Raw genomic sequence first — 144179 nt, forward strand, 5'->3', positions numbered from 1 at the left:
GCCTTGCTAGGCGTTATGTTACATTATGCTATGCCTCGTTGGGCTGTGTTGGGTTACGTTGTGCTATGCCTTGCTGGGCTATGTTGTGTTACGTTATGCTGTGCTGTGCCTTGCTGGGCTGTGTTGTGTTGTGTTGCGTTGCGCTGTGTTTATGCATCGTTGGCTGTTGTGATGCGTAGTGCTGTGCCTCGCTGGGCTGTAGTGATACGTTATGCGGTGCCTTGCTAGGCTGTTGTGATACGTTGGGCTGTGCCTTGCGGTGCGTTATGTTGCGTTGTTGGGTCTCTCTGGGCTGTTATGATGCGTTATGCCATGCCTTGCTAGGCGTTGTTACGTTATGCAATGCCTCGCTAGGCTATGTTATGCTTTGCCCTGCTAGGCGGTTATGTTATGCCATGCCTTGCTAGGTGTTATGATGTGTTATGTTAGGACTCGCTAGGCTGTTGTGATACATTATGCACTAAATGTTTACTGACAAATGGTCTAACTTCTTAACTTGACAATGGTTAAATGCTAGCCAGCAATGATATGAAAAGCTTGATTAAATTTCTCTCCTCCTTGTAGAAGCTCTGCAGCAGTGTCCAGCGAAAGATAGTGACCTGGTGGATTGATAATCGATGGCTACTGGCTCTGCTTGTATTGTTTAAAAAAAAAAAAAGTTCCAAAGCTGGGAAAGGCACTGTGAAGCATCCTAACCGCTGCTTCTTCAATTATTTAATAGCTGGACTTATCCAAGGTTTTTGCAGGAGTGTCTTGGTTGCCTACTCATTAGTTTGCCTATAATGATTTGCTTTCTGCTGTTAAAGAACCTGAAATTTGTCGATTCTTTTTGGGAAAGGAAGGTAAGATTGGATTTCTTGCTGGGCCTTTTGGAAGTCTCCTTTCTCGGGTTGTTGGATGGATCCTAGGGGGATGGCTACTCTGGGGATATTCAGGGAGGAGGCGCTTGGTTTCTCGTGTACTGTTTGTGATTGAGCTAGCTCTCCTCCTCCTCCTCCTCCTCTGCTGCTGCTAGCTCTCTTCTTCCTCTGCTGCTGCTAGCTCTCCTCCTCCTCTGCTGCTGTCCCTAAAGGTAGCTGAACCTGGAGTGGACCGTTAAAAAAGGTTCTGGTTGCTCCTTCAAAAATTGGGATGGCATGATCATGATGTTCTGGAGTCTTCTGCAGCTTGAATTGTATACAGACGCTGCGCCTTCCGTTTGTTTTGGGGGGGTTTTTAATGGTCAGTGGTTGTTAGTAATTGGCAAAGGAACTTCTTTCCGTGCCTGATAATAACATGTCCTCTGCTCTATTGGTGTTTTACTAATAAGTTTGGCTAGTGAAATGCTCGCTTTAATCCTCTGCTGGCTCTTCAGTTAGCAGGAAGAGCCAGGGAGGATTGCCTGGTATGGTCTGGGGGGGGTTGTCTTGCTGCTTTCCCAGTTAAATGGGAGATTGTCCCCCCACGAAGCTGCTGCTTCCCTGACTAGCTTTCATGGAGCTCATGAAAAGGATATGAAATTCAGAACAGAGCCATACCGCCAAATTTAAATTTTATAAGCTTGCAAATAAAAATTTAAATATGTCAAAGGATTGTCTTTATTTTGACTCAAGTGGTCCTGACAAATACTGTTAATGAACTACAGAATAACCAGCATCATTGCTTCTTATTCTAACAGAAACCAGATGCATATAAGTGTATCCTTATTTGTCCTTAAAACTGTCTAGTCAATATACTGTTATACTGACTGGAAAGACCTGAAACAAAAGCCCATGAAAGCATTAGAGATTGTGTAGGCATGCCATGTCTGACCTTACAACTTTCTATTCATTATACCTAATTGGCTAATCAAACTAAGAGAACATTTTCTCCTTTAATGGAAACTTAATGGCCTTTGCATAACTGTTTATGATTCCCCCATCTTTATGGGAAAAAGTAGTTCCTAGGCCTCCGCCTTGTATAAGTCCCAGCTTGAATAGTGGCAACTGCTCAAGACTATTACGTGATTACTTACCCTGTAATCAAACAAATTATTTCTCTACCATTTCCATCCATGAAATAAGTTTCAATAACAAACATTTGGAATAGCCTTCCGACTTGGGAAAATGCCCATGTGTTTGCTGGAGCAATAATAGATTGACATGTCAGTCAGTGAACCACTAGTATATTAATCTATGCCTGTTTTATTATAAATGGCTTAGGTATTTCTGGAAAAGTTGTGGATTTACCCGTTACACACACAAAAAGTATTAAAACGGTTTCACTTTTTAAGCATTTTCTCATGCTGTTCTGAAGAAAATCACTGCATGATTATCTAAAATGATTCATCCCAAGAGTATCATTTATCAAAAACCAAGGAAAGTATGAATGGTAATATTGTTTTATTTTTTTCAGTTCAGGACTAAGTACCACAGTGTTTGTTCATGGATGCTCTTGCCATGAGTCTGATCTACCATAACTGAGAATAAAATCATCAATGAGACATCATTATGTAATTACTGTGTGGTCAAATGTAGATCTGAATCAGAAGCTAGAAAAAAGATTATCAGTAAGACAATCTTGTCGACTTTGTCTAATGGATTCCCCAAATACATTACTAACATGTAGTGACTATGCACAATGTTGAGCGGTGACTCATTTCCAGAGAATATGCAAGTAAGGACAAATGAACATCCTCCAGGCCACATCTTACAAATCTACAGTACAATGCTTCTTACATGTTATTTCTCAAGGCAATCCCTGCGACAGTTCTTATCTGCCACTTTTCTCTGTTATTTGGAGGTGATGATTTAAAATCTTATGACTTGGGAGCTGCTCTTTACCAAATGGAAAAGAAAAGCTGAAATTCTATATTTGCAGTGATGGTTTGGAAAGTGTTTAAGAAGCCTAGAGACACATTGGAAAAGCTACTGTTTGTGGTCTGAAGGTACACAGACCTCAGGCTTTCACTCTTCAGCTCTTCCAGTGCTTGAGGGGTATTTTTACTTTGAGGCTCAGGTTTAATAGGATATAATGCACTCATCTGTAAAGCACACCTTTAAAAGCTAATATATAAACCATCAAAGAAATTTCTAGAGTGAAGTTGACTCTGTTGTGGTTAAACTGTAATTGCATGTACCATATAAGCATATATATTTACACTAGACCAGGTTGTAAAATGATGTATTTAGCTTTGTAAGTTTTACAGATTTGTTTCCTAAAACATTAATCAGATATACCCAGTCTCCTGAGGAATTTGTTTGAAAGAGTACTGATTGGATGGTATTAGATATCATAAAAATTAAGTTATATGAACAGTTGGGAAATGTCAACCCTTTCATAAATTTTCATGTGAAGTGAGATCCATTGTTCTTGGTTAGTTTTATTCACATGATTACAACTAATTGTCCAATTATGCAACAGGAAAAGTTTATGAAATTTAAAAACCACTATTTGTGCCAAATCCTCATTCCTGTATGGCATTTATCTCATGCATATTGAATTGCTGAGCAGATTATTGTAACTGCAGATGTGTCAAAGAGAATCTGGGAAACCAAAACATTTTGTAGTTATTCACACATTATTTATCAGTATTGTGTTGAATAGTGGTGACAATATTACTTTTATCAGTGCATTCTTTGGCTGCTCTGGTATGACTTTTACGTAATAAGCAGTATTATTCTTCTTTATATTTGTTGCAGAAAGCGTGATGTGCATTTCATTTCACCAGTTACTATTAGATGGCAACATTTCCATGACTTGGTTGTCATAATTTTTTCCTTGGCTCCAAAGCGTCTGCTGGAAAGAGCCCTAAGGAGGGAATACATGTCCTATGTGCTGACACCTCCTGAGCACTTTGTAGCCAGTGTGGTGGATCATGCATCAGAGGCTGTCTAGACAAGATAATAGCCTCCCTGTGCCTCAGATATGCAGGGACATGTTTTCAGGTTGATGTATCTTTCCAGTTTATCATGGTTTGCTGTATTACTAATCATTTATCAAAGTCCCAGCTAAGCTTTGGTATCAAAGCATGTTCCATTTATTTTCCCTGAGATGTACAGTTCAACAAGATGGCCAGGGGGTTTCACCTCTGCTTACAGTAGAGGAATAAGACAAAAAGGCTAACTCAATGTTATATCCAAGAAAACATTTTTATGTTATTCTACCTTAAGTGTTAACTGGAATTCGTGGATTAAAGGAATGTTTTGCTTTAATAATTCAAAAACACTGGAAACATTTCTTCGATTCAAGTATTTACCCATGGTTTTCTGTAAAAGGCTGCAGTTCATTTTTTTAAACTGTTGTTTATACATTTAATTATAGGTGACTTCTTTTTTTTTCCATTAGACTTAAAATGAACTCACTAGAGGAAAATGTGCATCAGAATCAACAAAAAATTAGCTAAAGTTGCTTAATACTGCAATTTCTTTGTGGAAGCATGAAAACTCAATAAGCCAGCAACATATTTAGGTATATAATATTCCTGGTATATTGTAATTCCTTAAAGTGGAGGTGATTTCATTTTTACTTATTGGAAAAAAGACGAAGATCACATTCAGAACAATATTAAGATGAATAGACTGGAAAGAAAACGGTGAAGTAACTGTGTTATAGAACAGCTTGGGTTTATATTACATATTAATGAATGTGTCCTTTGAAAGAGAACGTGGAGATGTTTCGTATGTTAACATGTGGTAAATTTTGGCCAAGAAGGGAAACACATGGTCAGCAACAATACTCAGACTGTGGCATTCAAGTAATGATTGAGACCCAAAGTGTGCCAAGAAAACGTGCTCACTGCAAGTTTTTCTTTATTCCATCATTCTAAATAAACTCTACAGACTAGGAAATACTAGGAGATCAGCACTTATAGAAATACTCAAACCAGCCTGTCTGGCACCAACAGAGATTACATTTTTTCTCCACTTGATGGTTGATGTGAACATTACCCAAAGCTGCTGGCCCATATCTCACATTGCACCGATGCCACCCTATTGGCTGATTAGATAGTTGAGGAAGTAAGTGTACAGGTGTTCCTAATAAAGTGTTCAGTGAATATAATTTGGTAAGCCATTATACTACCTCTGGAAATAATTCTTTGTAAACTTTGTATTAGTTTTCACTTCTATGATGATAACCAGTTTAACAAAGTTGCATGTGCTGAATGTGTAAAGGACAAAGACTCTGGATGCTGAAACATCAGAAAGTAACTTTCTAAATATGTCATGAAACACTTGATAGCATTTCACATGCGCAAGTAGTCAAAAAACCTGACAGTTCCTGTGGCTCCTATAGCCCTCTATATCTGCCTGATTCATCTTGAACATCTACTTCTGCTTGGAGCTTCTACATGTGTCACACAGATACTGCTGCTGCGGAAAATCACACATGGATATCCTAAAAATTGCACGAGCAAAAATATTGTATGCCCAATACTCTTTCTTCAGTGGATCTCACCAGGATACTGTAGATTTTGTGCTTTAAACTAACTGCTGTTATAGTCATAAAGACTTTCCTGTTTACCTTAAGTCTTCAGTATACTATAATGATTTATATTCAGGGTCATCCTAAGAGCATAGGTTCCTGTTTGATCTTTGTACCTCTCAAGGTTTATTATTTTTTTTTCGTTTTTCCATGCCTCTGGCTTGCTCATTAGTGATCTATTACATCCATATTTCTGTGAAGTGCTTTGTGACAATGTCTAAATACACTATAAAAATAAAATTTGCTTGTTTTAAGCATTAATGAGTGTTTTTGTGAAAGTCATTAGTGAAGTTAAGAAACTCAATTATTCTACAAATGAATTTTAATTTCAAATTATCATTTTAATCTGAGAGCTTTAACTATTTTTGTTATCACTGGCTAGGTGTAAGTATTTTAGTTGTAAATGTGTCACATTTATGAGCTTTACTCTCCTTTATTACTGGTTCAGCTGAAGAATTTTTATTTCTATTTTTTCAAATTAGGGCCCTGATACAAGAATACAAAAGACATAAAATTAAAGAAGCATAATAAATATAGTGCAGACAGACAAACATATTTTAGGGCAGTTTTATGTTATTAAATTTGTAAAAACTGTGGTGGGGAAAAAACACATCAAAAAGATTTATACTCACCACAAGTCCTGCAAAAGTCTTTACACTTAGAGACAATATTTAGATAAGGGCTTGGGCCTGTCATTTTAAGGGTGAGTCAGTGGTAAGAAGCTGGGTAGAGAGGAAGAAAAGAAGGTAAAAACGAATGTCTGTCATATTTCTAAGGGAAATTATTTTCACCCTGTATTTCCCTGCTTACAAGAACTGAGTGGATTTGGAAGCTCTTTATTCTCCTCCACTTCATTTGTTCTTTTAATAACAGTGAACATGGGTTTATTTTAATAGCCTAGCTGTTCATCAGTCCTCTGCACCCTGCTACTGCATTCATATTAAGTGACTTTCCTCAGCTTCTCTTGGCTAGATGTAAATGTTACTTGACATGTTTCATTGACTCAAAGCCATGAATAACTGTGTCTTTGCCCATACTCATTAAAAAGCAATAATTTGACAGTGCAAATCAAGCAACATGAAGGCAATGGCTCTCAAAAGCTTCCTTATTCCATTCTTAATGTCTCTGCTTTTTTTAATAACAGTCACAGCCTAAGAAAGTTGAAAGCTGTAGAAAAGGTTGACCTACCAAGACCCAAATGTTCCTGATTACACTGATTTGAGCAAAGAAAGGTTGTGACATATCTCTTGAGTTTGTTCTTTTGTATTATACTTAGGAAAAAACTTAATACTTAAAGAGAAAGGTAGTAGTATACTAAAAACTATATTACATAAGCATACACCAACAATGCTAAAACCTAATTCATTCAGTTTATCATTGAGATCAGATACTAATAATCCAAAAAATTTTTATATATTTTTTATATATAAACTCCCTGATATCCCTCAATGATTATCATGAAACCAGTCACATACTGTATATTTGATGGAAATCTGCATCTGCTACTGAATTATAGTACATGATTGAATAAAGCTCAGTGTTTTCACTCAGTGTTTGTTTTGAACCTGACTAGTGAAATTGTTTCACAGTTGTGGTTAATGACACAATACTAGTTTTCATTAAACCTACATTTATTAATCAGTATGCTAAATTTACACATACTGTTGTGGTAAATTTTTTGTAGAATATTATTTCAGACAAGAAATTCTGGTCACAGGATTCAAGCATTGCTTATCAGGTTGTACGATTCTATTACCACACAGGAGTTTACATAATTATGCTATTACACAACAGATATGTTGATCTGTTTGAACACATTTGTGTTTCATTACTCTCAGATTCACTGTTCACATTAATCAAAAACAGAACCTGAGATCAGAGGCTAGAGTCAGTGCTTCTGGCACGGTTCTCAATGATTAATTGAGCAAACTTTTGATTTGTATTGAATAATACAACAATAATATTTGTTAAATATGTATATTTGCAGGGCCATGTGTAGCTATAATCAAAATCAGAATCAGTTTATTGGTCACATATGTCTGAATATATACTGAATATGATTCCATGTCTCAGTAGCTTTCACAATCATACACACAGCACATAATTTAACTAATTTAATGTAAATTTAATAATTATAATAATAATAATAATAATAATAATAATAATAATAATAATAATAATTTAACTAACTTGATGTAAAACTAATTTAATGTAAATGTAACTAATTTAATTTAATACTTCTAACAATTAACATTACAGGAAGGTATTTGGTAGGGATGAGCGAGTACAGCATTATCTGTATCTGTATCCGTATCTGTTAACCATATGAATTATCTGTATCTGTACTCGGAGTGGGTGGGGCCTAACCCGGAAGTAGGCGGGGCTTGTATTGAAATGGGTGGGGATTTTACCGGTTATAATTAATTTGTAATATTTATAACAGTGGCTTACTACCTTTATGTTTTTATGAAATACAGCAAAAACGTGTCAGACACTCAGTGTCTGGTTACTGGTTAGAGACAGCTGAAGGTTTAAAAAAGAAAACAAATCTCCGACAGGCAGAGACGCAATGCGAGTCGCATTCTACCAAGCAAGCACCACGTCTGAACGAACCCACGTTCACCAGAACTCTACTGGTTAGTAAGTACGTATTATTAACGTTACAATCCGAACTAAAAAGCTGAAGAAACCCTAAACGTTAACGGAAAAGACCCGCGAACCCGAGTGACTGAGGGAGAGACAGAGAGCTGTTCTGTGTGTGACTGTGAGTGAGCAGAGCGAGACACAGCAACACAATACATCTGTATGTGTGTTGGGGAGGGGCGCTGTGACTAGCCTATCACAGAACGCTGACACAATCAGACACACAATGATGATTTTCATTCAATCCGAGCACAGATATTGACTCGTATTACTTGTATAGTACTCGTACTCGGCAGAAGTGCTTTATCCATACCAGATACTCGTTTCAGCTGAGTATCCGGCTCATCTCTAGTATTTGGTAATTTTTTATCAAACTTAATTCATTTTTATTTTTGCATCACTATATAATTCTGCTGTGCCAGGGGGTGGAGTACTGGTAGGATGGAATTCAGGTTCAAGACCTACAGTGTATACACAAAAATATTATAAGTATTTACTGATGATTTTAAATAATGATGATTTAAATAAAATAATTTTCCCTGATTCAGTCTGTTATTCTGTTACCGAAAACTAAAGATATTAAATTATATCTTTGATCAGTAAATGCTTCATTTAGCAAAAGTATGTATTAAATTCATAAAACTGTGTTCGACACTGAATGTGCTTTGCCTTTTTCTCATAAAGGTATAGTTGGTTTAAAAGCAAATAGAGCCTGAAAGAGGTCAAATTTCTCTAACTGTGTCTTTTGTACAACAACTGGTTAGCAAGTAAGAGACAATCTGCTGAGACAGACACGGGATCTTAATATATAAGAGCCGGTGCTGTCTAATCAGTAGAATGGTATTTGAAATAACAAGACCGTACACACCACATAAATCAACCTACCGGCACCCAGCCATACATATGTCATCAACTAAGCATACATTCACACTCACACTCCTTGTAGACAGGCGAGGATTATGATTACTCACACACCCCCGGCAAGAGAGGCGAAGCTAGTCCTCACTAATGTGGATAAAGTGTTTAGCCTTTGGGAGTGTAGGTGTCATTCCTGGTTTATTTCTGGTTTATACATGTATAATTATGTGTAACGTGCAATACTGAAACTGCTCCATTTACATGAACACATACAGTAGGATGTAGTACTGGATGCTGTACAATGATGAAGCTAAATAAACACGCAGGCTGGGTGGGATGAGAGCTCAAATTGATTTCCATTACATTTCAGCATGTTATGCCAAAAAGCACCTCAAACAGGAAGGCAGTGCTTTTCTAAGCCTGAGTTATTGTTTAGATTCAGTGAAGTCTATATGAGTGAGTGTGTTAATACTACAATACAGATTGTGTTTTAATGTGTGTTTTATATGACTGTACTAAGAAAAAGTAACATAAAACTGCAAGTTACTTAAAACTACTAAATATCAGCTCAGTGTGTGTTTCCATAAAGCCAGTGAGTAAATAATCTGTATGGTAGCAGTTCTTTTTTTTACATCAAATTATCGTTGCTGTTTTATTTTTATATGTTTAACTACATCAAAAGGGGGGCACGGTGGCTTAGTGGTTAGCACGTTCGCCTCACACCTCCAGGGTCGGGGTTCGATTCCCGCCTCCACCTTGTGTGTGTGGAGTTTGCATGTTCTCCCCGTGACTCGGGGGTTTCCTCCGGGTACTCCGGTTTCCTCCCCCGGTCCAAAGACATGCATGGTAGGTTGATTGGCATTGCCCTAGTGTGTGATTGCGTGAGTGAATGAGTGTGTGTGCCCTGCGATGGGTTGGCACTCCGTCCAGGGTGTATCCTGCCTTGATGCCCGATGACGCCTGAGATAGGCACAGGCTCCCCGTGACCCGAGGTAGTTCGGATAAGCGGTAGAAGATGTACGTATGTATGAACTACATCAAAGCCATTTTAAATGCTCAATGCTTGTCAGTTTAGACACATGATGGCAAATTTACTCCGTCTTCACAGATGTAAACAACCAGGGTTTCTGTGACAATGGTACAAACATCTCAGTGTAAGTATTGTACAAGAGTATGATTAGGACCTTTCAGCCTCAACGTTTAAAATAAAAAGTCATGTGTAAAGTGTGAGAAACTGAATAGAAAAACTTTAGGATAAAATTTGCATTAAAGTAAGATTTTCCCAGTTTGAATTTGGGTCAGTACTAACCCACACTCCATGATCATTTCATATCTTCTGTATCTGTCAGATTTCATAAATCTGCCTAATAGATTTGCCTAAAATCTACATGTCTAAAACTGAAATATCTGAAAATCTAAGTGATTATTATTTAAGCAATTAAATTCCTTATTATAATCTGTCAAGTGTAATCCTAATCTTAAATGTTCAGTAATAACTAAAGCATGTGTGTGATGACAGACTGATTGTTGTAATTACTCATGTGTATTCATCTGTTTCCTGTAAAGTCTGAATTTATCTCTGCCTTTCTCCTCGCCAGCCAGACAGCACGTCTACATCTGGTGAGAGGACATGCCACACTGCCACCTAGTGTTATTAAGAAAAACTATTCAATGCATTACAAATCAGACTATTTTCCCTGACATAGAACTTAATAATAATAATAATAATAATAATAATAATAATAATAATAACCTATTGGTACTTCTATCAGAGATGCATTAATGTGTATAAATGGTTTGCTGACTGTAGCCTTACAGAATCACAGAAAACACATTATCACCCATTAAGCATTTTCCCTGCTGACTGGGCCACTTCCCTCAGGATACTGTTTATGGCAACTGCCACTGAACAAAATATACCATAACAGTCATTTACTATGTTTATGCCTAATGTGGCCATGTGTTTAGTTTTCACTTTAAGTGGTTTTTCTGAGGAACACGCATTTCCCCTGCTTCTTCACATAGTTATGTTTCCATAAGAGCCCCATGCTAGGGAAGGATGAGAAAGTTGAAAGAGTAACATGTTTATAGAAGGTGGTATCCTTAATTACATCCAGAGCTTGGAGCGGTTTTTTGTGTATACTATACCATAAATGTACAGGATCAGTTTGCAATGGTAGGTTTACTGTATCAGCTGCATAAAAGCAGTCTTAGTGACAGTCACTGGGATTCATCTTTGGTCACATCGGAAGGTCATGAAACTGTCAGGAGTTAAGTGCTGAGTTAAAAAGAAATATTGTGTTTTATTTATAAGATATTTCACTGCATCCTAAAAAAGCATTTATCTTAAATTGTCTAAAATAGACTCAAATCGTCAAAGCAATTGATACATTCTACATCTGTGGTCTCAAAGTCTCAAAGGCTTTAAATAGTGCTGTGATTAGGTGTGTTTCCTATTCATTTAACTCAAATACTGTGTATGGTAAAGTTAGCAATGTATACAGTACACCACACATACATTGTACAGTATGTTCTTTTACAAGGTAGTCTGAAATGCTTTGAGAGAATCTTCCCATCTGTTTTGCAGAGCTGTTGTGTACTTATTGGATTTTATATTCTATCCCCTGTGGTTATCCAGCACGGGTGGAAATGGCTTCATTTCATGTGTTGTTTTCAAAAGTGCATCCATCCTGGGGCTAATTGAAAGCAGCCCAGTGCTGGAAGGTACAGTATGTAAGCTATCTATGTTTTCAGGCAAGCTGTATAGAGCACCTAGACACAGCTGAAGAAACAACACTCCAAAGCAACAACAAAGACAAGTAAGTGACCACACAGAGACAGAACTATTTATGCAAACAAGTCAAGTCAAGTCAAGAAGCTTTTATTGTCATTTCAACCATGTATAGCTGTTGTAGTACAGAGTGAAATGACACATTTCTCCAGGATCCTGGTGCTACATAAAACAAAGACCGAGCTAAGGACTTAGTAAGTAGTCCTAGATACATTACATGCTTCTGTGCAACCTGCTGTTATTTTCAAGAATTTGTATGAAGTCTATAGAATAGATATAATAAATAATTAATAAGAAAGAATGAATAGATCAGGTTTCATCTCACAAAATTGTAGAAGCTCAGATTTTTTTTTAAATGGCAAGAGATTGTGCTGTCAAAATATGATTGATAAACATCATTAAACTCACATAATCAACATCATTTTCAGTTCACATGACCTCAAGCAAAATGAGCACTGCATGACTATGTTTCTGCAATTGTGGCAGCACAGAGCTTAAAATGTTGGACTTGCATCAAGCTTTAAAAGAGCCAGTCTTGCAGTAAATAACAGATCATTTCCAGATGTGTCTAAGCAGGAACGTATATTATGCTGTATTATGCTGCATTAGGTTGGTTTGACATATGTGAGGCTGAACGTAGTTCATTTCCAGCATTTAATTACATATATAATTAAAACAAATCATATGTACCCTATATTCACCTGGGGCCAAAAAACAATTTCAATATGTAAAATCCAACTAGCTTGAGGTAGGACTTGGGAATAAATATTTAAAGAGCATTTACTGAAGAATTTTATTTTTGGTCAGGCAAATGAACCTAAGCTGACGGGAACCAACTGTAGTGCTGAGTGTACATACATATAATTTAAAAGACAGACATATTATCTAATAAACATGTAAACAGTTGAATGCTTATTGAGCATGATATAAAAGGCTTACATCAGCAATAGCTTACTGAATGTGGGCCATTTAGTTGTTGCATATTTTGTTTGTATATATTTATTTTTGTTACAAAAATAACCTTATGCTCTGTCACTGTATTTTGCAATCTATTTACTATTTACTTGACTAACATATTAAGATCAGCTTTCCTGATTGATACATTAAGAATAATTGATAAAATACCACAAGTAAAATATTCATAGGTTTTGGAAATTTTGTGTTTTCTTTCTATGTCTGTGTCCAGTGGACTTACAACACTAACCTGCCCCTACTGTACATGCGAATCCTGAGTGTAAAACAGCCTTGAACACAGTATTACTGGAATCGGCTCCAGACCTAATGTGACTTTGACATGGATACAAGTTATTAAAAATGAATGAATAAAGGAATCATTTAGAAAGAAAAGCAAAATTAACAAGTTACATAGGTTTATACGCAAGTACTAATCGGAAACATATGTAACATGAGGTGTAACATGAATGATAAAAAAATTATTAGAAATAGAAATAACCAATCTTAATCAAGGCCAAAAATAATGCAACAAGAGCATATATATGGGTGGGAATACCAGATTTACTCAAAGCACTGGAAAGATACGTGAGAAACAAGCTTGTAGAGCCATACAGAATTTACAGGAACCAAGTCCTGAGAAAGCAGCAGATGGTCATAAAATAACTTCAGAAGCTGTTACTGTGTCTACATGTACATTCCGGTGGTATATAGCACATTTACACAGTTTAGCATTCCAATTGGCTTTTGGCTTTACAGAGACCAAGGAATATGTTCACTGAATTTATCATTTGTGCTCAGTGCTTCACACTGTGTGAGCTGCAGACGTTGTTTTGTGTCAGTCTCCCAGGACAGATATGTTTGAATTTAAACCATTTACCTGACAGCACAGTGTGTACAAAACACCACACATACTCCCAAACAACCTCTATACAATTGCACAATCAGGATCATTACTAACCAGAACATTTCTACAAAGACTCATCATCCCAGATGTGCTTACAAATGGGTTACTGGCTCCAAAATTATTAAAGCCCCTTAAGAATGAGACAGGGTTGCTTAATATAAAGCAACAATGCATAAGTTATAATACATTTTCTTTCTGTTTAAAATGAATAATGAAGTATGTCGCTGTAATTTGTTTCTGGATATCACCAATAGTTTGCATGCATGTGCACTACTAATGTAAAACAAGTGTTTTACAATTGTGAATGACTTTCTGCAATCTCCAGTGCAGTCCTACATGATTCCTGATATCACACAACTCCAAGTAACAGAAAACAAATACACAAGCATTTCACTGGTAAATATTTATGACAATGTCCATTACATATGTTACTGATGATAAGAAGTTTAGGATGAAGAACAGCAGGTATACAGGTTACAGCCAGATACATTATTTAACACGCATGAATCTTAATATAGATCCACAAGCACAGTTTCTTGCAAAATCTCTGTAAAAGAGTTCAAAACAGGAACTGGTTTTATAATCCAAGTGGGAATCACATACAAGGCTTTTGGAATTTGGCAGTTGCTTATGTTAAAACAGACGTTGCGACTAGCAAAAGAAAATATAAGGAAGATAAATGAATAATCTTTGTATCCACAGTATCCACTTTTTTCTTTTATTTAAACCTATAAAAAGCAATGTGTAAAAAAAGAGTGATGTATATGCACACTCACACACACACACACACACACACACACACAAATATATATATATAGATAGATAGAGAGAGATAGATACAGAGAGAGAGAGAGAGAGAGAGAGATGCATGTGTATTATAACTGTCACTGTTGATGACCATGAAGGCAGCGTGAGAAGCTAAATCCACATGCTTGAGGCAACGGAAGAATGCCTGTACATACAAATCACACATATCACATAAATTAAATCAAGAACAGACTTGGAAATTTGCCTCTCAGTATCACCATAACCATTTTTCATTAAAGGAAAAATGTTCAAATAAGATGTTAAATGTAAAATGTTAGAGATCTGTGTAGGAAAGGATGATGCTACTATTCTGTGGGTTGACTGAAATAAACCAGACTGTTACTGAGAGTGTGAATGGAGACTCTATGGTGAAAGAGCAGAGCTTTCTGGAAAGCTGGACTTTTTCAGCTGCTGCAGGAACTTTATTTTCTGCAAGGCTTCATATTGATTAATATTGATTATCTCAATGATGGCCTCCTATTTGAAGGCCCAAAAAATGATATCAGCAATAAACGAAATTTTTTTGTACAATGTCTTGTCTGCACTGTACACATCCAACTAAATTATGGGATGCATGGTGTGACTCAGTGCAAACTGAGTTCAAAGCAAAAACAGTTCAAAGCAGTGATAAATACACTAGAAGTTGTAATGGTGAAGATGGTTAACAAATATGACTGTGCTCATGAAAATCTTAACAGTGTCTGGTGGTACCATGTTTAGAAACAGTCACTGTTATGAGACAGAGTATGCAGACTCATTTACTCTCTTAAGATAATAAAATATAAAATATGACAGACAGGCCTCAAGACACCTTTTAACTGAATGAAGCTGAATGATGAAAAGGTTGTTTGATGAAGTGTAAAAATCTATTATGAATTTTATATAATAAAAAAATATTTTTGCAATATTCATTGCACATTGCTTTAACTTTCAGCTACTGCAACTTCCAGTGATTTATTAGCTGCAGCTTGTCCACTGGTAAGACAAAAATCTACAACTAAAACTGCTCAAAATGGTACTTTGTGTACTAGATTGTAGCCTATAGCATAAAAAAGGAGTCCGGAAATAAAAAAGAAAGATTCATAGACACATGAAAATCTAATAACACACATGACCTTTGCTGCACATGATGACACTGACATCTGAAGTGGTAAAAATGTATTAGCATTCAGTGATTGTACTTGGCACAGAATCGATACTGTGCTCGACGTTGGCAAACTGCACGTCCCCAAGCTTAACAAAAATTAAACAAATGAACTTTTCACAGTATGTGCTCGCAGAAAAATACAACTGTCTTTTTGACTACTGACGAATTGTTATACCCCACTATGACCAGACGAGGGCAGTCTTCTTATGTGTTACCAACAGCGTACATTGCAAGCTTAATATTTTATCTGGCTTATTTTGTACTTTCTTATTATTACCACGCTTTTGATAAATGTGACAGATTTCAAAAGCAGAAAAAAACAGGTTCTCAGGTTCTTGTGATCAGAAGGGTGTGAGTTCAAATCCCAGGACTGCCACTGTTACTGCCACTTTGGATAAAAGCTTATGGAAAATATATAAATGTAATTTAGCATCACAGCCAGGCCTTCCACACAATATGCTTGAGTGAGTGAGTATGCTTGATTGCCTTGAAAGCTGTTGATTTAAACTGAATAAGGAGAAATAATAGTCTAAATTAAAATGAAATGGTGACTAAAATGAATATCACTGTGTGTAAAGCATTATTTTTCTTTTTTCCGTTCCAGGAAATGGTAGTGTGTGTGCTATGGATGAGTGAAGGCAGACAGAAAAGCTGGAGTGTGTCAGGAGATCTTCAGAGGGATGAAGGCTTCTCTGGGGAGGATGTGATTCTGCACTGAATCCTTTCAGAGTGTCTGTTAATCCTGCTCCACTCCTCAAGTAGAGCACCTCTCCTGAATACACTGCCACTATGACAAACCCCATTCACATTAGCTGTGTGAAACATCCCAGCTCTGTATGCACTACCCAATACTGATTAGAGATTAGTGTCACTCTCTCTCTAGCTTCTCAAATTTAATGCCTCTTCTTCTCCCAACAACACAATTAAGTATGGCGTAACCTCTCAGGAGTGTAGAGACTTCCTCATATTGTTAATTTTCCTGAACAAATTTGAATCAGATAATTTGATTAGAATGTTTGAAAAGAATTACAGTAAAGCAAAAAAAGTGAAAAGAAACAGAGAGGAGAAACAGAAAGTGTGAGCACAGCAGAGAAGTCAAAATGATGTGCTCTAATTAAATTAGGCCGTGGAATTCTAATGTGGATCAGTAAAACATGGCTGTGATTTATTCACAAAGAGAAAAGAAATCCTTCAATAAAAAAAAAAAAAGTAAAGAAAAGGCTCTCCATGTCAGAGCTCTTGTTTTTCTCTTTCCATTCCCATAGAGACAGTAACGTAATTACTCAGCTAATTAGCATCATTAGTACTGGCAGCTGTAGACGGTTCATAGCTAGACTCTTGAAAGCCTTGTTTTCAAACAACCAAAACAGGCCCATATACCGACTCGTCTTGCACATTTTTGCGCACTTTTTATTTTTTATTTTTGTTTTTGTTCTTGTTCATAAATGGAAGTTGGTAGGAGATGGTAGGAGAGCTACCTCCACCCATCCTACATCTCAAGAGTGAGGATCTAAGATTCCACCACATGAGGGCACCAAACAACAAACACAGCTGATGTACTAACAGCTCACCTGCTAAATGGACATGAACATGAGCATGCTGACAAAGCTGACAGCAAATCTAAGGAACTATAAGTAATCTTTTAAATTGAATGTGATGGAATACATTTTGGAAGATTCTAGACAAGTATGAATACACAATAATTACTGAGTAGATTTCAGATTTTATTACTTTTTTATTTCACTCTATTTCTATTAGCTCTATATTTTGTTATCTTTTGGGTGGACATTGGCAACATTCACAAAATCCATTGATTATATTAGTGATTCATTTTATATTTTTCAAATATATTTTAAAAACATTTTAAAAATCTTATCTCAAATAAAAAAAACCTGTATTTTAATACTCTAAAAAATACTCGTGAACAGACATTTCAAATGTAGATGCTTTAGACATTTTTATAAGTCAGCGATTTGGATTAATGACCTATGGATCAGGTATATATAAGGAAGCCCTGAAGTGTGACATAATTCACAATGCATCTATTTGTAGGATGGGATTTGTTATTTTGTTTCTGCAAAGTTTATGGTAAATTCATATTTAAATTCATTTATTATGTATACTCGCTGTCAGCCTGGACACTAATGTAATATTAATAGGCAACAAAAAGGACATTTTGATGATCTAAAAGGCATCTCCTGAAATTGTCTTTTTTATTGGTAACGTCTAGTGACAAGAGGAAACCTGTATAAGGATTGGGTCCTAGAGTGTATGGGGAGGTAAATGTCATGCTCTGCTTGTCTTTATTGGAGACTTCAGTGTGATCTGCCCTTTTCCGTTCTTGGGTGCTGTTGTTTAAATAGGCACTTTTAATACTAGGCACCAGCTGGGCTCTCAAACAAGTGTGGACTAAGGCATGTTTACCGCTTAGCAGTGTACGTGTGCAGAACAGGTGAAAATATCAAATCCTGTGCACCGATGGCTGAGCGGCAGATGCCAGGCCTGTAAAGCTTTATTGGGCATATGCAATTGTTTGGGCGATAATAACACAGAGGAGGTAGAACTGGATAAGATATGTGTAATGATCTGAATTACAGTCTGGTGGGGGGATGAAATGTGACTAAATGATAGGTTTTGTAAAAATATAAGAAGTGGAGATGAATACTATCAGACATTAACAGATAAATCAAATGTATTTGATAAAAACCAAACATTTCTCACACAAATCCTATGTATGTCTCAAACAGAATATTTATACATTTTGCTTCACATTTCCATTAAATGTCTTGTTATATATGAGCTCTATGTGCAAATATATGAGCACCTGGCTCTTTCTGTCAGCACAGGATCAGATTATTGTGTACATGGCAGATCACACATGCAGCCCTACAGAGTGACACAAAAAGGTTCACTATTTCCTGTAATTAAAACAAACAGCCAGTCCATAACACACATAACTTTGATTGACCTGCCTTACAGTCCTTTGATAACTGATTTGTGTGACTCAGTAATGCAGGATGCTGTGTTGACATGGTTCTTGAGTTGTTGAGCTTCATCCAGTACAATACAACTAGATATTACTGGAAGAATAGAGAAATAAATTTTTAGAAGACATTCAAAAAATTACAGAGCAGTATATTATAAGAATTTGCTATTCTACAGGAGGTGATTGCTCTGATGGAGACTTGTTTATATCTTGATAGCTGGAGATGCATTATGCCAGATAATTGATTTCTGCTTTAAAACAACCACCCAGACAGCAAACATGAATAAATCCTAGCTGGAGTGGAAGGCCACTGGGAAACTTGCAACAATACACTGTCTCCATCCCCAGTGTAACTGAAGAGGTATGAGATCAGGTGATCAAAATCATTTACAATAGCAAACTCAGGCCATATCTCATATGATTACCTGGAAATAATTCTTGTTAATAAATATAATAATGACATTAAGGCAACAGTATATTGTTGGCTCAGGTTTCTGTATGTATGGAGTTTCACATGTAAGAGTTTCTACAGGGTTCTCCAGTTCTACAGGGTTCTGTAAGCATGCAATAGGTAGATTTGAATTGTCCTAGATGTGACTGGGTATATTCTTGCCTGAGACGCAATGTTCCCAAAATACACCGTCCCTCTGACCTGCACTTACTAAAAATGAATGAATGAGTGAATGAATGAATGAATGAATGAATGAATGAATGAAAGTGTTGTTTCAGGTGAATATATATATTTTTTGTACCATTTCCTTTAGCTGGTTTACTACAGTTTAGATACATATTGTTATTCATGAATATTTCTTTCATATATTTACAACCTTAAAGCTTCTATGTGGCCTCCATTCCATAGATGAAGGAACATGTTCAATTGTTTGAAGTATTTTGTATTCATGGCTGAACAAATGATTGTTTTGTATTAAACATTTAATTATGGAGCCATAACACAATTGTGATGAACATATAAATGCATAAACATGCATACACAGCATGCCACTTCCTTTAATCTTACCAGCTGCTTCTGACCCTTGATCATGGCCTGTTCATTTGAGGCATGTGCTGAGATGTTGTGAGCTCCCCTGCCATCACTCACATAGACAGCTCCTCTTTCTAACAGAATCAGACACACGGCCCATCCTAATCCCCTCCGAGACAGAGACGGATGGGTTCCTGCTGACCTGCACCCTCTCTCTCTCTCTTTCTCTGCAGTTCAGTCACAATGGGCATCTGTCACAGAGCATAATGGCAACAGCCAATGGTGCAGAGATCAGGTCAAGTTTGGAAATTTCCACATGGGGCCACAGTCAAGCTCATCAAATCCATCATACTGCACACGCAGTCTGTCAGTGAACAGATTTTAGATAGACACCTTAATAGATTGGCATGGGTATGGAACAGCTTATCATCCAATGTACTGTACTGTATGTGGAGTATGATGGAAACCTTCTGTTCAGTATTTGGTGATGTTATTTAGAGTAAATTTCAAAATCCAAAATACCGATAAGCAGAGCCTAATAAAATGGCACCTCTATTGTTCTATTGTATCCAGATCATAATATCATTCTACACAACAGCAAAACAGCAACAGGAAGTTCCGACATGTATTTGATGGGATGTGCATATTTGATGGGATGTGCACAACACCTGTCTGCCCCTTACATCTTACAGAACATCTGTCAGCTCTGCTGGCCCACTGATGACTGTGCTGGAGGAATGCAGCTGTGGATTAGACCCTCCTGCCAAGCTGAGATACCAGAGCACTACACCACTGACATTTCCACATGACATTTGAGATCCCCTCTCACTTTCTCTCTCACTCTTACTGAGTGAACTGAAGGAGAACACTTCTCTTGTATGCAGTCATTTCATTTGAAGGATAGATCAAACCAGAAAATAATGAATACAATCGATTTGCACACCATAACTTGTTATGAGATACAAGGGAACCATGCTGGGATCAACAAATAGATTAGGGTGTACATTTTCATATTTTGTGAGTTAAATTTTAATTGAAATTTAGTATTGTTGGAGTTCAGTAGATCCTGAAGGGTTATTAACTGTTTACAACATTACTGTAGACTTTGCAACTTGCTTTGACACCATCCACAAAAGACTTTGCATATGCAGATGACCAGGTACAATTTGACACAATTTCAAAAATGAAAGAAAGACAAAAATGAAACAAGATAAGCCAAATGATTGAGAGACATGATTTGATTACCTAATCACATTCTTTGTTCATTGCATCTGCCTTTTGAAATGCTGTTGTTCTGCCTCATTATGGCTGATCATGTGAAGAGAGTTAGAAATCAACTCAGAGAATCTTAAGCATTAGAAAGAGAATGAGAGTGATTATTGTAACAACAATGAATATGAATTTATTTTAACACAACTAACTATGCCAGAGCTCATCAGCAAACCCTGATCATCAAGAATCAAGTCTGACTCTCAAGGGCTGGTATTAAAGATGGACACAATCACATGGAATGTGTATTTGAAATTGTCTAATTTATAAAAAGTTGAACTTAGCAATGTCATTGTTTATCATTGGTTTTAGATCATTAATACACATTCCCAATTATCTGAGTGGGGTCCACACACCACATACACTGAATCCACACACCACATACACTCAGGTACACAATCTTCCACTTTGTGATATGTCAGATGAATCCATGAGGGAGATGTAAAGGCATTGCCTGAAGCGCATGTTCTGATCTCATTTGCTGCCTCTTATTATGCAAACCACTCCCTGACGCCATCCTTCTAATTAGGCCTAAATTAATTTGAGTACAATCTTTCATGTCTCAGGCCTGGGCTGTGTCTCTTTCCTCCATTTACAGAATTATATTAATGTTTGTGTGGGAACACTACTCCTGCAGATGAAAAGACTGATACAATTAATTAAGTCCTGCCTCTGTTTTCCCCCTCCTCTCGTAGGAGAAATGATAAGTGTGATGAGCAGGCTCTGATTAACCCCATTATACTGGCTAATAAGGAAGATCATATAAAAATCAAGGAAGCTGCACAATTATAAGGGAATGCAAATTATGCAAGCTAACGAGCTACATGTCAATTTAGGAAATGCTTTGTTGGGAAAATGTGATGTTCAGCATTCTCAACACAGAGCCATTTATTCATTTGTATGTACATGTGTGTGCATGCGAGTTTGATATTGTCTTTGCATTTCTGTCATGCTGTGCGCTGCAATAGTCTGAGGCACGCTTCAGAACCATGGACAGCAGCTACAAACTCAGGATATAACGCCTGGCCATAAGAGAGGCGGAATAATTCAGATATTTTGATGCATGTATACATCCTTGCATTTAGTATTAATTAGTATTATTTAGAGTGGCAATAATTAAAAAAATAATAATTAATTTAAAATTTAATTTAATTAATTTAATTTTTTTAATTAAAAAAAATAAAACTTTTAATATCCCACTGAGAAAAGCTGAATTATCGTTAATGTTAACTTAAAGAATACTAGCTAAAACTTTAATTTATTATAATTCTATCTTTCATGAAACACACTAACCAACAGGCTGTTTATTGTTATAATATACGGACGCACATTTTACAAATAGTTATTCAGTGAACAAATAATTCCCAGCTCGTTTAGATGAGATGTTAGGACAGGAATGTCGAAACACATATCGAAATATCTAAAATTGTACCCTAATGCTAGCATTATGTTTAGCTATATTTTTTATTTTATATACTTTCCAAACTATAGTATAGTATAGTATAGTATAGTATAGTCTTTACATGACATGGTGATTGAGCTAAAAATAAAAAACTTGATAATGTACTTATGTCCCGGTTACAGTTTAGTTTAAAAAAAATTCAAATCACGGACTATACAACATTTGTCTGGTCTTGAACATCTCATTTCCAGAAACATGTTTTCAAACAAATATTTCATATTAGAAATGATGCTAGCGAATAAAGCTTTGTAAAACTCCGGGCGCAGAGTTTGTGTGCGCTGAGTCCCTGGGGGAAGCCTATGGCAGCTGTATGCAAATGAGAGGCCAGACAAGCATGCGCCACAGAGCACACACACACACACACACACACACACACACACACACAGGAGCCTATACAGTCTCTATATAAATGCCATCGAGGCAAAGAAGCTGCAGGACAAATTACGACTGAAACAATTGAAAGAATCACCATTAAAAGTTTTGACTCCGTATATACATTTGTTCTGGAATATAATGCTGTACAGTGTAGAAAAAATGAATAGTGCAAATGAACTGAACAGTTCCTAAATGGTTTGTCGTACATACGCAGTACGCTGCTTTTTAAATATTTGTAAGGCAGATGCTCTTGCGTTTACACAATTACATATCGGAGACCATCCTTCTATGCACACGATGTAAAATCATACACTTCTAATAAGTGATGAAAACAGAACAATGAGGCATTGCAGTGTTTCAGCCTGGGGCAGTAGGAGTGTGATGAAGGTGGAGGCCTGTAACTCAGAGATGATTACAGCACGCTCATGCAGCACAGCTTTATGCTAATAAGCCCAACAATACACCATGATGCCTGCACATTCACCCAGATCGGCTTTCCCCGACCACCCCGACCTGCACCACTACAATGCAATACAGTTTTACTAAACACACTAAACACGATCTTTATAACATGAGGTCAAGAAAGACCTAGGCTACTGCCTGACCAAAAGTAGACTGGGATAAATATTAATATCAACTGTCTTAATAAATCGGTTAAATAGTTTTGTTGCACTGGCATGGAACTTTTTAATAATATGACCCGTTTAAGAAAGTTAAAGCCCCGACTATAAGTTTCATTTCCCCCTAGTGATCAAATCCTACAATGTGATTTAAAGTTAATGCTCGTTCACTTTATGCGTTCACAGTTGAAATAAAAGTCGGGAACAAAACAAAACAAAATGTGAAAGGCACATAGTGCTAAATAGTGATCGTTGCAATCATTTCGAAACATACCAGATTAAAAATTCAAACTTTGTTTAAGAAAATAGTTGGAGATGTAGCTAATCCGGGAGGTTTCTGAGATTTAATGGTGTCTAACTAGTCGAGTGACCTTGAGGGCAGCACCCATCTCCCTGATTTCCCCCAGCACGCGTCTATATTTGGGCCAGATTGCTTGTGTGTTCTGTTTCACAGTGGAGAGGTCAATTTGCTTTTCAAACGCAAAAGGCTCTGACGGCTGGGCAGACGCGGCCATTGTGTTAAAAGATGAGAGCCCTTCTTATTACTTATGTATGCGCTAGCCGGCTGATTTATAAGTTCAGTTAAACTACCGAGAAAGACACGTGCCCTATTAAATATGTGTCTGCTTCAAACCTCTCGATTCAATTCTAAAGGCGGCGTTGCTTAAAGGCTGTAGTAATAAAGGGAAATGGGATTTACATTTAAAAAGTTGTTAATATAAACAAGGTAAACTACTGCAACTAATAACAATAATAGCCATTTCAAACACCGCACACTTCATACCGGTCCTAGTGTGAGAGCCAAAGGGAAAATAAGCTGAAATTAAACACAAATAAATAAATAAAAATAACAGAAATAAAAGAAATGGAAAAAACGTACAAAAAATGTATATTACAGCATTTGAATAAGAAAATAGTTCTTTACAATTTTTTTTACTTAAATTACGTCTCTTTTTATTAGCATAAAGTGTTCTATCTGAATTCCGTTTAAAATTGGGATTATTGTGGTGCTGATAAGCGTTTCCTTTCGGCAGATCGGCGGCCCCTGAAGACACGCACACAGCCACGGCACGTGTTCGTCTCTATAGAAAGCCATCAGACCGTAAACGGAGAAAAAGTCCCGGCGTGTGTTCTCTTAAGGGAGGGGCTTCGAGGGCAAATTAATATAATAAAGCGCAGGTACATCTGCTCAGCAAATCGGCAGCGTTTTTTCCTGTGCAGCCCCCAGCCCAAGTGCTTCATTCCCTCCCACAGGCAATTCCACAGAGATCCACCGGGCGACTGATTGGATGAGAAACGGACGATAAGGGGCGAGAACAATAGCATCATCCCTCCTTAAAAAGAGTGCAGCTATGTATTAAGAGGAAAGAAGAAAAAACGTTACGGGGACGGGAGGTAGGCACACCCTGTCCAAAAGGTACTGCACCCGGCGTGTCTGTAGCCAAGTGCACAGCCGTGGATCACATTCAACACACATCGCATCCTTTCCAAGTGCCTTTCTTCATCCTCCCGCCGACATGCCCAAAGGTTTCCTTGTGAAAAGAAACAAGAAAGCAGCGCACGTCTCTTACCGGATTCGATGCGATGATGATGATGGACAGGAAGCGGCTCTGGAATGTCAGATTCAACGCGATGCGTCCCCGCCTCTGTCCGGTACCTGCAGCCCGGAGATCGCATCAGCATCACCATCCGATGCAGCAGACACGCCGGTCCACAGCCATGGGGCCAAACCGGTGCAGTTTGGTAATCCGGAGGTGGTTTATCAAGCCCTCTACAGCCCCACCCGCCCCATCAGCAAGGACCACGAGAGGAAATATTTCGAGAGAAGTTTCAACCTGGGCTCACCCATCTCCGCCGAATCATTTCCGACTCCTACCTCTCTTACTAGTCTGGACCACCTCCTTTTTGCTCCGGTAGACTTGAAAATCGGCTCCAGCAACAGTACCGCGCTGACGTCGGCTGTAAGGAGCGCTGGGAAAAGGCCCTCCACCGACAACGAGCGCAAAAGTAAAAGCGGAGCCAAGAAACCCAAAGCCATACGGAAGCTGACTTTCGAGGACGAGGTGACCACTTCACCGGTACTCGGCCTTAAAATCAAAGAGGGCCCTGTCGACCTGAAACCGCGAGCTTTATCGACCGGTGGCAACAAACCCCTGGGAGAGTTCATCTGCCAGCTCTGCAAGGAAGAATACGCGGACCCGTTCTCTTTAGCACAGCACAAGTGCTCGCGGATAGTGAGGGTAGAGTACAGGTGTCCCGAATGCGACAAAGTGTTCAGCTGTCCTGCTAACTTGGCCTCACATCGCCGATGGCACAAACCTCGCGCTCAGCCTGCACCCGGTGTGCCAACATCACAAGCAGCCAAGAACGACACGTCCAAAATGCCCGCTGTCTCCAGAGGCTTCGGAGAGGAAATCAAAGACGGAAGAGGGTATTCTAGCGAGAGGGACTCTCCGAGCCCGGCTTTGTCCGAGTCCGGCTCAGAGGACGGCCTGTATGACTGCCAGCGATGCGGGAAAAGGTTTAAACGCCAAGCGTACCTCCGAAAGCACGTGCTGGCCCACCACACGCTGCAAAACCAAATGATGGGCGACACTTTTCAAAGCGCTGAGAGGGGAGAGAGCCCGGAGATAACGCAGCACAACGGAGAAGGCAGCCCGAGTCCGAATATGAGCCCGCTGAGTTTAAGTCCCGCTGACTGCCTGTCGTGTGCGGTTTGTGGTGAGATCGTGGCCGACAGGGCGAGCCTGGAGCGGCACGTGCGTGTTCTGCACGCTTCGCAGGTGTTTCCATGTAAGCACTGTCCGGCTACTTTCTACAGCTCCCCGGGTCTGACCAGGCATGTCAACAAGTGTCACCCCACAGAAAAGCGCCAAGTTATTCTGCTTCAGATGCCCGTGAGGCCCGCGTGCTGAAGTACAGTACAAACGTGAACTCGCACTCACGGGCTCCATCTCAAACTGTACATTTCTATAACCTAAAGTGCACCAAAACACGGAGGCGTATTATTTTACTTGCATTTTGCGTTCTTGCAGTTTTAGATGTTGTAAAGATTGGGAATATCTCCTAATCAGCTAACAAAATTGGCATCGACCTAAAGTTGAAATGACTATTTTGAGATTTCTCACGCCAAGTAGCCTAAAGAAGAGTATTAGTTTGGTTGTGAAATGGTATTTTTCTAGGGCCGATGCACACGTGGTAATGTAATAGCTTCTAGACCTAAGATAACGTTCAAACGTTGGTGTACCTCTGTGAAAGCCTCGAATTCACATACTGTGCATTTCTCTCGTCTGTAGCTTTAATCTAGTATGTGAATTGCAGGATGTGGGAATTTTTCTCTCCAAAAGATTCCCTTTAGAATAGCCAGAAATGCCTTTAGAGAAACACATCAAAACACTTGCTGTATAACTGCCTTAAGAACTCAGTGTACTGATTGTTTTCATTTTTTTTGATTGTCGGCACATATTTACAATTTAATGTCAATGTAAGACGATTGTGAAATGTTTAATTGTTATTATTTATTTATTTATTTATAACTGTTTCATGTAAGTTATTGTGTTCTTGACTGATTGAAGTTCTTTGTCTTATTTTATAGCCAAATTGTTTGGTCGGGTTTGAGTTGTGTAGGCCTGTGTCTTCAGTGCTCTTACAATCTGATCAGCTCTTGTAAACGTGAAGCTCTTAGAGATGCAATCCTTTTTCTATAAACAGCTTATTTTCGTAAATGTTTGCTACTAGCGCTGTCCATGTTGTGTTGTTACTAAAATAAAAAAAATATTTTTAAAAACGAATCTTTATTAATGAATGTTTCATTAAATATTGAATCTCTATGACTCACAAAAACAGTAGATGGATGTTGTATAAAACTGATTTTACATTTTTTATTACTACCCTTTCAGAAACTTCTCATTGTCATTTAAATCAGTTTCTCAAAAAACACCGATGTCCATCTATTCGTTCAGTTTCTATTATGTGTTCGTATCAACATGGAATCAACAAAACATAAGACTTCAAAATTGGCTATTTTTTTTGGCCATGATTTGGGAAAACATAGCTGACTTAGTTGGTTTTATCTAAATTTCTACTGATTATCTGTAAACATAAAATAATTAACAGGAATTAACGCTGGACTTCCAGTGGCTCTTTTGTAGTGTTAGTTGCTTTTCACTTATTTTTTTCAGCAGCCTTAGGAGTGTGTCCACCTGTAGTGTGTGTATGTGGTTGTATGCGTGTTGAAGTGAGGGTGGGGTGTGGGGGGTATCGCCTGCTGGAGAGTGGTGAGGAGACAGATGGAGGGGGGTCAGGTTACCCCCTGCTGTGCTCTGAGCTGCAGTTAAAGAACAGGACAACCTCTAACCCCCAAAACAACCCTCAGCCCCTCCTGCAGCAGGCCAACCAGCCAGCGCATCACACGCTGCTGAGGGCCTTTTCTCTCATACACCTTAAAGATACATGCAAAAATTACCCGGTCAGTCCTCTCAGATCAATAAATCAATAGTTGCTGATTAATTTTTTTTTTTTAATGGATTAAATGTGAAAAAGGCATGTTTTTCCTAGCCATTTCAACTCACAGGGTTTACTAAAAAAGTTTAATATATGGGGCCTAAACTAAAGCTCTGATTCCCATCTGCACATTAACATTCACAAACCAAAATAAAATAAGTTATGAAAGCAGCATAGCATCCATTATATAGCCAATAATAACGCATTAGACATTTTGATATTACTAATGTTTGATATTTAATTAAACAATGATTGAATTATATTAGTAGGGTAAGTACTTATTTATACAGAAAATGTAAAGTATAAGTTAATAAGCAAACATTAAGAAAAGGCATTGAATAAATACACTCATTTTTAAAACTCATTCTGATTTAATGAAATGTTCTGATTTCACTTTCCTCGTAAAGATAGAATGATTATTTTTCCATTAAAAACAGTCTGATATGTTACCAAGTCTTGATGAAATCTTCAAGATTTTTTTTTAATGTCTTTTACAAAGATTATATTACAGGCATTAATAAATTTCTATCCTTCAGGATTTGGAGCCCTCACAAAGGACACAATGTACAAGAACAACAACTAAATGTAGCATAAACACAGGTGACACTTCACTTAAATTAGGCCAGTTTTAGTAGGACAGATCCCTGGCACAAACCACATCAGCACCTTAAAACCAAACACCAGTGAAGCCTACACAGTAACCATACCAAACCTAGAGGAAAGAGGAGTGTGCGCGCTATAAAGCTCATCACACGATGCAGCGCTCATAGTTCAGAGAAGTTTTGAATGGCCAAGTGTGTGTGAGACTTGGAATAGGGTTGTGGTCTGTATACATTCCTCAGTTTTCTTCATCAAGATTAAAGATCTCCTATGTTCCTTATCAGTGCTTGTAGGAGGGAAAAAATCTCCGAACAACAGGGTAAAGCAAACAATAGAAAGGTGTATAGATAAGGCAAAATAGTGCAGCATGTGTCCTGCTGCAGCTTGGGCGGGGTTTACAGACTAACACCTGGCCTCCATGGCAACTTGGCTAGGACACTAGGGGGAACAGAGGGTAGGAGGATATTTGGTGGTGTGGAAATAAAGAAAGAAAAGTGTGTGTGTGTGAGAGTAAATGCTGCCATGTGTCCTATTTCCCCGCTGGTATGGTAAAGGGAACTCAGAGTGGCACAGGGGAATGAAGCAGAGCAGGTGGAGGAGGACTGCCATTCAGGATCCCATCAGAAGAAAGCAGCTCTTACAAAGCAGTGAAATGTATGGGATGAGCCCAGAAACCCCTTTGCTCTGCAGCTATAGAGAAGAGTCACGCTTAACAACCTCTCCCAGAACAGGAAAGACAAAAGGTTTCAGAACAGTGAGGTGAGAAAATGCGACTGACTGCAGCTTGTAGTGAGTGAATATATGAAAGAATTTACACAGGCACAGTGTTAGCTTGAAAAAGTCTCCAAACTCCCCACCTACACACACACAGACACACACACAAAGACACACACACAGACACACACACCAGTGCATGGAGTTAAGATTCACCTGAGGCTCCGGTGGCAATTTAGCATGCTGTCAGATATAGATCATAATTCTGATGGTGGAGATTATGCTGTATATACAATATGAACCAACCAACCAAAAAAAAAAAATAGCAAGTAAAAATTCTAAAAAATATGTAAGAGAAAGAAAGAAAGAAAGAAAGAATGAAAGAAAAGCAACAAACACCACCTGTGAAAAATGAACACCCCTGTATGAAATATTGGAATGTTAAAGTAGCATTACAGGACCAAACCAGGATTTAATTTATAAATCATGAACAGAGTCATTAGAACAAATACACATGTACAGACACAATAATAGTTGCAGATCACCATGATTACATAAATCAGACATAAAATTGTTATACCAATAATTTAAAAAGTACATGATAGCAAAAACAAGCAAACAAAAATAAAACAAGCAAACAAAAAAAAATAATTCCAAGTCATCCCATAATAAAAAGACCACACAAGCTGTCTGATCAGATAAAATAGGCCATTTTCACAAAAGTATAAAGAATTTTGTTGAGATATGAAAATTTGTTGAGATATGAAAATTTGATGTAGCTCATATCAAGGGTCTCTTTAGCATGACAGACTGCATTTAAACACCTATGACAATGTCCCTTTTTTCCTTCTAAAGAAAAGGAGCGAATGGTCAGTGAAGAACCAAAAAAGATAAAGTGCACTGCACACATTCACTATCCTCCTCTTAATGGCTTTATAATTTCTTAACTTTTCAGTGTTTAAGACAGGAACTGCAGGGGAAATAAGATTCACATACGGTATTGTCTATAATCATAACACAGAAGTTTCACGAAAATCAGTCTGAAGAACGACAATGTTACAAACTTTTGTTTGTAAGTTTATGTTATGTGCATTATGGTCAACATTCAATCAGTCTGTTTAACATTTACTCCAGCAAAAATGGGACCCCATACCCAGATGCCACTCTGTGGGAGAGCTCAAACATTGAGAAGCATTGCACTAATGTGACACTGTCGCATCTCACAGTGCTACCGAAACTAAACAAAAAAGAAATTTCCAGTTAAAAGTGACAATAACAACACTACCCACAGCCATACACATGCGCACACAAAGAGCACAGTTTTAAGTTCTCTGCAGTCTGAAGAGAGTTGACGAAGTGCTTATTTGTAAAAAGCAAAGCTCAGTTGGAGGACTTGCTGATGGCGCTGGCCGAGCGCCGGAGTTTTCCTGAAACCCGGCTCTTGGTGGCACGTGGCATTGTGGGTGAAGCTTGCTCAGTGGACTCGCTGGTTGTCACAGTAACGCTTAGCTCAGCGCTCGTGCTGCCAGTGAGGGAGCCTGAGGAAGTGACAAGACAAACATCAGCCAAGGCGTTGTGACTGAGAATAAGATGAACATGCTGCTCATGGAGTAAAGCCAAATTTATGTAAAAAAACAAACAAAACAAAAAAAACATGCGAATACAGCTCTGAAAATGTCTCTCAAGGTTGGAGTGAATTAAATTAATTAAATAGTTAATTAATCTCAATCATATAATTTGACCTTCATTGAGTTCTGATAAAAAAAATGTGTATGTTTAAAAAAAAAAAAAAAAAAAAAAAGCACAAATGTGTATGTTAATTACACTAAAGTTTTTAAATATTTTTAGTCAGTGAGAACAGAAGGAGCAGAGCCATGCTACAGGTTGATGTTCTAAGCCATTACAGATTTATTATCATACATAAAAAAATGTGAATTCCACTAAATTTAAATCTGAAGACACAATTATTCAAATTAAACATTATAATAGTATTTCTTTCAGCCTGTACTTCTAGAAATTGTGAAATTAAAATAAGCTTTCCACATTGTAAAGCTGGCATCTGCTCGGCTATTTTATTTCTGCCGTTCTTTTCTGCCATTTTCTTTCTTTTTTTTTCATGGGCATCTCAAATTACTGAGAGCAGATGGTGTAGGGAACATGTACTCAGTGGAGAGGGCCACAGCCTCTGCAGCCTCCCTGCCCTCCACTCCAGGGCTTCTCAGAGTGAGGGGGAGGAGAGTGCAAACAACGCTCCCATAGCGGCTCAAAGGATGATGAGAGGAGGGAACGAGGGTGGGGTGTCCCTTCTAGGCGTCATCCACACAGAGTGCTTTGTTAAGCTGCCCAGCTCACAGGATGCCAGCAGTGAGGATGTAGACTAATCCATGTGTCTCTCACATGGCATAATGCTTGCTTGCTAACTCAGCCTCTCTGAAAAGTTAGGCATTGTGCATGCGAGTCAGTGTATCCTTTATGATTATTTGTTTTTAAATGGTAGCTGAATTGTGCATGAACAAGAAGGAGTGAGAGAATTTTGCTTTTAAGAAAACAGGCAATGAATTCACTCATCACGTTTGCCTATTAAATATGGACTTTTCACATTACTAATCATTTGAGGTCAAAGAACCCAGAGGGAAAACAGATGTGAGAAATGTATTTAAATAAAACAATATGGTGGAAGAAGAAAGAGAGAGAGAGAGAGAGAGAGAGAGAGAGAGAGAGAGAGAGAGAGAGAGAGATAGGGAGGGAGGAAAAAGCTAGAGTAAAATAGGCTTCATCCCTATTGGCTCCCAGCAGCAATCCAAACAAAGCGTAAGTGGCAAAGACATTTTCCAGTAGGGCAGGTGTTAGTGTCAGATGTGGCCCCAGGCAAATAGGCACACGACAAAAAAACAGGGGGGAAGGATAAAGCAGGGACATGCCAAAGAGAATTAAAAAAACAAAACAAAACAAAAAAACGCACGCAATGAGCGCACCCATACCATACATGCGGCTACTGTGTTGCAACTGGTCCAGCTTTTCTCTCAGCAGTCTTACCAACCTGATAGCCATTCCCAAAACAATCGTCTCTTTGCATTCATTTCAAAGCTCTCCAATGCATTTCATTAGTGAAAAAAAGTAAGAAAGATAAGTAGACTAGCAAAAAAACAAAAACAAAAAAAAAAAAAACAAGGTGGGCTTTCTGCGATCAAGCTTCCGGACAAAGGAACTCTTACCTTCATTTACTGAACTGACACCTGTAACATTTCTAATCTATAAAAGGAGAGAAGACAATAAGCAACACGTGAGACGCACACAGTAACATGGAGGAGGGAGGTGTGTGCATGTGTGTATACGTTTGTGGAGGTCAGGGAAAGAAAAAAAAAAATCACAGGCAGGAAGGAGCAGAGGAAGATGATGATGAAAGGTGCTGAGGAAAAGTGTGGAGATGCTGCAAAAACTTGTGTCATTACAATGTGTTAGATGTTTCCTGTGAATAAAAGTAGGACATCATGGAAGAAACGCATATATAGAGAAAAGAGTTAAAACAGGGCACTGAACACTGAAGCTTGGATATCGAGAAGCACAAAAAGGAAAGGATCAGTCATCTGTTCAGTTTGTCCTACTTCAATCCTCACCATAGTTTTTTTTTCTAAAGACGTATTATTAAAAACACTTTGTCCAAAACCTGAACTGATTTTACAGAGAAAAAAATTCCATCAAACACACACACACACACATCTCTTTGAGTAACCCTGTTCCCTTATATGTATTAATTTACTAATGTACTTAAAGAAGCCATCTAGTTCGTTTTACACCGGAAATGTGGATACAGTGATTAAAAAGATTTAAGGAAGATAATAGTCTATTATTATCTATTACAGTTAGGCTTTATAAATACACTGCAAACAACTATAATGTGTATACACATTATACCATAGTACCATCAAAGCAACCACCCAAGGAAAGGCATGGATTAATATATTAATATATATATATACACATACAGTATAAGACCGTAACATGCTTTGAACACCATATCTGCTAACTTGCAAACTTTCATGCTAATCACTCATTGGCATCACGCTGAAACACACAATGTTATCTTAAATGAGCAAAACAGCATATATTTAAAATGACTGATGATGTTAAAACAAGTAAAATTCATTTCATTAATGTTCAGAGTTTAGATGAGCTCATTTTCCCTACACTTCCACAGTTCTCTGCTCCCGTAGCAACAACTAGTACATGTCATTAATTCCATCTCCTTTACTCCTGAAGTGTCTCAACACTTGAAAGGAGAAATGCTTCATTTTGATGGTGAAAAAGGTGCTCGACAAAATGAACAGCCAGTCTCCCATTGAGTTCTTCAAGGTACAGCTGATTACAGCTCTTACAGGAAAGACAATAAACGACTGCTTTGGTGATGCACACGGAGTAATGAGTGATGGATCGGATTCTTCGGGGCCTGTAAATTTATTGACTACTTTGATAAATTTACAAGTGGTACACCTTGAATGATTGCATGCAGACGCAGCACAAGTATTATTATGCTGATCGTGATATTAATCCTAATACAAAGATCTATGATGTTTTGTCCTGTCTTTATGAAATGAGTTCTTAAAAGGGAAGCAGTCCCACTATTCAGTATATCAGTAATCTTCCCAACCTGATAGAAAACAATAGTCTCTGCATTCATTTCAAAGCTCTGGGCAAACGCAGTTCATTAGTGAAAAAAAGGCTGATGAGTAGACCTGTCTGATATGCAAGTCAGAAAAGATGAGTAGACCTGTCTGATATGCAAGTCTCTGATGTTTTGTCCCATCTATTTGAAATGGATTCCAAAAAAGGGAAGCTGTGCTAGTATTCAGTATATCAGTCATCTCTCCAACCTAAATGAACTTGAAAAGGGAAGCTGTCCTGCTATAATACAAGTCAATATTTTAAGTGATAAGCACCAAAGGATTTCTAGAATCTTAGCTATGAGTTCTTCATAAGCCAGTACATCCATTCTCTCACCGAACACTAAACTTTAAAATAACCACTTTGCTTACATCGTTGAGTCATTCTGTGGAAAGCTTGTGTACTAACACAATGCTTATTATATCTTATATTATTTAAAATCATATGTGACACTGGGTTTTGTACCTTTCCACTCTAGTCCTTGACCTGCATTGACTGATGGTCAACATTTATGCAGATAGAATATACAATTAAAGAACAGGTTTGTGTATGAAAAGATTTATTATTCCGTAGCTTCAACAAAATCTGAAACAGCTGAGACAAACCTGGTATGTATTTCCTAATACTAATGCATACCAAAAATACGCCAGTCTCTATTAACTATCAAGCATGGTTTCAAACGTTCTTCAAACCTGATACTAAAGCTCTGTCACTAAATATCTGCTACCAGGGGTGGAAAAAAAAAACATAATTTGCTAAAATTTAAGTATTGTTATATTTAGTAACTATTATCTGCCAGATCTATGAGAGAATGTGGCTCCAATAATGATGTGGTGGTATTTTCTCATAATTGCAAAGGAAATCCTTTTGAAACAACCATTAAACCTTAAAAAAATGTTTATATTCTGTACACATATATTTGTGCTTCAGTTTTGTCCACTTTTCTTCATGAGGCTGGGAAATGAGGAGCGAGGCGTAACCTGAGAGGAAGATGTGTCATACATGCGTCACCCTGATCCACCACACCAGCTATACTAATGACTGACTCTGGCTCCAAACACTGGAACAGCAAGTGTTTAACACTGTTGGTGTTATGGTGTTATCAACCATCTAAACACACTGCGTATGTAAACGCATGGCATTATACTTATTTCCATTCACTTTACAGAATCACAGAATCCAGGAAATTTAAAACACCAGTCCAAATCTATTTTCAGATCAGTATGAGAAACGATTTGTGAGCAACCGGTAACTGTAAAATTCTATATAGTATATATATTTCTAACCACTTCTTCACTACCTGACATAAAAAACTTTTTTTTACAGTATTCTTAATTAAATATATAACTTCATTACATCTTTATGAATATTGATCTAATTCACTAAATAGGAATAAGAACATCATAGAATTATGGTTACTTAAAAAAAGTATTTTAGGATTGTTGACAGCACCAAACTCCATTTTAGGAGTTTCTAACATCAATCAAAATCAGTTACAGTTACTAATATTACTATGTAGTTCGACATCCCATTGTAAATTCAGTCCCCTGTTTACTGCTATAGCAGATTTTTGGGAAAAACTTTAACTAGAGTTTGGAATCTGTGCTGAGGAAATTTCCCATTCAGTATTAGAACATTTGGGGACTTATGTCAGGTGATTAGATCTGGTGAAATGTCAGCATCCTGTACATCCCAAAAGTGATCAATGCAAATGAAGTGAGCTACAGAAGACAAAGAAAATCTATATCAGTTTGGTAAAGGCCCACATACAGGTGTGATAGTCAGATGTCCACATATTTTCTGGCCTTACAGTGTCCCTGTTGTCACTGTTTAATGTGAGGTAACACTACTCTCCATGAAAACGACAACAACTATGCTAAAATGATAGTTTCATGTAGTTTCCATCACAGTGTCCGAGATGTAAAAATTCTAAAGAGGATGACTGTGCTTGAAAGAAGTCGTCACGTCACCTACTGCAAAACAGCATGGCCCATCTCAAAAAACTGACAGCAGGTTATCACTAATAGGCATTTTAGGGATAAAAAGATGCTCAAATTTATTTTAGAGATACTAAAGGATCAAAGAAAAAAAAAAAAACTTAACCAAAACATATAAAAATGTAATCACAGTAAATCAATAAATATGGAGAATGTATTTTGACTCTAAACTGATCCAACATCAAGCTACAGGTGGTACACAAACACTGGCTCGAGATGTATACAGAGTTTGCGGTGTTACTTTGCTATGGGCACATGCAGGGTCAACCAAACTGGAGAACACTTGAAGGAGAAAAAGGGTTTCTAGGTGATGAGGCATACAGGGGTGACATGCCTAAACAAGGAAATGGGGAAAAAGGCTTACACTCCAGTTTAGCCCAAGAGCACTCCATGTCCCAAACCATGCCTGGCCATCTCCTGCCCGCTGTCATGGATGAGATGTTAATGAGGAATGGAGCAGGTATACACAAAATACACACACTGCCACACACATACAAACACTGCTTGCATCCTGATAATGACACTTTTACAAGGCACAAGAAGAGATTCCTGCTGGGGAAGCAGTGAGGGTTTAATATCCAGCCCAGCCTTTAAAACTAAATGACTTTCAGAAACAATGAATTTTTTTATACATTTATAATCGTTAATAATAAATAACACTCAGTAGTAAAACAGTTACAAATTCAGAATGGAATACTTTGCATGATTCTTTGCTGTGTGTTGGTTCACCTCAGCTGTGTCTATATTTGTTCCAAATTGGGCAGGTCATGTTTTTAGATTCAAACCTTTTTTGAACAGAATAAAATCACATTTTCATAATTCTAATTGATAGAAGTTTTCTTCCAGAAAAAGCCAGTTCCATTAACCCTTGACTATGCTGCATAACATATTCATTTTAAATTCATATCAAACACACAAGGGTAAAAGTGTGCACATACGTAATATGTCTCTTAGTCATGGCCTACAATGGGACTCCACAGCACTTAGGCAAGGGTGGGAGTAGCAGGGGCAATTGTGTGGACTCTTTACTATTGAGCTTTCGATTAACAGAGGTCTCACTGGTGATTTTCACTGACTTTTTAGAAATTAAAGGGGTTGTTGCTATGGAAATACACCCTAGCCATGCCCACCTTCTTTGCTAGTTATCTTACTTCTAGTGCAATTACTATAGAAATATGGGGCAAATATTTGATCCAGACAAAGCTCTCTGCAGGTGAGTTGAAATGTGGCTTTGGCACAAAGCAGAGTTCACCCATTTTAACAGATTACAATGCATACCCTAGTCACAATGTGCTATTTCTATTAAAATCTTACAGCTATTACTTCTAATTATTATACCTGAACAACAGCATGAACCAAAAATGAATAATACTTAGAGAGAATATACTATGTAAAGTATAAATAATTTTGAAAAACATGCACCCAATGAGTGAAAAGCAGCTGTCATTTTGATTGTATGCTGTTGCCAACAGGCAGGCAATACAGCAGCAAATTCCCTTTCACCTCATCTAGTCTGCAGAATTAACCCAGGCCTGCTGTATAATCTATGAATTATCTTGCACTGCATCTTCTTGTACCTGCTGTACACACACTGATTTGTAAAAAACACCAAACAAACTTTAAAAACACTTCCATAGCTCCTGCTACTAGCTACTGCAGGCTGAATGATTATCATTCACATTATGTTTATATTACCAATGAAACCTTGATCTAATGCAAACTGACTTTTTCCAGGGCTGCATGATCAGATTCACATTGCTAGTTTTATAAAACAAACAAACAGTCTCAACATTATCCCACCTACCCTCATTACAGATGACAAGTATCTGGTAATACTAATTACAGATAGCTATCTTGATGGCATTTAGCTGTGTAGTTGAACTGATGTTAAAAAACTTAATATTGACCCAAGTCTTAATACCTACGCCTTCCTTTGTCTGTGCTGCGTTTTAATTTCACTATAAAGCCATGATCTAGAGACAGGGTTTTGAATTTAAAGAGACGGTTAAACAATATGCTTACATACAACTCAGTGAAGGGGATTCAGCCGTACTGATGCTATTTGCTAGGTTATTAATAACAGTTGTAGGTCCTGACATGCATTTGAAATTAATGTTCAGTTTCCTGTGCTAGCAGTTTTTTCCTTACACATTTTAATGGTTAACACAAACCCTGTTGAACATAAACACACCTGTTAGATTAAAACTGAGTGAATGCCTGTTCATTATTAGCATGAGCACTGTATGGGTGAACAATCCCTTTAAGATCTGGTGCTAATAGTGCCAGCTCAACTATGCACACACATATATACCCACACAAACATTCATACACACGTCTTGGTAAACAGTAGGATGGGAAAATAGCAGTGAAGAGACAGGTGCAGCAAGAACAGGGAAGGTGTCAGACCTTGATCTCAATTTGAGAAAGAGATAGATAGATAGACAGGCAGATAGATAGATAGACAGCGACAGAGAGAGGAAGACAGACAGACAGAGAGAGAGAGAGAGAGAGAGAGAGAGAGAGAGAGAGAGAGAGATAAAGAGGCTCTTACCTGTCCCACTTATTGGGTAGTAGGTAGGGGAGGGTGAGAAGACTTGGGCAGCAAAATCCTCAAATGTCAGACTTTCCTTGTGGTTCATAATGATGGCCTCCAGATAGAGAGCTCGCTCCTCATAGCTGAGAGTGTGTGTGTTAGGGAAAACAAGTCCAATGACAGAAAGAGCAAAATATGAGGACTAAAAATTCTTTATCAATGTAGTGTTATTTAGTAAAAACAATATAGCAATGGGATCTATATATGCATACCTGCTAAGACAAAATGTGTACCTACTAAATAAGGTTTCAAAGACCTAGTCATAGATATAAAGTGCAATTGCTGTGGCTTACAAACATTCTGCTGAACAAAAGAGAATAGTACAATATTCATTAAGGATAAGAAAAGTTTAGAATTTATTTGAATGAATCCATAAAAGAAATCTTCTTATAATCTCCTCATTATCTCAAAATAAAGAGCTCAAAATGTAAACTTAATCTGCTTGTTTAAACAATGAGCTTATTTGCAGCAGATTCTAACAAATTACTGATGCTGATACAGTAGATGTTTATTTAGTTACACTGTACTGGTCGCCTGTGCTTTAATTAATGAAGTTTTATCAGCTCATCAAAGGATATTTGTCATGAACACCCAGAAGGGGGATAAATCATAAACATGTACTTACAGCTTTCCTTTAAGCTGTTCCTCTCAAATCTTAGTAAACAACGCCTGGTCTAGACAGTGATCAGGCGCACTTCATTTTACTCCATTCGAATGTATAATTTTAACAATGCCAGCTAGTCCATCTGAGCACTATATGAATCTCACCTCAAATTAGAAGTTATTGTTGTAATCATATGATCTGCTTCATAGTTTCACAAGAGTCAACACTCCTTTACAGATATTTTTTTTTCTTGTGGAGTTCCCCTTTTTTTAATGTAACATACTACAGATGCTTTCACGTGAATTCATTTTGTCCCATGTTTTCAGGATGTAGCTGCAGTTGCTATAGTGAAATATTAACAACTTGAATGGCTTAAGGCATGCTAGTTTAGACCACACTGTCTTAGTATGAAAAAAGATTATGGAAATTAGAGGTTTATTAGTAAAAATCTAATATTTTAATTATTGCACAGTTTCTGAAATGATTTAATTATCAAATTTGTTGAAAAGTTGTTTAAGCTTCACCTGTGACAAAGTTGGATTTTTCTACCTTCTCTTCAACTTTCCTATTTTTATTTCAAAATCTTCAGATTTTAGAATCTCTAAGTGGCACATACAATGAAAATGGCAACAATCCAGTTGCGGCAGAAGAAAAAATTTGGGGAAAGTTGGGGGAAAATAATAGACATGCGAAAAAAAGAATTTCAATGTAGTCAACATGCACTGTGTATTTTGACTGTAGTCTGTCTGGGCATGTACATACAAGTTTCACAGCCATGATGTATCAGTCAATGGTTAAAACTATGGCACGAAAACTTGATGAGTAGGTTCTGAGAATGAAACAAGGAGATGCAATGATTTAAAAACAGCAAGAAAGATAAACATCATTCTACTGACAAAATTTAATTTTGCCATCAAAGCCACTGGCTTACGGGTCATTCTAAATATGAGGTGAGTGTCTACATTTGCAGTTAACAGTCCATATACACGAAGGAGCAGGTGTTTCTACAGGGCCTCGATGTGCGTTTTCCTCCAACATGCACTCAGCTTTTATACAAACAATTGTGTCAAGTAATGATTTATGCCACTGTGCACTACAAGAAGCTGTGCGTTTTATGTGTCATAACTGAAAGGTACGAATAAGTGTGAAAAAAGCAAGCACAAATAATGAATACCATGTGTGCTTGTTTGTGTGTGTCTGCAAGCAGAGATGCTGATGACTCTACTCTAATGACTGGGCTGGAGTGGAGGCCAGGCTGTCTACACGCCTGCCTGCTGAATTTGTGAAGGACCCCACTGATGCCATTCCCAACTCATTAGGGAGGCTGCTTATGCTGCCAGGAACTAGACTGTTGCCAAGCCCCTGCACTTCATCATGACCATGCTGCTTGTCACATACCCCTCCGAGTATGTGAGTGAGTGTGTGACTGTGTGTGTGCCACGTGCCGGCGCAGCAGGAGCTTAGGCAGCCATGACAAATTGTTGAAAAGGTCCCTCTGAACCCAGCACTGACAAGCACCTGAGCCTGAGGGCTGTATACAGGGAGAGAGCAGTCAGCTCTGGTCCTGCTCTCTTTCTCTCTTCATCCTTCCATCACACCAAAGTCAGAAAGAGGGCAGTTGCAATAAAAAAAAAAATAAAAAAAAAACACCAGCAGGCTTGTCAGACAATTCAGACAAGACCACATACAACATTAGCTTGGAACAATACAAAGCAGCATTATCATTACCTGCTGAGTCTTAGAAAGAAAACAGTTGTGTACTTGACTCTTGTCTGCAGACATACAATTTCTGACTTCGAAAACCTCATTCACTTAGCTGCTATGGCAACATGGGTCATAGTACAGTTACAGGTCAATTCATGGGATTTGGGGGGAAAAAAGAAGAAGACATTCTCCAAAATGGCGAGAATATTGGCCGAGCAAATTTTAGGCTCATGGTGGTATATCCGAGAATTAAGTAAAATGACAAAACAGCTGTGCATGCAAGAAACAAAACAGTGAAAGAAATACTAGGGGAAAAGAAAATGGATATGAGAACAGGAATAAGGGTGAGGGATAATAACCCTGATCTCACTAGGTCAACACAGCCATATGGCACTCCATTATGGGCTATGCAGATGACACAAGTGTGTCTCTGCTATTGAGATTCCTAAAACAAATATTGACTCGAGGCTGAACCACCACTGGCCACAGCCTCCAGCCTGCACTCTGCTTCCTGTGTACTCCCCCGCATTTCAGAGATGAAGAGACGCAAGAGGGTGTGAAAGAGACATAGAGGACGCAAAAAGGAGACGATCAATAACAAGCATGTACATCATAAAAACTCAAAAGCTGAACAGGTGAAAAGCTCAAAAACAGGTGAACAGGCAAGACTGGTTACTGATATTTCGTTAGGAACATATTTTTGGTGGTATGTTATCAAAACCATTCTATAACCGGTGGACATGGGGGTTGGAATTTTTGCGTCATTCTATCTCATCTTCCCTCACTCCCGCCTAGACACTCAATCACTCTAATTGTTGTGCACTGGGTACAGCCTGTTCTGTTGAATAGATGCGTTACGGAGAAGTGAATGTTGGCTATGTGCATTAATTCAATAAAGTGGATGTGGGCTAGAGAGCAACCATCAGTAAACCTGATCTGATGCTATCTGAGTGGGAGGCTACCTCAGAAACTAGCAGCAGCAGATGTCAGCATCCTACCCAAATAACACTATGAAGACCAGCACACTAAAATGAAAAAAAAAAATAAAAAAAAAATAAGCATGCAGGAAAATGTAACTTTTTTTTTTTTTGGCTTTACATAGCTGTTAATATATATTCAGCAGGACTTAACATCACAGAAGGTTTGGAATTTTCCAGTGAACTGTAATCCAAGTCATCCTTTAAACACCTGGGATGGAAAAACGCATTTAGGTGGTAACTAAGCAATGTGTGAGGAGGGAATTTCCAAAAGCATTCATTGCTCCAGTGTCTCTCTGTAGACTGTATAAAAAATGTTCTAAAGGCTGAAAATGAAAAACATTTGTAAGAAGCATAAAGCAGTGTGGCTACAGTGATAGAAGCACAGATTTAAAACCACCCTGCCATGTAAAATAATGTGATGACCTCACTGGCGCACAGGGTCAACCTGTGGGGAGATGGGAAATGAGGGGGAAGAAAGAAAGACAGAAAGGAAACACAATGGCACTGCCATAGTAGAGAAAGAGAAACAGACAGCTTAAATCCACTTAATGGAGAAAAACATCCTCTAAGCATTTTGCTGAAGGGCTTTAACAGATAATGCTCTTTTCCTACTCTTGGTGGCTGCTTTGCCACCCTATGGTGCACCAGGTGACAAAGCAGGGCATTAAGAGTTGGATAAAGCAGAAGTCTGGGGAACAACACTGACTCATCCAGCAATCAGAGAGGAGCATAAACAAGCTCAAATCTTCTGTTTAAATTAGTCAGCTAATGGCATGGAATCAGCTCACTACAGGCAACATAGTGAAAACCTGATGTTAAAAACATCTGAATAAATGTAATAAGAAAACAATAAGGATGATTTCTGACATGTAAAGCCATTTATCGATGTGTGTTTTGGTGTGCATGTGTGTGAGAAAGCATGACGAATACACAGGTCTGGGACTGCATAGTGTTGTCCAGATGGTCAGGGGTGGTCAGTGGGGAATTGAGAGGTCAATCAGTTTGGCGGATCAAAGCCAAGGTCAGGTGGCAGTGGTGGCCATGTTCAAGGTGCATGGGGACTCAGATGGCCTCTCATTAGCAGTCCACTCAGGCCCCAGCAACCCCTGGGACTTCAGAGGCCACCCCACCCTCATACTCCTCCCTTTTGGTCCACTGTCAGACTATTCAACAAAAGAACTCCCTAAACAGGAGTCCAGGGCCTGGGTACAACCTCATCGACACAAGGTCACAATGCCAGTTACACATTGCACATAAATCTGCCATTAAGACACATGCATAAAAAAAGGTTATGACCACAGATACAACAGAAAAGAGAGTTAAATGTATAGCCTAACTGAAGAATACAATCAATTCAAAAGAATTCAATTACAATCAAGATCAGCATCCTGTGAAACATTTGGACAAATATAGGATTTTTTATGGGAATGATCTTTCGAAAAAGTCCTTTATTTAGAAAAAGCTGGTATCAGATCTGAATATTCTAAAACTAATTTTATTATATCATTATAAGGATCTAATTTGAATGAGGAGACTGATTAAATGTGTAAAATCCGTCAGTTGTTTTCTGCACATTTATTTAACATGAAGCTTACTGAAGGTGGGAGCAAAAAATCCGAGTAAGAACACAAACATGAAACCAGTACATAATATTGAAGTTACAAAGCAGGTTAAATACCAAAAGGCTTGTGTTAATGCTTCAGTGTGATGTCAATTTACATATGCACATCATTTGGATTTCTGGACAGTTTTCATTTTCGATGGAACTACCTTGTCAAAATATTGTGAATAACTACCATCATAAACAACTTACTTGCCAACATATGAACCCCCCAAAAAACTGAACATTCTGTGATTTGTAACAAGTGTATTTTTAGTAATGAGGCAGTAGATGTAGGCAAAATTCGGTGTAGTACACGTTTAGAGAGAATCCCGACATTTCTTCAAAAGCAATGAGCTTCTGTGGCTTATATGAGGTGAAACCGTTGACAGCCTGGATAAACCTTAAATTAACAGCCACTTTCTATTAGATAAACTAGATGATTTAACTGAAAGGATTTCTAAATGACACATCAGCAGGATAAGTATTTTTAATGCTACATTAGGCAGTTATTGAGTAAAGAAAGACAAGGAAATCCTTCACTTTTTTAAAGTCATTATCATGAGCAAAGCCAAGGTTAACAACACATTTCCTTTTCCTTCTCCCTGGTAGTGACTAAATGGGCTCTTGTGTGAAGAGTGACAAGTTGAAGAAGTAGAGAGTGGCCACGCATGCTCGACCTCCACTCTAACCAAGCACCAGCCATTAACCTCAGCCAATCACAATGACCTTGCTGTCCGGCTAAGGAAGAGGATAATTGGCCAGTCGAGAGATGGGGTCTAGGGGGTGCTTGTGAATTACTGTCTAGGCAAGATTATTCCATATACTCTCAGTTTCTAAAATTTTGAATTTCAGTGCACAAAAAGGTGCAATTCCTCAAAAAAACTCTGCAGCAAATCAATTAAACAGTCACTACATCTTAACTACTCTAAACAGCTGCAAATAAATAACCACTGTTATTGGATAGTAATCAATAGAATACTAGAAAGACAGAAAAAAGTATTTTACTGCAAAAACTTGGAGAATGTCCGTGGACAAGGCGGCTCAACGTTAACGGCAGAAAAGAATAACAGCACTATTCTTCTGACTAGTGACAACACTCCGCCCTCTTGTTTGCTACCGGCTCACAAAACCGAGGTTCACAAATTCAGAGGTCAAAGTTCACCTCAATCCAGTCATGAAGCAAAAGTAATACTGCTACCAAAAACATTATCATTCATGTCCCACATCTTTTCAGCTTTAACTGAATTAGTTTTTCCACTGGAAATATAAATTTTACTATATATTTTTTTTAAATACATATTTTTTCCTGAAATATCAGAAAATTGTTTTCAGGTGTCTCTCATATCACAAGGGGCTGAAAATCCTAAATGTTATGGATATGCATTAAATTCTGGTCCCTCTTTAATAGAAATAAATGCTGAATTGTTGAAAACTTATACATATGAACATTCTGAATTATTACTGAAAAAGCAAGTAAAATTCTTCTGCTCTAAATCCTAATTTAGTTTGTGTATCACACATATTTCACTTTTATGGGCGGAGAATGTTTAAAACAGTGGGGTGAGGGAAGTCATAAGAAGAGAGGAAACATGGAAGAGAGAGGTATTATGTCCCCAGTATTGGACTATATGCCGTTTTCTGTCAGCTACATGAGCCCATGGGACAGCAGGTGTTGATTGGTGAATTTCTGGGCCACTGTTGCAAGGGTACCTGTTGTCACGCCATTGGACTGAGGCGTGAAGTTTGTCCCAGTGGAAAAAAACAAGAGAAGGTGTGAGGTGATTATAGGTTGAAGGGAGAGACAGAATGACAGAAAAAAAAAGAATAAAGGAATGAACAAAAAATATACATGGAAATAAAGAGAACATATACAAGAATGGAGAAAATACTGCTTCCTCATTATGTTGTTAGCCCATAATACTGGCTAAAACAACAACAAACAAACAAACAAATAAAACAAACAACAAAAAAAATGTATATAGACGAGTGTGTCTTTACACACCTACCCTAATTAAGCCGAGAGCTCAGAGGCTGAAGGTGCAGGGGAGTGGTGAGGGGTGAGGGTAAGGACAGGTTAATTGAACCTCCAGGGGGACGTCCTTTACATCTCACCTCACCAGCATCCATCTGAGAACCAGACGCAAAGAAATGGAATTATGAGCATGACATCACTGCCAGTGCAGATTCCCACAAAGACCCGACAGACTCGGCTGGCATGAACACAGATTTATAAGCCTGCTAAATCAAACGTCTGCCACGTCGAGAGATGAACACGTAACATTAGCTCTCCTAATAGCACAGTAACTATTGATCTGACCTAAGGAGCAGGGAAGAGGGCTTGTCAGGATGGAGTGAGAATGGAAAAGGTCAACAGGTTGCACCATTCTAATAGCGCCACCGAAGGGACATGGAGAGCACTCGTATACTACATCACTGGGGAGCGGATGATGTGTGGAGAAGGAAATGTGCAGGGTGACTAAGCACTCATTATTCCTCAGAGATGCACAAATCCAGATTACTTAAAAAATGTATCATCACATCTTTCAGTAATTTTTGGCTCATCAGTTAAAATAATGTGGATGGAAACTGCTTTGTTCAAAAAACAAAACAAATCAATAATAAAACTTTGTATTTGCCAGCATGATAAACAGTTTACCTGACGTCTTACTGAATACTTTATTATTTAATTAACCATTCTGGCACTAAAATATTGCTGAAGAATATGATGCTACAGTAGTGAAATTGCGATAAAGTCACAACACACTCTTCCGTGATTTGGCAGATATTTGTATTTTTATAACAACTGAAACTCAGTTTGGACAATTTTCAAATTTGCATTGAATCTATAAAACTTATAAATGTTTACATTGGGTATAGATTTTGTTTTTAATGTTCCCGTGTTTTCAACATTATTTTGTCTTTGGCATTATATTCTTCTAATGCATTAAATAAAAGTATTTTTGACCAAAATTTGTTATTATAATTGTTTCTTAAATCATGATAATATTTGTTGTCAAATCCATCACTCTTAAACTGAGCTTCATATTAGTTGTAAAATATTTGCTTGTAATATGCACATGTATTTAGAACAGCCTCAACACTCCTTTATAAGAGCCCTAACAAAGCAGTCCCTTAGATGTCTAACACAATGGAAAAAGTAATTAAATAAACAAGCTGATACTATAAAAGGCAATCAACAGCAACATATGCTTTAGAAGATGGATAACAAGATGGATGCATTAGTGTGGATTTGCCTCAAGTATGGGTGGGCAGTGTGGATCTCTAAAAAGCTCTTTTATAGGTTGAAAAGCTTCATCGTTCTCATCACTCTTCATTAAAGCAATGAGATTTATTTAAGCCATTGTTCGAATATTTAATAATATGAGTATCTCAGTGTGACTTTGTGATGTTACATGCTGAAGAGGACTACAATGGACTTGAAAGTCCAGTTAAACAAGACATCTGCTAGAAGAGTTGAAAGCTTTATCAGGACCTGGGGCATGGTGCTGTGGACAGCTCCACTCATACTCACAGTGCAGCTGCTTCACAGGCAGAACCAGGGATCTAGGACACAGACTAAAATACATAATTGAAGCCTGTCAAAAACTTAAAACCAAGATATACGACAATCAATTAATTCTCCATCTTTTGAATGAAAGGTCTTGGCTTCGTGTCAAAACAAAGATAGCCAGTTATACCTGAACAGATTAGAATAAAGTAAAAGGCAAGAATATATTACTTGAGAGAGGGAAAAAAAGAAAGCCAGAAAACATACTTCTGGTTTGGCAACAGCTTTTCTTCCCCTTCATCTTCTTTTCTTCCTTAATCCTCGCCTTGAGGCATTCTGTGCAATCAAGCGCACTATTACACGGCAACAATTAGCTAGACTGTGGAAGCTGGCACCTGGTCCAAGGCATTCAGTGGCTTTCAGCGGCAGCTGACTGTACAGCCCCCCTCCCCACCAGGTGGTCCTCCTTCAGTGACATTAGCCAGTCACTCTAGGGTTAATCAAGAGCCTGCTCAGAACAAGTATGCCTGCATGGAGCTCATTTAGTTAGCTGCTATGGACAAGGTTTTAAATGGGACAACAAGACAATGAACTTTTACAACTTGTTGTTAAAGACAGCTGATAATATGAGAATGTTGCTATACTTGTCAACAAAATACACCATTTTGAACAAAGCCTTAATTCAACTCAGGACAGACCATATGAAGACTTGTAGAGCTCCGCCCCTGAGCTATAAAATTCACTCCACTTTTTATCGGCAATAATGTGCAACACTGAAAAACGGTGCATATAGTTTTTTAATAGAAGTTTTAGCTCATCTGGGATGCTGGATAAATGATGAAATGTTTGTCGACAGGATATGCGAGGACGAACACAGTTAGAAGAGGAAAGATTCTCGGCCTGTGCTGGAGGGACGAAGAGCTTTTGAGATCGGAAACAAAAATAAGAGGGGGTTACTGCTTTATATGCTGAAAATTCTAACAAAGCCTATGGTATCCTCAGCTTGGGGCTCTGTGCACTGAGCATGAATAACACAATCTGAATAACAATGGCTATAGATTTGTAGGGTCTCTCAATACTAATTAGGGGCTATATGCACTGTTTGTTGCAAAGATGTGCACAGTGAAATGAGATGCTAAGTGCTTTATTTCAGAAACAAATCGCACACCTTGCAATCCAATGAAAGAAACTAAAGAAAGCCTTTACTACTGGCCACCAATTGTTTACAAAAAGTTCTAAGATGTTCCTGTTGATGTCTGTGACAGAGAGGAAATGCTTTGTAAATAATAATAAATATATGAATAACGTAGTACCCAATTATTTTCACACATGGTTTATGGTACGAGTAAGAACACCGGCTGTGTTTCTCTTCATGCCTTTACACCCCAGTGTGTAGTTAACTCAACAGAAACACAACAAAACTCCAAGAAAATCAATGATGCATTGCAGCCTAGGCCTCCATTGTATCTCTTAAGCAACCTACTGCAGTGTTCTACTTCAGAATGTAAAGAAACTCCATTTCCACATCAAAGACCACCTCTGGTGTTGAGAAGGGCTGGACAAAAGCATGATACACACTTTTATGTTGTGCTCTTGTTTTCTGCTGTTGTTTTGTTTATCTTTCAATGCAGAGGACTCCATTTTGTACAAAGATGCAAATGGTGAACATAAGGACATCTTTTAGCATAATACAATTATGTCCAGTGTGTGGAGGAGCCATCGCTGCCTTTGAACTATATAAAGTGGCATTAATGCAGAACTTATAAATAATCAACTAAACCCTCCTCTTTTAAGATTGTCAGTAATGAGAAACTGAGAGAGCCACAGTCTTTAAACAAACAGCGCTCAAAGAACTGTGTTTGCAATTGAAGAATCTGCTTAGTCCAAATGAGACTAATGAAAATGAGATCCAGATGAGAAAATCCAAAGTGTACATTAGTCTTCTAATTATTCTATAAAAATATAAACCTTTGATTTACATTTCTAGCATGACGCCATTATAGAGAGCAACTTACATTATCTTTTTTTAATACAACTGAACAATTGAGGGTTAAGGACCTTGCTTTGACTTGCCTGCCTAATTAGGACAATGTTGCATAACACTGAATAAAAGAATAGCTAAATAAAAACAAAAACAATTTGTATGAATTATATAAATGAGAAATGTAATCTTCAAAATACACAGAGCGGTCTTCCAGGTTGTAATATAAAAAAATTGTGATTAGAGAAAAAACAGAACATAATACCTTTTACATGGCAGCTGACATTTTTGTGACATTTAGCGAAAGAATTGGATATGTGTAGGATAAGCAAGGATAAGCTAGCAGTGCTGTGCTCTATTCAGGCCCAGCCTGGTGGGACAGAGTGCAGACGCCTGCCTGGAACCGAGGAGACTGAATAGTAATCAGTGTGGAACTGATAATGAATGATTGAAGGCTCTTTCTCAGCATTGGAGAATTTCAATATCACAAGAGCCCTAGAGGCAGGATTCTTATCAGCACAAGCCTCAGACAAAGGAATCCACAGAATAGGAAATGTGCTTAAACACGGGCCAGTCGTGAATTGACCAGGCCGATTAGCAAGAGGAAAATCAGAGAAAGAGAAGGAGAGCACACACATACGCCTAGAGACACTAGAGGTTTCTAAGGACGCGTTTTTTTGGAATGAGTATCACATTGAGGATAGTGTTGATGCTGCAAGTAATTTTATCCTGATAAGAAAGAAACAAAACAGAACAAACCAAAACCACAGTGCCAGTCATACTTTTACAACCACAATCACACTCAAACATCCTCTCACACTTCCAAGCACACCTACACTCAAATACTGAAGCTTGCCGGAATTTGCTCATTATCACTGTGTTTAAGCAGCAACACATAAAGACAGACCCGAGAAATCCCATAGAAATCTAATCAATGAGGACCTCCGTTGTATTCATGGGAAAAAGACCACAAAGCAACATCCATTTGGATAACCTGAGGAGACTAACAGCTATATCCCAGTGTTAGCAGTCTGGCAGGGAGGAGAAAGAAAGTTCATTAATTAAAGAAAGCTTGGCCAGACAGATGGAACGACTAGCTGGATACTAATTACTCGGAGAAGACAAGAAGGTTTAACACTCCCCCTTCGCCTGCTTTACCATCAATCACAATTAACTTGGCTCCTAAACGGTCACCTAGCTCACTCAGCTAAAACAAGCACAAGGTTCATGCGCTCTCGACATGACTGGCTGTGATTTATTATATTAACCACAGGGATGTTACTTTTTCAGAGTAAAAGCGTATTATTAGAGAATGTAGTTTGTTATTCTCTTATTACATAAAAAATACCATATTATAGAATAATAATAACAACACAATTATTCCCCTCCAAAGTACACACAGGGAAACACTCGAACTGAGGCAAGTGTGAATTAACAGACTCATCCTTCATGCTTAAGAGGTGATTAAGTAACGTTTACCCAGCTCGCCTGTGTGCTACTCCTGAGGGAGCAGTAATAATGGAGTGAGTTCAAGGTAACTCTACCCCTTCATGTCCACAGAATTCCCCATACTAGAGGATCTCACCCAGAGCTAGCCACACCACCCCCTCACAACCCTGCCAGACCACAGACAGCTGTCAGGCACAAACGCCTACTGGAGTTCACTACTTTTGAGGGAGGGGCAGGAGGGTTGGGTGGGGCTGATATTTAAAGGCACAGTCTAGGACTGTGTACCACAGTGGGTAGGAAGAATCACTTGTATCTTCTGAGGATGCGGTCAATATTAGAATAACTACAAACACACTATACTGTTAAACGATTGTGATGAGTGGCGATGAAGGCCAGTATTTGATCAAGATGAAGAGTGGTACAAACACACACAGCTCCATTGTATCCATTGCCACATACCAGTCACGTAGTTCTGGTGACGTGATCTCCACCTTTGTTTAATGCGTGTGTATATGTGTGTGAATATGTGTGTGTGTGTGTGTGTGTGTGTGAGTGTGTGAGAGAGAGAGAGAGAGAGAGAGAGAGAGAGAGAGAGAGAGAGAGAGAGAGAGAGAGAGAGAGAGGTCATTGTTCGAGGCCTCATGAGCAGAAGGAGTTTTAGAGAGAGAGAGAGAGAGAGAGAGAGAGAGAGAGAGAGAGCAATAATGCTATGAGTCATTCAGCATTAGAGGAGTGTGAGAGAGAACAGAGGGAGGGGAGAATACTTGTGCATTTCATATGAAGCAGCAGCTATTCGCCATATGCCATATGGGGCTGAATGACTCTCTAGTCAGGGCTGGGCATGACAGCCCTGTGGATGAGAGCCACACACTTCTTAAGAATATGCATCTGTGTGTGTGTGTGTGTGTGTTTGAGAGGTCATCAACCTAAAACTGAACCTATAGACCCTCTTGTTGAGAGAATAGCGGGGGCAGAGTATATGAATGTGCACTAAGGTTGTTTTGAGGATAAATGAAAAAAAAAAAAGAGTGGGAGGAAAAAAGTGAGGGGATTGGAGGGGGCTGTTTTGGGGTATGGGGAATCTGAACACATTTGATATTGTAAGGAGCCTCTGGGAACAGCTGGTGAGTTGGGAGGAGCAGGGAGGCAGGCAGGAGGGGGAGAGAAGCCAGTGTACTGGAGTGAAAATGGGATTAGAGTCACCACACTGTGACTGGGTGGGGGCACTGGACTCTTAACTCACACAGGCCTGCCTTAGACATTCTACCTATAGGCACTAAAACCAAACTCCACAGAGTATTGTACATTTGATACGGTAGATAACAATTGAAATATTTACTTAACCCCTGCAGAACAGATTTCTATCAGTCAGTAGAATAGCATTAGATCATTCCTATATCATTTCTGACCCAAAAAAGGTACTCATATTTTTGAAAAGGAAAATGTGCAAGTCTCTGAAAATGATCATAAATACCCACCGGTAGATAAAAGCTAAGGCTTACCAAGTAAGTCATGAACCTCTTTATAACTGATTAATGTCGAGATTAGCAATAAAGAAAGCATCAAGAAAAGGTACTACTATTTAGTAATAGCCCTCCTCCTTCTCATCCTCCTTCTGATGAGCGCTAAAAGCTGGAGCTTGCATGACTGGCGATGGGTAGGAACAGATTATAGTTATTGATTGGTGCCTGGAGCTGGATCTGACTGAAGAAAAAAGGAAGAAAGGGCCTGAGCAGGGAGTGAGCGAGGAGAGAGAAAGAAGTCAGGAAACATGTTAATACCATCGATTACAGTCAGCAGGGAAGCTAGAGAGGGAAGCTAGACTCACCAGGTCAGTGAATCTCAGTCTTACCTCTTAAATCCCCACCTGACCACTGCTCCAAGCCCCATGGTAATCACTTCCACTGTCTGACATCATGACAGAGAGATCGTCCTCAAAGAGTCTCATGAATATTCAAAAAAATCATGAAACCAATAAACAAATATTCTAAATAAATAAGTGAATCCAGAAATTAACCTGAGTAAACACAGGTATGGCATTTGGTATGGCAGGTCATGCAGGTATGGCATTTATACGCATTTAAATGAAGCTTATTCACAGCATATTATTCAGTATCCCAGAAAACCCTTCGATTCTTTTAAATGTATATATTTTTTTGCAATACACTTTTTTATTTCTGGAACATCTTTCTTCCTGGACATCTGGGAGATGAATTTTAAGATTATGAGCCCTGTCCACTCACACTTGAAAAAAAGGATCTGGCACGCCAGACTTCAAACTCACAGCAGCTATTTTTTTTCAGTGGAGCTGAATCAATAATAGATGACACATTATGTGTGATTTGAAAGGGCTGTGTAATACAGTGTCAGCAGGAGAGAGGCTTCTCTGTCCAAAGAACTCCCACCAGGTCCTCTGGAATAACACTACTTCTTTGGCTGCAGCAACCTGAGAACAGCATCACAGCACAAGGTGTGGCACAAATATACGCATGAGCAAGAGCACACTGAGCTACACAAATGCACAGACATGGCATGGGGCAGTTTAGGGCAAGAAGGTGGACTGTGGTGCACCTGGCCAAGTGCTGGTGGCCATTTCTCCACAGCCCATCCAATTAGATGTGAGTGATGGTGCAGCAGAGAGGTGGGCTGCTGAAGGCCTCTCCAGAGCAGCACCTGCTTTTATCAGCCTGCACCCCGAGCACAGCCTCTCCCTTTGAAGAAATATTCAGCTAATTACCTTCGAGCACTGTCGCACAACAAGACAGTAGATTGCACGGACCCCGGCCATTGTTAGATGAGGAAACTCCAGAGGAGATTTCATCTCTGAACAAATACAGTCGCCTTTCAGTGACAAAGCCAAGATTATTGTTCCGAACAGCGGTGGAGAAAGAGACATAAGGCAAGAGAAAGAAAATAAAAGAAAGTATGACGAAGAGGCAGAAATACTGAAAGGGGAAAGAGCAAAGGAGGCAGACAGAGATAAGGAGAGCAAAAAAGAAGCTCTGAGTGGATAGGTCTGTGGATGTGAAAAAGGTACTGTTCAGCAGCTGTTTCTGCAAAGAACATGAGTCACACAGTTTAATTATTCATTAGAACAGATCACGCCTTTGTTCAAAGCTGTGAAAAGTGACCATCTTTTTGCCCTGTAATTCCCCTTTTTCAAGAGCCATAAGAAAGAGAACCATGGTGCATACGCTGACTGAGAAAGGGAAATAGGATAAAGGCTGAAACCTGCTTCATATAATTTGTTTCTGCTTAAACCCTATTAAACTAGGAAGTCCATAACATTTTTTTCCCCAGATCCTACATCCATACCCTTCTTATTTTTCCTAACTGGGGTTAAATAAATTCTGAGATGTGCAGAATGTGCTGAAAAGATACAAGCTCTGGTAGAGTGTCAGTCGAGACTTCACCGCCCTGCTGGCATTGATGCATGTGGACCGTACGAGACTCGGCAGCAGCGTTCCTGTAACTATTGCCCCATCAAAAAGTGGGCCAAAGAAAGGGACCTGAGAAAGGAGGAAACAGTTTTGATTTAAAGAGACCGGTCACTGTGAAATTTTTTATTTTTTTTTTCCATTTCAAAAAAACATTAACTTATTTGAGTGAAGAGCATGAACACTTAAAACAATGCAGATTATAACGTCAGCTTAGCTGAGATAATGATCACTCTATTTTTGCTCTATGACAATTACACATCCTCATATCCAAAGAAAATCAATAAGCATGACAGACCAAAATGACTCCAGTCAATAAGGAATGCTGCACTTCCCTCTCTCAAGGCTTGTACTCATTGAACACAGCATTGAGTTATTTGTCTTGGCACTGATGCAGCCAAGGGAATTTCATCAAGTGCAACTCTGCCTTCTGTGCTTTTACGGATGCTTTTACCACTGTGGCATGGCAGGATAATTTACTGTGTATTGTTTTTTTTCATACTTGCTTTCATCATTGCTTAAATTGTTTTCAATTTGAAATGTATGTGAATCTAACAGCGATTGTACATTTGCTATCTAAAAGCTCCCCAAATGTACTACTGTGTAATTCAATTAGGCTTGTAGAGAAATTATCAGTGGCCCTACGTTAGTCACTCATGAAGCTTTTGACCTGTCTGATGTCCAAGCATGCAACAGATGTGTGTGTGTGTGTGTGTGTGTGTGTGCTCATACAGTCTGAGTGAACGGTAAAGATGAAAGCTAGTTGGGCAATGATGAGAGCAGCAAGCCGACAGTGCAGTAATGGTCTCAGGTATGGGAGGGGGCATTTATGGATTCTTCAGTTGAGAAAAGCATGCAGTGGAGGCAGACTAACAGACTACTGAGTCAAGAAACACAAGATTACAAATATATAGTTCTAATTATTTTGAAATATATACATGTTTCTATATTAAATAGTAAGGTATTAAAGCTTTGCCCATATAATGAGCATTTATTATATATTAACCTTCCATGAGAGAGCCTTCCACCTTCCAATTAATATCATCCATGAAAGCATGCAACATTTGGACACGAACAGTGGACATACCTGTGGTTTTTTCATGATCTGAATAAAGAACATGTGGTTCTTCATTGGGTAGATGATGATGAGTACATCCCCAAAGTCAGTAGGGATGATGCCCCGCCGGTAGTCCCTTGTGTGCTCGGACCACACAATGTGCACTTCATCATTTCCCAGATGACGAAGCTAGATACATGAACATGAGGAAAAATCAACATGAGGTATATAAGTAAGGACTGAAGAGACAGCGATCAAAACATATTCAGTCAACTGGTGTTTTGATGATTGGTGGTGGAGACCGACATCTAATATGCTGCTCCAAAATCTCTCATTGGTGTTAATTTATGTTTTCACACTTTTTTGTGTTGCTAGCTACTGGAAACAAAAACATGGGTGAACCTTAAGATTTTCACTGATCCAGTTATTAAAATGGTCAAACGACTCTCTCAAACAATGCGTTTACAAGTTTTGATCTCTTAATAGCTAGTGTCAGATCTCCAAACAAATCTGTTATTCTCAGCTGCATGTGGACAAAGATGTTTTTTATAAGAGTGTGAAATAAGTGCCCGTTGTCTAAGACGATATTTAACAGTCCTTGAGTCGGGCCAACTGCCAGCTCATCTTTAATAATCGCTTAATCCTAGTCACGTTCACGGTGGAGCCTATTTATAAAGTGCATCCTGGATTGAACACTAGTCCACTAGAACACTAGTAACCTGTACATTAACACTCAGACAGTTATTTGCATCAATGTGCAATTCATCTATGAAGAATTTTTTTCTTAAATTCATAATAAAATAGTGCCAGGTTTAAAAGCTATAATTTTGCAGATAGTTGTTGGAGATTGTTATTGGAAAGAATAATTGACATATGTGAAAGTGACTAATACTGACAAAGAGGTTAAATTTTAATAATACTAGACTCAAGAAGCATTACAGTATATTAGAAACACCTGTACAGCCAGTCATGTGGCAGCAATGCGATGCATAAACTATACCAGCCTGTAGCTTCAGGTAATGTTCATATCAACCAGATCAACAGAATGGGGAAAAAATCTTAGTGATTTTGATGGTGTCAGACAAACTGGTCTGAATATCTCTGTTGATCTCCTGGGATTTTTCAGTCAATAGAGTAATAGTGCAATAAAAAAAAAAAAAAAAAAAAAACATCAGTAGTTCTGCAAACAGAAATGCCTTATTTGAGCTGACAGAAAGGCTACAGTAACTCTGAAACCGACTCTGTACAATTGTGTTGAGCAGTAATGCAGCTTAGAACCTTCGAGATGGATGGCACATAACAGCGGAAGACCACTTCAGGTTCAAGAACAGAGTCTGCAGCACACTCACCCAAATCTTCATTCCTTTATGGCGATAATTCACCCTCTTTTATTGGCTACATTTAACATGATGATGCACCCTGTCACAAAGCAAAACTGGTTTCATGAACATGGCAATGAGTTCAGTGTTCAATCGCAGAATCTGAGTTCAGTGGAACACCTTTGGGATGTGGTAGAACGAGAGATTCACAGCATGAATGTACAGCTAAAACATCTACAGGACTGTGTGATGCAGACATGTCAACATGGAACTGAATCTCAAAGGAATGATTTAACATCTTGTGGAAACCATGCATGAGGAATTGAGGTTGTTTTGAAAACAAAGGGAGAAACTACCCAGTATTAGTACAGCTTTCCTGATATTGTGCACAGTGAGAGTATATGATCATGTTTGCTGTGACTGACATACATTTTTATCAATTGTAAATTCTACTAAGTCTATTAAACACAGACTTTCTAACTTATCGTCCAGTAGCCATGTGTGATACTTTAAAAGCACTTTGGCCTGATTCAAAGAACACATTAATGATTCAATTTCCACCGGATACCAACAATGTGGACACACACTAACAAGACATGATTATAAAAATTTGTTTTGAAGAAGCACTAATTTTAGGTTTGCAAAAATAGCCCTACATCTTGTAACAATGTTTTCAAACGTAGAGGAAAAAATACACTTAAGAGATTGGATTGTAATGAGGCAATTACAGATTAAATTTACTGCTCTGCCTGTCAAATTGCACACATTTTCATTTTATATTAAACTAGAAAATACGTTTCAAGGAAATATTTTTTTCTAGTTTGTACTCCGAGGTACGACATCAATTACAAAACCAAATGTCAGCGAATGTATTAAATTGTAATCCAAGCTCGCATATACAGCATAGTTTATATTAGCATGAAACAGTAATTAAAACATATTCTTTTTTTTAAACCTGTGGAATATTTAGAGTGCCCTTGTAATGTTGAGTATGTAGTACGAATGACAGGGTCAAACATGAGGCAAAAGTTTAATGACTTATTTTGTTTATGGCTTATGATGTTTAAATTACTTTAACTTAATTTATATATTAATTTGAACACAAATGGTTAAAATGAACAGAAAACAAATGAAAGCTAAGGTAGGTTCTTTTGATAGGCTGTGGAACATCTGCCAATGCACTAGCACCTAATGAGCCATTAGCAAAACATGCCCTCTCCACCAAAAAAATGCAATTACTACATTTTCCCCTAAGCCCTTAATTATGCTAATAGCCTAGAATTAAATAAATCCACAACAAGCTGATTGGGCCAGTGTATGCTGATCCATTTCAATGACAGCAGAAGAATCAATGGCATGTAAATAGGTCAGGGGAAAGAGAGGAAATACACAACATGCTGTACACATATTAGAGATTCCAACTAAACTGAAATGTGCCAGGTGTTAAAGGCAGCATTGTGATGATGCATGATTAGGATGACTAGTGCTGAATAATAGTGGAAAAAGACAGATTTGTTAATATGAATACTCTGTATTATTAGCCTCATTTAACCCTCACCTAGCTTCATTTGTAAGCATGAACTGTGAACACATACAATATACAGTCAAACAAAAAAGAGATATGCAAGGCCCAAATACTGCAATTTTCCTTCTGTTCTCTAACATGCTGACTCTATGATGGAAATCGGCTTGTGTGTGCAAGTGCATGTGTGTTTGTGAGTTGTGTGTCAGGCTGACCGGCTGCCTCCGACAGGCCGTGGCCTTGAATGGCTGAGCCCTTCAAATAACTGCATTACTAGCACAGCCAGCTGCTCTGCCCACTGCACAAAATTGAATTCAGGAATTCCTCTCTTATTCCTTTCTCCTTCTCCCATCTTCCCCTCCTCCTGACTCAAAGTTACATTTGTAATTTAGAGGGTAACTTCCTGCCTGGCTGTGGCTGATAAAGCAGAATTATTACCCCCTCCCTCTACACCCTTGCCGCACACACTCACCTCCTGCTTACAACCAGAGAAGGAGCAAAGCAATTAAGGGGCCCAAATGAATCCACCACAGCTTACAGCACACACCCTTTCACCATGAGCTCTCACACACAGACACTGAACCACGCCTCCAGTGGATGTGTTGGGCTGGGGGAAAATCGAATGTGCCTGAGACAGACTAATAAAACACTAACAGTGAGTCGTGTCAATGTGATCTTCCTGATGAATCTCCTCTCTGTGGGTGCGCACATGATCAGATTGGCAGCATTCGCAAAGCAGGAGCCTGGTGGCTCATTTCGCCAGTGCTAACGAGCTAACGCCTGTCGATCGCTACCCCGCCAACTCGGGCGGAATTTGACAGCAGGGCATCTAGCAGGACCCTGGCCTTGGCACAATGACTTAATGGGATGATCGGGGCCCAGGTCACAGCACACACAGGAATCGAGAGAGTCAGAACCATTACTGAGGCAGGACATGACTACTGCTCTCTTCGGCTCTACAGTGCTTCAGCTAACAGCAAGCCCACAGAGCCTGGTAATCAACAGCACAGCCACAGAGTCACGCCTTACGTGTGCCTGTCACATGCTTTGTGACACTAATCTACTATCAGCCTAACAGTTCCCTAGATACACCAGGCAGTCTTGAAAATTGTATGAATATGTAAGTAGAGGCAGGAAAATATAGCATGATTAGTTGTGTCAAAACATATTAGGTTAAAGTAATTTACCTATGTAATCACAATTTACTTTGAATATCAATGAATAAAGGTGGGATGAGCAATACCTTTTTAGTTATAGAGTCATCTGAGTCAGAGGGCATACGTGTGGACACATGAAAGATGACCTCCACGTTTGAGGTAGCGTAGTATGGTGCAGTGTTTCCTGTGCTGCCATTCCTCTGCAAGCCTCCCATAAACCCACAGTGAGTAGCCAGGTCCACCTGGGAGGATTGAGACAGGACAGAAGAGTGTGTTTGAGTGTGTCAGTGTAAAAAACAAAAGGGACAGATTTAATGTCGGATTTGTACCTCCCATCCAAGCCCAGAGACAAAGTCCTCATACGCTTGGCTTCCCTCAGTATTGGACAATATAGAGCACTTATCCTCCTGGCCTTCACCAATGTAGAACACAGCAATTTTGTGTGTCTCTCGACTGAAACACAGAGACACTGTAAAATTACTGACAATACATTTAGCATGACATTATGACATGATATTTTAAATATAACAAAATGAATACCCTGTATATGGCCCAAATAATTGACCTAGAATCTAACTTGTAATATAATAACATCCCATTGTATGGTGATTATAGTTATTTACAATGAATTATTATTTGAATTTTGAATTATTTCCATTTTACCTCTGCCTGGATAGTGATAACTATAAAAAATATAATTAAATAAAATCCCATGAATGTGTGAGTAAGTGGCACAATTTTAAATATTAAAATGTCTTCTACATTGCTGATCAAAAGCAAAGGTGTGTTAACCCCTTATCAGTATACTTAATAAATAAAATGATAAGAAAAATAGTGTACATTCAAGCAGATAAAAATATAGTAAGCAAAAAGGTGCGACTCGTAAAATGAATGAACGTTTTATCTGTGCAGTCCTCTTCTCCATCATTTGAGCAGTGTTGCTGTGGAAGCACCATGCCCTTGCACTGTGATGCTCGGCATGCTCAGACAGCGGTTGCTATGCACAGGGCAGGTATGCGCACAGGGAGAAAGTTTGGGCCGATCCTGGGGGTATTCTTTAATAAGCCTCTGTAATTAGCCACTCTGAGTGCCTATTGATCGCTGTGGTTTGAGGAGTGCTGAGCTGTGTTCTGCCAGAGATGGGCAGGATTAGGCTAGTAGGGGGTTGAAAGAAAGGGGTAGCTAAGAGTGGCCTTAAGACATGTCTCACTAATAGTGCTCTTAAAAGGATTTAGCCACACTGGGTATTGAACTAGCTGAATTTTTCACAAAATGCATGCTGTAATTAAGACTCTGAGCAATCGGCATGGCACAATAACGCATCATATAAAATTACAGCTTTACAACTGATTTCAGGTCAGCTTCACCAATACAGTAATAAGGTAGTTCCATTTTTGTGTTTTATCATATCTGTGCATGGTTTAGCACTTTCCAGTGCAACTGTGCATAGATAATATAACTAGTCTTTGTTCACAAAGAGTTGGTAATTAAAGCTAAAAACTTGCATTCCATTTGAAACCTAATGAAGCACTTAAAGATGAGTATGAGAGCATCTAAAACGTACCACTGCCTCGAATCCAAATTCTTCAGTTCTCTTAAGAGCTTTGAGTTCTTCTTCAGCAGATGAAAGCTTTTTCTGAAATTAAGAAAATGCAATCAAGACGATACCGCTACATAATTATTTCATGCATTATTTCATGCTCTCTTATCTACGTTGTCCTCTCAAAACTGTTCCAGTGAAGATAAGATTTACAACATGGCTGACATTGACTGCATTAAAAACAACTGGTTGCATGGTTTCTGATAATTATAGCACAAAAACAAAACTCATGCCATTTATCCACAGGTGGTCACTCAACACTAGCAGTGGTGTATTCTTTGCATTAAATAGCAAAAGTGGAGCAGAATGGAAACAACAAGACTGCTTTGCTTTGGCACAGAAGCCGAGAAGCTGAATGGAAAATGGAAGAAGTGGCTGCAGATTACAGTTGAAGATGTGGTATTCTAAGCTCCTCCATGGGTTAATAATCACAAAAACATAACATTCAATATCAATTAATGAAATTTTTTTTTACAAAAACATGCTTTAAATTAAACAATCTCACACCAGTGGTAAAAGTGAATTATACTACACCACTGGGCATATACCTGCGGTCCCAGGAGTTCATGCCAAGCTCATTTAGCAAAAGGCGGCAGAAATAGAATGGTGCTTTGGGCTCCTGGTGTATGGGCTCCTTCTGACTGACTGCTCTGACACTGGGGTCTTCATTTCGTCTGCAGTTGAGCTCCTCCTCTTCTTGCTGTGCTTGTCTGTGAATAGCCTCCATGATGGCACCCTCTGTCTCTGGGTTCATGCCCACAGGTGCTGGAGCTGGTTGTGTGAGTCTCTGCTGAGGCTGAGGCAGGCACTCTGGACTGCTGTGGCCCAACTCCTCCAGCAGCTGGTCCAACACATCCAGACTATCCTCAACCTCCAGCTCTGATGGACATCTACTGGCCTGAGATGAGGTCTGCTTGGAGGAAGTGGATGAATTGTTATTGTGGAGGTGTGAAGGCTCATCCACGGTGCTACTACAGTGCAAATTTGATCTGTCTAAAGTCTTGTAAAGGACACCGCCATCCCACGAGTACTTCCCAGATATGTCCCGCACAATCACTCGCACCTCAGATGAGTTCTCTTTGGAGTTTGTGCTTGAGACAGACATTGGATCGGCAGGAATCTGCAGGTAAGAAACAAGTGTGCTGTCGTTGAAGACAAAAAGCTGAAGGTTGGGGCTCTTGAAGACCTCTGAGGAGAGTTCAGATGACTCCACATAGGGGTTGTCATGATTTTCATTAACCATGCTGTGCAGTAGTGCAGGTCCACCGCTGAGGGGTTGGTGCCCCAAATGGTTGACGAGGTGCGTCATTATCATTCTAGCTGTCAGAGGAATCAACTCCATGTTCCTTCGCTTCTTTTCTGCAGTATAAGTATAATGATTATGTGCAAGCGCAAAATGTACAACTTTACAAAGTAACAAAAATAAAAGTTTTAATTTCAATTAATTTAAAAATCAGTTCAATTCTGGATAAAATGTATATTCCCTGCTGTCTGCTCATGATGATCAGATTCTCTAATCATTTATAAAAAAAATAAAATAAAATAAAAATAATAAAATAAAAATAAAAAAGGAAGGGGGAAAAAAAAGAAAAAAAAACTGTTTTGCTTCAGCTCCAAGAGTCATGATACCAGCTATTAGTTCTAACCAAAAATCTCCCTTTTGTGTCATTTTTGTGTATCACTTTGCGAGTTTCTGGGTATCTTCAGACTGAATCAAAGACACCTTCAAAGGATCTATTCAGTGTCCACAATAAAAGGAAAAAAGTACTCAAAGAGCTGCACTAATGAGCATCACACCTTTTACAGTGAGCTCAACAGTACTCTATGAATAACAGCTATGCAAATGCTGAGGATGGCTCAAAGGGGAATTCTAGTGTTGTGAGTAGAGTGAAAAGGATGCTCACTATGACAGTGCCATCAATACCATCACTACCTTTAAAGCAAAAAGGGAAAGCTAGTGCACTGCATTAAGGACTTAGATGGCTTGGAGGTGAGCTAATCAATATGAATGTACTGGAATATTGCATTTAATTTATTCGTTAGCAAGAGTTGTATGTATAGTATACAAGTGAAGGATTCTGGTACAGGAAAAAAAATGCTTCTTCTATCATACTATCATAAAAAAGCGTGACTACTGAAAATAAGAAGCTCTAAAAGAACCATTTAAAAAAGTTTTAAAAAATAACCTAATGGATGGAACAAGGTCAAATTAAGGGGAACTAAATTCTAAAATAATTAGCATAAATGGACTGCTTTTAAATAGAAGACTAATGCATGTAGGTTCATTTCAGATACTGCTAGATTTCGCTAATAGATTTTAAAAAGGATTCAGTGCAATAAAATCCTTCTGGCATCCTGCATCCTTGGATAGGAAAATGAGACGATGTAGAAGCTTTATAAATACGGCACAACTCTCTTAATAGCTCATATAAATAGGTCATATAAATGCACACTTATTGTAATTATGAATATAAAAGAAATAGTGTACACAATAACTTGCCAGAGTTCTTGGGGGCACAGCTAAATCTAACTCATTAAGGATAACCCGAACTTACCCTCAGCCACTGTGAGAAGGTTGCCAAATTCCCCTGTGCTATTGTGCATAGGAGGGGGCTCAGAGTTTTTGACCTGGCCTAGTGTCAGGAAGGGGTCATAGTCTGTAGACAAATCTGCCAGACTCAGGAGGTAGTGGCTCTGCTGAGTGTGCAGGTTAGAGCCGGATACACAACAGTGGAGCACCTAAACAAATAGGGGAAAAAGACACTGATGTAACAGTCGAACACATTACAAGGGGCTCCAACAGAGACGCTCCAATTCACATTCTAACAGAGGCACATTCAATAGGGGCTCCAACAGCTACGATACTGTAACCTTATGCTCGAGCTACTGCACACCAAAGATTTGTTTATTTATTCGTTCAATTTATTGATTTATCATTTTGTAATTACAAAAATCCTCGTGTAGTAACAGGAGAGAGGTAGACTAAAGCTACTTAAAGTTCATATTTATAAAAATCACAACATTAGCTGAATAATAATAATAATAATAATAATACTACATGAGTCCATGAAAAAAATACTGTTTAAATCTACAATGAAAAAAATTGTTCAACATGAATCGTTTAATCAAAACTTTACTGTCACATAAATTAATCATAGAATTGTGATAAGATAAACAGTCTAATAAAGCTGCTGAGCCTTTTTAAATAAACAATATCATAAGATTCTATTTATTATTAATGAAAATTGAGGGATGTTTAATCAAAAGCAGCCAGACAGACCCTTATAAAACGTAAATACTGTTAGTGATAAGGTTTTTTAGCTAAGGTGCCTGATCTGTATAAAGTAACCTTAAAGGAAAATTATATTTTGAGCTCCTGATGGTATTTTGCCATTAAAAAACCCAACAAAAAAATAAACAAACAAACAGGATACACCCACAGGAACAGCCTTTAAAATTGAAACATTATGAGCAAATGTCGGCACATATGGATTATTCTCTCTGAGCCCTACAGTAGGCCACCATATGGAAGTGAGACTTTATTTACTGTGCTAAGCCAGAAACCCTATTCAGTGGGTTTTATGGACTAATAATCAATTTCTCCTGCAGTATGGTAGTGTATGAATGTGCTTAAACAGATGGCCATGCCTCTGTTGGCTGGATAAGATAAGACACGGTCCAGCACAGTTTATCACAGTGCCTGAACAGGGTGGCTTTGTTTGATTTAATTAAGACTTTATCCCTTTGGCTCAATCTCAAACACAGAACACATAAGCAAGTCCAGAAGATAAACAAACATGATCTGATACTGCTTAAAATCTATATTAAAAAGCTTTACTGATTTGCTATCTGATGTAAGCCACAAGATGTTACTACTTCATTATTTCAGAATTACCTGGAGACAGCAAATGTTTCTCTTCATGCCGTAATAATTGTGCCTGAACTTCTATAAGCATATAATGCTATGTGGACTACACAAGAAATGCCATAATGCACAGTCCCACAAGCCTACTAAATCATCTACAGTTATAATGCAGTGATGTGCACTGAATAGTTGCACTGCTGATTCTATCCAGAAAAACACAATGAGAACGGTGGATTTTTAGAGAAATGAGGCAGATGCTCTCCTAAGGGGTTGTTTGCTTGGTGACTAAGTGGTTGTAGTGCATAGCAACAGTGCACTGGACAAGAGCAGTGGAAGCTAATCAAACAGAGCCATTTGGAGCTTTATACACACTTCATTTCTTATGGATAAATTTTGTGTCTTTAGGAAAGAGCTAAATCATAGTATAGTAAGTAGATAAATAAATAAGGAATGCTTATTTTGTATTTTTGGAAGGAGTCTCCAGTGTCAATGGTTTGTAACAGTGTTAAAGCTATAACATGAAAAGTTTTCCTACATGATAAAGACAAGACAGAGAGCCTTGTGGTTTCTTTTTAACAAGCTGTATTTTTGCCTTATTAACTTAAAAGAAAAAAAAACATGGTAATGAGGGAATGATTGATTACAGCTACTATAACCTGTTATCACAATGTAATTGATAAGATCTAACCAGATACACGCTACACAAATATCAAATGGTAATATACATAAATGGATCTAACATGTACTTTAATAAATAACAAAGTATTTGTCGGTGCATACTGGTATTGGAAAATAAATACATTTCGGTGTTGTACCAGGTAACCCGGTTCACATCGAGCCACTGATTCAAGCCACTGATTATTTTGCTGTATCAGCACAAGCTGTCTTGTTTTATTCCATGGGTATTAGACTCTGAAGAACACTCAGCAGTTCCAGTACTGCAGGAAGTCTCAGCAGACATCATTAAAAAGCGTCATGGTTCACAGGAGAACACGTTTCTTTTTAATCCACTGTATTTGCATTGAACTAAAGTGTTCTTCGACCTTTTCTGCATTATTCTATACACAAAAGACAAATAAAAGCATGAGCTATAGTAAGTGCTTAAGACTGATTAATTAGAAAATAAAGTAAACCCACTGTGCATGTAATGACTATCTGCAAATGATTAACAGTCATATGAGTGAAGGGAGAAACTATCTACATTTATTTCGTCCATTTTTGTCCTTGCACCAGGTGCAGTTTCTCTCATATGATGATGAGTTGAATTCTCAAGTTCAGCATTCATTGGCAGGCTTATCAATTGAACAATAGGGTATTTAAATAATTTGGCCATTTTTTCCTCTGAGCATGACATCTGCACAAAGGTCTGCGGCCGACCGCATCTGCTCAACAGCAAGGGACTAATATGTCATTCACTCTGTGCCATGTTCTCTCATCAGTGTTTGATGCTTAACTATGAGCTTTCTATATTAGAAGACGGGACCTTTGTCTGCAATCAAGAAAGATTATAGCGCACCATCAAAGCATTGCAACTGATGCGCAATGGATTATATGGAGGCATTATAGAGGTAACTCACCCGGTATATGTAGTCCAACAGAGGTGTTTTGTGAGAGGCAGGATCATCCAGCATAGGCATGGTGATAGGCTCCAGTAAGATGGACAGTGGGACAGTCATGCACCAGTCAAGCAGGCAGAGCAGCAAGGATACCATTAACTACAGCATTAAAAACGGAGGGAAAATGTCCTCCATTTAGCTAAGTCACACAGAACCACACATTGCCAGTAAATTAGCAGAAGACAAACCGTTAGAAAGAAAGTTGGATGGAGGCAGAAGTTAAATAAATAAGCACTTCACATCTTTTAGAGCTCCTGTACCAACCTTTTTATCTGCCTCTACTGTTGAATGCTCAGCACTAGGCAGAAGGAAAGCTATCGTTGCTACAAAGATCTACAAAGGGAAGGAAACGAAAATCAGTCACTGTACCACAGTAAAAGCGGTAAATTACATCCGCATTTTGTCTATTCAAGAGGAGACCCGCATGCACATACTTCAATTATTCTTTTAGGAAGAGACTGCTCCAGTTTCTGCAGGTGCTGCCAGTGACAGATCAGCAGCTGAAAGATGTCACAGGCGACATGGGCCACAACCTTATTGCCAAACTGAAAGGAGAATGGGGGAAAGACTTTTCAGAAGCAAAATTTAGAGAACAAATATCTGTAATGTAACTGTTTCATCTCAGGAATTAATATTCCTGATTAAATCATATAAAAAAGATTTTTTTTCTGGATTTTATGGACTATATCTAAAATAATATTTCATTGCATGCTTTTAAGCTCGATAAACTAAATCATTACTCGTTAATCAAAACAAAATATAAAAGGGAAACTCTGCTCAGCTACAGAGATTTCAGTATAATGGACTTTGAATATTGCTACATACACAATTATCTGTAGAGCTGGGCTTTGGTCATTTGGAATTTGATTAAATTTTCTGGTAGTACATGAATGGTTTTCTAACCATGACCCGATAGACAATCTAATAGAAGACTAAATAGCGAAAGACAAAAAAAAAGATGCTTCAATAATCTTCTAGCTGCTTTTAGTGCTCTTAGAGGAAGGCTGCCTTTACCCACTACCTACTACAGTACCTCTTTTTTTTCCTCTATGTCAAGTTGTGCACCTCAAAAAGGTCGATTTTCAGGTGGGAGAGGGCATAAAATGAAAAAGCTTAAAATGGAATACATCATCTGAGTGTAAGTGGCTTAGAAATGATTGCACCATGTCCCTGCACTTTTTGTTGCTCTCAGAAACAGAGAAAAAGGAACAGCAGAGCTGCCTATTGTCCTCTCCCGGTATTCTACTAATCATGTGAAACACTGTACACATACACACACAAATGATATTAATATTAAGCCAAAAAGTCACAGTTCTCATAGTGGAGTCCACAGACAACAAGGGGTTCATAAAGTATAGTCAGTTGCTGTTATAATTCTTTTATAGTGGTTTTAATCACAATCAACCTTTATCAAAGGTTATATTTAGTTGTTGGAATTTTATAGTCATCACTGTTTCTGGTCAATTGAAACAAGTGGGTCTATAAATGAAGTAATGTGCCTAATATTTGCAGAATTTTATTATTTACTTAATCTACTTTAAGGGTGTTCTTTTTTTGATTTATTTGTTTGTTTATTTGTTTGATAAAGGTTAAAGAGGTTCCTGGCAGCAAAATGTTTCAGAAACCCTGCTATATAGCACCACATTGGGAAAAGCGTACTACAGAAAACACACTAACCTTTAAAGTGACACCAAGTACATTAATGGCATCATTTACTTGATGGTGTATCTTTTGCTGCCCCAGTTCCTCACACACCCAGAGACCCAGACTGCAGATAGCAACACACCTACAAACATACACAGACATGGCTTAACACACGCACACATTCACACGCTCTCTCTCTCTGTCACACACACCCCCACACATGCTCTCTCTCACACATACACACACCACAGAATATTGTAACCTTAAAAATAAATTATAATTAACATGGCTGAGTAATCAAATAATTTAAATGTTACATATATATTGTTATGAATATTTACAAATGGCATACAGGAATTAGACACAACAGTAGTAGAAAAGACATGGCACATTTTCAAACTAAATGACCACAACAAGGTAAATGCTACATCTTAGTACATAAGGGGGTTATTTTCTTTTTCTAGCAGTTTACAAATACATAATTTTCATTTTATCTAGAGTCTTTGGTACTCTTAAAAGAAATAAGGCAAACTTTTACCTGGCTCCTTCATTTGGCTCACTACGTGCCGTCTTCAGCAGGATGTTTACAAGGTAGTCCTAAAGACAGCAACAACATTCACATATGGCAACTAACCAAACAAAACAAGTGTACATGTGAAGGTAAAGACCATACTGCATACCTTCAAGTCGTCCTTGCCAACAATAATATCTTGAGACTTTGGTGCAGACTGCAGTGAAGGCATCTGCTCGTACAGGTTGGGGAAGCAGACCAGAGAGCCGAGCACTGTTTGAGCTTCAATCCTTGGAGACTGTTAAACAAATCCCTTTATTACTTTACCACACTTATATCGAATAAGGAACACGAGCACATTCATTTTTTCATTCTGTATAAAGACAAGTACTGTTGATAAGTTGAAGCTTTTGGCAGATACATTTTTGGAAGATAAAAAGCTACACCATTTTATACAGTTCATTTTTTGCTTTATCAACAACACTTCAGTCAAATCCTCTGGATAAAATAACTCTGCTGAATCAGTTAAATCCACTCGGCCAAATCAGAGGACAGCTGAAATCAGATCTCTAGTTAAATCAGATAGCACAGACGAATTGGATGAAACAGTCAAATCAGACGAGTCACATGACAAAGCCGAATCAGCCAACTCATCTGACTCATGTGAATTTGTGAGAAGTTTTATCAGACAATTTGACAATCAAAAATATCATATCTGCACTTCCACTGATTAAGCTTCGAAAGGTTTTCAACCTTAGATGTTGCCACAGCCTTGTACAGACACAAGATCCTTCTGAAATCCTTTATTAATTAATAAAGCTTAATTAAGTATAGTGATTCATTTACACAAATCACTACAGTGATCTCATTAGATTGTATATGTACATTTGGTAATGCTTAAATATAAAAAAAAAAAATGTTAAAAAACAGATAAATTATTTCTCCATTCAGCTTGTATTTCTAATGTCTTTGTAAGTGCACAAGTGTACACAGGACAGAGGCTTTGATACCTCAGTGTTGTCTGAGTTGAGGACACGAGCAGCAGCAGTGATGTAGTCCCTGACCAACATGGTGAAGCCAGGCATACCAAGGAAGAAGAAGCGTGGCGAGCACCACCTGATCATTGTGTTCAGCACATCCTAGAGGAGTAAGACAGGCAGACAGGAAAGAGTTAAGATAAAAAGCTTCATTTGTTATGTATGGTAAAAAACAGATCAGACTGCATAAAGCATATTTTTCTGGGTTTATGTGAGTAGTGTGTGCACCTTGTGTGCTTTCCACTAAAACACACTTTTAAAAAAGCAGACAACTGTACAATCACAACCTTTACATAACAAACACAAACAGAAACAAACAAAAACAAAGGCACAAACACACACATCCAACATGAATGACTGCTTTGTATATCTGAATTCATCTCCCTTGATTGAATTTTTTGTGCAGAAAGGTGGGCTAAAATGCATACAAAACAGAAAAAAAGGACATAACACAACCAATAAAGCATAAGGAGGAAAAAAGAGACCTGCTGAGATAAAGATGTAAAATTGGTGGAAGCGTTGACTTCACATGGACATTTTATGCTCATTTTGCAATAATTGACCTTTGCGATGCTGAGCAAGTAGTAGTAATTAACTGCCATAAAACTGCAGGATGATTACTCGAAATGAATGCTTTGGAGGAAGCAGCAATTCTGCCAAAGCGGCTCCATTATGCAGCTGTAAATACAGCAAACTCAATCAGAATGTAGTTTGTTTTGAAAAGGCACACGCAGACCTAGGGGGTGGGACTACTGACAATAGTCTGCAAAGAAACAGAGTGCTGGGCCTTTCAAAAACAGCTTTGCAATTCTTCCTTTAAGAGAGATGAGAATCTGGCTTACAGTACAACTGGAAGTACAAATTCTGAGATACTATTGAATATATTGTAATTCTTCCACAACTGGCTCTTTATTTATTACTTAAAATATGACATTAAGCAGACTAAGCTACTGTGTGGTGTTGATCAATGAGTTAAGTTGTCCAACATCTGCCTGATTTGTTGACTTATCTGTTCCCCTCTGTAATGCGTAACAGGCTTGCGATAAACATTAACCACAGACCCTATTCAAGCATTGCACCAATACATACATATCATAAGCAAATCTCTTTAACCATTTACTATGGTGTGACCGGCTTTTATGCCTCATCACCTAGATTTAGTTTATCCCCGTGTTGAATAAGAAATATAAGATTATAGCTTTATCTATGAATTATTTACATGTCCAAATGAATTCTACTGTATGTGCACACCTGTGTGGTGTCAAGGTAATTACAGAGGCATTAGGGGCCTTCAATCTTAAAGAGCCAACAAAAAAGACATCAGGCATGGACTGATCTGTGTTACTATGTTATACCTCTTTGGTGGTAAAAATCTGAACATTGTGTCTCTCCTTCTGGAGCACTCTTGTGAAAAGTAAGTAAGAGATGAGGGGCACAAGGATACTGTGAGTGAGATCAGAGAGCACACATCGCTATAACGGCAACCATTAACCTTTAATTAATTCCATCCACACAACATGAGAGCTCCTATAATGCGTAATAGCATGAAAAATATAATAATAACAATAATAATATCATGTAAATGTGTGCGTGCTCATACAATATTTTTTTATGTTCTTAATTTCTTCTCATGCTTATATGCGGTCAGTGATAACAGAATAAGCAAGAAACATAGCGTGTGCAATTTATTAAAAAAAAAAAAGTAACAGGTTACTTTCTGTTATAAGTTCTTATTTTCTATCCTAAGGATGAATAAATTAACAAACAAATGCAATTAAAAAGGAAGAACTTAAATTGTTTGTTTACCTGAATTAACTATTAAGCCTCGGTAATTAAGGTTACAAAGAAAGCAGCAAAAAAAAGTGCACAAGAGAAACATAAGTAGTATAAAAATATTAATAACTGTATATGTAATAATAAAACAATATGCCTGGTATTATAATAAACACAATGAGGCTTTTACAAAACATAATGTGACATACAGGTTCAGGAGTGAATATCGGTATAAAATAATCATTGCACAGACTACAGCACCATCTGGCGGTTAAAGCTTGATAATGTTCTTCTCTTAATATGTTAAAGTATGAAAACAATAATTTAAATCTAACTGGTATTTTGTATGTGTATAAGGTTTAGAATTTAGTGGACTGTTCTGTCTCAAGAGTCACAACCTAATGTGTGATCAAAAATCAACACAAAACCAACACTAAGTACAAAATGCTGGCTCCCTCTAATGGCCACAGCGTGAATGTACGCATACTGTCATAACCAATTTTCTTTAAACTAAAATAGAAACATATAAGCCACATACTAATTTTGTGCATTAATTAACTAAAAACGCGGTACTGATGTTGTGTAGCACAGGTTAAAAAAATTGGCCTTAGTTCTTTTGTTACCAAACACAAATGAAGCAAGAAGCCATTGTGTACTGATACCTGGTCATCACTGGTGAAGCCCTTGTGCATCACATGGTAGAGATGTACAAGAAAGTCAGCGTTGGGTAGAACATCCTGATGTTTAGTCATCATCTCACAGATCAGCCTATAAGACTGCAGTTTCCCACTCTTAAACTCAGCAGGCAGCATAGTGGCCTAAGGACAGAGAAAAAAGGCAGAAAATCAATAAAAAATGTAAAAGGCATGATTCATGACAAACAAGTGTGGATAAAGCAAGATCAAAAGAGAAAGCTGACCTTTTTGTAGATTACTCAATCAACATTCCAGTTGTATAGCTAATTCAATCCTCACATAACCACCGGTGACTCACCTTGAAGAGCCAGGAAGCTAACATTCGAAGCGGGGGAATGAACAAAGTTTTGGGCACAGCTGACTGGTTATCCACATTGATCCCCAGGTTATCTCTTATCTGGGAAAATTAAAAAAATAATAATAATAAAAACACATTTATATTTTCCATATTTTCCAGGTGGCCCGGAGCTTAAAAATGACATACTGTCATGAGGACTTGTAAACCAAATTTCCAAGGTGTCATTACCTTGGCCAACTTGTGCCAGAGCTCATACAGGTAGCTGAAGACCTTGGCATGGATTCGAGGGCACCGGATGTTGTTAACATCCCCCAGGATTCCCAGAATTCTCCTCCAGAGTACAAAGGCAGAGTCAGCATGCCAGCCAGTCAAACAGCCACCGGCAATGATGCTGTGGTCATCAGCCAGAAACTCGCTGCTGTCTGTTAGCAAAGCAATACAATACAAAAACAATTCAAACAAAGAATGATGGTTGAGATTATTGCAGCTTTCCGAAGTCAAATTATTTTGATAATATATTGACATACTTTAAGTTTTTGTACCTAATCATTTTCTGCTATATTTGTTGGTTAACTCTTAATATTAAAGCCAAATTGAGTCTTGAGAGCAGGCTTTAAGGAATATACCAATATTTTTTTCACCCTGATCTTTGTCTGAGTTTACCTCCCAAAAACTATCATCAAATTATCCTTTTTTAAAAAAAAACAACCTGTTTATGTGGAGCATTTGTGAGACAAGTCCTTATGTATGCAGTTACTATAGAAACAATAAAATATTAGAACAGTCAGGCTAAAAATGATTTAAGAGTTCTAACACTGTGGTATAAATGTTAAAGCAAAACACATTTTCATGAAATGCTTACTTAAATTGTTTGGTTAATATCTTAATTTTTATAATTCAGTCTGAAATTTTCATGTAAGGTCATATGAACAAGGAAGACAGGAGGTTTGGAGGTCAGCGAAGATGGAGAGGAAAACTGGTTCAATACCCAGATCATGAGGCATATGTATGGCGTCCTCCAGGAGCTGAGGGCCGTCACCGTAGCCCTGGGGCAGGAGCAGGGTGGGAGAAACGGGGGGACATGGGGACAGAGGGGCAGAGTGGAACGAGTGGACACACTCAGAACCTACATACACAGTGGTGAAAGCACAAGGTGGAGAAACACGCACACAATCAATCCACAGAACACAAACAGGAAACACATGTGGTGCTTTGATTGATCCCAGGGCTGTAGATGAATCACCATCAGCAGCACTACCAAATGTAAGAAGACTTAACATTTGATCATATAGCGCTTTGGATATCATCTTTAAAATGAACCTGTTAATGATGAGAGGGATTCACAGAGGAGGATGAGTTAATGTTCGCAAACACAAACACACAGATACAGAAAACCACTTGGATATGATTGTATAAAGATGTGACACCATTCTTCATGCAGAGCAATGAATTCACATACTGAATACAGAACACAAGTAGGAAGAAACATAGATGGCACACTTGGTTGCTGGGATGCTCGATAAGGGTTAACATATGAGGGGCAAAGAAGGACAAAGCTAAGAAGGGAGGAGAACGGAGTTCCATACACTCCATAACGGAATCAATGAGTGTACGTGATTGTAAGCTATGCAGTTATTATAAGCAAACCTTCTCATGTGGTGGTGGTGCTTGATAAGATCAGACACATCTTTATAAAGATCATTGTGCCTTTAGACTCCTAAATTTAAATCCACAATATCACTATCCTCCAACCTTTCTTACAACAGTTAATGTAAATAAAGTAATATGTAAAGAAAAAAATAAATAAATACAAGAATTATTATTTTAGTACTAGTAGTAGCAGTAGTGTAGTTGAAGTATTTGTATTAATCATTGTAGTTGTAGTAGCAGTTAATGTAGCAGTAATAGTTGGAGTTGGAGTAGTAGTTATAGCAATAATTGGAGTAGTCTGTTAGTAGTTTTAGCAAACACTGCAATAATAGTTATACAGTAGTCCTATTAGTTGTGGCACCTTTGAGTGTGATTTTCGTAAAAATAAACAAAATACAGACACTCTCCAAGTTTTAATAGTTCGACTTACACATTTTGAATCTTGTTCTGTGTTTTTTGCTACTTTATCATCGCCATCCTCATCTTACGTCAACTAAGTTAATGTAGCCATCAATAACCTAACGTTGTTTGAGTACACAGACGTCGGACAGAATCTTGGTGAGTACAATACGATATGATACCTCAATGAATGTATGATATGTAGCTTTAGAGATTTAGTTTTAGAGTTACCACCATTATTAAAGGTTTTATAGCAGACAGGACATTTTATTAGACTGCATTAGTCAAATGTACTGTAATATACTGATCACCATTCTTTAAGACTCCTGGGTAGGCTAGGTCATGGTTTGACTTATATTATATTCTAGTACCAATGGTGTCATTGGAACCCGTTACCTTCGTACCTCGAGGAATAGCTGTATATGGACATAATGCATCTAGATACTCGAAATTAACAAAATTTATAATTTAACAAATTCTTGTTTATAGATCACCTAATTATACTGTTCTATTGAATATCACTGGGCTACACGGCTACACTGAGGCTGCAGGCTGAATTCCATAAGTAATAAGAGCTTTGCTGATCTTAATTAAAAAATTTAAATTATTGCATAATTAACTAATGTCACACTATTGTCCTGTCCTGTTTGTTAACTGAGGGTTGCTGTACCTGCCAGTGCCTCACTCTGACTCAGCAGTAGACTCCTCTGGCTCTCTGTATCAGTGGTCATTCCCATGTTAACGCTCACACTGACATCATTGGCTGAGGAAGAGTCTTGTTCCTCCTCTACAGCCTGCCATGTCAGGAGATTTACGTCAGCGTCGCTGAGGTAGTTTGAGGTTTCGCTGCTCACACTCTCACCTACAAATAGTAAAGAAGACGACAAAAACATGAACATTGTAGCACCAGTACAGGGAGAGCAATTACTCACCATTTTCTTCTTACAAAACTGATTACTTTTCCTCTTACAAAACTGTGACCAAGTACTTCACTACCATATTCTTCTTATCTTTAGGGAATTGTAAAAAGAAATCACAATTTCCAGAAAGCATGACACTTAAATGCACAGCCCCACAGGCCTGCATACAAAAACTAGAATTCAATACAGTTTATGCAGTTGAAAGCTCTTCAGTTCCCAGTGGACTTTATTCTGATTTTGTGGTTTAAAACTCCAAGGTGAATATTTTATAAAGATTATAAATGACAGTTTAGTCTACTTATAAGGAGGTTTTTTATGATTATTTTGAAACCCAGGGTTGGAGAAGATTTATACGCTTCTAGCAGCTTACTTTTCTCCCGGATCTTTGTTCTTGCATTCACAGACCCGGCTTCTCCTGGGTAGTCGATATCTCCCGGACTGCTGCTCCGCCGAACCAGAATCTAGGTTGCACATATATTGCATATATAATTCTAAATATGTTACACAAAATGATCTACAGAGGTACAAAGGGATGCGTACAACAGGACTAACCGTGGGTGTTTCCCGCTTGCTTACTGAGCTGTTGTCACCTACCCAGGATTTCCCATCAGAATAGCTTGCACTTGGAGAATCCTCCTTGTTTTGACCTACATATTTAACATACACAGTATGCAATGACATAAGGGCTACAATGCACTTTGACTTTCTCTCTCTCTCCCTTATTATATGTGCAAACCTATACATAGACATATACATTCTCTCTCTCTCTCTCTCTCTCTCTCTCACTCATATATATATATATATATATATATATATATATATATATATATATATATATATATATATATATATATATATATATATATCCACAAAGTGAGGGATGTGTGTGTACCTGCAAAGCATTCTGTGAGTTGTTGGGTAATATCTGAGGTGCTACTGCTACGAGGGAGGGGACTGTCTCCTTCTCCCATCTCTCCTTCTCCTCCACATTCAGTTATCTGACATTCTTCAACATCTGAGAAGGAAAAGGTCATACAAAAGGTTCACATGTGGAGTAATACAGACTCAAAAGAAACAATTAATGCTAGTTTGTTGATATTGTGGTATGCAACACTACAGTAAGTGTTAGACAGGTCATATACTGTACCGACAATCACTACCAAGCTGATTTACGTGCATAAATGTGTAGAACAGAGGTCATATTGAATGACACAATACAGATATTAGAGCATTAACATTAGACAAACTTATTCTAAAAACACACTGTTGTCTCATCTCTGATGTTTTGCATAACTTTTTATACTTGGAGGCACAACATTTGGTACACTGTATTCAAGGAATTTGTGAAAGTAACTGAAATAATGAGCCACTCGCCAAACAAGTCTAGAATCAATCTTGGGTGTATACAAACTCAGGTATTCAGGCCAAATGAGAAAACACTTGTGAAGTCAAAATGCAATTGCCTGTGTCTGGTGTCTGATTAGTACAGAGTATCACGCAATGCACAGAGCTTGATCATTGACATGATATCAACAAAAACATAATTAGAATGGAATAATGCAAAAATATAGTTCACACAAGACACTACATCCATTACATTAACAAACGTTATTAGAATTGCAAAAATAAGTTAGATTACAATAATCTTCTATATTTGTTAGTACAGATCAGACTTCAGGTGATCATACTTTAAAAGATGCTGAAAAAGTTGATGAAAAGGTAAAAGTACTGGAAAGACAAATAGACTGAGACAGGACAGTTACCTGAGAGTCTGTGAGAGCAATGAGAGTTGTGAGAGATACCAGGCAAGAAAGAGCTGACAGTGTGCAGCAGCATTGGCACACTCTTGGTGGCCGGCAAAGCTTCATACAGATGCACACAGTTGCTGATGGACTGGCTTCGCTTAGCTACCCAAGGAATGAGCACAGAAATAGAAAGACAGAAAGGGGGAAAGAGAAAAGGAAAGCAAAGTCAACCATAACCTACGCTGGAGAAACAAGCACATGCTGAGAGCTGATCACTGGAAGAGTTGAAAGGACGAAAATATAATATTGCAGTTTGGAATAAGAAGAAACCAAAACCAATAAAAACAATTCTATAATTTAATGTTTACTAAGTGGACCTGAATGCAGATAACCCTTAACTGTGAACCTTCTATTTATTAAAATATGAATGTTTCAAGTAATATTTACATCAGGTGCATAGAAACATACCGATAGTAAAATCAGGAAGGTCATGTTCCCAATCTATTATTTTTTAGTCCCACACACACACTCACTCTCACACACCTGCCATGAGGAAACAAGGATTTCTTCCATATTTTAACATTTGAAAAGGTATGCTACTAAATGAATCAATGATACATAACATAGTAATGATAAAATGCAAATAGTAAAAAGAAATTTAAATCTGATGGCATATTTCATAGTAAATATTTTACATAATGTCCATATGTTGTATTTTCAAGGGCAACAGAAGGAAAAAAAAGGTAGTCTGTTGGTTTTCGAGCTCTTAAAGCTCTGTGCTTCGCTGAGTTAGAACCCAGATTTATGACTTTTTCAAGGCATCTTTTGAAACTCCTGATTTAAGGTGGATGTAAATAATATAGTTTCAATTATCTTAATTGTATATAATTGTATAATATAATTTATCAATTAAATAAGCTTCTCTGCTTGTGCTGATAAAATTGTAAAATTTGTCACTTTGTCATAATTAATGCAAAAATGACTCTTCGTCTCTCTTCAGTGTTCTTTAATCATGAGCTCTGCTTCCAGCTAACATCACTTTCAATGTATTACCTTTTTATTCATATTAATGAGAATTAATTACATTCTTAATGAAACTATCAAAAAAAGCCCACCAACTGAGGTGATAGCTCTCTTAATGAAGGCAGCAGAATGCTGACTTGTTTGAAGATAAACGTGGAACAAATCCAATTAGGCAAAAGGAAATGAGACATATGGAGCCGTGTTGTCTCACACACGCATGCTAACACAAATATCTATGCACGGCTCAAGAGAGGTTCAAACGCATCTTTTCCAAACTCAAGCAGCTCTTCTCCTGAAGAGATTCAATCTCCTCCTACACAGTAAAAGTAAGAAAGCTAATGCGGTAATGTACCTGATGCTTTCTGTCGGACGTTATTGCGAGCTTTCTCCACAGCAGGGGCTCCGGTGGTGGTGGCACTGCGAATGCGCATGGGCTCCTGAGTGCCAGTTTGCTCTCCTGCATTCCGCCAACTCAGAGAGAATGACCTTGATACCACTGATGATTTCTGAGAATCCTGCATCACTCCTACACAAGCATACATACAGTACATGTATATATAGCAGAAATAGCTGCATACAATTCACAGAGCACCTTTATGTGTAAAAAAAAAAAAAAAGTCTCTCTCTCTCTATATATATATATCTATATCTATATATCTCTCTCTCTCTCTCTCTATCTATCTATATATATATATATATATATATATATATATATATATATATATATATATATATATATATATATATATATATACATACACACACACACACACAAGTAATATGGGAATAGTTTTTTGTAAAATAAAAATTAAACTGATATAATTAGAGAATGAACTCATGCAGAAAATATAATTTGTGGTTAATTATTTTTAATTAATTAATATATATATTTTTTAATTAATTAATAATTACATAAGTCTTCCTGACATGTGATCAAGGAAACCTGTTGGTGCATAATTAGTATAAAATCTCTGGAAAAGATTAAACCATTGAAATTTTGTTGGAAAGTTGCACAAAAATATACAACAGCTGATATATCTGTGTATTTTATACAACTTTTTTATTATTATTATTATTATTATTATTATTATTATTATTATTATTATTATTTATTCAGGTTTTCTGATTAAAGAAACCCCTGTACACCTGCCCATTCATGCAATTATCCAAATAGCTATTTGTGTCAGGATCACAACACATAATATCATGTGGATAGAGGTTAAGTGTAGGACTGCACAAATAAATGTTCATAAAAAAATTCCTTGCTGAACATCCCAAATATTCGGCCAGCAACGGTGACTAAAACAAATCATATGGAAAAGCATTCAGCTACCTGATGGAAAGCAACATGCAAGATTCTCCAAGCAGAATATAGAGCAGTAATTTAGTGAAGAGTAATGTACATTTACACCATTAGTGCAGGTGTAATGTTCGCATGTGTTTATGTATACTCCTGCATGCAGGCATATAGAAGATGGAAGTAAACGGAGGGTGAAAAACCATTGAAACATTTGCTTAAGTGCTGTGAACAAACCCACAAACACACAAATAAACACACACGCGCACACACGCGCGCACACACACGCGCGCACACACACGCGCGCACACACACACACACGCGCGCACACGCACACACACGCACACAGACACACACAGACACACACACCTCGGCCCCGCTGTTTCTTTTCTTTTTGCTCAGAGAGCTTGTCAAGTGGAAGGTTGTTGAGATCGAGGCCATAGACGCAACGGGCCAGCACGATGGTCAGGGAGTCCATGATGCTGGCCCACTCGATCACCAGCTCCTCCCAGTGGCTGAGAGAGGACAGCACTGCCAGTAGATCGTCCCAAAGCTCACGAGAGATGAACACACTAAGATTGGCCCGCACCCATGCCACAATGATGGTCTAAAGGAAAACAAGCATGTTACAGTTCAGATCATCACAAAACAAAAAAGTGTACGCTCATCATCAATAAGGAACAGAGACTTTGCTCCTTACCATTATGTTTAAATGTCCTGTTATTAATAAACTACAGTCTGTAGAGGTGAGAAGGACTCCTCACTTACTCTGAATAGGACACTAGCCAGGCTCTGGGCAAAAGTGTCTTTTCGTTGGTCATCCTGTGACCTCTTCATGACTGCTTCAGTTATTCTCAGCAGTACCTGCAGCATCTGCTCCCTATAAAACACATTCAGAGCAATAGCATGTGACTATGCATTTAAATATGATTCCACATCAGCAGTGTTCATGAGAATGAAATAAGGATAATACTGTAGTCACAGTTAGTACACTAGTGCTATCATGGTTTTGGGATAAGGTTTGTAACAAATGAGCAAGATAGTGTGTTATTTCTTCTCTACTCATCTACAACAAATCATGCTTCCTGCTCTGTGGTTGTTGGGTCAGTACATCAAACTGTGAATTCACATCACTGTAACAACCTGAGTACAAAGATGAAACTTCTAAATTGTCACAGTTTACCTTTCATCACATCTATATACTGACAAAATGAAAATTTGTCTCAACTTGTTCTTTTCAATTGTTGTTAGTTGATTGTTGTTAGGTCCGTGCTTGTGCATTCATTTTAGGATATACTAAATATCTAAGTAAAATAAAAGACGACACAGGAGAGCACAACTGAGAGTGGTGAGAGGACGTATTTATTATTATTACAGGCACTGAATTGTTGCCCCAAAAGGAAATGACATACAGACTGATACTGAAAGTCAGAATGAAAACATTCCTATTAATTAAATTATTAATTAATTAAAGCCTATTAATTTTTTGAATGAAAGAAATGTAGGTTGTGATAGTTTTGTGTTGCGATGTAGGTTGTGATAGTTTTCTTTACATATCCCAATGTGTTAGGATACTAGGTTTGATTTAAAGTCATGTTTTAACCTTATTTCAACTTTTTTGATCTGTAGTCCAGAACCTTAACCTCTAAACCACCATTGCCTCTTCTCCTGCAAGCTAAAGCAAATTTTGTCTTATCTGGAGAAATATTACTAAATATATTTTCATACAAACACCATACCAAATATCACAAATCAATATCTAAATAGTACGTTGCAAAGTTGGAGAACATGTGTTGAGCCTATGAGCTGAACAATCCTTGTTTATGTGTTGAAGAATGAAGAAGTTGTACCATGTCTGTCGGTTCATGTTGTGCTCCATAATTATGTGACGGTAGATACTGAGCACGGCCCTGCACACCTCCACTTGGTTCTCAAGCAGTTTGTGCACATCGTGACAAGGTTCCAACAGGAACACGTTTGAAGAGTTTGTCAGAAAGACCTGTAAACAACGATACAAATTAGACTCTGGTAACAGATAAGGGTCACCATTCATGATGTTCATGAGACATTTCACTCATGCCTGTAGATCTTAATGAGCCCTTTTGTCTAATACATAAATCTCCTTCTCCCCACATAACTAAGTGGAAATAAATGGCATTCTATTTTGTTTGACTTTGGTCTCAAAGCTATAGTGGGTAAATGTGTAGACCTGAAGTGTAGGCTGAATGCCAGCTTTCACATCATGGTTCTGTTTCTCAATCAGAGAGCCTCTGCTAATGGCACTGCTGAAGGAGTAAGTTCTCCCCCAGCTGGATGACCTCTTGTGCCCATGGATCTCCTAGAAACGGACACATAGCAGTTTCCATTACGTCTGCTTAAAAATACAAACTGAACTTCTTGAATCTTCTTAATTTTTTTAGCACCAGGGAATTTCTTTTTAATCCAAACCATAGTTTTCATTTATTTTAAGGAAAATTTCACCAATTTATTAATCCAAACATTTTAGAAATGTTTACATTGACAAAATTGAACGAGAGGGCAAAAAACTCCTTATTACTATTATGACAATATTAGAGTTGATCCTTATAGCCCAGGATCTCATCATAGGCTTAAAACAATACAAACACAATCGTCATAAAACGCTATAAAACTGTAGATCACCTGCGTGTGGTGTGTACAGTCAATCTCAACAGGTGGCTGAACTTCCTCTGTCTCCTCATCATGAGCCTTATCAGGCTCAGTCATAAAGCTGGGCCTTTCCTGCAGAATCCATTTCTTGTAGACTTTAATCACTTTACGGGTGGCCGACGCCTCACAGGATGGCAAAAGGAAGGCCTGGGAGGGTGACGACGTTTAGAGTAAATTCCGAAAAATAACTATTTTACCAATTAAATAAATATTTTACCATTTTAACCCCACAAAAATTTATTTAATAAATTTATTTTAATTTTGCAGATAAGGTTAAAAACACTTTACTGTCAATATGTTGTAAACACTGCAAAGCTACTGTACATCTACAACAACTGCAGTATTATTTAATATATTAATGCAACACCGCCACAAGATGGCAGCATTGTAACATAAAACGTATGCAAACTGAAGAAACACTGCACTTGCCAGAAATTTAAGCTATGTACAAGTCAGTATTCTGTCTGACCTGGTGGAAGACCTCGTTGACAAAGTTGACATTGTCTCGGGTAGAGAGCAGAATGCATTGCACCATGTCGTAAACGGAGCGGTGCTCCTCCTCAATGCTACACAGACTGGAGTTGCTGCCTCTGCGGTCGGACAGCGTGCTGCTGTTCGAGTGGTTTTTCTCCTGTTCTGCCGGCCCATTGGGCTCTGATTCGCTACTCTTCTCCTGACTGCTACTGCCTGCAGTTACCGTCTGGTATAAACACACACACTGCATTTTACTAATGGATAACAGCCATCTTTAATTAATTCAAACAAAGAAATAAAAGTACATCAAAAACGTTCTTGCAAATTACCCTGGTTTTAATTTAAAAGGTCAACTTTCATTAAGTTATGTAACTACATTTACATTTTAGGCTGTAGCACTATTTGTTAAAGGTCAGTGATTCTGACAGAAACTGATTTGAAGATATTAAAAAGTTAAATTTAAACAAATACACACTCTTTCTTTAGGTTTCTACATTAAAGAAATATCCCCTATACAATAAGCTCACCATTGTGACAGACAGCATAGCTAACACATTTTTTTCTCATGTGCTTAGAGCTTGGGGGAAAAAAAAACAGATATTTTCCTGATAGGTACTGAAATGCAACAATTTTTGGGCTTCTTGCTTCTACCTGGATGATCTTGGGAAGAACCTCCCCTCCATTCTTAGTGCTGGTTGAAGCTGAGCTAACATACTTCTTCTCCAGGAAGAAGCTGACCAGCCAGGTGATAAAGGCTACGCGGGGGGCCAGGTACTGGTCGCGTGTGCAGAATGTGCTCTCGTTGTTGCGGGATACCGGAACATACAGAGGTTTGGGTCTGTGGTCAGGGAGGTCTAAAACAGAGAGGGATAAGGGGAAGAGAATAGACATAATGAAGGAAAGCTCAGATGATCATGCAAAAAAAAAAAAAAAAAAAAAAACTAAGCAAAAGAAATAGCAAACATTAATTTTCAATTAAAAAAGCACACATTCAAGCAGGAGGCATGCCGTTCAGAGGTTTGGTGCCATTTATCCTAAAAGGGAACACTTTAACAAAGGTAATGGGAAAGTAACTTTAGCTCTGGGCACAGTGCTGTGTTTAGACATGCATAATGCTCTATTGTCTGTAATAGTTAATAGTTAAATATCTCATTTCATACTAGACCTCTGTATAAATATTGGCACTTTGTAAAGTGACACCTTATTTCTTCCTAACATCTACATGCATACAGGATTTCCTTCTGTAAATTAGGCCAAACAGTAAGAGTGATCACTGTTGGTTTGGATTCTGTTGAATGACACTATTTACTGTATGTAATGTCTTGTATCTACTATCTTGTACCCATGTCAAATCCTTTAGGGTTAATATGTTAATATGAAGTGAAAGCTTACCCAACAGTGGCTTATAGAGGTTTGTGAGCTTGGGGAAAGAAGGAAAGAGGTGTGGAAGGTAGTACTTCTTAAAGAGGGCAAAGAGAAACCTGAAGCCTGAGTCCTGTTTGTCTTTCTTTTGCCATTCCAGACTGGATGCCTATAAACAGAGATTCAACCCACTGATAAGTAAATGTCTGGCAGAAATAACAAGCATCAGTCATGATTTTACTTAAACTGAATGTTTTCTTCTGGTGTACAAAGTTTTCATTATCCGGAATACAATTTAAAATGGAATTAAAGATCAAATCTGCAGTGTATCCAATATACAATCCCATATTTCCATAACCTTTCTATAATAAACACTCAAGGAGCACTTTTAATATGAAACGACAGATCAAATTGATTGGCTAAACTGTTTTAGAAGATTGTGGAGGGAGAGTTTACAAATCAACAAATTTTTCAAATCTACAATCAGAAGCCAAACCCACACCAACAATCTATTTGGAAATCATGCAAGATAAAAGTTTTTTCTTTCATCTAATTCTAAACTTGATTTAAAAAAAGTAGCATGGTTGTACAGAGAAGAAACAAATCATGTGATAGAAGATCTGTGATGATATGGGGATATTTTGGGAATGATATTCATGATTACATGTTTGCATGCTAGACTCCATTAAGCCCCAAAATAATAAATGTACTTGAAGGTTAGATTTTGCATACGGTCATTGTGAAGCTGGGTGTGAATAGCAGTAGGTCATTTGCAGCTACTGTACAATGCTGGCCCACACCTTAGCTGCAGTAGCGAAGCCTAATATAAATATTTTACTAACTAATGACATTAAAACGAAAGAAGACTCTAACACTTTTTAATGGATACAATGACAGTCTGTGAACACAGGGATTTCTCAGAATACCCCCAAAAGCAAATATTTTATACTAAAAACAGATCTCAATAGACAATTACATTTCATTACATTTCCAGCATTTAGCAGACACCCTTATCCAAAGTAAATTAAATTTATCATCTCATTTTATACAACTGTGCAATTGAGGGTTAAGGGTCTTGCTCAGGGGCCCAGCCACAACCTTCCTATTGGTGATCCAACACCTTAACCACTAGGCTACCACATCCCATTAACACTTAAGATTTGAGCAAACTTCCCTTAATTTGCACTTAAGTGTTTACAAAGAGCTTTATAAAATCACTGCCTTCTTACCTGGATCACCATGAACTTCAGCACAGTTTGCAGAATGTAGCAAGTCTGGTCATCTACTGTTTTCTCCCCAGGAACAGCAGGCACCAGAGGGGTAATCTCCTCGGGTACAATCTTGGCTGCACGACCACAAATATATACAGAAAATAAATAATTAGGAATGTCACCCACTTCTCATCAAAAAAGGTCTGCAATTTAATTTTTGGACTTTTGAAACATGTTTAAAATGCAATAACAGAGGTGACAGGCTTGTCTAGGATAAAACAAATTTTTTTTTCAGGGACTCCATAAAAGTCAAAAAGTTTCAATGTAGTTTGTATTATCGAGGCTCTTTCCTTTTATTTCTTTATATTATTAAGTTTAATAATAAAGTCCTGTCACTATTGAGGCAGTCACCTGAATATCAAGGAAAGTGTACTAGAGTGGAAATTGGAGGTTTTCGTTCGGTCCTTTCAGCTATGAAATATATTCAGATTTCTGGTCACAACAGCAAAAACACTGATTTTATTTTTTTCTTGGTATTCAAACAGTTGAAGGTCACAAAAAAAATTTTAATTTCAGATGCGTGGAAAAAATCATTCCTTTCAGTATCTGGGTCTGGCTTTCATTTTGTTCCTTTAAATTTTCCCTGGTGACATTTGATTACATAATTGTGCTTTTGTGCAAATATACTTTTATTTAAGGACAATGAAAAACAATGTTCAGAAAAATAAGGTTACAAGCGGTTAAGAAAAATGTGTGACATGAAGTCCAGCAACAGCAAATTTTGTAAATCAGACAATGGGATAGAGATTACAGGAGGCTTCACTGTGTGATCATCATTAGGAGTCCATCCCACACCCACAGTCCTTATGCTAGTTACAATTTCTGGGTAAAGTGGAGAACAAGGTAAATGATTCAACAAAAGCTGATGCAATCTTTCGTTCACTCATTCAACTTCATTTATCACCACATACAGAAGAGAAGACAGTAAATATAGACTAGGCAACTGTGAACATGTTTGTGCCCTCACCATCAGGAGGATTGGAGAAGGGGCTGTAGATGATGGTGTCTAATGTGCAGGGACCTCTGGAAGAGTGAACTGCAGGGAAACCAGGCACCAGGCAAGCAAAGATAAGCAATTGCTCTTCAGAACAGTTTGTCTGCAGAGCCTGTAGCCACAGCAGGAACAGTCGCATACCCTCACAGCGGATCTGCGCACACAAACACACACAATAATGTAAAGTCAATCTAGTGACATACTACAATACGGTCACTGAGTGCTTTATCAGGAACACTGCACTAATATTAAATACGACCTTCCTCATCTGTTGGAAACATTTCTTTGAGATTCAGGTCCATGTTGATACAGTATGACTGCATCACACAATTTCTGCAGATTTTTCAGCTTTTTTTTTGCACTTTCATACCTTGAATCTCCCTTTCCACTACATCCCAAAGGTGTTCTACTGAATTCAGATCCGGTGACTGAAGGCCACTGAAGAACTCATGTTGCTTTGTATAATCTGGGTGTTAGAAGCCTTTAGAAGCCGGTAAATTGTGGCCATGAAAGAGTGAACATGGTCAGCAACAATACTCAACTAGTCTTATTGATTAGATTTAATGAACCAAAGGTGTGCCAAGATAATATTCCCCACACCATTCACCTGGCTGGACTGTTGACACAAGACAGGTTGCGTTCATCTATGTGCTCTAAATTCTGCCCCAAATTCTGTGTGCTTTAGCAGAAATCCAGAATGATCAGACCAGGCTGTTTTCAGTTTGGTGAGTATGTGTTTATTGCAGCCTCAGCCTTCTATTCCTGGCTGACAGAAGTTGAACCTGATGTGGTCTTCTGCTGTGTTTCTGCATTCTGAGATGCTTTTCTGCTCACCTCAGATGTACAGAGTGGTTATCTGAGTTACTGTAACCTTTCCTCAGCTCTAATCAGTCTGGCCATTCTCTGTTAACCTTTCTTATCAACAAGGTGTTTTAATCGACAGACTGGTTTACTGTACCATTATGAGTAAAGTCTAGAAAGTTGTGTGTGAAAATTCCAGGAGCTCATCAGTTATACTTATGGTTGATGAGAACATTATCTGAAGCTGCTGGCCGCTATTTTCCTAACTGCATGAATGAGTAGGTGTTCTAGTGATCTGTCAAATCTATGACGTTTATAACATGTCCAACAATATAAAATTTTAAGTCATCTCACCTTGAAAGAGTTGGCAGTGTGTAAAAGTTTCTTTAGTATGGAACCTGTAAAGATAGAGAGAGCAGAGAGCAGTTTCTTCATATTGGTTCAACCTAATACAGTCCTGTTACACATACCATGTGAAGATAACATAAGGACAGCAGGTTTAAGAAGGTGCTTCACCCGTCAGTGTGTTTGTGTGCATCTAATAGGAAGATCATCACTGAAATGAGTTACAATAAGCCCAGAGGGCAAGCGTCTGCATCCGTCACTGCTCAGGACTTTAACAAAGACACTGATGCTGAGTGGAGGACTCTAAATGAGCTTCTGGCCTCCTGCTAGTGAAACTGAAACCAAGGGGGACTCATAATTCAATTAGCAATCTGCATTTCAATCCATGTTTCTCATTTGCATTTCTCATTTACTCAGCTCACTTGTACAGCAAGTGTTAGGCTTAAGCCAGATTACAGAGATAATAAATTTACCTCATTTTAGCTCTACATCTGGTTATGTGATCGGAAGAAGCGCTAAATTGTAAAATTACTGATATGATACTGTTAGCAATAAAACAGATAGTCATCAATTTAAAAATGTTTAGCGGGCCGGTTATGCCAGTTACATGTCACCGTATGATGTCACATGTTTTTCTGTATAAACAGCCAAAATGATGATCTGATTCAAAATAGAAACCTGATCATAAGTGGGGTTTTTCTGCTCCTATAACTTTCCCAAGCATGTAATTCTCCCTCTTTCAGGTTACATGAAGCACATCTTGATATACAGCTATAGCAGGTCAACAAGTAACAATGATACAGTTCAGTGCTTTGTTTTCAAGCCCAAGACTCTGAGTCAGTTCTTTCAACTCATGTTTTTCACCAAGGGAAGGTCTTCAGGACAGGAGTTTGCACTTTACAATTTTTGATATACTTAATTCTTATAGCTTCTAGTTTAGTATAGCTTAGTTTATAGCTTCTATAAAGACATAACATGAACTATCTGGTACAGTGTGTGTATTTATAGACCTGTTTCAGGTACAAAAAGTTTTTTTTTAAACCAATTTTTTTTTTCTCTCCCTCACTAAGTCATTCATTCATTCATTCATTCATTCACTCATTCATTCCCTCACTTATGCACCCATTTATCCATTTACTCACTCATTTACTTACTCAACCACTAAATGTGTAAAAAGCATTTCATATATATAGCCATGTATATTTATTATGTTTTTATCGTTTTTCTTTGCTATTGTATTTAAAATACTTACATTAACAGAACACATTACTTAGGATCAGCTCAAAAGTAACATCATGACAATGCACAACAAAGATGTGACACAACTTGATGTTAATGCTAAGGATGAGTTGGCCTGCCTCAATGTGAAGAGAGGTAAACCGCAGTGGTTTAACTGCACTTACCTATACTGTGGAACTGCCATCGACTGTTGATTTTCTCCGGTAGCAGTTGAAGTATTTTCTACAAGAGGCCACAATTCACATGGTTAGCTCTTAAAAAGTGAAAACACCAATATAAAACATTGTGTCAAATCTCAGAATGATATTCACAATCCAAACCTGTTCAGTTTAAACCTGGCTGATACGTCACAGACTCACACTACTGCTGTCATCACTTCATCTACTAACTGAATTACTGCATCTTACTCTTTTCACATTGCATCATTATGGTAAATTCAAAGGGTCTACAGGTTGACTAAGTGCCTGGGGAGCTGGGGAATTGAACAGGGTTATGCCATGAACAGCGCTATCTTATAGGTAATAACAGCATTAGACAGTCTAATACAACCTCATGGAGTCACAAATAAATATAATAAAGATCCCTAAGTACAAAGTATGTCTCAAATTCTTCCAGGTGTGAAACTATAGGCATTGCTCCTATACACCAAACATGTTATTTGTGTCAACTGGAAGAGGATACAATTCTCCATCCCTTTCCTTTCTCCTTAGTCTCTGGGAAGATCTGACAGGCATCAATCAGCACATCAGCATCACAGTCTCAGTGTGTCAAGCTCATTTACTGCCTGCTCTGATCTGAGGCGTGATGACACATGAGCCATGGCGCATTGTAGCACATAGTTATTGATCCTCTGTGTGTGCTTGTGTGTGTGGAGGACAGCTCAGGATTAGCGCCTGTCCTTGCCTTTAAGAAGCAGAAGCGTTACTAGAGGTGATAGCTGTCGAGTAGGTTCGGTTAAAGCCTGTGCACTGGGAGCCTATAACCGTAGACAAAGGTTTCAGAAATGCTTCGCTCGCTCTCACGGCGCTGGCAGAAAGCGATCCCCTGCAGAGCCGCGCTGGCTGCCGAGGCAGAGGATGTGAGCTGGGTGGGGTAGAGCCCCGGAGTGGCCGAGCGGCTCTGCTCGCTGGAGTCTGCTCTAATCTGCCATGGCTCTCCAGGCATAAGGCTGAAGCATTACAGCAGGCTGTGTCTCGCCTGCCTCCACATTTACATGATCCGCACTCGGCTTTCCTGCCACATGGCGCGCATGACTGAGAATACAGCAGCTCCAAAACACTCTGCTAGCAGGGATTTAGAGCAGCACATCCACAAAGTACTTCCAGAACTTTTACAGCCCTGGAGAATAAGTAGCACATTGGTAAAATCGGTGGACTTGAATAAGGATTAGTCAGGAATCATTTTTTGAGAGAAAATAATTGGATTCTTTAAAAAAAAAACTAATGATGTAAGAGAGACAAAAATGGAGTTATTTGCAATTATTAGAAAACATTAGAGGCATTAGGACAGATCTAACAGCTCATAAAACTGTTTCAATCAAACTAAGTAAATTAAGACAGCAAGCACTAAAAACTGGGTCAATAATAAAAACCTGAAAGGAAATGCATAACTCAATAAGACGAAGAAACGTATTAAATAAACACGTCATATTTAATTTTTTTAAAGGCAGCCTTTTGTTTGTTTTGATTGGATCTGAGTTAAGCACTGTAGAAGCTCTAATGGAAATACTCAAACAGAAAAAGCTGTGTGTGGGGAGAAAAGAATATTTTCAAATATAACGAAATAAAAATGAATAGTGTTTGGAAGAACTGTGGCAGTGTGTACATTTTAAAGATACCAGCTAGTATAACTTACATCCACAGGTATGACATGCTAGTTATTTACTCAGGAATATTCATTAAGACTATGGATGTGAAGATGATTACCTTGTTACGTTACCTGAGCATGTTGACTCGACAAAGCAGTTGCAATTAGGTAGTGTGAACTACAGTTAGCACCAAATGTCACAAAGCGCAAAACTATGAATCAGCTGGAACAATGTTTTATTTAAACAGTCTATTGAAGTTATTTTTCAGCCTGGCAAATAAAGTTAATTATAAAGTTACACTTTTGAAAAGAAGCAAAATCCAAGAAAATGGATCTGAATTATCTGCCTTAGTACAGCAACCCTTACAGACTTGTAACTTTCTGCCACATCTAACATACCCAATCACCGAAAACCTGAAGCTTTGCTGGGCAACAGTCCTCAGGGTCTGGCTCTGGATCTGCAGTATTTTTTTGATCCAGAGGATGGCAGCAGCACATCACAGTTGGTCCTTATCCATCCCTTAATCCTCTTAAAAACCTGAGCACTGAATCTAACCGCTGCTCTCAGAATAGACTTTAGTCCTAGAAGCCCAAGTGCTGTCATATGACTTACAGGCCACAGAAAAATGACATGTCCTTTTTTAACCTCTAATAAATTATCCATGAGAAAGATGCCTGGCAGTGTAGCAAGAGCATGTGAAAGACTTGAATGTAATTTATAATCACCTGCTTTGTATTTATAGCTAAAGGAAAATAAGAGAGAGACAGAAAATATTCCCCTATCAAACTTTAAAACATTACATGTGTTATTACACTATTACACACTTCCAAATACGTTTTCAATGATGACATTATTTTAAAGGGTGAAATGCAGGAACAACTTGTCATCATCAACAAAATGAGGGGAAAAGCACATGATGTAACCAAGCCCTTCATCCAAAAGAGCAAGAGAAGTCATTGTCTGAGAAAAGAAATTACCTTTTACCCTGGATTTACATAATCATCGGTTAAAGCATGGAAACAGGAAAGCTAGCTACTGATGGCAGACGTTCGTTGGGCTCCATATTCTTTTATTCATGGCCAATTTGGGCCAGATACAAAGCGGCGGGTTTAATGGCCTGCTGAAGTTCAGTCTGAACATCGATCAGAGCAAATCTGTCTATGAACCAGCTCACAAAGAAAATTGAAGAATAATGAGAAATCCATTGCCCATGTCTGCCCAGGAGTTCATTTTCTAATTTAGTACAGTAGCACTCTGAGCTGGGGGACATTAACTCGCAAGAAAATGACTGGCTATACCGAATGCATGCTCATGCACGAATGCACGATGGTACTTTATTAGACTTAGCCCCTTAAACCACATTGGACATAAAAATAAACATCATCATCAGACATTCTGAAGCCTTAACAGAGTCATGTGCTGAGAGAGATGTTAGCTGGGCACGGGAGGGGGAGGTCTGAGGAAGTGTGTCCTGTTTTCCTGACTTAGTGTCCATGCTGACTCATCACCACACTGGTCAGTGGGTCAAAGAGCACAAGGCTGAAATAAATACTGGTGATTAGTGTTTCCCACAGATATTAAATATATCTGGATGGAACTCTGGTGGCGTGCTAGGGTTAGTTTCATCTAGTACATTTTATAATGGTAATTAATATTGCTGTTGCACACTATGTATGCATTAATCCGGTTAAATCTGAAAACGCATCCAGTGTCTAAGATTTGGAGTTTGTCTGCTCTGAGACGGCACACGTTTTCATAGTTTTGTTAAAGATTACTGTAGATGGAAAGTAAATAAACCTCTGACTGAATTGGTGCAGGCCAAAGTTCTTATGTTTACACATGCACAGTATACGTGCCTTTTCAGATTTTCATTGTGGACGAGCAAAAGACACAGAGCGTTTTGAGATCTATCCAGACTCATGTGAACGCAGCCCGGAATTCTGCAGTTACATTAAAAGACCATAGTTTTTTTTTTTAGTTTTTTTTATTCCTTTTTGGTGTTCCAGTTACTGTTCTTTCAGTGTTCCCACACCATTTCTGAATATTTCATTAATCCCAAAAGATACGTCTCACAGCCTTCCCGTCTCAGCCTTCACTGGAATCTATTTTTCAGTAGCTCGAGGAACTCAAAACAGAATCCGAGCTGCCTTGTTAGACAAACTCGGCCATGATAAAGTCCGTATACAAATCCTAGTAAGACATCTTGCATGACATGCAGGACTAAAAGAATCATTTCTTCAGCTCCAATAAACAAGCAGAGCAAGAGAGAAGCTCCTGACTAACTGCTGAGCGTAGCTTAGTTATAACTCAAAGCATTATAGCTAACAGTACACAACAATACACTGAAACATATTTGAATAAATTGTTATCCAGTCACTACACTTTCTCCCAATCTTTCATACATGGCTCCGCTACCAGTCTGACCCTTTACTCCAACACCCTTTTCAAGTCACTTACAGCTCATGGACACTCATGACAACGTCTTCACACGTTTCTGTGACTTTCGGCATGTATTTGCAGGAGCACTATTACTACTTTACTGCTGCTACAGACTCAGTCCAGTCTGCCATATACTGATTATAGGTAATACACACTAGAAATATTACTACATTTTATTTACTTCCATTGTGTAAATGCTACTTTGTGCTGTTGCACTTTGACAGATGACTGAACAGACATTACACCTGACGAATTTCAGGTTTACAGAGAGGATGAATAGAAGGGAAGGGGCTTCTAGGGAACGTCACTTAACATTAGAAAGATGAAAACTCACCAGTCCATATAAACTCATGTGGCTCATCTCTCTATTTATTCTGGGACAAAAACAACACTTTTGTGCCTTTTTTTGAGTGATATATTGTGCTTGTGTTCTGCAATGTTGAATTGTTACAAAGCTCAGGTATAAAGGTCACTGTATATTGTGGTAAACTATGCCACCCATTTAGTTTAATACATCAGTCCAGTCTAGATTACTATTTTATTAGGAACTCTACTGTAGCCCAAGGAACTGACTTCTGTGTTTTGTTTTTCTTTTTTAAACACCTTAAAATTCTGCTAGTGAAAAATATTCAGGAATCCTGACCAAGTACAACCACTGGGCACAAACCCCTGCAGGATACCAAAAATCACTTCAGCACAAAATTAGACATGTTCATGTTTACTGGCCTATTATTCCCTCCATGTAATCTCTGGCTAACTAACCATACAGCAGAAGTAGTAGTAGTCAAGCACAGTATAAAATTATATATATAATTCTGTTCAGCACATAACATTAACAGTTTCACACTGAGAAGCAAATTCCAGCATTAGATGAAGATGATATACAGAAACATTCACTTAGGGAAAGTGCTATTTGCCACTTCGAGATGAAGAAGTCATTCAAATGTATGTCTTGTTTTGCCTGACTGCCTCCTCAGTGCTATGAGAGGCTCTTTGTGTGTGTGTGTGTGTGTGCGTGCGCGTGTGTGTAGGAGACACCTGCCACAGTGAGACCGGCTGAATGTCTGTGAGGTCCAAACACTAAGGCATTAACAGAGAGAGCTCATGGCACAGAGGAAGCATCCATTATTCCCCCATCTGGATGTGAAAGAAACTAGTGACACTAATAAACAGTCAAAAGCAGAGACTCTCTAAACATGCTGCCACTTATCAAACAGCAGGTCATCAACCATTCATGCGACGGCTATACTTTCTGCTATGCATTCTGATAAGCAATTAACACACCACACCACACCACACCGCACCACACTTTATAAAACAAAAGAGCCCACTCACTAGTGAGGTCATGTTAAATACTAATGCTACATGTTTTGAAATTCCTACGTCTCTAAAGTTCATATTTTATAGAACGTAACCCTGCTGAACAATGGACAGGACAAACTAACCCGGCTTGACACATGGTAAATGATTATCTACTGGCACAGCACGCTTATGCCGGGCAGTTAGATGTTATGTGAGCAACAAGAGAAACTTGATAACTGCTGGACATCTGAATTATTTACTACAGCTTACTACACTAAAGTGTATAGCATGTAAAAATTAAACAAACAGTAGTCCCCACTTCAGACTTCTTTGTAAAAAAAAAAAAAACACATACATTTATTCATCTATTTAGTCTACGACAGAACAGATATAACTTGTGTGGTCAATTTATAACCAATGATATTCTACAAAGTCCCACAAAAAATGTGCTAACTCTAAACTTCACCCTAGTCATTGGGATAAATAATGAAATAATAGACCAGGGTCATTAACTGGTGCCCCGTGGTCCAGAAGCGTACCCAGCAAAGTATTTCAGCAGACCTAATGCAGTACACTTAGAAGTAATACTGTGGCAGAGGGGATAAACATATAAATAAATAGCCATATTTCTAATTTTATTAAACATGAACTAGCTCAACTTCAGTAGTAGATCCTGTGTTGTATATTATCCAGTCAGGTATTATGTAAATTATTTAGCTATAGGCAGCATTGGTTCAGAGCCTAGCTACAGGACTAGAGAAAACAGATCAGAAGGAGGGAAATGGTTTACCTTTTTTTAATTATTTACTTTTTATATACCCTCTCTTGTCTGGGAAGAGTTCTTAGCACACTGATGGCATTGCTTGTGTAAAAAAAAAAAGGTTAAACAAACAGAATGGACAGAGATGCAGGTGTTTATTCTTCCTGCATCGAAGGTAAAACACATGGTCTGTTTAGTCTGTGATACTAGTCAGACAAAACACAATGCCTCATTAATACCATAAGCTAATCACTTCAAGTTACCATCAAAAGGTAAACTGTTGACGTTTACAAACTGTATTCGAATACCTTGCAATATGCATTAAATATTGCCTGCACAATGAAAAAAAAATTTGGAACAAACAGACGCATTGGTACAGTAAATGCCAAAGTGGAGCCAGACACAAAGAGATCAGAGAGAAGAAAAGGGCTGGAGAGAACAATAGTCTTCATTTTAACTCTGACAGCAGCCTCAGGGATGAGCCCTTAAAAAAACGGGTCACATACGTCACCGTACAGAGCAAACGTGAGCTAATCCTCTACGCTCCAATCACAGCAAGAATACAGACGCTGGCTTTTCACAAAGGACCAAGGTTCCATGTTAAGAGAACCCTGTTTCAGCTTGATATGGAGATTACCCAAACTGCATCAGGAAATTCCTCTCTCGTAAAAGGAGGAATGGAGGAGAGAAAAAGCGGGATAAGTGTGTGTATGTGTGAGTGTGTGTGGTGCTACATTAACTCACACACTTCACACAGCATTGATCCACTAATGGCTCTTGTCCTGCAGTCAGCTTATTCTTAAGACTCTGTTAAAATTCTCCAGCATGTCTATGGGCTAGTAACTGGCTGATCAAATGATGCTGATAATGAAGCAGTTTTTCTACATAACCCGAATTTAAATCTTACAGCCTTCGTACTGACAGGAAGAAAACAATTCTACAACAAGAGACAAGCCAAATACATCTACGATATAAATACATAATGCATCTACAAGCCTAATACAGCCTACAACAAGCCTAATACATCTACAATATCTCAGACAAAGAAGTCGGTTCAAATTTTAAACTGTCATTATTTAAGAGCTACTATTACAATTCTGATATAATACAGTAATATAATGCACAAGACAGAATCAAAACTCGGGGCATTTCAACAAAGATCGATTAGATGTGTCTTTGTGTAAGCATCTCTCTTTAGCACGCAGGATAAATGGTTACACTAAAATCTACTTTTCTGTATTCCTTGTAGTTATGATACCTCTGTGCTTTTTCAGAGCTTTTTAAATATTTTTTGTTTCATGTTCGTTAAGACTATTTTAAAATGACTGAACTGAGCATTCAAACTAATTTCCTGATTGATTTCCTTTACAATGAAACATAAACTCAACCAAAAAGGATAACAGAGCCCATTAAAGCCAAAGCACTTTTTCAAATACATTTTTTAATCAAGTGCTCTAACCCACAAAATGTAAACACGTTTTTCAGCACTTTTTTTGGGGTGCTTTCTTGTTGGCTTTCATATTTGTCATGGTTCGTCGCTCCGTCAGTCTTGCCTTTGTATATTTTGCAAACAGCCCTTTGTTTGTGATTTTTCTGTTGTCTAATATACAGCAGTTCCACAAAAGCTCCATGTTGATAGCCAGAGTAAGAAAGCTCAACTTAAGGATCTGACCATTCTTGGTTATTACTGTGTTGTTTGTGTGTCTGTCAGAGAGATGGCAAACTTGACTAGGGAGTAAAGTCTGGTTTATAAAACGATGTAGGATGCCACATCTGAGCATTGCTCAGCCCAACTGACAAAAGCATACATGCAATAGCCATATCGTCCCTCTGCTTAAACCTGATTGCTCAAAAACGGACGATTAATATCCTATAAACACTGCGGATCTCACAATAGATTCTGATGCGCTGTTCACATTATTGTATTTATGCGATTACACTTATCTCTTTTTTAACAAATAACACATTATTTGTATGTTAACACTTAAAATAAATCAGTCCTAATAGATAATAATCAATTTCAGACTACATCAGTGTCACTGATTACACTCATGTAAAGTTTCAGTAATTATTTATTAGGTCTAATTACTAGACCTATAACTTCTAAACCATGAAGAAACACACACATACACACACTGTTACTGCTGTATATACACAATGTTCTATCTATGATTTATCTATCTATCTATCTATCTATCTATCTATCTATCTATCTTTATTTATTTCATAGTTAATTTATTAGTTTACAATTTATAGGGAAAAAAATGCAACAAATTCTGGTCTGATGTTTTCCAAGAACACAGAGAAACACCCTGACGTGGCTTCTAAACCGCAAATAAAATACAGTCGTTTCTCCTGAGTGACCTTTTCAGTCGACCTCTGTTGACACAATGCAAACAATCTCCTTATTACCATAGTGCATTTTTCAGCCCTGCAAATGTAACTAGAGAGGTCTGTGCCAGCCACCCTGTCTGTTTGTATTGGAAACTAGAGCTGCCATTTCAGCCAGGTGAGAAAAACACACGACAACTTTCCCTCCAGGAGGGGCACGAGAGCAAAAAACACCTGCTGACTGAACTGAAACACCTCCACAATACCTGAATGGACAAACAGCTAATCGTGCCTTTACAAACATAGCTAGCAGACAGAACAATGTGTTTTCAGTTTTTAGACTTCCTTTGCTGCCTAAGGGAGAAACTGTGTATTTATCCAGACAAAGTGTTCGAATGTCTCCGAAAAAAATTTGCTCATATAAAACTGAAAAGCTAAAAACAATATAAACCTGGTTAGACACATCATAACATGTCAGGCTAGACATATGATGAGAACAGACTAGTGTCAGACACTGTTTATCATAACCCCAAAACAAATGTAGAGCGTTATCATTTAGTCAAGCATATAGTCACTGTTTATAATATTGACATGCACAATATTCATTTCTCTTAAGGTTTTATGAGAAGGAATACATAATAAACTACAAAACAGAAAGTCCAAACGGTATAAAAGTCATGGCTTATGGTACTTCAACAATAATGCAGCAAGAACGGCAGCAAGAACGACATGAAAAATACTTACTTCAAAAATAAAAAGGATGGAGTCCAGCTCCTCCCTCTGAGATTTGTTCCCTGAAAGGAAAAAAAAATACTTTTGTAAAAAAAAAGCTCTTGTTGAATGAAATGTATGAACAAGATGATATATATATATTATATACACACACACACACTTGTTTTTTATGTATGAACAACCTTAATTTAGACTTTTGCAGGACATAAAAGAATTAAGTATTGTTTTTTAATACACATAGAATTCTCTACTGTGATTGGTCAGAAGGTGCTGATTAGTTTTTTTTCCTAAGACCAGCTCTGATGACCGTGCAAAAGAAATCATAGCTTTTTATTCATGCGTTGTAAATACGTTATTAGTTCTGGAGTAAAAGTAAATGTAAACTGTTTAGTGAATGTGTTTTCTATTTATTATAAAAGGACTAATATACAAACTTTTGTTATTTAATGAAGAATGGCATGGTTAAGTTCTCTGTAAGGAGACGTTTGTTTAACATTTATGGCAGAAGTCATGGATGTCAGTGCTGTATACAGTCAGTAAATTCTCCACCATGCAAAAACCTTTAACTTCCTTAACACAAGCAGCTGTTAGTTTTTTTAATTGGATTGACTGATTGATTCATTCATTTTGGGACAGGCTGGAAAGGGAACTGCTGTTGATGACTAACTTGTTTTAAGGATGTTCCACAGCATGAATGTCTATGCATGAATAATACAGCATTCCTCAATAACATAAATGTTTAAACTAAAAATGTTACGCAGTTATACGTCCTAATGTTCATTCACAAAAGCTGAACTGGAAAATTACATTATATCTGTATCTGCTGCTTTATTAGGAAGATAGTGACAGCTGGACAATATTTCTGAATCTGTTATAATACACTGTCTTTATCAACTTAAGGATGGAGTCTGTGATGAGATGACTCAAAAAAACAAAAAGTATTATTAAGCTCAAATAAGGGAACTCATGGCTTCTAGCTGGGCTGAGCGTATTTCCTGACAGTTATGTCATAACTAAGCTTTTGCAAACAGGGAGAGTAAGAGTTTCAATCATTTATAAGCTCACATTGGTTTACATGTTTAAAGCCTTGCTTGTCATTTAGAGTGATCGGCAGACTGATGCAAACAGTGTAGTACACTAAGCAGGACATTTCCTGCATTAAACATTACATGGATTACACATAATTTCAGCACAAATTATCAAATCAAATCAAATCAAATTCTATTTGACACATTCACATACATACAGGGTACGACATGCAGTGAAATTCTTTTTGCATCTGTCCGGTATACAAGCATAAAAAAAGGAATGCAATTTAGGATAAAAAAAACAAAAAAAAAAAACAAACAAAAGGAGATAGATAAATAAAAAAAATATACACTATATAAAATATGAAAATATAAGTGGAAAAATAATGTATATACATATACATAAATATACATATACATAAATCTGTATGGTTTTCAAAAGATTGTCCTTAAGGTGTCCATGTGCAGTATGGTGTGTAAATAGTGTACAGTATATAGTGTATAAAGTGGCATTGTGCTGTGCAAGTCCAGAGTTAATTATTATCCGTTTTCATTTTTTAAAATAAAGATTTAAGCCATTGTTATTTTTCTGGTATAACACCCTACAAACTCACACATCTACATGAGTAAATACTGAACATTTACTCACTGAGCACTTTATAAGGAACTTGTTTCATGAACATAGCAATGGGTTCAGGGTTCTTCAGTGGGTTTCAGTCACCAGATCTAAATCCAGTAGAACACCTTTGGGATGTGGTAGAAAAAGAAAATCTTGTGGAATCCATGAATGCCGTGAAGAATTGATGCCGTTATGAAAGAAAAGGGATGCCCTCACAAATACTGTATTACTATGGTGTTCCTAATAAAGTAAGTAAGTAAGTAAGTAAGTAAGTGTATACTACAGTTAACGCCTCAACATTATGTTTCTGATGTCTTATTACTTTCATGTTTGATCAATTCCATAGATCTGTTCTGTATTTTCTACGAATAAGAGTTCCTTGTAACATCTGATATTTTGGACTGATATGATGCTCCAGATCAGATAAAAGCTTTCTAGGTCTGTAACATGATGCTGAAATGCCTACTAAATTGCACATCTAAATGCAACATGCAGCAGACAGCTAAGCTGTTGAAAGCACAAAAGACATTCAAATGATGTTAACACAAAACTTACCTTTTTGTTTCAAGTTACTTTCCAGTGTAACAAAATTTTCATAGAAGATAAAAAAAATCTGTGAGCAGTTGGTCTCGAAAAACGTCTTCAGTTCTTGCCTTTCAGTGAAATCTGTAAAAAAAATAGAAGAGAACAAATGGTTATGCAAACAGTCACAAGATATACACACTGAGGAGATAAAAAACAACCCTGATTCTTTCAACACACATAGCAATGCATGACTGTATAGTATACTGGAAGAGTAATGACCCATAATTGCACAAATCCAGTATCGGTCAGGTAAGGATGAGTTCCATTTTGAGTCTGATTCCTCTCAAAGCGTCTTCATGTCATCAAATTTTTACTTGCTATATAAAAAACCATGTGTTGAAATTAATCGAATGTTTTGCAGCTAATATCCAAGTGAAGTTATCCCCTGCTCAATAATGTGTTCTTGAAGTCCTAACTTACACAACTTGACACTAAGCCTAACCCTAGAAAATCCGATAAAATAACACTAATACTATTTAATGGTTTAGTCTACATCGTTATCCATCAACCGAACACGATCTTCTCAGGACCATTAAGAAAAGCTCTAAAGATGAAGATAAAAGCTTTGTGAAAGTTCTCTACAAATATTAATCCCACTATATAATCTCCCCTGTGTTGTGATCTGCTAAGACATACTCTTACTAAGTAGGATAAAAAAACCCGGCGTAAAGGATGTTCAATCTGTAAGAATAAATGTGTTCAAATGAAAAACACTACAAAAATGAATAAATGTTATTCCTATTTCTTTGTCACAGCAGTGTTAGAATAGAACAAAACACTTTTCTAAACTGCAATAAGAAAAGTCGTGTTACTTTTGAATAATCTAAAGCAAATTGCAGCTGGTTGAACCAGAGCCAGGAAGTCTTTGTTTTTTTTTTTTCTTTTAATGTATTTATTATTATTAATTATTCTTATGTTTGTCACAGCGGTGGAAAACACAAACTGAATCTAAAGTATTTGTTGTTTGCTGTGCCTGATCCCTTTGTACAGCAAAGGATTAAAATGAATCGCAGAAACGTTGCCTGAGCATGTAGAGTACACAATGGACAATGTTGTGCAGCCTGCTATTATCTGAACCTGAACAGACTGATGAGATCTGGAACCATGAGCAAGGGTGTGGATGTTAAATGTTTAATAGTGCAAACGCTTGATCAGAAAACCTAAGGATGTGCCGGCCTCAACAACTCAGCACGATAACGATGACCATCTAAACGCTAAATCACACTAAAAAGATCAATGTACCACTGGTGTGCCTCAGACATAAAATGAGAAAAATGCTGACTATACTATACTGTTGACTCTAATGACAGCTACTGCCTCTATAACATAGTGCAGCAATCGCACTAGTATACAAATGTGAAATGCAATGCATTTCTGTTCCTTCTTGGACAGAGGCATATGATTGGCATCGCAGATTGTAGATCCCACAAAAGACTTCTACTAAATGCACTTTCCTGCTCAGAAGAAGTACAGGGGATTCCACTCAATGCTATATTTAGAATATCTATAAGTGAGTTGAACTGGTTCTTCAGAGCACTTTGTCTGCTGATGTTAAGCTGGCAGATGTAACTCTTACTGTGCAAACACAAGTCTGGTTCATGTCAGTGGATCTGCACAATGTCTATTTCCATGTTTCCATCGACCCAAACACAGATGCTTTTTTTTTTTTTTTTGAGATTTGACTTCCAATTACAGGATTTCCAACTCATCCTGAATCCATCAAAGATTTTTCTCAGATAATAAGCATTGCCACTGATTGCATTTTTTATTAAGGATAATCTAGTATCCTGTGTGTGGCTATAGTTAGTAAGTATGTATGGAATAGTCAGAAATTGTCATTTTATTGGTTCTATTCTAGGAGACCAGCCATTTTTTGTCAGTGATGGTTTGTGCTTAACGTGATAACGCTATCCATAAACTTTCTATTCACAAACATTAGGAGCTCCTCTGAAAGAGTGTACCTTTTGTGTGAACATGAGCAGACTACTGCAGTTTCTTACTGTCTTACATTAGGATATTACTGGCTAGTAACCAAACTCTCGGTCTAAACATCCAAACACAAACAGGAAAGAAGATTATTTTACTGTCTTTGTTCTCTCATTAGTTTGCTATTGCTGCTGCTGTTCCATTATCCATTTTCTCTCTAATATTCTCATCATCTTTCTCTCCCAAAAAACTCTTTTTCTCCTCTCCATCCCCTTCATCTCTTACTCTATAAATTGCTCCTTCTAATCTCACGCTCCCTTTCTTTCTCACTATCTCTTTCTCTCTCCTTTCCCCCTGCATCACTCTGATCACTCAAACGAATAAGCCAGATGCAACGTTTACATTTCTTACGTGTCTTTTAGTATACCTGCACTCCATGAAAAAGATTACTGATGTGTGAGAAACACTGTTATTATAACATTTGTGTATTTGTACCACTTTGTGGAAAACTGTGAAATAACAGCAGGCATATGTTCAATTGTCCACACAAAGCCTAGACTAACTGCTCGACGCTCCAACAATATGAGCCAACTGATGCATAAGCTCTGGCCTGATTTCCAAGGGAATGAGAAGACATGGCAAATAATTATGAGAAATAGATCTGGTGACTGAAATATACAACGGACATACCACCTAATCAACCTTTGGAAGACACCCAGTGAATAAAGGAATATGATACAGAATCTGAAAGCTATTTCTAGGCGCAAAAATTGTAAATGTTTTAAAACCTATTTTTAAATTTGCATTTAATGACAATGGGCATATTTTAGGTCTCTCTCATTCTCAACTACAGGTATCTCAGTGCCAATTACTCAGCTCCAGCAAATTACTCTGCAAATAAAAGTCATTTTTAAAATGATATCACTGAGACACCTCGATCGCTGAACTGACGCTGAATTCTACACTATAACTTGAATATAAATTGAGAACAAGAACGAAACCACTGAACAGGAAGCAGACAGACACGCCAACAGCAGAGCAGAAATAATCTAATGGGTGGAGCTCTTTTCATAATACCTCACATGCTCCTGTTTCAACACTCCTCATTGTGTTCACATTCTTCCTGAAAATTATGCTGAGCCCAGTAGCAGCAGCAGCAGCCATATCTTCAGAGAAAGAGGGAATAAAGATATGAATTGTTTATAGATGGAGAGGTGAGAGCTGGCAATGATAACCTCCTGAGATGAAGAAACATCCATCGTTAAACACTTAGCTCATGAGGAGGGTTCTATTGCTCTAATTGCAATAGCTCGTATGTTTCCTCTCCAAGTCATTTCATGGTGAAAGAACACTGCAGGGTTTTGAGCAGAAGCTTTCAACAGTAGACTGGATTAACTTGATACAGCTGCCTTATGAACGGGAGACAAACAGAGAGATTCTGTGTTGCTCCAATGATACAATTCAAACACAGTTGCCAGCCTCAGTTTGGTTGCTTCTTGATGTAGGAGGCAATAGCAAATTTAATGAATATCAGCTATTAACAAAGTCATTTAACTGGAACAAAGATGTGCAGGAAGCAATATATCGACATGTGCGAGGAAAGAAGAAATGCACAAAGGATTCCTGACTAGGGTTGCAAAATTCCAGGAATTTTCAAGGCTGTACACTTTCCATGGGAATTAACGGGAATATATGGAAATAAACTGGGAATTAAAAAACAGGGAACTTAAATGTAGTGATCTACAGTCTATAGTTAACTAGATCTATAGTTAACTTCCTATAACAGGGAACTTAAATGTAGTTTTAAAAAATCTTGCAGCATAATTTTGTTTAAATCAACCAGATTTAATGCAATTTAAGTTGAATTTGTACCCTGCATTCCTCGGTCACTTGCACACAGCACACTGCTTACTGGAGGCCCATTGAGGCCAAACCCACTGCATGTACTTGCATTCTTCCATAACATGCACAGTAACATTTTATTTAACTAATTGCTTAGTAGCAGGAATATTAATAGAATATTGGCTATTTAGTAGTACGTATTAAGCACATATTAATGCCTTATTCTGCCTTAACGTTTTCTACATTCTTAATTGTACCCAATGCCTAAACTTAATAACTACCTTACTAACTCTTAATAAGCAGTAAATTAGGACCACATGCACAGATAATTTGATGATCCTCCCCCACACACTCACTCCCCCTGAAATAAAAAAAAATCCTCTATAGAATAATGTTTATTACAATTAAGTTTATGTTTATTACATGCATAATAATGTTTATTATGCGTTTGTGCTACTCAATGAAAGAATCAATTAAAAGGTCTACTTACAATTAAATCAGTCAAGATGTCATTTTTAAAATTTGTATTACCTTGCATGCATGTCTGCTTATGACCAAAGAAAATGTTTATGTTTGTATATGATATAGTTTATATAAATTTCCCTATATTTCCAAATAATCCCCACAAATTCCCATAAATTTCCATAAATTCCCATAAAGCTTCCAATTTCGAATATTTCCAAAATTCCCCAGATTAAATTTACCGGAAGCTTTCTGCCCCTTTGCAACCCTATTCCTGACATCATAGTTAAGATTTTGCATTTCTAGTTCAAAATAAGTTTAATCTATGCTCCAGGCAAATCGAATTTGTATCAACTGTATTTAAATATGTGCCCTAGATGATGGTTTATTAGACCAATTTCTGCCTTTTCCATTATACTGTATTTCCTAGAGTAATGTTGCAGTGATATCATGACACAGCTCCAGGATCCTCTCCAGTGGGAATAGTGGGATCAAAGCAAGAACATACATTGGATGGGATGCCAGTTTATCTCTGGGCCCCGTGCACACACATTCCTCTATTGTCACACTAGCGAACATGCCGTTTATTTTATGTCCATTTTCAAATCGATAATGCAGATAACCGCGTAACTGGAACTGTCAGACGATTCAAAAAGCTGGTTTACATCATTCATTTTTACCCACACTCTCTCTCCGCTAATATCTTTCTCTTCTCTCTCATGTTCTCATCTTTCTCTTACCCCTCACTCATGCCCCCCCCATTCTCCCCCTCTCCTCACCGCCTTGCTTTCTATTCCCTCTCTTATAGTCTAAGTTTCACCGCTTATTTTACTCCACTTTTTGAAATCACTTTTGTGGTTGCTTTTAATATGAAAGGAAAAGCAAAAACAAGTATAATTCAAATCTGACCCTGTTAGTGTAGCCTTGGTGTCACCAAAGATGTGAAATTAGCATTTCATTCAAATTGCTTGTTCTGAATCTGATATAGTGTGATATGAATGAAATCATGAAAAACAGTATGAAGGTTCACAAGAAGGTAAACATTAGAGTCAAAGCTGCTTCAACAGAAATTTTGAAAAATGTGCAATATTACCTATGTGCAATATACATCTTTTATCCATTTTGTTTTGTACATACTGTATATTATGTCTCCATTCTTTTTATATATTTGCATTTTATTACTCTTGGCTGCTGTAACAGTGAAATTTCCCCATTGAGGGACGAATAAAGGTATATCTTGTCTTGTCTTATCTTATTTAGCAGTAGAATACGTGACTTGAGGCAATGTGTTCAACCAGTTGTTGGGGAAACAGTTGAGATGCTGATGCTGCAGGAAAAAATGCTGATTGTTAAAAAAAAAACAAAAAACAACAATTACACACTAAACTTAGAGCCAGTTGTGTTTGAAAGTGTGAAATGATAAGGATTCAGATGTCAGCTCAGTTTCAAACAGATGTGGACGTTTAATACAGCTGTGGTTTTTCCATCCAGTGTTCAGTTTAGAAGCATTAACTGGATCAGAAAAAATAGTTCACATCTCTGATCACATACTTAATGTATGGGTAAAGCAGCTGAAAAAATGACTTGGATGCTTCTTAATATATAAAGAAATATTTAGTAAATTTGGCCTTTAAAATTATTTCATTAAAAAAAATTGTTCTTAAAAAACGATTTTCTTTTGCTTATTTTCTTGTTGAATATCAACAGAAAAGTCATTGCACACTGTAAGCCGGGTCCCTGAGCACTTGGGTGGCCTTTAAAATGTCCGGATTTCATCAGGTTTTTATAATTATTGATTGTTATCCTGATCCTGCAGTGCACAGTCTTATATCCTGCGATCCTGGAACACCAGATCCAGCGTGACCTGACGGTGATGACATGCTTACAGAAGATTAATGAACAAGTGCAAACCTAATCTTTCTTTAATGACAGTTTTTTTGCTTAACTTTTCTCACATTTCTCCTAAATCTAAAAACAAATAAGGTTGAGGAATATCAGGCAGCCTAATATCTGTGTGCTTTAATAACATTGTGTTCCGCCAGCAAGATTATTTATATTTTTACTCATATTTACACATTTAGCATGTATTAGTGGGATTCATCATCCAATGTAGAAGGAATACAGAAACACCTGGAAAGGCTTTATGGCTTTCTTCCCTTTTTTGCAGACAAGTACAGCTCTGACTGAAAAGTGACTGCATTTCAGTGCGGCACGACATCCACATGGCTATGAAAGTGAAATTCACTTCAACACATTTTCTGCAGGTTACCAATGAAAAGCATTAGTGCTTGTGTACTGGGTTTAACTTTCACTAGTGTGATTTAAAATAGGAAACGGAGAAAAAAATATTTCCCTGCAAAGAGAAAACTAAAATTTAAATACAATTTTGATATTGTCTCCTTGTGAATTAGTCAGAAGAGGAAACTGGTATTAATTACGTATGCACACACACCTCAACAAACAAGTTCCGATACCAGCAAATAATCTGTAAGACAGTTCTGGCACTCATTTTGTTATACTATTATAAGATGTTTGATGATTTTCTTGCAAATGTTGTTAAGTCATGTGATCTTGCATTTTCCCTGAAATAATTTACACATTACACAGTTTAATTTGTACTGACAAAAAAAAAAAGAAATTGAGTGTTTAGATGCTGCTGCTTTGTAAGGCTTATTTTCTATAACTATTGTTTTTTATTATTGTTGTCTAAATGCAGGAGAACTGTATTTCACTCAACACTTGACTGTAATGTAAAAATGACAAAGCTTGACTACAAAAAATACTTGATAATGAATTATTCAGGACACTAACAAGCATGAATGTAAAAGCAGGAAGATCAGGCTTGATTTGCACTTTCTCCTTGAGAACAATAACAGCTCTGTCATGCCTTGGTTAAGTAGTGACATGACTTGCAGCTTCCTAATCAGCATGCTACAGGTGTAAAAGAGGAAAGTCGTGATGTTCTGCTCTGTTCTATGCAACTGTTCATTACTGTGGCACCTGGAGCAGAACTGGACAGATCACTGAGTCGCCTGGAGGACGATAAGTAGGTTCAATAAGCTGAAAAAGAAAAAATAACCCACACTTGCTAGTGACAGTCATAAAAACACAGCTCTTTTGGTATGAGCGATGTTTAAACTTGTGGTGCAGAGTTACGCAAAATATCTATCTTAACACTTTTACTATACAATAATCTACTCATTCAGCTGTGCCCCACACACACACACACAAGCGCGTGCGCACACACTCGCACTCCCGCATGCACAAACACATACTCACATAGTCACACTCACAGACAGACAGACAGACACACACACACACACACACAGACAGACACAGACAAACACAGACAGACACAGACAGACACAGACAGACACAGACACTCACAGACACTCACAGACAGACACAGACACTCACAGACACTCACAGACAGACACAGACAGACACAGACAGACTCACTCGCAGACAGACAGACACACACTCACAGACAGACACACACACTCACAGACAGACACAGACAGACATACACACAGACAGACACACACACACACTCACAGACACACACACACATACACCCACAGACACACACACATACACTCACACACTCACAGACACACATACAGTCATACACACACTCTCACAGACACACATACACTCACAGACACACATACACTCATGCAAATTAATTGTCTTTTCAAAATCATCTCGTTAACATCTATATACAGACTCTTTAAGAACCCATGAACGGTTGGTATTGGTTTGTTTGATATTTTTGGCTCAGAGTGACATCCTGTACCACGTCACACATTGTATCAGTGGCTGAGGCCTGGAAAGTGTCTTCACGGTCATGTAAAGTAATAATATCAGTGTTAGAAGTAACTAGCAATTCAAATCTGTTTTCTTGTTGCTAAAATGAAACATTCAGGAAGAAGAATCAGCGTTTCTTTATAAAACTCAGCAATTTATCTGTGAGATGAAAGAGAAGCAGTTTTTGCCCTTTTCCGCAAATCATGTGCTCTCTACTGTCTTCACTCCCAGTGGCAGTTGCTGCAGGAAGTCTCACCAAATTTGTGTAAAGTTAAATTTTGCTCAAATTTGTTCCATCAGTGGGCATGCGCACACAACCACCAGGACCATGCACTACTGATTACTACGTCAGCTCCTTACACTAACACACACATTTACACTCACTCCACATGTCTGGCAAACTTATGTGTATTTCAATGTGTACACACTAAACACATAATTACACATGTGCTTTCTCATACGTAGTTTCTGTATGCTCTTGAGCTTGTTGGTCTTCAGTTTTGTACCGGTTTTGTCACTGTATGACCCAATTTAACCTTCAGTATTTTGTTGAACTACAAACAATTCTTTGAATTGATATTTCAGGTTATATTTGTTACTGGACTGCGAGCCTTAAGCCTGAGTTCAGGTTTAAATCTCTACTCTGTTCCAGTAAATTATGCCACAATCACATATGTGCACTAACACTAACTAGCTGTTCTGCTAATATCAACAAACTCGTAGAACATTACCATGAGCAGATTTGATCTATAAACTATAAAGTAATGGGAAAATGTAATGGTCCTACAATTTTACCATGGAAGACATGACAAAGTCCTTTAAGCTGGAGTTAAAACTCATACCTCTCGTACCCATGTAAGAGACAACAAATATCCAAATACCTTTTACATCTAACTGGCCTAAGATATTTTAGCTGCTTAGCATAACAGAAGGTGACGATAGGCATTGCATTTAAAATGTTATCTGGGAACAGGCCTGATCACTCTACACCACTCCCTATCCTGCTAATGCTCTGCCTATTCTCTAGCCATAATAAAAGCTGTCGTTATAACGAGAACATCAGATATGGCACTCCTTACAGCTTCTGAATGCCACCTAACTGGTACTGCACCACCTCAGACCTTTTCACAATGGGCCTGAAAATATCACACCTGAAGAGCACAGAGTCGTACAGACAGACCATGTTCATTCTCTGGTCAATTTCAATAAATAGTAAAAATAATAAATAAAATAAACAGTGCTCAACAAAACGAGAGGGCATTTCACCTTGAAAACTTTAACTTTGCATGGCTCATAAGTGACAGTTCATCATTTTCAATGCTTTAGATAGGATACTTTAGGATCAAATTTGTTTTAACCATATACAAAATCTAAAACATTAACATTTAGAAAAGAACAAGATAAAAATATTCTTTCTAAACTCTAGCTGCCCAACCCCTTCTCTTAAGAGTGAGCAGAATGAGTGAGCATCAGAGACAACAGCGACATTAATGACAGTTGCTGCACCTTTTTCGATGAATGATTTAATTGTACTGTTTAGACAAACTCAAGAGAAAAACAAGACTGTTAAAAGAACAATAACAGAGCAGAGAAAAGAAGTCACACATGCAAAAGCTCGATAAAAGCTCCTGTAGTCTAGAGCTATGTCCCAAATAATGTAATGCACACTATACACGTATACTCTGCACTGTCGTGTCTAGTGTATGAATGTTAGTATGCAAATAAAGTAATAACAGTCACTCTATTTATACTACAATATGGTGTAGGGTAAGGCTTAAGTATACAATTTGGGATGCACCTTTTTTTTTCCTCAAATTAGATACCTCTAAAATAAACATGCAATATAGAAATACTATGTAAATTTCACCCTAAACTTGAAAAAAATACAGCTTTTTAAACATGTAGGCCTTGTAAGCTATCTAACAAAGATACAAAGCTGTAGCTCTGCGCCCTGTATACATTATTCAGTACTGATACTCGAACGAGAGTAAGTGATATTGTGGAGGTCTGCATTGTAAACAACACAAGGCTGTTTTATTGTAGTCGCACTTACAGAAGCGTGTGCCCTTGAATCAGTTAACATTTGTGAAACTAGCATTAGAGTGAAATTCTCATGGCACTCTAAAATATAGCTGGTTTATTTACATTACACAATCACTAGGCTGAGTGATTTGGGTCATTTTGCTGGGGCTTTTATGGGAGGGGAGGCTGAGGATTATGGGTTGTGGTGTTTCAGCTAACACTATGGCATGACAAACACACCTAATCAACAAACACCATCCTGTGTTTAAATAACCTTTATGTAATGAGCATTTTACTGTCACTTATCACTTCCTCCCCTATTTCTTAGGAATATTTTGATTGGTTCGGTTGGTTTAGTATTAACTTCAGCTTCTTATTTTGAAGCATTGCAACGATATGTTTGAAGTAATTATATACACATGTTTTATACAGTGCACATGTTTTATACAGTGCACAATTCCCTTTGCAGACATGGCTAACAAAATTAAAGTCTGTTTTTCCAATTTGAGTTTGAGAAAGAAAACATCTCACCTGATAGAGATAAAATTCAGCCTGTAATACTTTTACACAGAAACAAAGAAACATGTGATGGAGCCTCTTTTTTTCTAACAGGTCATTTGGTCATTTGCATTGACAAGCCAGACATTCAAATGAAAATGCAAATGTGATGGAAATACTCAGAGCTGTAGATAGGCTGAATGAAACAGGTGAACAGACCTTCACAATAACATATTAAAACAACATATACTGCAGAGGTCTTTCTAAAAAGTTTATTTTACATGCTAACAAAGCGAAATCAAATGTTAGACATTACAATAAACTTTTCAATGTTTGACATAAGTATAAAGTTACAAAAATAATACAAAGTAAGTATTTAGTGCATCAGGATGTTGATCAGTTGCAAACAGTTTTGAATGCTGAGTATGTACTGCAACACCACAATGCTTTTCATTTTTCAAAACGAATGAGCTGTCTTAATAGTCCACATCTTTGCCAGCTGCTGTAAGACTATAAGACTATAAGAGTGCCTCCGTTCCTTTCCCTCTTAAGCTTGGATGAGAGACACAGCATCTATAACTAAACCCACAATGGAGGTGGCAATCACATTACAAAGGTGCTCACAGTGAAAGTGCCTCATGGTGTAGCTTCTCATGCTGAGCGACTAGCCAGTGTTAAATGTCAATACCATTAATAATTACCTCCGTCTGAAAATGACAAACAGGCAGCGGTGATGCAGAGGCTCTGACTGAACTTCACAGTAGACACAGAGTAACAGCTTTCAGGTCCTCATGAGGAGTTCCCATTTATGGGAAGTTGGGAAGTCGTAATTACAATGTCGGGTGCGTTCAAGTAACTTTACTCAGAGCAAGACCGAGGTCTACCTTCTATTATACAAAACAAAATATAGCAAATTTGGTTAATGTGCACATCAAGTGATTTATCAAATCACTTAACAAATCAAGTCAAGTAGCTTTAATTGTCATTTCAACCGTTTCATTCAGATTTATGAGATTTATATTCACCCAGTTTATATATGTCTATTTATATGTCTAGTACACTGCTGTTATCTCCATACAAATCTGTTCCTGTACAGCACCAACTGCTGATATTCTTACACAAACTCTCTATATCGCATTGCCAATATAAACACTTGATAAGAGAAAAGAGAAACAATATTACGATTCCTCTGTATGTCTGCACATATGGTGGCATTGACAATAAAGAACCTTGAACCTTGAAATGAAACCACGTTTCTCCAGGATCATGGTTCTACATAAAACAACACAGAGCTTCGTCTTGAAGTAAGTCTTTGAGTTTGAGAGAGAATACATCTTTTTAACAAAGTACAGACATTGAATCCACTGATTCCACCATGTTTCCTTACTGAGACACCCACAAATCCCAAATCCAGAGGTTCCCTACTCGGAATTATGTTTTGTACATGTGCATAAACATGAGGTTTCCAAAATGGCCTACATGCACCATAAGCATATGAAAGACACTGGGACCTCTGCTCAATTACTGACCCCTGGTTCTTTTACTGTAGATGCTTTTCTTCTTGGTGAGATTTGAGTTAGCAATTCATGGAATCTTAGGAAGCTTCCCTCAAACCTTATTTCAGTAAGTGATGTCAAATCAATTTTGCATGTCACCTATTAAAGGATTTAGTGCTGATATTTGTATTCGCTTAAGATGAATCAACATATAGACATAAGTTTTTATAATCTATAACAAAGAATATGCACTTTGCTGTTTTGAGGAGGTAAATGTAAACATTACAGCTTAGTGTTTTCCCACGTTATTGTCAAGGAGGTCATAAATGAGGAGTTCTGACCAAGTCGCATTTACTTTCATCAGCTCAACAAACAATGAGAAAAAAATGGGGCTGCATGCATTATTTTTAAGTGAATGTGAATACAGCTCTTGTCACTCATTTACTTCTGATAAAGACAGACAGTTCATGGTGTCTTTACACTAGATTTGTGTGATTATAATAAAAAGGTCATTTCTACCTTTATATATTCTGTATAGGTCTGAATTTAACATTGTGCATTAGTTTAATTAAAAACCTAAAAATACTGTACACAGGGTAGCAGGGATCATGGAGTCTATCCCAGGGGACTCGGATCAAAAGGGCACAATCACACACACTAACCCTGTTCACACACTACAGCACATGTCTTAGATTTGTGGAAGGAAACCGGAGTACCTGGAGGAAACCCCCAAAGCTCAGGGAAAGCATGCAAACTTCATGAACACACTGCAGAAATTTAACCCTCAACCCTAGAGGTGTGAGAAACCTGAGTTTAGCACTAATCCACCCCTCAATCGACATGCAAGTGTTAAATGATTTGCACAGATATTCTGAATTCTCCAACATTAACCAACACCACATGGAAGCCTTGCTTTTGGCCATGTGGACATTGGAAAAAAAGAAGTTCTACTGTAGAATCACCTAAAACCTTATAATCCAGCTGAGATTTTACAATGTCACTTCTAGCTGGCAGCTCCTGACTGCACATCTGAGAATATTCCACCCTTCCCTACTCTCCTGGAAATCATTTATCATGATTGATTTCAAATAGTAAATCATGTGTGGGGTTAAATAAATGCCATACAAGCCAAGGGCAAATGGTGGCTCAAATGGTTAAGGCTCCGGAGTTACTAATCAAACGTTTTGGCGCTTCAAGCACCAGTGCTGTCACTTTCCCGATGTTGCCCTCAACAAGGCCCTCACTCTGCAGCAAATAAAGGCTGTTTTTTCTACATAGGATAAATATCCAACAATTATATAGCAGGGCTATTTACCATTATCGAAAATTTTATTAAAAAAAAAAAATATATATATATATATATATATATATATATATATATATTCTTAATGTAGACTGTGAGCAAAAAACAAACAAACAAACTCATAAAACAGATAAAACATTTTTGTATTAACCTGGTCATGTTGTTTCATTCTATAATAATAATAATAATAATAATAATAATAATAATAATAAAATTTATTTCAATGAAAGTATAAAGTCAGTCGCTATGGCAGAGTCCACATGACCCCCTGACATAATCAGAAGGATTGGAGAACAACACAGCGTTAATGATTGCAAAGTCACAGATTGGCTTTAACTGCTGGTGCTAATGTGTTAGCGCAGCGTGTCGTTCAAAAAAGCAACAGAAAACTGCACTAGACTTGTGAATCAGAATCTGACCCAGAATGCACACACTACATTATTTCATTCTCTGACATCTGAAATCATCTAACAGCTTGGGCAAACACATTTATTGGACGTTACTCTCCCACACTGCAACAAGCACCATATGATTCATAAGTGATAGCATCAAAATCATACAGGATGGTACAGTGTAAGCCTGGACTCATACATGCACAGCTACTAAGCTCTTGCACACACTTCATCTGCTGTTTACTACCTGAATCTAGGAGTTTCATTGCAATCAAGAAAGTAATTTCAAGTCAATTTAAACAGACAGAATTGTCATGTCTCAGCAAAAGCATAACAATTTACACACACACACACACACACACACACACACACACACACCCCAGCTGTACACTGGAAACAAAATGTTGTGCTCGCTGTTGTCCTTGTTCCCATAACAGAAGGGTGAGGTAGACAGGCTGTGTGTGATCAGGTGCTCCAGTAATTACCAAATGCAGCCAAGCCCAACTGAGTGCGACGACACACACACACACACACACAAACACACTTACTTACCCACCCCAACCAATATCTTAAAAAGGTGGAGCAAAATCTAACCCCTGGGTGTATACACACACATTAATCATGAGAACTACAACTGTCAAGCTTCATGTAACTATAATTACAGAAAACAAGGCATAATACTTACATTCATGCTGCGAATGTGATTTTTAAAAGCAAAACAAAAAAGGGCAGCACAAGGGTCAAGGAAATTAATGACATGTGAATGTAGAAAGAAAAGAAAAAGGGAAAGGAGGTCTTAACATCCAACACCCCATCACTCATCCTCACTTCCTATCTGTACAGGAAGCAGCCAATGGGAGGAAATCCTCAGTATTATGAAAGCGCAGCACTCTGTAAGTCTGGAGTGGTGCAAGAGTGAAATGTAGAACCTAAAAGGTTAAACAGACCTGTCTTATCTAGCGTGATGCATACGGACAAAAACAACATGGTGAGATACGATGGCCGTGGAGCCGTCTGTGAGCGCTGATTACTAGACTTGACATTGAACCAGGTTTCAGCAGAACACACACTGATACAACAAGCATGAATACAGCCAAACACAAGACCTTTAATAAAATAAATAAAATTAAAGTAAATAAATAAATAATCACTTTTTTAAAATACATGATAAATAAAAAAAAATTATATATATATATATATATATATATATATATATATATATAAACTGTTGTGTCTTGTGACTACCACAATATTCATGATGGTCAGCACTGATTTGCAGAATCAATCCACAGTAATGTTTAATTAGTTTTAAGGTCAAAATTTACTGAGGAGAAATTTTATCAATTGGCACAGACACACAAACTAACACTGAAAAAACCCGACAATGTTATGAGCAAGGTCAACACAGACAAGCCACCCATTCCAAATGTCAGAAAGCAATAAAAAGGAATACTATAACAGGTTCTGTTACACAAAAATACTGCGTTGTTCTGCTATACCACAACAATAAGCCAAGAATTATAATATTTAACTGTTTATAGTTTCATGTAATATGAATGAATGTCTGCAAAAATTAGCACTTACATTATCTCAGATGTAATAAAGTCATTTGCGCATCAGACTCTCCTTTTTCTCTACTTAAGTTGAATACAGCATAGCTTAAGGTCATAACCCCTAACCTTCAACTATAAGAAACACCAAAGAAACCAAAGAACCTCAGTAATTCGACTCAGGATCTCTAGATGGTCTCCTCACCTCTGAGTCCAGCAAGTGACATCAAACCAACATGACTGCTCACAGCAAATATAGCAGAAACTTAACTTCTTTTTCAACTGAGTTTTACCGTATACACTGTGTGCTTTACAACAAAAGATATTTTTGTGTTTTAGCCTCTTTACAGCTAAAACACACAGAGGTCAAAAACGACATCACTCTGAGCTCCGACTTTCCACTACTGAGGTAAAACAATGCAGCATTAGTCTGACAAAAGCACAGCTTGTCTCGTCACAGAGTAAGCAAAAAAGTGTACACTCCTCTCTCCTGAACACTGTCTTAGTTCTTACTAATCAATACAAAACTCCTTCCAAAAATAAACAGTTCCTTAGAGAAAATTTCAGCACATCAATGACTCTACACTTCTCTTTAGTAAACAACAGCACTGTTTGACTGAAAATTTTTATGTACTGTTTAGTAATATGCATAAAAACAGACACTATCTGATAAATATCCATCTGAATGTGATTCTGGTGAATCTGGTACTCCAAAGCAAGACATCCAGAGGAGTGAAAATGAAAAAAGCCTTTCAAAACCAAAAATAATAATAAATACATTAAACATGTGTTAAACATGGCATGTTATCCAGATTGTTCAAAAATACACTTAATACTTGTTACATCCAATTATATCCAACAAAGTTAAAGTAATCAGATGATTAGCCTTCCGAGACTTAATCGGTCAATACTTTCTTAAAAACACATGCAAAAATAGCCATGCAAAGCTATAGCCAAATCTTTTTAGTTGCTTTCAACAAGCTGAGCTGGAAACTGCTCGACCTGCGACAACACCGCATACACCAAATTTAGTAAAAGAAAAAGAAAAAAAAATACATTGATAGTCAACTGCATAGGTAAAAATTTGTTGTAGCTGCAATTTTGTGCATATCCGCTATCACATAATAGTGGACACAGTTTCATCAATCACATAATAGTGGACACAGATGCCTTGACATCATGACCAGTGACTTCTGCCTGAAACATTTTCTGCGTCTGAAAATTTTTAAACGATCTACTGGGCTTTAATATAGACAAATGTCTCCTAGCACTGTAATAAATAATCATAATTAGGCTAACCTATTGAATAAAATCAAAATATATAATGAAATTCTTTTTTTTTTTTTAAATGAAGAAAAAGCCTGTGTCATTTCTATAAGCGTAATATGTTAAGATTGAGCTGCCAGACATCATGTGCTTTGACGCCACAAAGTTTTTATCAAAGGGAAACTTGCCCATGTTGCATCTGAGCTTTAGACTGATAAGACATTCTTTGTCTGAAAGCAGTTTTTGTACCAGTTTAAAACCTTAAACAACACAGAAAACTACACTAGAAAATGAACAGATTAATGCATGAACAAAATACTTTGACATGAACACACCGTCAGGACAACTGCAACGTTCTTCATTACCTAAAAATGCCACCTACTTATCTTCAGAGACATATCCTTTATTTCGAGTTAGAGTGTACTGCAGGTATGTATAGGCTAGAAAATGTGCTTCAGCGTTTGAAGACAGAACGTAAGCTGTAGAGAAGAGCTCTCATCACTTACAGGCACTGAACCTGCTGAAACCATGTGCATCTTTCCACTGCCTCAATCATCAGAGGCGTAGAATTAATAAAGCCAGGTATGGATACAGCATCTTTCACCACAACCATAACTTAGCCATAGGTCATTTTCACACCTGCATTTTTTTCCTGGATTTTATCTGTACAATTGTTGAATTGTGAACTGAAGCTCATGAGCAGATCTGGCACCCATGATGTGGGCTTTACAGACCTAGCTGTGCATCAGGTGTGGAAGAACTTAGGTACGCATGCTGAGGCACAAAACTAATTATAAAAATTACAAAATAAATTAATGAATTAAATAAAGTAAAAATTGTGCCTTCCATTTATCAAATCTGCATGCACAAAAACATATGGCCTCATGTAACCTAGCCATTGTTTCGAAAGGTATTCTTTAATCCTTATTATGACCCAAAGCCCCAAACAACCCTAACAAATATTAGTCAGAATAAGAGTTTGAACAGTAAAATTTTGCCATGTCAAAAAGTGAAAGAATGAACTGCATTACATATATTAAAGCCTTAATCAGATTTTTAAAACTAGATCTGGATTTTAGATCAACAATCTGAGTGTATAGTGTACAGTATGTATGGTTTTAATCTAATATATTTCTTTTGTGAAAAATCTGTGCATGTGTGCAAGCATATCCAGCAGCACAGGTTTTATTTAGCACTAAACCTGCAAAATAAAAACTCTCCCAAATAAATTCATTCATTCATTTTCTACCGCTTATCCGAACTACCTCGGGTCACGGGGAGCCTGTGCCTATCTCAGGCGTCATCGGGCATCAAGGCAGGATACACCCTGGAAGGAGTGCCAACCCATCACAGGGCACACACACACACACTCTCATTCACTCACGCAATCACACACTACGGACAATTTTCCAGAGATGCCAATCAACCTAACATGCATGTCTTTGGACCGGGGGAGGAAACCGGAGTACCCGGAGGAAACCCCCGAGGCACGGGGAGAACATGCAAACTCCACACACACAAGGTGGAGGTGGGAATCGAACCCCCAACCCTGGAGGTGTGAGGCGAACGTGCTAACCACTAAGCCACCGTGCCCCCCTCTCCCAAATAAATATATGGCACTAAATTAAGTCCAGGATAACGATTTATGGAAAAATAAACAAATAAAAAATTGCCACAGCACACTGCAAAGCACACTACAGGCATGTATGTAGATGTGATAACGTAAAATGTAGAAAGAAAACCAAATATTGACTGATTCATGTAGACCAGAGTTTATCCCCAGTAACTGTATTATCAAAGCGCATACAAACACACTGGATAAATTAGTACAAGACTGACTTATTTGCCATCATCACTTTATCTTGTACATGAGAAGGGCTCTTTTAATTATCTTGTTGTATAAATGATCAAATGTCCTGAAAAAAATGCATGTGTTCGTTATTTAAGTTAAGGTGAATGTGATTTGAAGTTTTCGATTCTGGTGCATACAGAAATACAAGGCGAATTTATTTATATCAAAAGCAGTCATGAGGTACAAACACAGGTTTAGTGAAGAGGTGGACAAAACCTAGGAATAGCAAATGCCAAAGTGAACGTGTATTTAAACTTACATAATACAACAAAGGCACTAAAAAAAAAAAAAGGCACTCAGAATGACTGTGTTTGTAGGACATTAAACATGTTTGAGGCAGCAATAAAAAGCAGATTTGTTTAGCTTGTCAGCAGGACAGTTTGACTGCTTCTGGTCGTGTGGCTCAGCAGGAAAACACAACAGGAAGCAAACTGTACAATCTGAGAAGGAACTTCTGCACCATGGATCACCATCTGCCTTAACATCTTTATATTATTATTATCATCATCATTATATATATCACTCTAATCAGACTTGAATACTTTAACTGATATTGTAGCAAAGCAAACAACACCTATGTGTAAAGTAATTACGATTTGCAAGGATCTGTGTGCTCTCAGTGTTCAGGGTTATGCATTAACAGATCTGATGTATTACATTAGCTTTTATAGTCAGTTCATCACATGAAAACAGCTCGCGTGAATTAATGTTGTCTGGTATTATCTGAATGAAGGACCTAATAAACTTTAGCCGATTTTTTGTTACAGATTACCACACAATACTGAAGCTGCTCTCAAAGCCAGACCATATACAAGGACGGGAAAAAAATGGATTTACCCCAACATGCCCTTTCTCACTTTCACAGACGGCTATTTAACATTAACAGCGGGGTTTTAATTTCACTGAATGAGTGCGCTGCACAGTTAGCTACACAGCTAGCACGCTAGCCAGCAACGCCAGAACAATTAAACCCAAATGACACCTGACTCTGGCTAGCATCGCCACTTGGCCGGCTGTTATACAAAAAAAAAAATCACAATATACACCAAACATATTCACACTCCCTTAATGCAAAGCTAGACAAGAGGTCGCGTTATCCTTGTTTTTCATCTTTTAGATTACCACACCGTTTCATTCAGGGAAACAAAAGGCACGTCGACTCATTGCTGTCATATATATGCAGCTAGCTAGCTTGCTAGCTCTCTCGCTCACTCGTCCACACATCTAGCCACCTAGCTAGCCTGCTAAGCTAAAACACGGTCCTGTCAGTGAGTCGCAGTCTGTCACAGCACCAAAGCTCACCTAAGAGTGACCGGAGATGCTTCAAGCGGGTTAAAACATCCTTCTTTGGGTCCAGAACTTTCTGTGTAGATTTCTTGACGTCTCCATAACCCCTTCGAGTAAACATTCCGGTATAAAAGTCAATTTTGGAGCCCTTTTACCATTCAGTCGGTGTCCTATACGCCACCACTTTCCCAGCTGCTGAACGTTTGACTTGTGTTATTCCAGCGGCCGCCTCTCCGCGGTGTGTAAACACGGAAGCGCTCAGACGTCGCTATGGCAAGACATGCCCCTGACCCCGCCCTCTAACCCCGCCCCTATAACATTGTCACATATAGTACAAATTATATACAATCCAATAATATTACTGATAATAGATAATAAGATAAGAATGAAGGGTTGCACTGTAACTGCATGCCAATTTTTATTTCCCTGCTTCCCTCAAATAAAACAGCACAACTGGACACCACTCCACTATTTTACTAGATAATTTACCTAAGCAACTGGATTGATTAAAAGTCTTAATGATTTATAAAAACCTATATAAATAAAAGGTTGTTGATGCTGTTGTATGTAATGCCCAGGCTTTTTGTTAGTTAGATGGACTTTTGGTGTAAAATGAAGTAATATTGCTGTTTACATAGTGTGAGTTCACAATGATGTAAAAGGGGTCATTATGGTTGTTATGTGATAATATGAATAGGGGTAGAGTGCTTGCAAGAAAATATTTTTATCCCTTATATTTTTATCATTGTTAGGATTGTTTGAATTAGGATTCAAAATAGGTACCACTGTAAAATGATGCCAGAAGTATGATGCCAAAGAGTTAAATACTCCAGAGTGCCATCTGGTGTCAAAGAATTAAACTAAATTCACTCTATTGCAACTAAGATTAATGACATACACACGTACTGTACGTACAGCCTGTGTGTTTATTTCATGTTTTGCTTCCATACTGACATATTTTATTTGGCTAAATGGCTAAAATATTCATATTAATAGTTAATCCACAGCCTCTCACTCACTCACTCACTCTTTCACACACACACACACACACACACACACACACACACACACACACACACAATCTGGGCCTAAGCCTCTCAGTTCTTCTATGCTGATTCCTGGTTGGCCACAGCTGAAAGGCATCAGGCTTCTCTGTTTGGCACAAAGTCTATACTGCCTTTCACCGTCTCGCTTAAGCTGGTGGCCGGAAGCTTTTACTTGGCAATAAGGAAACCTAATTTAATGTCTGACATGCCTCCTATAGTGTACGTGAACTGAAGGTTTGACTGCATTAAGCGAAATTCTGCTTCCTGATTTAGCCGATAATTAAGACGGCAGTGAATTAACATTCTGAAGAGCATTGGAGGCAGAAATCTTTGAGCTGACAATGAGAGAGCAATTTAGTGAAGATGGATAATTGAATCAAATGTGATAAATTGCAAATGCCATTTTGGATATGCTTGATTTGCTTATCTTTTATAATCCTTCACAGAAGGAAAACAATCTCAGGTCATATCTGGTGAGGCAGAGAGTAGTAGTAAAGTAAATCTCTTTTCTGCCTTCTCTTTCTATCTTAAAAAGCATTAGCCTATAATCAGTTTATTTTGATACTGCTGCACAACTGTGTAATCTATGCAGTTCCTGTTAGTAGGGATGCAGTTCTTCAATATTGGCCATAAAGCTTTCACAGAAATGTGCAGTGATATTGTTCTAAAAATATATTTGGACAATATAATAATATGACCAAGGAAAATGCTGCAGGCATCCAAATCATCCAAAATAACCTGACAATAATACTGCACCAGCTTTAGCTGTAGAAGAAATGCACGCGAAAGACTGACAGGAGCTCAGTGCTTAAGGCTCTGGGTTAATGACCCAAAGAGTCCAAGAGTCACATTTAAGCCTTAGTCCCTAAATCCGGTTCAACTTAATGATAAGAATATTTTGTGCCTTACACCTGAGCCACTTCTACTTCATCTTCCTCGTCTTCATCTTCTGTAATACAGGATTTTTAAAATTATATATTAAATGTATACAAGTACAAGCCCACTAAGGTTTAAAAACTGATATAGAACATGCATGCCCAAAAGGGTATATTCTGCATATTGTACTTAATCTTACTTACACTGTGCAATAAGCCAAATATCTTCTACTTTTCTATATCCATCCAGTTGCACTTCAACTTTGTTTTGAGTTTAGATGTATTGGTTGATGAATCTTGTCTTGAAGAGAATGCTGGCCACATGCGACATATACGTATACCAATCTCTACAGGTTGACCAATTCAAGCTCTGTTATTTTTACAGACATGGTTCCTGGCACCATACAGTTGATACAGTATGTTTTATTATGGACTCAATTGTGCTTAACGGTATTGTTATGTTTTTTATGTCTATTTTAACGACTATTGCATTTTATGTCTGTTTTTTATGCACCACCTTTGAAAAAATCTACACTAGAGATCAGGGTATCTTCTGTAGCAAAAAATAAAGCATCAACACAATGGCATTTACTAGATGGCTTTTAGTTACTGTACACACACACACAGACAAACACACACACAGACATACACACACACACACACACACACACACACACAATTGACTACATGGCAAAATATTCCTTCACACCCAAGGTAAAATAAAGTCGCGCTGAATTGATCATAAAAAGTCTTCTTAAAGTATTATGCATCTAAAGAACATTTTTGCATTCAAAAATTAAACCAAAATAGGCTAGATATGACAAATGGTCAGATTATCAGTTATCAGGATTAATCGTTGACAAAGCTAAGCGCGTTAGCAACAATAGCAAATTTCATAATAGCTAACAGTGTCGGGTAACAGTACTGATACAGTAACAGTAACAGTACTGATACCCGACACTGTTAGCTATTATGAACAGACACACAAAGCTAAGCAGTAACAGTACTGATACAGTAACAGATACAGTAACAGTACAGAAACAGTGAGCGTACTGATACAGTAACAGTAATAGTACAGATACAGTAACAGTAACAGTAACAGTACTGATACAGTGACTGATACAGTAACAGTACTGATACAGTAACAGTAACAGTACTGACACAGTAACAGTAACAGTACTGATACAGTAACAATACAGATACAGTAACAGTAACAGTACTGATACAGTAACTGATACAGTAACAGTAACAGTACTGATACAGTAACAGTACAGAAACAGTAACAGTAACAGAACTGATACAGTAACAGTAACAGTACTGATACAGTAACAATACAGATACAGTAACAGTAACAGAACTGATACAGTAACAGTAACAGTACTGATACAGTAACAGTAACAGTACTGATACAGTAACAGTAACAGTACTGATACAGTAACAGTACTGATACAGTAAAAGTAACATATTCAGTAACAGTACTGATACAGTAACAGTAACAATACTGATACAGTAACAGTAACAGATACAGTAACAGTACTGATACAGTAACAGTAACAGATACAGTAACAGTACTGATACAGTAACAGTACAGATACAGTAACAGTAACAATACTGATACAGTAACAGTAACAGTACTGATACAGCAACAGTAACAGTACTGATAGCAACAGTAACAGCACTGATACAGTAACAGTAACAGTACTGATAGCAACAGTAACAGCACTGATACAGTAACAGTAACAGTACTGATACAGTAACAGTACTGCTTTAGTAACAGTAACAGTACTGATAGCAACAGTAACTACTGATACAGTAACTGTACAGATACAGGAACAGTAACAGTACTGATACAGTAACAGTACTGATACAGTAACAATACCGATACAGTAACAGTAACAGTACTGATATGGTAACAGTAACAGTACCAGTACAGATACAGATACAGTAACAGTACTGATATAGTAACAGTACAGATACAGATACAGATACAATAACAGTAACAGTACTGATACAGTAACAGTACAGATACAGTAACAGTAACAGCACTGATACAGTAACAGTACTGGTACAGTAACAGTAACAGTACTGATATAGTAACAGTACTGATACAGTAACAGTAACAGTACAGATACAGTAACAGTAACTGAACTGATACAGTAACACTACAGATACAGTAATGGTACCGGTACAGTACAGATACAGTAACAGTAACTGAACTGATACAGTAACACTACAGATACAGTAACAGTACCGGTACAGTACAGATACAGTAACAGTACTGATATAGTAACAGTACCAGTACAGATACAGATACAGTAACAGTAGCCTACTGATACAGTAACAGTAAAGATACAGTAACAGTAACAGTACAGATACAGTAACAGTACTGATAGCAACAGTAACAGTACTGATACAGTAGCAGTACCAGTGCAGATACAAATACAGTACCAGTAACAGTACTGATATAGTAACAGTAACAGTACAGATACAGTAACAGTACAGATACAGATACAGTAACAGTACTGATACAGTAACAGTAACAGTACAGATACAGTACCAGTACAGATACAGTAACAGTACTGATACAGTAACAGTAATAGCACTGATACAGTAACAGTAACAGCACTGATACAGTAACAATAACAGTACAGATACAGTAACAGTGTACAAAACAAGCATACTGAAAAAAGCTGTTATTCTTGTGATATATAATCCATATACTAATATTATGATAAATGTAGTCAATAGTAATCAATATAAAATAAAATAACTTCTACGTGCTGGAGAATTGAGGTTATATATTCAGACAGCAGGTGGCGCTATGAGCCCACAAATAAAACTCCTCCAGCGGCTTTTCACCAAATTTAATCCCAGGTTTCAAAAGCACTTGTCTGGGCTAAATTGACATGTAGAGCTCGGAAATACTTGACTCTTCTTTTCGTTATTGGTTTCCTTTTTAGTTAATGTGCCCCGTTGTGGCATAATAAGTTGCTAATGACAAGATGCCACCGCTGAATATTTCTTTCTCTACTGCAAGGAGCTCAGCCGAGAGGAATCTTCAGTGTTAAAAGTAAGTCAGAATCATTACTGCACACATTATAAGACAATTAAAAAAGACTTCAGGAATTTAAGGGCATTTAAAAACGAAGGGCGTCTATAAAATGTCTATAATTTCACATAAACACGCTAAACAGTATCTTGGTAGTTATAATAATAATAATAATAATAATAATAATAATAATAATAATAATAAATGCATTTTAAAACATGATAAAAAGGCATCTTTCCATTGAACCGAACTGACCCACTGAGTCATTAGTGCAAGACAGGAAATTTCATTGTTATTCCACACTTTAGACAAGACACCAGGGGTCGCTTTGGAGTTTAACCGCCTGGTAAATTGTATAAAGTAGAACACAATAGTAGCAGTAGTCTTTATGCATGGAGGTATTATAATTTGATTCAAGAAGCATAATCATTTCTTTCATTTTTTTGGCTCAAATCACACATTAACAACGTATGTAAAAGACAAACTGAACAAAATAAATAAATAAAGAGCTTACTCAATTTGAGAGGTTGAATGAAAATAAACACAGCCCTGTTTTTTATTATTTAGCTAATTTTTCAGCATACTCTAGCTTAATGCGAATAGGAGCAATACAGCTACAGATCTCTGATTGGTGTGCTTATGCTTTGATATTGGAACACACCAGGTTTAAAACAGCTAGTTAGAAGAAGCAGCAGCTCGCATCAGAATCAGACACGTTATATCATGACTGAATTTTACACTCCTGCTTTTTAAAATAAATAAATAAATAAAAGGTTGCACACACTTAATTAAAAGTCTGTCCTGAAAGAATTTTATATCTGCGCAGATAATCTGTAGTGAAATTAATAAGCAGAGAAAAAGAGAGTGATTATAATGGGCAGAAGGTGTTTTAGCTGTATTGCATGGCATGGGTCTCTTTATCTTCGATGTGTGATACATGCTACATAGTAAATGGTTCTTCAGTGTTTTTTTTTTTTTTTTTTAGTCATAATCTGATTCCAATTTTGCCAGTCATCACGCTCTTAGGAGAAGAACGGGTAGATATTTAATTGGGGTGCTCGTGCTTTAATTGGGTTCACCTAAATGTAAGACTGGCTTCTGAAAAACCATCTGGCATCTTTTAAACTCTTCACGATGGGTTTTTTAGTATACATCAGTAACACTGATGAATGATGTGTGCATTCAACAGCTCATCATGGAAAAGAATGGGCATATCCTCCACACAACAGCCTTATATTTCAAAGACTGAAATTTATCTCTTAAACAGATAAGAATGGCAATTTTTGGAGGAAAAAAAGTCATTTTCAACGAGAATGTGCTTGAGAAATCTTTAATCACACTCTTGCATTAGTCAATCACAAGGAGGATTTAGTTATCATAACTGATAATAACTTCTAAAAAACAGAAATTGCATATATCAAAGCTTAAACCTTCACACGTGTTTAAATAGACAAATGTGTTATTCATATTTTACTAATTAGATTAATACTATTTCAAATTCATAATTTTATGTTAATGTAGAAAAATAACTGCTTTAAATATAGAATTTTCTTTGTAAGATTTAAGATGTTTTAAATAAACCAATCAATGTCTGTTTGATCATTTTTGAGGCAGAACAGAATTTCTTGTACAAGCCACCTTTTATATGAGTGAAATATTTTCATGAGTCTGTCTGTCTGTCTGTCTGTCTGTCTGTCTGTCTGTCAAGAGAGAATGCAATGGAAGGGAGTAATTTTTCCCCTAAAAAGGCCTTGTATATGAATATCTAACTGTGGATAGGAATAACCCACCTACCTTCAGGAACAGCTCACAATGAGGAATGGAGGGCCAGCAGTAGTAAATCTAAGAGTTCTATAGTAGACAGAATTCGGCAGGTTTATCAGAAGCAGCCGCATTCAAGCTGTCCTTCATGAGCTCTCGTGTGTGTGTTCCTATAGAACAGCTTATTATCAATCGAAGAAGACTCATCCGTTTCTGCAATACATGGTCTCAAGTTCAATTCACAGCTCTATTCAAGGAACAGATTTTATAATTAGACCTCTTTGGATACAATACATTTAGTCCTACTGTTCAGCAGAACGGAGCAAAAATGGGGAAAAAGATGCAAAAATACTAATATATGGAAAATGAATGAATTAATTACTTAAACATATTTTCAGTAAATTAATTTCCTCAAGTAGCACAGTAAAATAATGTACCCTTAGGACTGAATACACTATTAGATTTTCTAATTATTAGTTATTATATCTACTTATTTTTTTTTATATATCTATCTACTTATTAGTTTTATATATATATATATATATATATATATATATATATATATATATATATATATATATATATATATATATATATATACAAGCAAATGATTATTACTTGCTGTTTGTGGTGTTATGACCAATTTTATTTGGTTTATTTTGGTTTATTTGGTTTTATTTTATTTGGTGACATATTAGTGAGTTATTATCACAAGTACCCTCTGCTGTGGTAGGTGGTAAGTACAATATGACAAAATTAATAAAATACTTAATAATGCTTTTATTTTTTACTGTCTGTATTTTATATACAGCTGTGAAACGATCTGGCAGTTTCCCACTGGCTTTCTGCTTTTGATCGTTTTTCATGAGGCATATGATAAAGCATTATATGTGCTTGTCAAATGGTTTGCAATATTATGCACAGCAAAGTTCGACAACAGCTCTGCCTAACAGCCACAAAGTACAAACATGTCAGGCTCTCTTTAGGGGCCTATTTGTTTTGGCAAGACTAGTTGTATCTGTGATAACATCATTAGCTTGGTTCCCTCTCTAAGTTTGTTCGCTTTAAAGGACTGTTTACCAACTTCAGGATCCATGTCTAGCCACAGGGGTGGGAAATAACAAGCACCAGTGGGATTTCATCCAGTGCATCATGGGGCAATGCAGAGCAATCCAATGCTCTGAAACTCCAGCTTGGTCTGTAGCTTTTTGTACTGGCCATGCTTCTTCTTAGTAAAGTCAGTCTTGCAGTCACTTCAGTGAATTCGCCCTCTTTGTTGTTGACACCAAAATGCTAGAGAGGCCAACCTCATCATTATCTTTTCTCCCCACCGAGAGCTCTCCTCCCCGACTGAGCCCATCCCTCGTTTCGATGCTGTGCTTGTTTTATTGCTAGCTTCTTTTGCCAGTGAAAGATCTGTTTCATCGCTGCCATCTTACTGCATCTGAAGCATGGGTGTGAAAACAAAGAGCCCCTTTTTTTCCCAGGGTCCTGATGTGCTGACAGGAAATCAATAGCCGCTTTCCCATGGCCGGATAATTAACACAGTACTTGTGCAGGGTTGGTTCACGGCTAGGAGCCTTATGTCATGAGATGGTCAATTTAAATTCATGAAAGAGGCTGAAACTGCAGAATCAGTGTCAGAAAGTTACACGTATACATGCATGGTGGGGTGTGTGCCATTTAAAAACGTGCGAGTGTTATTTATGTGTGAGTTCTTTGAAACCCATATGGGAAAAAAAAGCATTTGAGTGTTGCCAAAGACTCACCAAAAATCAAAATGGCCAATCCATTACTACGCAAGGAGAGTGACACTTGCGAATTTGCAATGTGGACATGGTGGCAGTACAAACGATGATGGATGGCAGGGGAAAAAAGGGCTTCTCACAACAAACTTTCAGAAAATGTCAGCCTTTCATGGTGTTGAGAAGGCCCGTTTCATATCTATTACAGCAGGCTTTCCATGGCCGATATTTCAGATTTTAATGCTCCCTGCACTGCAAATCCTCTGCCAATCTTTCCCATAAGCATCTCTGCCAGCTCCCCTGTGATGCATTCTTCCCCTCTGTACCTCCAGCTCTCACTCTTTTGATGTGTCAGAACAAACCACGACCTATTAGGATTAAGGCTTTGAAAAGATCTTTGATGCCGTTCAAGGTTCCTTTAAACTGGTGAGCTGACAATATGAGCAGTGTGGAGGCAGCTGCTGAATGAGGTGATTGGTCATCCTCGTTGAGGTTTGGTGCACTCCCTTCTCCACACACACACACACACACACACACACACACACACACACACACAGACACACACTCCCCCACTTCCAGTCTTACATCCTATAAACCCCAAAAAGACACACATACACTCTTTTCCTATCCTCAGGCGCGTCAGACACTCACAAGCGTCTGCTTCTATCTGCGTGTTTTGTGCTGCTTTACTAAGAACTCTTGCAGCAGAAGACTTGGCTCAGTGCCCTTGTTGTATCTGAACTGTTATCCAGAATCAGCTGAAGACAATGGCTGTTTTTTACTTTCCTCTTCTTCCGAGGACACACAGGCAATGTCAAAGGCAGCAGCAGGCTGCAGAGCTAAGAAAATGTGAAGGACAGGGATAAATGCAGTGCAATGTTATTCAAAGGCAATGAGCTGTTGAAAACCCTTTTAAAAGAAGAGGGGAGACAACCCCTCGGCCACTTTTCTTTAGATAAATTGATTTTGACATGCACCTGTGAGTGGTTTTGTATTTCCTTGAAACATGGTGTTGCAATGTTTTGTTAGTTGTAGACACTGGATAAGGAATTAGACCTTAAAAGCAGCGTGACTCTTCACACCAGTGTTTATTGAATGCACATGTTCAAAAGAGAGAATGTCTCCAATCTGGCATGGAAAACTCGCAAACTTGCTGAAATGAATTGATGATGAATTTTGCACTGCTAGGTCAAAAGTGCTGCAGTCTACATAATTACGATATCATTTCATCGGTGAACTAGCGCATTCTCTAGATCGGTTCAGACCTCATTTTTCCGCTTTACTCCCTGAGTGTAAAATACTTGAGCGCATGCATGACAGAAAAAGAAGTAACCTTATCTAACATTCCCCATTTCTATCACATTATCTGAAAACCTCTCTGAAAAAAAATGTCATTTTCTGCCTCATTTCTGTCTTGCTAGTAATGGATTGGTGGACATGAGATTAAAATTCCAGCAAAAGATTCTTTGAGAATATTGTAGAGGAAGTGCCGAGGATCCCATTAAGATACTGCCTCTCTCTGTGTCTCCCACAGCCCCTAGCTGAATCACTCAGAATGCATCTCAGTAAATGACACTGATCACTGGCAAGACAGAACATTATAGTGCAGGATTGCTCATTTCCACAGAGACAGACTGACAGAAGATTGCTGCCGAAGTGCTAGTACTGACCTTATCTTCCTAACCTTATTGACCTTATCTCACTCACTCTGCATTTATATTCTCATAACCAGCTGAAAGCCTCTTGGGTCTAGAAGAGTGCATCCTAATCTTTTATAAAGCGTCTCAAGTTGCTTCCTGGTTTGGAGAGTGCATGCCAAAAAAATTTCAAGGAATGGTACACCAAGTGTAAGCTTTAATCCATATAAATCTGACATCTCTAACCAGTTCACAAGTTGATGTTAAAAAGACTTAATAATGATTCATGCTGTAGCTTTTCACATCATTCCATCAGATTCGTAACCAAAGGCAAGTTTAAGAAACTCTCAGGTAATAGGTAATATTGGTAATATGTAACTTACGGTGTATCCCAACTCATGCATCTATGCACTATTCTATCCCATTGTGTAGTTTAAATAGTGTGAAATAGTGTTACTATTACTATTACTAAAGACATTAAGAACAAGTAATGCACTTCAAGTACCCGGATGATGTGCTTATTCAACTGAATATATGAAGTGGTGGATGTGTGACACTTCCTGCACTCAATACTCACAGTTGAGATAAAATTTTCAAGATGGCCGATGACACGCAGTGGGCAAGACATCTTACAAATGTCTGTTAAATTAGCAACATTTTAAAAAAAATGATCGTCTACTACTAAAGCTAGCGGCTTCATAGCACATGCATTTGACATAGTTTTCTGGGAAACAGGAAACGTTCAGTTTGTTAAAAAAATAAGGTGCTTTATCTGAGACGATACTACTCTTCTAACGTTCATACGCTAGACGCTAGAGTACATAGTGCATAGTGGCAGTATGTAGTCTATAGTACGTCATTTGGGACACAGCTATAGATACGTAGCCTTGCAAAAGTGTTCACCTCCTTGAACGTTTCCACAGTCGTTTCCACAATTTATATGTCCCGAAAAGAAATAGACTTATTTGTGATCCAATGAAAATGACATCAAAATAGTTTAAAACATTTACAAATATAAAATGTGAAATTTGTTTGTTTGTATACTGAAACATCAAGAAACTCACAAAGACACTTTAATAATATGGGCTGTTTTGTAATGATTCCTGACATACAGTATAATCTTATTCCATTTCAACTCCAAGTTCAAAGATAGTTTGAAGTGGAAATGTTGAAGTTGAATATGTATGAAAGTATAGGTTTTAATTTTGTACATTTTAATTATATACAACTAATATTTTTTCATTTCTGCTAATGTTTTTGAATACAAAAATATCACACTACAAAAATACAGATTTTACGAAAATTAATTAAAATTACAAATTAAATACGACTAATCTGATTTTTAGCTAATTAATTAAAATATTAAATATTTAGAGGCCTGTACGGTTCATAACTTACTTCACTTCATGGATGTGAGTATGGCAGAAGACTGTGATTGGCTAAATGCTGATTTTGGCCACTCTTTTTCCCAGATCCTTCACCAAAGCCATGATATATACAGTCATGTGAAAAACATTAGGACACCCCATGAAAGCCTGTGTTTTTTTTTAAATAATTAAATATATGGCCATTTTATCTTCACCTTAACAATATTGTAAGATTGAAGTAAAATACCTAAATAAATAAAAACAAAGAAAAGTCTTTTTTTAAATGGTTTATAAAATATAATTTTTTTAAAAAAAATCTCATTTCTTATGAGGAAAAAGTAAGGACACCCCCACATTTATTTGAACTTAAAATGGATAAGCAGATTGCAAGATGCTTAAAGAAGTCTCCAAAAACCCTAAAATATCATCACAGGACCTGCAGCAAGCTCTTGCTAGAATCTACAATCAGAAAGAGACTGCACAACTTTAATTATCATGTGAGGTAACATTTGCTGTCAAAGAAAAACTTGAGAGCAAGACTGAAGTTATGTTTGTTGTTTGAGAGTTTCTAGTTTGTTGTTGCTGTTGTGTTTATGTTTGTTAGCTTCATTTTATGTTATCTATTAAATCACATATAATAGGCTCCTGGTGGTCGAGAGGCAGGATCTTTCACTCTCGTTGCTGTGGCCTGGGTTCGATTCCTCGGCAGGGAGCTAAGCCACCCACTGACAAGCTAACTCTCACATTACATCACACATAAGTGAAACATGAATGTTCCTGTGTCTTATCCTTTAGCTAAGAAAGGTGTTCTGTTGTAGAAGGTACATAAATCACAGTTTTACTTACCAGTGCAACAGAGCCACACTGTAAGCCATTTCATGATGGTTATTTTTTTATGATGGTTCACCAGCTGCCTTGAAAACGTGAGTAAACCCAACTTGAAGATAAGCTTTGTTTCAACAAGTAGTCAAGACAATGGATCAGTTAGTTTCATCTTTCAAAACTTATAAACTGACAAGAGGAGTTGAAGAAAAGTAATAAGTTCACAGAACTGAATGCGGCTCTTGTGTTTTACATTACATGCACCTGTTTGGACAGAGCTATGGACCATCGTGTGTTTTGAGTTTTGTCTCTTTTTTGTGTCAATTATAACAAAGTACCATCATGGCATGATGTTGAATTTTCTCCTTTTTGATATTCATAGCTGTGAAGTAAAACAGATATTGACTGAGCGTTGGTTGATAAGCTGGAACTTCATGTTTCTTTTTAGTCTCTGACTGGTGGCCTCCATGTTAAGAGGCCTAGTGGTACATTTTAGTCATTTCCATAGTAGTAGCGTAGTGTAGCACAGCAATGTTGATTTGTCAGCCCACTGCTCTGCTATAAATAAAACCAAAAATAAGGATGCTTTTGATTGAAGAGCATTAGCTGGCCCTGAATATGATTTGTGTAACAACCCATGGATAAAAAAAATCCCTGGGTGAGAATAAGGTCTCACAGACAAGAACATTTAATGCCGAACGACCCCACCCCCTTCTTTTTGTCACTGATGCTAGATTGCCTCCATAAAGTGGCTTCTTTTTGCCATTGTTGGACTAATCATATCCTCTTCACTAATGTTACTGGATGTGAAAAAACGAGACACCAATCATTAATCTCTTATCGTTTAATCTAAAATTAAAATGGAGCCTAAAAATCTCAGGCAGCGAATGTGGAGTCAATTTGTCAGTAAGTACATTAGCTTGAAAAGACAACATTAATTTGTGCAGTTATCTGTGGAAAATTCCATTAAAATTAGGTTAATGGAGAAGCCGCAGTTTTAAATATTTTAAATGGCATAAACAGACTATTACTTTTGAATGAATTTAGAAAATTAGCTCTGGAAAATATTAGCATCTAGAAAATTAGCAAAAAAAAAAAAAAAAAAGAAGTAGTGCATCTTAATCAATTTAAATTATTTAATGGCAATGGGAAAAAATAATCATTACTTTCACTTTGAGGACCTTTGAAAGGATGCTGGACTTTAGCTTACTATTCTATTCAGATACTGTACATTAGCTCACAGAAGACTTTTCTTATTCGACCTCATCTGTGGCTCATCAGGACTTCCTGCTTGTCTTCAAATCTACACTGTATACTCACATTTTCCTCTTGTTTTCTATTCTGCTGTTCTGTTATTATTTTTGTTATAACATTGATTCACTGAAAGATTCATTCATTCATTCATTCATTCATTCATTCATTTAGTCATTCGTGGTCTTCAGTGTCTTCAGTGTCTTGGTCTTCAGTGACGCTTGTCCTTGTCAGGAGTTTAAGGCTGTCAAGGATGTCTTCAACATATCGCTTTTTACTTCACATTGATAATAATAATAATAATAATAATAATAATAATAAGTTACAAATCTTGATCAATTTATCATTTTTGCATTTTGCATCAGAAAATTCTTCTAAAAATAAAATTAATTTGAAACATTGTCAAATTTTATATTGAAGTGTTAACGAAATACAAATTACGTAAATATTTGAAAAGGGAAATGTTTTTAAACGTAACCATTTTGGCACCACATTATTATTAGTGGTATTTAAAATAAATACAAATAAATATATAAATATATAAATACAGCTTGGTGCTTGGTAAAATGTAGGCTGTAAGGAAATGAATAGGATGTAATAATAATTTAATAATACATAAATCATTTTTGGACAAGTATAAAGCATTTTATTTAAATAATGATGATAATTAAATAAGGAATAGCATGGTGTTGTAACTCTCCTGTCATTAGTTTTAGAAAATGAGACTGAAGCACAGTCAGTGATCTGCAGCACAATCAAGTGCAGCAAGTGAAGAGAAATTTAAAGAAAGTGTAAGAAAAGAAATAAATCTATGGCTACATTGAGTTAAGACACAGTGTGCAGTTATATTGTCATGAACAGGTAGGAGAGAGAGACACTGTGAGAGAGATGCTCCTTTGTTCGCTCACCTCTCGAGCGGATAGTGTTTGACTTCCTCCAATAGGAGTGGGTAATTCAGAAACACTGTGTGAGCTTGTTAGATCACCAAGGCTTGCAATGGCACCAATCTTTGCAGACCCTTGACAGCAAATATGTAGTAATGATATTGTCTCCAGCTGGGTAATAACACACAATTCAGGCAGCCACACAGTGCACAGCTTCAGAAATAGAGGGGAGAGAAGAATTGCTCTGAAGGACTGGAGGAAAATGACAGTAGAAATGTCTCCAACCACTGAAGTGGAGCAATGAAAAAAAAAAAAAACTGCAGTCAATAGTTTCTTTCTTCCTCAACAGGCTGTATTTGTATTTGCTTGTTTGTCACGCAAACAAGCAAACACAAATAGCACATAAATGTAACAAAGCAATTGCACATTTTATCCTTAACATATTACAATGATGGCCAGCTTGTAATGTCAACACACTACACAGCGCTGACTAACAGAACTGACCTTGAACTCACTTGTTAACATCGAACAAGCAATAAATGTCAGCTCTACCCGGATCACTGCAAAAAAAGGGTGTGATTCAGGGGGGATTGGGGGAGTTGCATTCTCTCCCCTACTGTGGTGTGAAATTGTGGCATGTGATCCTTAATATGTGTGAAGTAGACAAGGCCTTGACACAATGCCTGTGTGCCTCAGGGGGTCTGCTCTGGCACTGTGTCCTAGCATGTTTCTGGGAGTTGGCGCAGCTTCAGGAGTGACTTTCAGCCCTCAGTCAGGATCATATTTTCATAGATGCCATTAAACTATGTGCTATATCTCTGCATTCTTTTTTTTTTTTTTTTTGTTTTGCTTGGGATGGGGTGTATGAATTAGATTTGTACTTCACTTCATTATAAATGAAAATTGCCGTAATCTAAAATTTCCCATGACTCAAGCAGTTGCTATTTTTTTTTAAAACAGTAATTTTGTTGCATTTTAATTTATTAACTTTATTAACAATCCAAACAGAAATAACACCCACAGTATTTGTCAGGATACCAAAAGAAATCATCTTTGTAGCATTTAATGCTTTATGCATTAAAGTTTGAACAAATTAGTTATATGCGTATGAATCAGTGTGAGTTTCTGCCTACATAGTGTTTAATCTTATTTAGTTCATAAAAATTTCGAAGAAATGCAGACTTTATTAACCCCACCCCTATCTTCAAGCTTTGCAAACCTTTTAACAAACTGAACCCTAATATCTGATTAAAATTACTTTATTCAATACAAATATCCATTTGTCCATTTCAATTATTGAAAAGTTAAGAATAGCCACTTAAATAGTACCATATATATACATGTGTGTGTGTGTGTGTGTGTATTATTTTGTTCTACTTTTTATTGAATATGATCTTGATGTTATCCATAAATGTGATTTTTCTGCACTGTTTCCACCTCTGTCCTGTACTATATGTAAACTATAAGATTTTCTTGTTGCTGTGTGTAAAGGTGATTTATCCCTTAGGTTTTCAGTATACAATTTGCAATGCTGTGATCCTGACCTTCTAGACACAGGGCCTCTTTCACAAATTGTTCAGCAGCGCTGTGTATGTCCTCAGGCAAAACCCAATTCTTTAATCTAGGTGCTTCATCTGAGCTATCCCTCCTCCACAGCATCATCTCTCTCTCTTGATCTTGTTAGCAGCCTTGTCTCATGGCCATGAACTTTAGCTGCTGACCAAGCACCGAGCAAGCAACATGAAGAGAGGAAGAGAAAGAAAAAAAGAGAGCTTTTCTTGTTTTTTTTTCCTCCTTCTCTTATTCACATATCTCCTTCAGTCTCTATGGAGAGTATTGTATAATGTGAAATTAATTTTGAATGCTATGTAAAATATAACCCTGATACTTGTGAAAAGAAAAGGCAGTACATTTTGAAATACATCCTTTTTTCTACTCTCATGGTCTGAAACTATTTCATTGAAATCAGTTTAATTCTCACTTAGATTTGCATACATGTAGCATAGTTAAATGACCTCAACGATTGAATTTGGTCTATGAAAGAAACATATTACCGACGAGTTGGAAGCAGGAGAAGCATTTTTTTCTTCTGAAATAATTTTCAGAAATTAATGGTGCTTTCATGTCCAGTAATTGGTGTTTGTATGAAGCTAACATTGAACGTCGACACCTTTTGAAGTGTTGGCATAATAAACAATTATTATTCTCAACAGCATTTCCTCTGAGTGGCCACACAATAATTCCCAAACATGACCAAATTCAGGCTCATATTATAAAACTTGCTGTTTATTGTTTATCTGCTGGAAATATGGTCATAGGTGAAAAACACTGTTTCTCATTCAGACACAATTATCATTTTACTAAATAGTGTGAAGAATTGTGTACTAGTGCTTTATTGCACTCTTGCATCCTGGCATTAATGTTAATTTATAGACTGCTCATGTGCAGAAATCTTTCCCAGCATCTGATGATATACCTAAAAAAAGTGGACCAGCAAATCAGTATGTGCAAAACTGACTGATTGTTGTGTTGTTATATTTATTTATAACATTTATACTTTTTATCGAATATGATATTGATGTGTTATCCATAAATGTGAAATGCCATAATTATGAGACATTCTCTGTATTATGAGATGCTAAACAATTAGTAAAATACTCATCATTTTGAAACGTCATGTTTCAATGCTCATTATTTAGAGTCTTGAAATAATCATTTTTTAAATAGTAATTAATATATATATATATATATATATATATGTGTGTGTGTGTGTGTGTGTGTGTGTGTGTGTGTGTGTGTGTGTGTGTGTAATTTTGATATTCAAAGGAGGAATTTGGAGAAACCTTTATTATTATTATTGAACGTTTTTTCTATCCTGACCTAATAATGGCAGAAATGTGTTTCTGTAGAATGACAATCAGATATTTCTTATTGCTTTCTTTTTAATGAAAGACACCTTTTTTATACCAGTGTAAAATATCTCTTCTCTAGTTGATCTTACTATTAATGGTAAGAAACATCAGAAGAAGTGGACACATCCACAGCACTGAGTCAAGTCCAAGATCATCTTTCTAAATGTCCCAGAGTGCTGTAGTGCGGGTGCCTTCATTCTTATCTGGTGTATGCTGGTGTGGCTGCAGCCGTTCATTCCTGCAGGCTTTCATGAAACCTGCGGCCACACTGGACCTTTGTGGATTAAAGAGTCCCTTGATGTGCTTGGAGGAGAGCAGTAATTCACACACCAACATGCTTACTATGTAATCTGCTAACTGGCTAACAACACATAGTGTTGAACGAGTGTTGGACTCTGGCCGTCTAACCTGCTCAATAGTGTATAAAAAATGAACAAAAACAGAATGAAACACATAAACTCATTTCTGTGGGATACTGAAGGATATACCTGGATTATTACAAAAACATGTGCCACTGTCCTTAGCATTGCATTGCCAGTGCAGAGTTGTCCACATCTCCATGAGCATTTGTGAGAAGGGTGAAGTATAATGCGGTGAATTGTGACTCAGAATCTCTTGGTGGTCATTTGACAGGTTTATGGGATTGTTTTGCTTCTTTGTGTTGAGGGAGTGTTAATGTTTGCGCACCACTATCCTATAGACAACACCACTGCAGGTGGGCAAAAAAGCAATTTCATGGTTCATTCTGCACATAATGCGCTGCTGTAATCTTTGGATAGAGTCTGTCTTTTTGTTTAAGTTCCACTGAGTGTTGGGTAGAGCCCTACCATATTAATCACTCTGCTGAAGTAAACAGTCGAGAAAATATAGGTTTGTGTTTGTGTGTGTGTGTGTTGTGTATATATACTACATTATATTATTCTGTAGTAGATATACTATGTTTATACTTGAAATTATAGACTTGTATGACTTGTAAATATGCAGTGGTAACAAAAATGCTTGTAACTTTATAAAATACCTAATTGAGTGCATATGCTTTGAGCATATGATCAATGCTGCATGTAGAATATAGATATAGTGAGGAGAAATAAGTGCTTCTCTTTGCAATGGCACTTGGCAAGTAGGCAGCAAGTGAACAGTCAGTTCTCAAAGATGTGATGGAAGTAATCAAAGATGTGATGGAAGTAAATATGAGCAAGTGCAAGGAACTGAGCAACTTTGACAAGGGTCAGGTTGTGATGATTAGAAGACTGTGTCAGAGCATCTCTAAACCAGCAGGTCTTGTGTGCTGGTCCCACTATGCAGTGGTTAGTAACTACCAAAACATGGTCTAAGGAAAAACATCAGGTGAACCGTCAACAGGGTCATGGCCACAAAAGGCGAGGTCTGCTCTGATCCCGCAGAAGATTTCATGTGATTGAAGAAAAAAAACGAATGGAGCTATTTAACACATTAGAGGAGAATTTAATCTTGTGAACTAAGAAGCTGAATCTGGGAAAAAGATAGATGTTTCATCAAGACAACAATATCAAACATGCAGCCAAAATAACTCAAGGACGTGCATGACCTCGCCAATCTGATCAGTTGAAAATTGATGGAGGATTTTGAACTAGCAAGTCTATCAAAGTGAGCCTCTTTACCTTGTGGATATTAAAGATGGTTTGCCAAGAAGAATTGGCCAAAAAGCTAATTACTTTTTAACTGTAGAAGTCGATGCTTTGTAACAAACTACATAAGACAAATTTTTCATTTTTGAACAAATTTAGGTTTTTGCTTTTAAATACCTACCTATTTGTTTATAAGTGTAAAGTTAATAGATGTTTGTAAATGAGAAGTGGATATAGTATAGCCCAGAAGTATATTGAAGACAAGAGGTGTGCATTGGGGCTGGGTTAGAGTTTACCTTTCATGCAAAGATATGAAGTTTAGGAGATGAACAATGTCCATGTTTATTAAGTTTTTTCATTGAAAAATACTGCAAGCAGATACAAAAAAAAAAAATAATCCAGTTAGCTGGATTACAAAAAAAAAAGACTCTCAATCTCTAATTAAGGCCAATTATGAACTTGAGTAATGAGTGGTAGGGTTGAATTGAATTTAAAAAGACTACAACAATTAATTTCTGTTTTAGGCCACATCCACTTGAGGTTTTAATCTGACCACACATACAGGTACAGCACTAAACAGATACAAAGATTCAGATAGTGAAACTGCATAATATATGTTAACCACAGATCATTATGTATGTGTGTTTATACAGCATGTTTTTGTCCTGATTTGAGTCACATTGCACTGTGTGTACATCAGAAGCACATGTACAGGGCTTTAGGTATGTCTTTTTAATTGTCCACTGACACATTAGCTCTCAGCCACCTCCGCTCACCTTTTTTGTTTGCTGTGCTAAGTGCTAGTAAGCAGTGCTTGAAAAAAACAACCTCATGAACAATTAGAGCATGAGGGTCATTTTCTGCAAGAGCTCACCTTTTCCTTTTCCAAGCAGTCTCTCTCCCAGCAGGAGCGCTAAATTAACACTTCACAGCTGTGTCTCAGCCCTGACGAGTCCTATATCCCATGGCTATGTGCTGTGTGTGCGTAGGGTGGCTGACAGGCATAATGGGGCTTCTGGGGAGGGGAAAGAGTGTGGGAAAACAAACAATCTATCATTTCCGCATGGTTTAGCCCCTAAATAAGAGAGCCGTTCACCTGCAGGGAGCATGACAGCCAGACAGGTGACCAGGTGTCTGTGGATATAGAACGTCAACTTTGGCCTAGGCTAAACTTGTCGCTGAGGTTGCTAGGCTGCAAGAAAATTATTGTGTGTGTGCAAGAGAGTGGTGGGTAAGCTAAGGAGAGCCTCTGAATACTGCATGAGAGGCTAACACTTTAGCCGCTGCACTGAGCACCAGGGTAATGAGCAGCAGGATGTAGTGTCACTCACACCTGTTGAGCTTGCTTTAATTTCAAAGCCCAGACACATGGACGACGCCATTTCTCTGGTACAGCATGAAATATGGAGCAATTCATGTGTGACTGGGAGATATGAGAGAAAATAGGGTAAGAGTGTGTCAGGGAGGAAGACTGTGCATCCCTGTAATAAAAAGGTCATGTTGATATTGTTGTGACAGCGTGAGAGAGATATGTTGTGTCTACCAATTATTTTGAAGAGATTTCCCATGCAAAGGATGGCCACATGTGCATTTCTCTCTCTGACTAGAGCATGAGGGTGATTTTACAGCATACCCTGAGCAGGTTTCTAAAACATTCATCATCTCGTACTATTAGTTAGTTTCGATGTTGTGTTTGTTTTTATTCTTTTTTCCCCATTCCCTTTGTTGTTGCGAGTGTTTATTTGTGTACATAAGAGGGATTTGACGTTTACTATCTGCGCAAACAGAAGTCGAAAGTGCTTCAGAGTGGAATTAATTAGCGTGCTCTTAAACGCAGCACGCAAGGCGAGTGGCTTTGTTTGTGGTGTGAGGCTGAGCAGTGGTGTTGTGAGGGGGTGGATCACAGACGGGTTAAAATCACTTGTCATGCTCGAGATGGTCATGATGGGATCGCAATTGGTCAGCAGAGAGAAACAATCAGCATGGCTATCTAGGCAGCACTCCATCATGCATGCTTACATCTGCTTGAGTTTGTGTATGTGTGTGTGTGTGTGTGTGAGAGAGAGAGAGAGAGAGAGAGAGAGTGAGAGAGAGAGAGAGAGAGAGAGAGAGAGAGAGAGAGAGAGAGAGAGAGAGAGAGACCGAGAGAGGTACGAGTCAAAAAGATATCCCCAGTTACAGGTATGAGCATGTAAAAACAAAATGCAAACCCAAAGCCTACTAAAATATCATCCACTGTTCACTGTTGTTTCAGTTTCACTGAAAATCAATGCAGTTGACACTTGAGATGATCTTGGGAATGTCTTTGCTGGCATATTATCCTGATAACTACAAAAATAACCTGTATGTGTGTGTTTTAATTGCACAGCTTATCAGTTAAATCTTCATTTCACAGCATCTGAGGATTCCACTCAGGGATTAGCTGATAGCCCTCCCCATCTCAAATCGGCATGACTAACCAAAAGACACAGCTTACAGCCCTCAATTATGAATAGATAGTACACTTTTTTATTATCACTGCACTAACAATTGAGCTTAGAGGGAATGTGGTTTTTGTTTCTTGCTACTACCTACCTGCTGCCACTCACCTGTATTTTCTTGCTGTAACATTATGTGCTAACACTAGCTAATGGATATTGTCATTTTTTTTTGTGCTGTCCCTCACCATCATTTTTTCGTGTCACTGAAAGTGATGCTACTCACTTGTGTATTCTGTGTGTCACTCACCAGTATTTTCTTGCTGCCACTATGTTTTGCCACTCACCAGTATTTTCTTGCCTCAACATTATGCGCTACTACTGTCCAGTGTTTTTGTTGTCATGTTTTGCTGTATCTCACCATCATTTTTACTGCAGCTGAATGTGCTGCTACTCACTTGTATATTCTTGCTGCCACTTTACTTGCTGCCACTCAGTTGCATTTGCTTGCATTATGTTCTACCACTGACCCGTGTTGTTTGTTCTCAGTGTTTGTGCTGCCTCTCAATCATTTTTGCTGCCACTTAATGTACTGCATTTTCTTGTAGCCAATTTATATTCTGCCACTCATCTTCATTTCCTTGTTGCCACTTTGTTCAGATTTAAAGTGCTCTTTAGATTTTGAGATATGGTACATACACCTAAGTAAAATATACATACTAAAGGTACAACAGGAGTGCCCTGAAGGCAGCACAATAGCACTGACGAATCATCCAGTTTCATACTTTTTTCTGAAAATGCAGCTGAGTTGCAGAGGTTATCACCAAGATTATAAACTGGACAATGCCGATATGAACACAGCTATATTCAGATTCAACAACAACAATAACAATAATAAATTGGGAAGTTGAGAAGACTTTGTGACCTTTTTAACACTGACACACCCACCTACCACTGTTACCGTGCTAAGCTCCCACGCTCTGAAGTGGAGACACTTGAGACACTATAAATGACAGCAACTTACCATAAGATGTAAGGGCTCTGACACAGCAACAAACCACCCCCCACTCCTACCCCAACGACTCAACTAACACCCACCCTCCTCTTTTTTACCACCTACCTCCTTACAACCCAGGGGGCAGGGAGCAGCCATGGGTCAGGACAAGCCCCGCATGGGAGTAAAGTGTAACAGTCTCAGGTAGGGATTAAGAGTTGATGGACTGTGCCTCCTCCTGTTAACACATGGCAGAATGAATGAGTGTAAGGTGTCCTGAGTAGGGGTTCTTGTCCTCTCTGCAGCTGTAATTGTTCTTGTCAGTTTCCAGTTACAGGTGCCACCCAACTGAACTGCAACCATGTAATCTCCCCAAATCCAGCCTCTTCCGAGGAGTGTTAACCAGGAATGTTTCGCCAGGGTCAATGGATTAGGTGGAATTCACAGTGGTGGCTTGGCTTGAGAGGTGGAATTAGAGGAAGAAAAAACAGGGAGAGAAAGACAAGAGTGAGAGTGAGTGGTGTTATATTAAAATGAGCTTACCAGGTGGTCCCCTGAAAAGTGGACAGTGCGTTGAGTAATCTGAAAAGCCCCTGACTGCTTTGGCTGGGGACTTGCTTTAAAAAACAGTAGAATGAAGAAGAGGAGAGAAGCAGGGGGCTTCAGAGGTGCCACGATGCGGTCCCATTGAGGCCTCCGTAAAATGTCTGTCAGGCTTGGTTTACCACAATCACAGCAGTGATTAGGCACCTTTTGATGATAGGTTTAGTTTTCTGGTAGTTGGCGAGAAAGAAGGGAGGAGTAAAGGGTGTATGTGTGTGGGTGGGTGTTGGGAAGAGCATAAGGAACAGGGAGGGGTTGGAGGGGTGGTCTGGCATAGCATATTAATGTCCCACAACGGTAGGGACCTCCTACGTAATTTCCCAGCAGGTCGCAGGGGTCAGGTTTGTATTTAGTTAGTGGTAATGATCTCGTTAGGGATCTGAATGGACCACCGTCTAAGCTCTTTCAGGCCGCCGAGCGTGCCTGCATGCTACCCCTCCCCCGGCCGACTCTGTGTGGCCTTACACAGCCCCTGAACTGTGATTAATAGACTTCCAGGGCTTAATAACTTGCAAAACAGCATTAAACAAGGGACGGCCTAGGACAATTGGCCCGGAGGAGCAGCGGGAAAGCGGCGGGAGGGGTGGTGGGCCGTAAAACAGCGCCTGCAACAATTGCCAATGGTTAGAATTAACTAAGATGGGGAGCACAACATACAATGCTACAGCTGGCCACTGGCGAGGAGCCATGGAGGGGGGAGAGAGGTGAAGGGAATCTGCTTTTGCTGCTTCCAGGTGGCCCAGGCCCGGCCCAGACTGAGCCCTTTCAGTTTTGTAAGTGTTAAAAGACAGAGGCCGTGAGGGAGAAAGGGAGCGCTGGAGAGGGGAGCAAGGGGAGGAGGGGGAGATAGTGAGAGGAAGCCATTGAGTAGCAACAAGAAAGAGAGTAAAGAGCAGGGAGAGAGAGTGATAAGCAGATAATGGTGAGCACATTCAATGTAACAAGTAATTCTTGACACGGCGAAGCCCAAATATGAGCGCTCTTTGTTTCTACAATTCGTTGCGCCCACAATACTAAAGTGGAAAAAATAGGCATGGTGACCCATACACACACAAACACACACAATAACACACAAACAACCCCTTGGCAACCCCTGTCATGCTCGTGCGGCCCACAAATTTGCTAGCCCCTCACTCTTTTTTCCCACCCTTGTGTTCACTTGTCTAAATACAAATGTGCTCAGCATGGTGGCTTGTGAAGAATCGTTTTCAGACCGCCCTCTCTTCTTATAATGTAGCATTTCTTTTCTCTCAAAACTAAGTGTGCATTTTCTGCCTCTGTTATACATCACTGATTTGTAAATAACTGCAATTGAGCCCCTTGAGGCTGCTAAATGTTTGCGTAAATGTTTTTTATGGTGCTTTAAAAAAGAAAGTTTTTAAACTGCATGTACTCAAAGCTGATTTTGGTTGTTTCTTTGCATCATCCTGCTCTGTAATTAAAAACAGCAGGAAGGATTATTGCTTACAGTAATGTCAGTGTCAATTACTATACTTTAGAAACAAAACAAAATGTAATATAACTACTCCAGGTAGAACAAAAAGGGTTTAAAAAATATTTGATAGAATGTAAGATACTATTCATATATACTATTCTTATAGCTCTTCGTCTTCTTGTTCACTCACGCAATCACACACTATGGACAATTTTCCAGAGATGCCAATCAACCTACCATGCATGTCTTTGGACCGGGGGAGGAAACCGGAGTACTCGGAGGAAACCCCCGAGGCACGGGGAGAACATGCAAACTCCACACACACAAGGTGGAGGCGGGAATCGAACCCCGACCCTGGAGGTGTGAGGCAAACATGCTAACCACTAAATGTTTTTCATATTAGTTTGATTGATGTGTTCCATTCAGAAAAGAGACTGAATGCACTCCATACTGAGAACATGTGGCCTTTTTGAGCTGGAGAAAGACATGGGAGGTGGAGCAGCATTTGTCTCACAGAGAAGCTTATAATCAGAGCATCAATTAAACAGGACCAGTAAATGGGCACTGGCATGAAACACGTAAATTGCACAG

General features: G+C 37.8%; 2 protein-coding genes and 1 long non-coding RNA gene across 7 annotated transcripts; 1 reads left to right on the forward strand and 2 right to left on the reverse strand.

Annotated features, from left to right (window-relative positions):
• The first annotated feature begins 24492 nt into the window (after positions 1-24492).
• On the forward strand, positions 24493-27031 carry insm1b (insulinoma-associated 1b). The gene has a single exon (XM_060880372.1). The coding sequence runs from the start codon at positions 24758-24760 to the stop codon at positions 26153-26155; it is 1398 nt and encodes a 465-aa protein (XP_060736355.1). The 5' UTR covers positions 24493-24757; the 3' UTR covers positions 26156-27031.
• Positions 27032-28094: 1063 nt separating this feature from the next.
• Positions 28095-119438, reverse strand: ralgapa2 (Ral GTPase activating protein catalytic subunit alpha 2). 5 transcript variants are annotated; one of them, XM_060879782.1, is made up of 42 exons: positions 119199-119438; positions 99451-99561; positions 97261-97310; positions 88042-88099; positions 86648-86691; positions 85466-85646; positions 84457-84572; positions 83258-83396; positions 82517-82719; positions 81861-82091; positions 81365-81538; positions 80913-81041; positions 80554-80702; positions 79472-79583; positions 79073-79310; positions 77759-77932; positions 76402-76545; positions 75531-75653; positions 75191-75285; positions 75009-75099; positions 74389-74580; positions 72658-72795; positions 71898-72091; positions 71670-71768; positions 71339-71494; positions 68877-69005; positions 68036-68164; positions 67894-67952; positions 67389-67497; positions 66146-66256; positions 65976-66044; positions 65673-65810; positions 62786-62969; positions 60779-61589; positions 60195-60266; positions 58960-59083; positions 58717-58872; positions 54663-54821; positions 53520-53647; positions 38268-38392; positions 36081-36140; positions 28095-30595 (listed from the first exon to the last, which is right to left on the reverse strand). In XM_060879782.1, the coding sequence occupies exons 1-42, from the start codon at positions 119302-119304 to the stop codon at positions 30438-30440; spliced, it is 6168 nt and encodes a 2055-aa protein (XP_060735765.1). In that variant the 5' UTR covers positions 119305-119438; the 3' UTR covers positions 28095-30437. The 5 variants fall into 5 exon arrangements, with proteins under 5 accessions (XP_060735765.1, XP_060735762.1, XP_060735764.1 ...); XM_060879781.1 differs by lacking the exon at positions 36081-36140 and adding an exon at positions 32273-32309 and having other exon boundaries at positions 30457-30595; XM_060879780.1 differs by lacking the exon at positions 28095-30595 and adding an exon at positions 33033-33959.
• On the reverse strand, positions 43205-50752 carry LOC132852544 (uncharacterized). The gene is made up of 4 exons (XR_009649118.1): positions 46976-50752; positions 46694-46776; positions 45207-45327; positions 43205-44929 (listed from the first exon to the last, which is right to left on the reverse strand). It is a non-coding gene; the product is annotated as an uncharacterized LOC132852544 (long non-coding RNA).
• Positions 119439-144179: the final 24741 nt, after the last annotated feature.

Source organism: Tachysurus vachellii, chromosome 10, assembly GCF_030014155.1.
Source record: "Tachysurus vachellii isolate PV-2020 chromosome 10, HZAU_Pvac_v1, whole genome shotgun sequence".
NCBI classification, from domain to species: domain Eukaryota; kingdom Metazoa; phylum Chordata; class Actinopteri; order Siluriformes; family Bagridae; genus Tachysurus; species Tachysurus vachellii.

What these genes read in the sequence shown, in the direction of transcription:
- insm1b (XM_060880372.1), top strand. Translation starts at nt 24,758, where the DNA reads ATGCCCAAAGGTTTCCTTGTGAAAAGAAACAAGAAAGCAGCGCACGTC.
- ralgapa2 (XM_060879782.1), bottom strand. Translation starts at nt 119,304, where the DNA reads ATGTTTACTCGAAGGGGTTATGGAGACGTCAAGAAATCTACACAGAAA. An exon ending in TTGCTCTCACAGACTCTCAG is followed by an intron (nt 75,654 to 76,401) that starts GTAACTGTCCTG and finishes TTTCCTTCTCAG; the next exon opens with ATGTTGAAGAATGTCAGATA. An exon ending in TCTCTGGGCTTGGATGGGAG is followed by an intron (nt 58,873 to 58,959) that starts GTACAAATCCGA and finishes CAATCCTCCCAG; the next exon opens with GTGGACCTGGCTACTCACTG.